Source organism: Equus asinus, chromosome 9 (genome assembly GCF_041296235.1).
Source record: "Equus asinus isolate D_3611 breed Donkey chromosome 9, EquAss-T2T_v2, whole genome shotgun sequence".
Lineage (NCBI taxonomy): Eukaryota > Metazoa > Chordata > Mammalia > Perissodactyla > Equidae > Equus > Equus asinus.
The window spans coordinates 4,703,772-4,838,804 of record NC_091798.1 but is presented as its reverse complement, the minus strand read 5'-3'; the positions used below and the strand labels follow the sequence as shown (position 1 = coordinate 4,838,804).

The window sequence follows — 135,033 nt, the reverse complement described above, 5'->3', positions numbered from 1 at the left end:
GCATACAAGTGTACTAGGGCTGCTGTGGGCAGGGCAGAGCTAGACAGAGGCAGGGGGAGGCGCGGGGGGCGAGGTGGGCGTGGTCCTATCAGATAGACAGCCTGGGGGCGGGCGCAGGCTCAGGCGCGGGCGCGGGCGCAGGCGCAGGGCCCTCGGGGCGGCTGGGGAGCAGGCGCAGAGCGCGCTCGGAGGGGCTGGCTCGGAGCTCTCTGAGTGAGGACGGGGCAGCTGGGGCCAGGGGCCGCTCCGCCTGCGCTGCTCGGGTCCCTCTGCCCTGTGATGGGGGTCCGGCTGTGTCCCCTGCCCTCTCCGGCGTCCTCTCCCACTGCACGGGAGCTCGGCTCTGTGCTGAGGCTGCGGTGTGGACTGCGGTCGCCACCCCGGCAGCTCCTGGAGGCCAGCGTGGGGGACACTGTCTGGGTCCTGGGAGAGGCCCGGCCACCCGACAGCATACTGCCCAGCTCGTCCCCTCTGTCTGCCCTGCCCCAGCCTACCTTCCCACTCCGGGGGGGCTAATCCCCAGAGTGTGGGCGTTGCGACGGAGGCTGTCAGTTCAGCCCCTTGCCCCCAACCCTCTGGTGGATGTTTCCTGAGGGCCTCTGGGTGCCTCACACCATGCTGGGTGCTGGGTTACAACAGCGAGCAGGACATGGGGTTCCCCACAGTTTAGAGAGGGGAGACTGAAAACAGAAGAATAGAAACGATCATTTGAGAGAGCAGTAAGTGCCAGGAAGTGACCAGTACAGGATAAGGTTCTTGAGCACGGCCAAGGCTTCCTTACATGGGAGGGTTCAGGAAAGGCCCCTCTGGGCATGTGGGGTTTGGGCTGAGACCTGAAGGAGGACCCAACTCCACAAGCTCTGTGGGAAGAGCCTTCTGGATGGAGGGCACAGCAGGAGCAAAGGCCCTGTGGCCAGCATGTGCTTCATGTCTTTGTGAGAAGGAAAGGAGGCCTGCCTGCCTGGAGAGGAGGAGGGGGCAGGGCCAGGTCAGTGCCTCCTGGGGGTGAGAGGCTGAGACTCTGTCCTCAGGGTGTGGCCCAGCAGGAGGTGATCCTACTGCCCACGGGTACTGGTCTTGGCACCCACGAGGCCTTTCCCAGCACTCCTGGTACCTGCCTTGGTTACCCACAGCCTAAATGGCACCTCCCACACACATATGACTCTGGGACCACGTGAGTTTGCCCCACCAGCCCAGCACGAGGATGGCAGGGTGGGGGGCCTTGTGCACTGAGGAGGCCACCCCTGGAGCGCTGCACTGAAGGTGGACATGGGGAGGGGGCAACGGGCAGGGAAGAGCTGACAAGTACAGACCCTGGGCAGGGGCAGGGGGCTGGGGGCAGCCCGAGGGCTGTGGCTGGGGAGAAGCCACGGGACTGGGTGATGGGAAGACGAGGAGAATGTGTGAGAAGTCACAGAGGCAGCTAGGGTCTGGCCAGGTGGACGGCGGGTCTGCTGAGACTGTGGGGGCATGGGCACACTGGGGGACGTGTGGGCGCAGAGGTGGTGTGGGCCCTCGCTGGGGAGGGGAGGAGATGCTGGCGCCCAGCCGTGCAGACACTTAGTGCCCGGAGCCTGCGCAGCCCGGCAGCACGTCAGCCCCACATCTTGGCCCCACCGGAGCAGGAAGGAGCCTGACACCAAGTAGAGCTGCCAAGCAGTGTCACCAATAAGATCAGAGAACAGCAAGGACAGAACTTTGGGCTCTGGGCAGTGCATTTTATTAGTGCGCCCGTAATGCGTCATCCTGGGCTCTGGCGAGATCTCGCCACACTCCCTGCAAGGGCAGAGCTCCCAGAGAAGGTCATCACAGCCAGCGGGGGGTGCACGGTGGGCCAAGGGTTTGTGTTGCCCACATGCGCACTCTGAGATCATAAGCCCCAAGGTAACGGCAGTAGGAGGTGGGCCTTTGGGAGGTGATTAGGTTGTGAGGGCCGGAGAGCCAGAGAGCCCCCTGCCGCCTCTGCCATGTGAGCAGTACGCACGGAGGGGGTGGCTGTCTGCACCCTGGAAGAGAGCTCTCCTCAGAAGCTGATCGTGCTGGCACCTGGGTCTTGGGCTCCCAGCCCTCAGAACTGTGAAAGGGAAGTGTCTGTTGTTTCTAAGCCACCCAGTCCTTTGTTATAGCGGTCTGCATGTGCTAGGCCGGCACATGTAGTTACTGCACACAGAGCAGGGCCCGACTCCCCCCAGTCTGGGTGGAGACCAGGGACAGAGAGAGACTCTGAGAGTGTGTGCACGGTGTGTGTATGTGGGTGCATGGTGTCCCATGGACGTGCATGGTGCACGTGTGTGGCACGCGTGTGTGCTGAACATAGGTGGGTTGCATTGCAGCACAGGGGGCAAAACTTGCCTGCCAAGCTCCCCTGCTTGGAAGACTCAGAGTCCCTGGGTCCCACATTCAGTCCATGTGGTCACCCACCCTCTACTCCCCCTCCCAGAGGCCCCTCACCTGCTGGTTCACTGGCCCCAAAGTGGAGCCCAAAGTGTCCCCAGGGAATGGACTGAGGTCCTGAGGTCCATCTGTAGGCTGGGAAACACCTCCTGAAAAAGGCTGCGATGTGATGGGCCCACTAGGATCTTGGTGGGGGACTGACCCCTCCAGAGTGCCCTGCCCTGCCACACTGGAGGTCTCATTGATCCAGGCTATCAGATGCCGCTGAGCGTAGCAATCACCTGAACTCAAGGAAAGGCAACACCCCAAGTCTCCCATCAAGGCTCAGGTTTGGGGGTCTGGGTGGCCCCACACTCTGTAACGAGAGCCCCAGGTGATGCTGATGCAGGCAGAAGACGGGGCACACTTCAGGAAATGCTGATGGAAAGGGCTGTAGGGTGATCACCCCCGTGTGTGGTGGGCAGAATAATGAGCCCCCCAAGAGGAACACACCCTAATTCTGGAACCTGCACACGGCATAGGGACTTCGCAGGTGTGACTTAGGACACTGAGATGGAGACACTTCCTGGACTATCAGGGTGAGCCCAGTGTAATCACATGGTGCTCAAAAGGGGAAGAGGGATGCAGAAGATGAGAAAGAGATGGAGGATGGAAGCAGGGTCAGAGAGAGGCTTGGCTGCTGGCTTTGAAGATTGAGGAAGGGCCCAGGAGCCAAAGAATGTGGGTGCCTCTGGAAGCCGGAAAAGGCAAGGAAACCTGTTCTTTCCTTGAAACCTCCAGGAGGAAGCGGCCCTGCCCACACCTTGCTTTAAGCCCAGGGAGACTGTGTGGGACTTCTGACCTACACAACTGTAAGACAGTCTGCTTGTGTTGTTTTGAGCCATTAAGTTTGTGGTAATTTGCGGCAGCAGCAATGGGAAACCACGACACTATTCCACAAGGGAGGCTCAGAGAGGGCAGGTGACTTGTGCAGGTGGCACAGCAGACTGGGGCCCAAACCCTCCATGTTTTCCTCTGGCTGCCCTGCATGGGGGTGGGGGTAGCATGGAGGCTGGCATCAGGCTGCTGCCCTGCACAGGGCCCACAACTGGGCAGACTGGACATGTGCTCAGCCTTCCCTGGGAGCTCGTTTACAACACAGATGCCCAAGACCCTGCTGAGACCTCAGACTCAAAGGGTCTTGGTGGGGCATGGGAATTTGCATCTTGCATCGTCACCGCATTAACATGGTTTACTGACCTTCGATTGTTTAGAATCGACCAGCAGAAAAAGCACAGAAGGTGGTTTTAGGGTATCCAAATGTCCTAAGTGTGAAGCTGGCCACACTGATAATGTAAAAGGAAAGGTGTGTGTGAGCAGGGTGGCAGCAGGAGCTCAAGTTTGAGAAACACCTGTGGGGTCAGCTGGGACCTATGGAGGCTGCCACGGAGGCAGTGACAAGGTCACAGGTGCATCCTAGGAGGCTCATGCCAGGGTAGGGTGAAGGCTGGGTGGTAGCTGGACAAGAATGGAAGCCAGGAGACCCTTCAGGCCACACAGCCTGTCCCCATGGTTTGCAGGTGGGGTGATGATGGAGATGGGGAGGAGGAGCAGAGCTGAGCTATTTTTTGGTGATGAAGTCAACAGAATCAGATCCTTCACCCAGGCAACTTGTCCTTACTTGTCAACTCAGCTGGATTAAGTGTTTGATTGCAGCCCCAGAGTAAGGTCTCTAGGGGCAGGAGGTGTGTGTCTCATTTAGGGAACACAGGAAGGCCTCAGCAGGCGTTTGCTGAAAATGAAGGAAGGAATGGCATGCAGTTGCATGAGGGAAGAGTGGCCTGGAGGGGTCCTGGAAGCAGGGAGCCCAGGAGGGCATCACAGCCAGGTTGGAGTCCTGACATGGTCCTGTGGAAGGATGCACTTTGATTTGCACAGAGGCAGCAGGGTTTTCCTGGGGAGTGGTGCTCTCTGCTGTTTCTAGAGGGGGGTGAGGGGATGGGTGGGCCAAAGGGCTGCACGCCAAGCCTGGGCCGTGCTGCCTGTCTGTGCTCATCAGGGTGCAGACTCCTTCTGTATGCCCAGCATGCAAAAGCCCGTGTCCTCATTGAGCACAGCCACAGTCCGAGTTTCTCCCGCCACTGGGCGGAGGTGGGTGGGAGGTGGTCCCTTACCGCTGTAGGACCGCGTGTTTCTGTTAGCCCTGCACGTGCTTGCTGCTCACCTGGGCTGCCCTTTTGGCCACTGGCTTATGCCTCATCAGCTTACACACACACACAAACACATGCACGCGCGCATGGAGAACGTTGTCGTGGTCCGTGTCCCCCCTAGGTGGCTCTGGGAAGTCAGACCTTCGCTGCCTCCTCCTGCCCTTCCCGGAAGACGCTCTGCCACGCTCCAAAGAAAGCTCTTTTCTATTCAGTTTTCTGAGCATTTAAAAACAAAAATAGGTTATTTATTGAAACAGTTGTGTTGAGTCACTCTTGCATTCTGGAATAAACCATATGATGTTGGCTTCACTTAGCATCTATGAAAAGGGCATATCATCTTGATGTCTTTATCCAATTTTGGAATCAAGATTATACTAGCCTGCTAAACTGACTGGGGTGGCTTTGAAAATCTTGGATAAGATGGGGTTTGTGTGTGTCCTGAAAGTTTAGTAAAAAGTGACTTGTAAGATTGATTGTCCTGGAGAGAATTTGGGGGCGGGGAGGGGGGGCCTTGATCACCACGCCCCTTTCTCTGATGGTCGCTGGTGCATTCGGGTTTCTGGAAGTCATCCAGAACACAGTAGCTAAGAGCACGGCGCCTGACTGCAGCGCAACCCGCCTCGGCCCCCACCCCTGCCAAGTCTGACTGTGGGAGCTCATGTTCTCTTCCTGCCTCTTCCCCACCTTTACCATGGAAGCAACAACACCCACCTCCTGTGACCTCTTGAGAAGATTAAAGAAGTTCACGTGTATCACGTGCTCAGTATCATCATGCCTCTGACAATTTTAGTACTTTCTATTTCCATAGAATGTATCTGCTTTCCGTAGATCCTCATGTTTGTTAGAATACTATAAGTTTTCTTTTACATCTACAGTTATTTCCCTCTTCCACTTCATACGTTAACTTGCATTTTCTTTTTGTTTCCTTGATCAGCATTGCCAGAGGTCTTTTTAGTCTTTTGGTTTTGCTGATTTTTTTCTGTTTTATCTTGTCCCTGCCCTCATTTTTTTTTTGAGGAAGATTAGCTCTGAGCTAACATCTGCTGCCAATCCTCCTCTTTTTGCTGAGGAAGACTGGCCCTGAGCTAACATCCATGCCCATCTTCCTCTACTTTATAAGTGGGATGCCTACCACAGCATGGCGTGGCAAATGGTGCCATGTCCACACCAGGGATCTGAACCTGTGAACCCTGGGCCACCGAAGCAGAACATGCACACTTAACCGCTGTGCCATCGGGCTGGCCCCTGCCCTCATCTTTATTACTCCTCTTTCTTTGTGTCTTTGGGCTTGCTCTGTTGCTCTTTTGTCAGTATCTGAGTTGCACACTGAACTCATTTAAAAAAATGTTGTTTTTGATAAATGTATTTAAGCCTTAGCAGGGTCCCGCCAAACTCAGCAAGTTATGTATTTTTTGAGGTCATGAACTTTCAGGAATTTCACAATTTTTCTTATGATTTCCTCTTTCCCCTTGGTTGCTTATAGTGTATTGTTTAGGTCCCAGATGTGAGATCTTTTCACATTTATTTTGAATTTTATTGTACTATCATAGAAAAAGTTGTATATTGTTGATTTTAGAATTTACTGAGGTGTGCTCTGTAGCTTGGTAGTCAATTTCTTAAGTTCTATGTGTGATCAAAGGGAATTTGCTATTGGGTATAACACTCTCTAAGAGCCCAAGTTAAATAACTGTGCATTCCAATCTTCCAGATCTTTGCTCACGTGTCTTTACGCACATGTGTAGACTTCATGTACACACGAGGTTACAGACACTAAAAACCAGGTTGTGTGTAAAGAAAAAAGGGACTAAATTAGTGAGTATATCAGCATAAGTGTATGTATGTACACACGAGGTTACAGACACTAAAAACCAGGTTGTGTGTAAAGAAAAAAGGGACTAAATTAGTGAATATATCAGCATAAGTGTATGTATGTACACACAAGGTTACAGACACTAAAAACCAGGTTGTGTGTAAAGAAAAAAGGGACTAAATTAGTGAGTATATCAGCATAAATGTATGTATGTACACATGAGGTTACAGACACTAAAAACCAGGTTGTGTGTAAAGAAAAAAGGGACTAAATTAGTGAGTATATCAGCATAAGTGTATGTATGTACAAACATACGCATGTGCACATGCAGGTATGCACACGTGTACAGATACCTGTCTGTATGCAGACACACAGAGAAGGCCAAAGCCACATGGTAAACGGCTACCGTCTGGGGAATCTGGGTGCAGAAAGGTAGGCAGGAATCCCTTGTGCTATTTTTGCAACTTTTCTGTCAGTCTGAAATTCTTTCAAAATAAAAAGTTAAAAACTTAATGAGGTCAGTCAAAAGCACTGGAAGGAATCAGCTTTAAGGAGCTTGCCTGTCCATGGTTATGGCAATTTAACCTCAAAAAGAATGACTTGAAATACTCAAAGCAAGAGAAAACCAGGAACATAAGCCCTCCCGTGACCCCACCTGAGGCAGGGTTCAGCCCTCGCCCACTAGGCACTGCTTGCTGAAGGGCAGGGCAGGCTCGGAGCCCGCCGGGCGGCTCTCCCGGACAGCAGCCAACATCAGCAAATGCTGTCTAGGGACGGCAGATTAGGGTCATCACTCTTCCCTAAGCCCTCATGAAATTCTTGCTCATGGCAAGGATTATCACCTGGGTTAACAGCACGACATGTGCCGTGGATGGGGCGCCCCCAAAGTAAGCCCCCGTGGATGACTTTCTAGTCATAAGGAGAACACGTGACTGCATGGCAGAGGGCTGCACTGGCCGCCCCCTAACCAGAGGTCAATTTTAGCATCGTTGACAGTGGGTCAAAAAGATGTGAAACATCTTCGATATGAGTTCATATAAAGGACACAGTATGGCTACACATATTACAACCAAAAGCTGCAGGTGAATCTGTCAAACCTTCAAATACGCCTTCCAGATGCAGGAACTCCGGGAGAGCTGTCTCTGGGAGAGAGGTCAGTGCAACCACACGGAAGGGGCCACACGGAGCCACAGGGCGCACCTCCTGCAGGACAACATGCCTAGGCCCATACGTTGGTTTCACGTAGATTAGAAGATTCTTAAGGACACGATGACCACCTTTGACTGGATCTTCGCTGGACACACTGGAAGAGGACTTTGGGGACACTGGGGAAATCCCAAATCCAGGGTATTAGACCAGGTGAAAACTTATGGACGGGGACAGTTGGAGATCACTAACTCAAAGATGTATGACCTCACTGGGGTAACCTCCCCCCGCCAAACCCAAAGAACCATCCAGATGTGTGTGTCCATAGAACACTATGTGACAGATATACAGTAAGGTATTAACAGTGGTCCTCTCTGGATGGGGGAATACAGTGTGCTTAGCTTCCCATTCTGGGTTCTATCTTCTAACATATATGTTGCTTTTTTAAAAAGAGGGAGCAGATGGGAGAAGAGGAGGTGGAGAAAGAGAATATAGACTGCTCTTGATTTCTGCTGCGAGGGGGAGCGATTGGAGGGTGATGTTGGGTTAAGAGCTTTTTCTTTTTAACATGAGTGAAGTTCGCAAAAGACAAGGGGCCAGGCTCCTGAGCCTGAGACAGGAGCAGAGCTGGTCTCCGGGCCAGGAGGGCGACAGGTCTGAGAGCAGGGAGAGGGGCTGAGGGGAGGAGGGGCAGGCCTCGACTGGGTGCATTCTATTCCTCTGTCAAGTTCTCAGTCAAGTTAGGGAGCCACCTTTGAGAGTATTTGAGAATAAACACATACACTTGAGTGTTGCTGCTCAAATATTTATATTTTAAAGCATCTTTAGTGTGATACTTTACTGCTTAAAAATACCCAAGTCAACTTTGAAATGGAGAGTTGTTCAAACTTAACTCTCAGTGACAGTCTGTGTGGAGCTCTAGCCCAGATTAGAAACGGATGAAAACAAAGGACCCTGACTGTTCTTCTTTGAAAAGGAGAGCAGAGAAGAACAAAATCGAGGTATGCTCCAGGTGATAACCCTCTGAAGTCATACCCAGCTGGAGCTAGGCTCTGCCTTCAGACATGATCCTGCAGCCAGCAAGCCCCAAGAGGGCTGCTTGGCGTGCGGCCCTTGGTGGAGTCATGGTTACACTGACTTCAAAACACACCATTTCTTTCTTCACACAGAAACAAAGTAAGGCCAACACGAGTCTCTGCCCTGCTCCCTCGCCCAGCACTGACCTGCGCACACTAGGACAACTGGTCACACTTTCTAAGTAGCCAAGGGATATCAAACGTGTAGCTCTGGAAGAGGAAGCTGGCGCTTATCACCTGCTCCTCCCAAGTGAAAATCAAAGAATGAACTCTGAGAAGCAGGGCGTGGTGACAGACTCACTGCTTGTCTTGAAAGATGGCTAGTGAGGAGATGAGAGCGCTGCAGAAGGGCATTCGGGATCTCTGCGAGGCAGCCATCAAGACCCTTCTTCCTGACCTAGTGGCCAGATGACACTCCGCAGGGGCTGAACGACGATGCTGGAGCTGAGGGGCCCCACTCAGGAGGTGACAAAGCGCTGGCCACAAGGGCCCTGTCCCTGTGACTGCTGGGGTCTGCCCCAGGCCCTGTCGTGCCCCTCACGGCTGTTAATCACCACGTGGACGAACTTTCAGAAGGCACGTTCATGCTCCTAAAGCTGATGGATGTCACAAGCGAGCAGAGAGAACACCTACGAAGGATGACAGAATCAGGATTAACTGCACCACCACAAAATGCGGTAATTTTGCTGGACTACAGGCTCTGAGTGTGACACGGCTGTTAAGGCTCAGGCCACCTGAGACTGCATTAGTTAGTGAGGGGCCTTGTTTGGAGGGTGCTGCTGCTCAGGCTATACCTGGAATGTTATGTTATTTCCAGGACCATAGTTTTAGGGTGCGCTGAGGGAGAGAGGCTCTGGGGCTTTTTCAGATAAAGAGGATTAGGAGAACTTTGAGTTTAGCCAGAGATGGCAACACTTGGAGCTTACATTTCCAACCAACGTGTTAAAGCCTGTTGCATGAAGATGGGTCAGACTCGCTCTAGTTCACCCAAAGGAAAGGCCTCAGACCCACGGGTGGAAGTCGTGGGAGCCAGGTTTCGGTTCAGGGAGGAACTTTCTAACACTCAAAACCACAAAAAATTCAGTGGGAAGGGCATTCCCTGCATGAAAACCATCAGAGCCGAGGCTGGTGATCGCGGGAGGGGGCCCCCTGCTCTGAACGGAGGTGTGAGCTGGAGAACTCCCTCCATTCCAGCGCTCCATGCCATCCAAGTGCGTAAGTGAAAGGAATCTTAAAGCACGTGTATAAAAATCCGAACTAAGTCACAGGGAAGTTTGGGGAGAAGGGGAGAAAATGTTATTGCAGAATCCATTTAAAACAGAGATTTAAGTGAAAGTCAGGAGTTTACTTCAAAGCTCAGCACAGAACTACTACTTTAAAATGGAGAGAGGCTTAATTACATCTGTCTCTCCACGAAGTCTGCATCACAAACCTGCAGCTCCTCCTTTGCAGTCCCACCCCGAGTTCTGTGGAAGGAATGACGGAAATGCCGTTTCACTGGAACTGAGCCTCCAGACGCTCTTTTTGATATTGAATAAGAACACCAACTAGTGCTGGGCTCAGAGTGAGATGTCCCTATTTACACCCAAGATCTGTGTGCACAGGTGTTGGGGCTACTAAAAGCAGAAAAGGCAGCAGAACCCTCCTGCAGGCTCCGCTTCCATCTAAGACGCCTCGTGCATCTAGAAGCTGCTTCTAGAAAGGGGCTCCTAACACGGGATCCACCAGGGTCCAGGATTCCTTGAGGAGTCTGGCAAAATTTTGAGCTCATGGCATTTTTCTAAGGAGAAGGTCACAGTTTTCAGCAGTTCTCAAAGGTGTTTATATGACTAAAGGAACAGAGCGTTCTGCACGCATGCACGGCAACAAGGAGCGGGCAGCCTGTGGGGCCCGCCTGCCCCGCCCGGGGTTGCAGCCTCAGTGCTGTCACGCAGGGGTTGGAGAACTGATGCCAAGTTTCCGTCCCATTCTAAAGCACCGCGGCAGAGAAGGGATGGCAGCAAACAGCCTTGCTCCCACAGACCCCGGGTCCTCAAAGCCTTGGTTTTTCAAACTGTGAAGGAGTGGAAGGCCCTGGGCCTTGACGACACAATGAATGGCAAGTTCCAATGATGATGACAGAAGCATCCCTCTTAAATCAGGGTCACAGATGGCCTCAAGGAGACGCAACTGGCCACTCCATCACTGTTATTACTGATTTTGTTACCAACTTTCCAGATTAAAAACAAAAATGTCATATAACTGCCTTATTGTCAAAGGCAACCTTATGCTTAAATTTACATGAGTAGCCACAGAATCTTCAAGACAATATTAAGTTATTCTGAAATATTACTCCTCCCCCCACCAAAAAACCTTACCCCACCTACAGGTACTGTTTTAGCCAATGAATAAAAAGTATTTTAGTACTGTCTACATTGAAAGTGGGAAGGGAATAAGACAGAGAAATGGAACCCAGACTAATATCAAGAGAAATGTTTCCCTTCTCTAGAGACCTTTAAAAATAAGACTGATACCCGTCTATCAAGGATTCTAGTCCTTTGAAGCAGAGAAAAGAAAATGAGCCACTGAGAGCCCTTTTACTCCTGTGGTTTTCAGTCATGAACATCCTCAAGTGCTTCAAAACCAGAGGTGAAATGAAAGTGGCTCATCGTGTGCACAAACCCAGAGGCCTACAAGCACCATTAAGGAGTTTAGGTAACTCAAGGAAACACTGATTGGTGGGTTCTCCTGGCCACACTGTGAGAAAACAATTACACCAACACTGAATATTCGATTTTGTCCATGTTTTCAAAAACAAATTCGAGAATTTGCAGAATATTTCAGCAAGAGAACTGACAGAAATGTCCTGCCCTTCGATTTAAAAACATTTGCTAATATTGGCTGAAATGATGACACTCCAACATCTACCTGTGTTCACGTTAAATCTGTAATCAGAGAGGGTGATGTCGAAATACACAGTCAAGTGTCACTTAAAAACACAAAAACTGGACGTGCTATACACTTCTCTTTTAAAATGTATCTGTATTATTTTCACCAATCAAAACACATATAATATATTTTATTATAAAACATTAGGCAATGTTACTTTTGAGATATGCAATCTGAAAGGTCACGCTGTATTCACCGCCAGTATGAAATGCAGAGGAGTCACGCTGGGGACCAACCAGGTGAACACCCCGACTTGCACAGCATCAGATCTGGATTAAACCAGCATCCCATTCAGTGTTTCAACCACAACTCTGGGTGTCAGGAAGGGGCCTGCGAGGGGATCTCCTTTCAGCACTATGGCTCTGAGTTTTGCGTCCCAAAGATAAGAACAGAGCCCTACTTCCATCTCTGTGGCCACAGCCGACCCACACCGAGCAGTGTGTGTTTCTAGCCTGCTCTCCTGCTCTGGGAGACTCTGTCTGCTCTCCGAAACCTGCACTTGAAATCAAGACCCGACAGAGGGGAGGCAGTCATTTCCTTTTTGACTGAAAACTAAGCCAATGAACAAAACAAACCTAGTCCAAATTCCAGGCTAATAATAAATTACCTGGTTTATAAAAATATGCGTTCAAAATAGTTACTTCCGGGGTTGTGTACCATATAAATTACAAAAATAAAATAGAAAAGATGAAAAAGTTGAGTACATTTTCAGTTCTTTATCTGACATCAGCATTCACCACAGAGAGCAGTCTGAAACCATCTGCACTGCACCAGGACCTGGCACACCTCGGCTCAGGAGGAGGACCCTGGACTGGGTGAGGTATTTCTATGGAGCTCTGTCATCTGCAGCCTGCAGCCTGTCCTAGGGGCATCTGCTGCTGCCTGATGGAAGCTGGTCTGGGTAGGAAACCTGTGCACACGGCCACGGGCTCCATCCATGAACGCAGAGAGGAACGAGTGGCTGGAAGCCCATGGACGGGGCTCCTGGCTCTGCTCACAAATGGCGCCTGGAAAGCAGGGCCTCGATGTGCCCTCAGCACCCTTGCGCTGCCTTTCCATAAGCCTTGGGCAGAGAAAGCATTTTTAAAATTCTGCCCTTTCTTTGTTTTTCTTTTTAAAGACAGGTTTAGTAAAGTCTTCTTAAAGCATGTATATTAGAGAGATGGCCATTTTAAGATGTTTATGTACGTATACCGATAACTTTCCTCACCACACCATCAGGCCTCTAAAACCAAAATAATCCCAAGCCATAGAACAGGTGTTTCAGCCTCAATCCAAGTTAGTATTTCCATCTTGTATTTGAATGTGTCTAAACCTCACAATATAAAACTATTTATTATTTCAGTATTAATTTTGTTCATCAAGGGTTCCAGTTTCCAGTGATGAGACCAACCAATAAGATACAACTGGTGCAGAGAGATTCATATATTTTAGGTAATATTTATAATAAACTTTCTTATCAAAGTTCCTCTTCAGAACACATTCTATAAAATGTGAACAATGTTGATCCAATAGCTTCCAAAATAACTAAACACAAGATATGAATCTGTAACAGAATGAGCTCAAGGAGAAAGCTTATGAGTACAAGTAGCCAAGATGTGGCCACTGTTCTCCACTCCTGCAGGGACATTATTACTCAGTATCCTAGTGACTGCCAAATTATTTCCATATCAGCGAGTCTGAAAGGATCAATTTCAGGTGAGCAGTTTTAAATCAGAAAACATTCAATAGCTAATCACTACTCTTTCCCCAGAACATTCATGGATTTCCTTCAGGAAAAGTAAATGCCTCCACAGAGTGGAAAACAACAACAAACAGGCATTCTGAATCAGCCTTGCCTCCTAAAACAGACGAAAGCAGGAGTTACGTGGGTTCTTTCATAAAGAAAGAAAATCCAGCAAGCCTGCTGTGTGGGCAAAGGGAAATGCTGCCATGGGACATCACATACCCTACCCCACGTGACAGATGCTAAGGAAGGGTCCCAGCCAGCCTTGGCAAAGCGAGCACCTGGTGAGTGACTGCCATCACCTTTAGTGGTCACTCTAAAATTCTGCTACAACAGCAGGTAATGGACTCAGGAATCCATCTGCCATCATATTATTGACATGGAGTATCAGGTGGCTAACAGAGAAGGTGAAGTTCTAGGTAGCATTTTAAATTAATAAGTCCAGAAAACCAAGAGAAAAGGGATAGGACAGATAGGATTTTAAAGGTATATATGTCTTAAGCAGCAAAAAACAAAACTTAAGGTTTTATCATGCAGTAAAGCTGAATGTACAATCATCCAGACTAAACCAACTTAGAGAAAACAAAGTGTCTTGGTTTTAGCAGTGATAATTCTCAGCCCAAAACATGACAAATTTAAGGAAAGTTATATATTTTGTTTATTAAATAGATTTAATTATACTCCTTCTGAAATACAAAAGATAGAATAAATCATACCATAAAAGAAGGTAAGATATGATAATATGATGTGGTCAATTAATACACATAAATCTATTTTTCTGGACAGATATCAAATTACTTAGGATTACGAGATAAGTCTAGAAGCAGCACTACTTGGAAGATTATTTGGCATTTAAATACTGATTTCCAAAATGCTAGATGGTGAGTCCAAGGACACACTTGTGGTCACATGCATGTAAGTCCCAACAGTTACTGAGGATGAGAAATTGTCACTACTATTACCGTACAACTTTTTAAAAAATTCATCTATCCTAGTTGCTCACCTGAAATGGCGTTGAAAAAAATCTCTAACAGTGTGGCTTGCACTTTTCTTATTCAGACATAACCTGCTTCACTTTATAGTCTAAGCAGACAATCCTATGAGAACTGAGCAAGGGCAAGGAATCGTGTTTCTTACATGCAGAACATGGAGTTTTTCTGTTTGGTTCCATCAACTCCCAAGCATTTCAGGCCTATGGAAGTGAGAGTTCCTTCAATGGCGACATGCTTGCTGTTTCTAACTTATCATCGACAACCTTCAAGGGGCCCGGTTGAGGCGTCGAGACTGCTGTCTGTGTCTGAGGCCAGGGTCTGCTCAGTAGACATGGATGAAATGTCATTGATAGATGATGACCGAGAAGGAGTGGCGTTGCTGCTTACTGCTGCATCTGTGCTAAGAAAACCAAGTATAATAAAATCTGAGGCACGACATTGCTGCAAATTCAGGCAATGAGACTTCAGGCCATTTCTCAGCTCTGTCCCTTTGTAGTCTCCTATCCTAATTATTAGTATAAATAAGAAGTTAGTCAACTGTCCATTTTAAATCTTTCCTGGAGTCTTTCTTTAGGCCCAGAATCTCAAATATCCCTCTGTCCTTCCTTGCAACATTCTCCTTGTCTTCCCAGTGGCTAAACATCATACATGTGCTCATGTATAACCATGTTAACTACTTAAAAAATACCTGCTGCTTTAAAAAAGGTATTAAAAGAAAATTGCTGAATTTATCCTAAAACTATCAGTATCACAAAAGGCTTAAGCCCAAATAGAATTCAAGTGTCATCAGACATTTCAATTGTAATCATAAACATTTATGAGGAAAGCATCAACTTTTGAAGGAGAGGAAAAAAGCATAAGCCTTTGAAAAATTTTTTTGCAATAAAAACACCTTCTAAAGTAAGGACAGTATACAAACAAAAAAGAAAGAAAAAAATTTAGTGGCCTCTTGTTCATTTTATTTTGTTTTATAAATCCTGAAAACTGACATTTTAAGGCAAATGAAACTATCTTATTTCTTACTATCTATATTTTAGTCTGGTTTGAGTAAAAATAAAACATCCAGATTCTCAGAGGTCAGTGTTTGCAGTCTTAAATTTGTGCTTCGTTAACAAGCCCCTAAATTCGTACTAAAGTTATATGATCTCTAGACGCTTGACACATACGTCACGCTGAATGTAAAATTCAAGAACGAGAAGTAAGCAGTGCAATTTGCACTTCTGCGTGTGTGCGTGTGCGTCTGTGCACTTTCCGGGGGAGTGGGGTGAGAAAACAAATAACTAAAGCGCTTCATTTAGTAAATAGGCAGAATGCTACAGACGCTGGTGAACACCACATATATTATGTCCCTAGTAGTCATGCAATTACCTAATTGTTAGTCAGGCTTCTACCACCAGGTAGATCAAGGAGAAAAATGGGAGAATTACATGAACAATTTTCTCAAAAGAAAATCAAATTCTATTTTACCCAGATTCACTTTTTTTTTTTTTTTTTTTGGTGAGGAAGATTCCCCCTAACATCCGCTGGCAATCTTCCTATTTTTTTTTGGTTTGAGGAAGATTAGCCCTGAGCTAACATCCAAGCCAATCTTCTCCTACTTTGTATGTGGGATGCCTCCACAGCATGGCTGATGAGTGGAGCATGTCCACGCCTGGGATCCGAACCTGCGAACGTCGGCCGCTGAAGTGGAGCACGTGAAACTTTAAGCACTTGGCCATGGGACTGGCCCCTAATTTTCTTTTTTAACTGGCTGGGGCCAAAAAAAGAAGGTCATGCACATTGAAAAGGTTTTAAATTCAATTTCCTCCTCTACAAATGGAGTTCACAGCAGCTGTTGCAAGGATGAAACAAGAATGTTTATAACGCAGTTAGTTTGCTGCCTGGCAGGCACATCAGTAAAATGTTAGCTGCCACCACTGGGACAAAACAAAAGAGAGGAAACTATTTCACAAAGGAATTTTCAAATCCACTGCTGGTCAAGCTGGCACTTAAGACACTGCCATTTATAAAAGTTGAAAGGGGAAAGAAAAATATTACACAAGCAAACGATTAGAGCAATCACTAACCTGAAGGCTGATCTTTCACAACACCATTCTTGCTCCTTTCTTCCCAATCCATTACTTCTTTATAAATTAGCTCTTCAAACAGAAATGCAAGTTAAAGTGCTTCATCAGTTTCTTTGCATCTCTAAACCCTGCTTCCAAATCAACGGAACCACCCCAAGGGCACTGTGATGCGTTCTTTTTAAGTGCGATATACTTTAATTCGGTAATAGAGTTCACCTAGACCCAAACACCCATGTTTTGATCCATTACATGTTTGCAATCCAACTATTAAGGCAGCCAAAAACTAGGCTAGTTCTGGATCCATGAGGGGTTTTTACAGAGAGAGGGGGAGGGGGAGGGAGGAGACTAGCAGAGTGGCCTCAGAGAACATCTGAAAGCACCGTTTGCACACGTTTCTCTCCATCAGTACTCATGGTTCTCCAAATGTCACCAGCATCCACGGGTGGGCTAGAAGCTCCTCTAGATTGTCCAGAAATTAATCTACATACCTAAGTCTTTTCTTGGCTTCAACCTCAGTTTTCCTCAGTTTTCATTTGTAAGAAAAACTGTTTACCTATCAAATAAGCTATTAGGGGGTTCCTAAAATTTTGGTATTCATGAAATAATATTAGCACATTGCCTCCTAACAAGGAGGCCCATGAGCCAGCCTTTTGCCACTGAGTATGGCTACGTGCACTGCCACGCTGAGTGTGCACATGTAGGTCACGGGCACTCTCGACATCCTGGGGAGGGGCCCTTGGGCAGGACACATCACAACTTCTGACTTGTGCTGACCACAGCTCCCAATTACTACCGATTTGGCTTTTTAATGCAAAAGTTTTAGTTCAGACTCTTTATTACTGGTTTAGATTGTTGTGGGCTGTTTGAGTAATCTTACAGTGGTAATAATAACTATTTACATATCTTTGAGCTGCAATTTTCCCCTAACTCTATTTTAAAGCATATATACAACTCCATGGCTTACAGACAGAGCAGCACTCGCAGGCCCCGAGCGGCTCCCCCATGTCTCTTTACAGGGGCCTGCGACTTGGGATTACTCAACAGTCTGCATGCAGCACGCTAACAAGAGAAGTATGGCAGTCGCTCAACTTAGTTTAGAAGGGAAGATTTGATAATGTAAAGTTATGTGCAAAAGCCCTTATTTTTCTCTTCCGAAGCAAATAATATGCAATTCATACATGTTCCTCTAATTCTGTTCTCTTGAAGCTCTTTTTCTACTGGGAAGTGGGAAGACAGGATAAATGGGCTGCGGGGTCTCTCACCCCTCTCCTAGAAAGGCTATTGTCAAAAAGTGAAAACCTGCCCCTTTGCACGACTTCAAGAAATGTCATAAGTAAGGATCAAAATAGGCTCTGTCTTTACCTTTCCATTCTTCAATTGCATGTTCTCTTTCTTCCAACTGGGCATCATAAATTTGAGGTGGTGGCTAAAAAGTAAATTACACGTAAAGTCAACAGTTCAAAAACTAACGAGGCATGAAGAAAAAGGTAGAATCACCTTCTAATCTATTTCTGATATGGATGTAGTTTCATTCAATACATGATTAAAGATTTCTTCATAAATGTGGTATATCAGTTTCAGAATCAAAATAATTAAGGAAAAATTAACCAAAACAATAGAGCTACTATGGGCCTGTTAATAATTACATGATCTCAAAACACTCTAAAGACATTTGCCCAAACGTAAGTATAAAATTGGTAACCACAGGCTGCTTCCTAGAGGCCCACCCTGCACAAGGCACTGTGCTAGGAAACATGAATGGCGCAGAACACAGCTCAGGTTACAGTTCTCCCTGTTAGAATTCCCAAACCCAGGCCCCTCTCATAAAGGGACTGTTCCAAAATTTACTTAAAAATCACATGTTTATAAATCGGATTCTTTTGATATAAAACAATGTTTAAAATGGTGGTTAAATGCACATCTAGGACATAAGAATGTGTTCCACCGATGGCATAAAATAAGCATGTCACACTATGGTTATGGCACTTGCAGCTGAAGATCACCCATATGGTGCCGCTATGGAAAAATGCACGTGAGCGTCACACTCAGAGGTGGGATTCCCCAAGCAGGTGCCTCTGGGGAAGGACAAGCAAACCTGGGATTTTCAGCAAGTTTCTTAGCCTTGATTGGTGCCTAAACAAGATGATGTGACCAAAGCCCAAGGTACAGAGCCAGGCACACACAGAACGGAGGTTTAAAACTGGTGATACCATGCTCGCACATCAGCATTTGCATAAATGAAGACAATGCTGTCACCACAGCATGAGCATTTTCACTCCCAGGTTCTGTGAGCTGGAGCCCCAGCAGCAATGGTCCCAAAAGAGGCTGTGACCCATGTCCCATGCTCTCTTTGTAATAAGGAGTCCTGTTCAATCCAGGACTTGCTATCCTATGTAGCCATTCCGGACTAACAGACAGGAGAGCCAAGGAAATGCAGGCCCTGCCTCTATAGAAAGTCTTTCCAAGACAGATGCTTACCGCCTCTGCCTCTGCAGGGTCATACCAAACCGTGATGTAGGGGTGACGCAGGGCCTCGTCCACAGAGATCCGCCTGTCGGGGTCGATCACTAACATCTTTGATAACAAGTCTCTGGCTTGACTTGCTAGAGTAAAAACAAATGTTACATTCATAAACTAATGCTGTTGATCTGAAAACCACACAATAAAGAACTAAATGTGATAGCACAGACAGAACGAAGATGTATTATCTCTGATACATTTTTGATAGGTTCAAGAATAATAGACCTTTCTCTTTAAGAGTAAGTCAAGCAGTCACTTTCACTACAAACCAGGCTTTCAAATTTGGTTTCAGCCTCTGGCCCGGGAGAGGGGAGGACAGGGCCTGGGCTGAGCAGCCTCGTGCGCACAGGAGCTGAGCTAGGATGTCAGTGTGGAGAGTGCAGGCGTGAAGCATGGTGTTTTCTCTTGATGTCACATCACAATGAAATGAGAACAGACCCTTTAGTGTAGAACACTTCACAGGTGCCCTTGCTTTGCCTACCTGTATATGATGTTGGCAACATACACTTTTTTAAAAATCTAGACATCAGTAGTTAGAAAAAACCAGCAAGTTCAACAACTTAGTTAACTACAAGGCTCCTCCAGGTCTCGGCAATTAAAGTCTGAGCAGCCGAGCAGAGGGGAGGTGGGGCTTTTCTGATGAGGCACACGTGACCCAGATGTGGAGAGAAACAAATCTCTCCTTTTCCCTTAAATCACGTTTTAGTGATGGGCACAGGAGAAGGGGAGGAGGAACTTTTTTACTGAACTACTATAATAGGGTTTCTGACTCTTCAACTGGGCTAGAATCTTTATTCAAGTGCTCTATATTCCTGAAAACTTTTTGAATTCCAATTGCTGTAATTAACATAGGAGTCTTTCAGGCTGATGTGAATATTTTTATTTTAGCCTTAGGCATTTTTTAAGCGATTTTATTGAGGACAAAACTTTCAGGTCTTGAAGCTTTCTCTGCGCAATGCCTTCATTCTAGCCTGTAAATGACTTTATTTGAGGGTTTTGACTATTTTATCTCTCAATGTTTACGGTTTTAGATGCAAACATGAAAAAGTAAAAGCTTCACCAGGTTATGAAACAAATATAAGGAAAAAGGATATCTTACTTTTTATTTTGTCTCGTTCCGATTCTGATGGGAATATCCAATCTGGAAAGAGTTCTTCAAATTTGATTCCAGGATACTTGGGTCTGTTTTCTACGTAATTCCTCACAGTTGGCTGAAGTTTCTTCATGAAATCTGCGGACGGTGTTCCCAGCTGCTCAATAACTTTATTCCACTGATCAATATCTAAGGAGTCTCTTGAGGAAAATACAACTGAAAGGTCTTGTATTCATATTACATCAAGTAGCATCATTCAAAGAAAAACTTAAATTATATTTCTACCTGTTGACGAGTAGTTAACTAGGCTACCCTACTGGGTCAGTAGAGGCATTTTGAAATAATATTCAAATAAGATCTGGGTTTCAAGTTTAGAGTATTTTTAAAAACTCTTACACCCTTCATCTTTATTACTATGATCACAATTTATGAAATCAACACAATGAGGTCTATCTGCTTTTCCATTCTAGATGAAAATCAAGCTATCTCATCACTGAAGAATGCCTATGCCAGAAATGCTTCAACATGCAATTAGATAGTAATAACACAGGCAAATTGAAATCAGTTTTCATACCAAAGCTGCGTTAGATCTACGGCTCCTAAAGCAGAGAGACCAAGGGACTCCTGGGTTCACAGCTGGGGTACCAGCAGCTGCAGCTGGCCTGGCAGGGGGTGCGTGAGGGAGGGAGGAGAAGTCTTCTGAGCCCTCCCCACGTCCCTTCCCTGGGGACTGCATACCTCCCTGTGGCTGGGCTTACACTGAGCAGTGATAGCTTTGAGAGGTCATTCTCTTTTACTTGGCATTGACCCCAACCATCACTGCAATACCTAGCAGTGTGTCTTATTTCCTTTCAGAGTACATGACCTGGGTTTCAGACTCCACTGTGCACTAGACACTCATTGGTGTCAGGCAATCACTCTACCTTGGGTCTCAACTTCCTTATTTGTAAAATGCAGATAATACCAGCTTTGCCTTTTAGACAGGGGGCTTGGGATAGCTGGTATAATGAGCGTGGAAAGTGATTCCGAAACTGTAAACAACTGTAAAAGAGAATGCAAGCCAGAAGAAATCATATAAACAGTAGCTTTAAAAAATGACTAATTGAGGTATGTCTTAGAAAAATGAAATTACATCACTGTGAAAGAAGCTAGGGAGCAGAGACATGTTCTTCCAAAGAATAGAGAAGACTCAGTCTTTCTAAAACATCAGTCTTCTGCAGACCTGCTCGGGAAATGGGTTTGGACATTCAAACCACTCGCGTGTTCTTTCTCTGTTCATACATGTTGCCGAGTCAGAATTTTGCCTACAGTTTATTTACTTATTTAGCCAAAACAGGAAAACAATTCCACACCTCTGCCTCTCTCCTTATCCTTCCTACACCTCTCCCCATACACACTCCTCGCTGTGCATGCTACCCCAGGCACAGCAGAAGCCCGTGGACTGCCTGCATGAGTGCCCTTCACTGTGGCCACGCCTGCTCACCTCAGACTCCGCGCCCTCTGTCTCCTCAAGGACGCCGCTCCAGCAATTTCTTCTTCTCACTGGTATGCCATTACCATTCTGCTCTCTATTGGAGCATTCCACCACCAATCAAACGTGATTCTTTTTTCTCCCATATTAAAACAACGGCCACCTTCTTTCGGCCCCATATCTGCTACTTAGCTATCATTCTTGTTTGCAGCAAAAAAGAGTTGAGTACTTGCATCTCTATTTCCCAGCCTCTCATTCTCTCTTAAACATCCTCTCATCAGGCTTTTCCCCCATCACTCCGTGAAAATGTACCCAGTGAGGCTGCTGGTGACTGTCCCTCAATCCAGTGGTCAATCCTGAGACCTCAGCTTTGTAACGGTGTCAAGGAGTCTTCCTCAGTAACTCGCTGCCTGGCCTCCAGCGCTCTTTGAGAGGCACCATCCCTGGCAGGCCCGCTCAGCTTCCTTTCCTATTCCTCTTTTCTCTGTCACCCCAGGAGCTTAGCCCTCCTCCTTTGCTCTTCTCTCTCTCAGCACTCGCTACCAGTTTCAAGGCTTCACAGACTATTGGCAGACTGACGACCCTCACCTTTATTTCTCCATCTAGACCTCTCTCCTGAACTCTGCTCTTGATATTTCCACTAACGGACATCTCAGAATCCTAATAAGGCTCTCTGACGTGCTGACCTTCAAACAGATGCAGAGTTCAAGCCCACCCCCGCCTCACTTCCCCCATCCTGGTCTTCCTGCTTCTCCCTCACCCTGATGGTGTTAGCAGCAAGGTGATCCTTTTCCAACGGAAGTCAGAGAAGAGCCAAGAAACGGGTGGGCGCTTAATAGCTGTCTACTGGATTCATGGTAAAGGGTCATTTTTATAGACTACAGGGAGGTGGGAAAGGGGAAGAGAATCCCAACAGCCTGGCTGACCCTGGTTGTGTGCATGTACCTTCGGTCACTCCACTACCACAGGTCTCTCATTGTACAAAAGGGGAACTGAGGCTCCGAGGGGCCCTGACTCCTCAACGTGCACAGTTACCAGGTGGGAGTCAGATCTGGGGCCCCAGGTGGTCTGGCTAACGTTTTCTCTTTCTCAAAGACCACGTGGGGACAAAAGTTCCTTTTCTACCCCAGGTCATCAATCTGTAGCAAATCTCTGAGAAAAACTTCAGTCAGGTTTCTGGAATCTTTTTGTATCCTAATAATTTTTAAACTAATGTTTGAAAAAGTTGGCAAAATTTTCCTTGGAAAATGATGTTAATTTCTATGTGTGTTTTGAGAATGACATTAGGTGATCTTATATATAAAACTACTAATTACTAACATTGCATGATGTTAATATGCAAAGTAGGAATTTTAAATTACTTAAGAATGCAACAAAAAGTACCCACATTTTTCATTTTTGTACTTTGTGAAGAAAATATTTCTTAATAAAAAAAGAAAAGGTACAAAATAAATAAGAATTGAGACAAACAGAATGTTAAGTAGATACTTTTAAATTATTTACCTTTAGAATATATCAACTTTTCCCTTTTTAATTGAGTTTATTTGCAAATAAACATCTCTTTATTTACAATTTGAAACACGTGAATCTAAGGTAAGGCTATGGAAACTGGTAGAAAATTTGTTAAAATAAACTGCTGTATTTTACTTTACATAAAATCTGTGATGCAGAAAATGTAAAGAAAAGTAAATAAAATGACAGGAATAAAATCTCATTCCAAGTTTCTGTTGTGAAGAATTTATATTACAAGAAAACTACCCTCATAAAATTATAACAAACTAAAATCACTTTAATAAAATACATACCAAACACTGACTATACAACCTGATTTCCTTTAAAAATAACCAGTAATTTACCAATGGACAGAGACCACTTTAAGCTTTTATAACGGAAAATAAAATCAAAGACTAATGAAAATATTAAGTGGTTAGCAGACAAATGAAAAAGGGTATATGTGAAGAACCATGTTAGAGTAAAAAATATTAAAGATGGAAGAACGACTATATGAAGAAAGCAAGCTGTTATATTATCTATTCTCCTTTATGCTATATGTCATAAATATGATTTGCTGAGCACAGTGAAAGTTAATCTTTTGCATTTTATATTTATTTAGACTTCCCCAATGTGTCACAAAATAACCTTCTAGATGGATCTTTTAAAAAATTTCCATGAAATGGCAGCAGACAAACAAGAAAATTTACCGTATGTTGCTCCTCACAAACTTTTCATTTTAATCTTGTTCACTCAGGTCTTATGCAGAGTACGTCAGTTCTTACTTTGGGGGAAAATATTTCAATATTTTCAATACTGATAACTAACAAAATAGTATATTAATTAAATTACATAAGAATACTGGCTTATTAAATTTAGATAGCAAGTTTCCTAGGTAAATTAACTGAATGAACTAAATAAACAGTATTTTCATTTAAATACAAGAATACATTGTCACAGAGTAAATAATTTCTTATACACTACTTTTGATAGAATTAAGAGCTAATATAATTGGTTTAACTTAACTCTAAGCCTCAATAAAATCATTACAGGTAGCCAAGTAAAAAAAACCCCAAAAATCTGAAATCAAGCCATTGGGTGTGCGACACTAACTTAGCAAACGCAATGAGCCCCTTAGAACGGTCTCGAGCTAGGACCCCTCCTAGCACCCCGTGCCTGTGGCATTCATGAAAGCACGGCCGGGAAGGCCCTGGGAAGGATACGGTCCGTGCCTTGGAATAGCACACAACCTTTCACCAGCTCTCCCATGATGCAACCCACTGACCAGATATCAACTGAAAATAAAGTGAAATGACAAAATTATGAAGTGCCATGAACAAAACAAAGGTGAGGAAAAGGAACTCTAACAGTGTACTAAACACACAAATATGAAAAAATAAACTGCTAGCTAAGGGTGGACTTTTTACACAATGTGAGTGATTGTCAACCTCTGTTTTAGGCTTCAGTTTACAGCAATCTGGAGTTTTAGTGCCAAAGATTCCCAAAGTTCACAGCTTAAAAAACAAACAAAAACCCAGAAACGAGTGCCTGTCCTCAGGCCACACCCACCCCACCCCCTGCGCCCTGTGCCGGCGCTAGGTCTCTCCCTGTGAAGGATACAGTCTCTTCCTGGGAACAGGACTTTATGGAGGACCATTTCTGCCATGATGCACCCGACAGACCAGATGTCCACTACCAAACACCAGGTGATTAAAACCAGCCCGACATCCCCACACACCTTTTCTCAAACCCCCTCCCAAACAAAGACAAACACGGCTTGTCAACAGGACCATTTGTTTGATAAGGACCCCCGCCTCCGGAAGCATCCTTTTCTAAGCTGCCAGTCAGGAGGGCCTCACAGGGGCAGGCCTGCTCTTCTGGGCTCCAGGGGAGGCCTGGTTAGAGGCACCTGACTTTCAGCCCTTCACCCTCTTCTGTGGGGCCCAGCTGAAGCCCAGGCCTCAGAGCGGGCAGAGGGTTTCGTAGGTGCCCTGCTGCTGGAGGTAGGTGGGAGAAGCTGAGTGGGGCTCTAGTTCTCTCTCACTTCCACGGGAGACAACAGGAAGCCCAAAGAGCTGTCTCTCAGTGGGGAGCACAGGCTGCAGAGCATCCAAGCAGACTTGTAGCAAAATGCATTTCAGGTGACTTGGGCAACCTTGCAGACTTTTATTTTTGCTGAGGAAGATTCACTCTGAGCTAACACCTGTGCCAATCTTCCTCTATGTTGTATGTGGGTCACTGCCACAGTGTCAGCCTTTTTTTTAACAAGTCAATGTAATTTAGTTCTTTTCAACAAATTTGTCAAAAGCTAAGTTTCAAAGAGCTCTGATATTGCTTGAATAAGTTAAGTTTTGATGTTAAAAAACATCAATTTTACACAAAGGAGAACATGCTGCATTATTCCATTTATATCAAGTTCAAAAATAAGTAAAATCAATCTACAGTGCTGGAAATGAGGATACCAGCTTCCCTTGGGGGTTAAGACCCAGAGGGCACCTGGAGAGGCCTCGGGTGCTGCTGGTTATGAGGATGAGCTCCACTGAGCCACACACTTGGGGTTTCCATACTTTTCTGTAAGTATATTATATTTGATAAACGTTCAAAAATATTAACTTCAAAAGTGAATTTTTAAAAGTGAATGATTTTAACCAATGGAAATATAAAATTAATTGTTTCTTATCTCTGGACTACGATAACCCATGCATAATACAGTGCTCATATTATATTTCATATGGTTCACAGGAAAGATAAAACACCAGTAATGATGAACGCACTATTTTTAAATATCTCAGCCTCTTCCAGCCCCGCCTGTACTCACCGTTCTCCTTGTAGCCCATGCCCAGGATGACTTCTGGTGCCCGATAATACCGCGTTACCACATAGGGGGTCATCATAAAGTTGGTGCATGCTGTCCGGGCCAGGCCGAAGTCAAGGATCTTAAGGGTGCAGTCTGATTTCACTACGATGTTGCTAGGTTTCAAATCCTAGGACAAAAATGGTTTAAATTAATAAAATGAACCAAAGCATGATAAATAAATAACCTCAACTGGTAAGGACATGCGAAGTCACTGACTACTGAAATGAGAGCGCCAGAGAAGGAGGAAATTTAGAACTAAACCTTGGGATTCTGGAAGGATTTTGGAAAATCCTACTCTCAAATTCAAACTAACACAAATCAGCCAGAAGAAGTCAGATGGCTGCCCTCACCCCTATGTGGAAACCTTCATGGTCTTCCTTTGCTTAAAACCTGAAAGCTTCCACACCCCACTCCTCCTTCCTTCCCTCACTCGTGGTCACCCTGCAGTTCCCCCAGCACTCCAGGCTCTGCCCCACTGTCCAAAAGAAATACAATGCAAGCCACGTATGTAATTTATATTTTCTAGTAGCCACCTTAAAACAAGTGAAAAGAGGGCCAGCCCCAGCGGCCTAGTGGTTAAGTTCAGCGCGCTCTGCTTCAGTGGCCCAGGTTCGGTTCCTGCGTGCACACCTACACTGTTCTTTTAGCAGTCATGCTATGCTGGTGGCCCTCATACTAAAAAATAGAGGAAGATTGTCCTGGATGTTAGCTCAGGGCAAATCTTCCTCAGGAAAAAAAAAAGTGAAAAGAAACAGGTAAAATGAATATATTTTATTTAATCCAATATATTCATAGTATTATCATTTCAAAATGTAAGCTACCTATAAAAACGATCAGATATTTTACATCTTTTTAGTACTGTCTTTGAAATCCAATTATGGCCACATTCTCAGTGCTCAATAGCCTCGTGTGGCTAGTGGCTACCATACTGGAAAGCACAGGACCAGAATCCTCTGACCCTGGAATCCTCCAATGGTTCTTTCTTTCCTTGGAAGAAGCACTCCATGATCACCAGGCCCACCTCCCCAGCCCCTTTCCTGGGACCCACTGCACACACCACCTCTCACCCTCCCTGCGTGGTCTCTGTGAGAGGAGATGCTTGCTCTGCTCTCAGCTCCCAGACCCAAGCCTGACAGCAGAACTCAGAAGATGCCACACTCCACCACCCTCTCGATGCCTTAACACAACTTCTGTAGTGTTGCCCTCAAACCTCTAGGGCTGCTCTTCATGCTAATCCCCACACCCCAGATCCTTCCTCAGGCCACACGCATTTGACTTTCACCTGCGACTCCAGCCTGCAAACTCACCCTAAAAACTGTGACTTTTACACAGTCCACAACTATTCTTCTCACAAGAGTTTTCCAATGTGTGGCTGCAATGCCAAACTGCCGAGTCCCGCCACACAGTGGGACCTGCAAGGACTTTAAGTGTGACGTTTCAGGCCCAGCTCCTGGCTAAAACTTTCCAGCTGATGTGCCACAGATTGGCACCGGTGTGCTTCGAGACAGTGAGGGCTGCCAAGAGTTATCAGGATAAGCAGAAAACCCTTTAAAATTTACAACAGCTAAAACTATGGTTCATTACCATTAAAGGCTCTCTTTCTAAACGTCCGGATTTAGTAAAACATAACTTTACAATGCTGAAAAAAAACAATGAATATTCCCACCAAGCCCCGTGTGGACGCCAGGTCCCTAACTGGCCCCAGCGCACTGTGTGGACCCCACTTTCTCCCACACGTATCCTCATGGGGGAGGTCCCGGGAGTGCCGCCATGCCTCACCCACAGCGGCTGATCTGCATAAAGGACAGCGGGGAAGAGTCAGGCCCACACTCAAACCAGACGCCCTTCTCCATGAGGGGTGGTAATGCAGCTCAGGCAAAATGGACCAATTCGTTTCCAGTTTCCTTTCATAAAGCTAAAGCATATGGCAAGAACAGCCATTTTAGAATACAAGTTACTAACAGATAAAATAATGCTCAACTTAATGAATTAAAAAAACAAACAAAAACCCAAACAACAAGGAGCCTTTTTTAGTGTCTCCTGCGGCAATGAGGAGAATGGTGACCTCCAGTGCCCGCAGGAGAAGCAGAAGCAGACCCCTCCTTACACTGTCGGTGGGGCGTCAATAGGAGCTTTCTCTTTAGGATGCTGGCTTTTAAAAATGTGAAACAGCTGCGCTTTGCCCCCCAGCCCCTGAGACCCGCCCTGGGCTGGAGCTGAAGCAGAGACACAAACAAGGATGGTCAGAGCAGCGCGGTCAGCCAGCTCCAGGGATTGCAGAGTGAACCAGAAAACAGGCCCAGCTCCAGCCACTTCAACCTGTCAGAAAATTGTCGTCTCACACTGATTTTGTTGGAACAACACACTTTACAGCCATCTGCCGGAAAACTATGATAATAAAATGCAAATCAGGCCATTGATGATGTGGACAGTCTTCCTGGCAGGACCAGGAGAGGTGGCCGCCTTCTGACGCTTACCAATGGGGAGGTGCGTAAAGGGGTCCCAGGGCTCCTGAGGGCTCCCCACATGCAGAGCCACTCTCCCCTCAGCCTCCACATGTAACCAGAGGCAGTGTCCCCAAACGAACCGGACGTGCAGTTTCAAGGTGGCAGAGTAAAGACGGTTCTGCCCCTTCAAATCTTGAAAACTACCCCAAACAAGAAACACATGTTAAAGTACAAATGACACCTGAATTTGGGGGCTTGATCCAAAAGATATGGGGATGGCTAAACAGAGTATGGCACCCCTGGGCAGCCAACAAGGGTGTACAAGCATCTGTCACCAAAGAAGGGCAAGAGCAGAGGATGGGAGGTCAAGGGCATCACCCCATAAACCAGCACCACTCCTGGTCAGTTCTCAGATCAGAACCCATCAACCAGAGAGGTGTCCTAGGGTGGACTCTGTGCTTCACGACAAGCGTCTGCTGTCTGGATTTCCCCACAGGTATCTATGGCTGCTTACTCGGGGACTGTACCCCGGGACAAGAGACTAAGCAGACATCTGAGGGACTACTGGACACAAGTTCTGAGTGGACATTGAAACTCGAAGACTCAAAGCATCATCATGCCTCCTCCACTCAGGAGGGGTGGGGCCAGGTAATGGATGGAGGCTGGACCAGATCTCTTCCGGCTACAGTATGACAAAACTGGCCCAGGGCAAAACTCTGAAAGAACATTGCTGTCCGTCCCACATGAGTGCGAATGGTTTCTGATCCTCTTTTCTAATCAGTATGGAAGAAGGCATTTGCCCAATCACTGGCTACATGCTCTACCCGAGGCTTTATTAATTTATCTGCACTACAACTAGCCCGTGTCCAGCACAGCAGCTGCCATCAGGACTACTAGCTGGTTAAGTTCTCTAGGATCCATTTAGTTTCTTCAAGGGCCGGACTAGTGAATTAAACTGAGAGATGAGACAGACCACCGTCCTTGTATCCTTTAGGTTTTAATGGTGGCACTAATCTCCTCCACCCTCCCGCACCCCCAGAGTTCAATACTGTTGTGATTTATTATCCTGAGGGAGGCAGTTTCAGGTTTCCAATTGGCCCTCTCCTCACAGGCTGAAGAATCCACATAAGGGTCACCCCAACCACCAACTGTATCAATTCCAATCACACATTTGGGAACTGGGGAGATGACTGCTGGGTGGGTCCATGAACTCAGTGGCCCATTGTGAGCCTCTAGCCTCAGACCTCTGAGGAATGAAAGTCTGGGGTCACATCAGGAAGCCACAGAGAACTGCCAAGGGCATGGCTGAGGGTATGGATAACAGAGAAGGGAGAGAGTGAGTACCTGTTGCGACCCCGAGAGTGACTGCAGTGACAGGGGCTATAGTTCATCCCACTAGCCTTCTCCTCAGGAACAGAGGAGGCCCTGGAGAGCATGAGGGAGCTGCTCTTGACCTGTGTGCAGAAGAGCTGAGAGGGGCAAGGGTAGACGGTGGTGGCCACGAAAATGCTTACTCGGCTCTCCCGTTGTAGGAGTGCAACTGTCAGACGCCCCCACTGGGCGCTCCAACCATCCCCTCCGCTCACGCCAGGGCCACACGCCCATGGTGGCTCTCAGCCAATGAGGCAGGAGGCCCACTCCTGTGAGACACCAGACCCCTCAGATGGGTGGTTCAAAGCCTCTGGGGCCGGGCAAAGCCTTCTGCGGGCTACACAGGAGCCTGCGGCTCTGCCCCTAACCCTCCTTTGTCATATCTCCCTTCTAAGGGGTCAGACCCGTGCTGCCCTCTGCCAGCCTCCCCACCTCCTTCAACCTGCTCCCCATTCTTCTTCACAGGCCTTCTCCCAACACATCTTTTGCATGTCTAATCCCATTGTCGCACACTAATGCAGTCGCTGAAAAACTCCACACACTCCATGGGGGTGGAAAGCGGGGCAGAAGCAGTAAATGGAGGCCGAATGGAGGAAATTCCAACCTCAGTGAGTGGCCCACAGGGAGGTGATGTGGACCACAACACCCAGGAAAGGCTCAGGAGGTGAATGACAGGCACTGCAGAGGGCAGGGTGAGGCAGGGAATAGGACACTGAGGGGTCCTTTTTTTTTGGAAAGTCCACATAAAGGTAAAGGCAGACCTCCCAGACCCCTAGCTCCATCCTAGAAGAGGCTTTGGCTCCTTCTTCGCTCCTAAAGGCCCATTATCTAGAAAAACTGAAATCGAGTTTGCAGACTTGGGCCTCAGGCACAATAACAACAGAGGTAACTGGTATGAGGCACAGCGAGGGGATGGGTGAGGGCCCAGCCTGAAGACAGGGCTCTGGCACTTGAGAACCCCAGCCCCACCCTGCAGAGCCCTCTCACACTGGCAGCCAGGCTTACAACCCTCAGTAAAGAGACCATAGGAGGCTTTTCCAGAGAAGCTAAATGATGCCCAGAGAAAAGACCTACAAACAGAGATGCCTGTGGCCACCTGCTGCCTCAGGAAAAACCCATCATGCCATAATCCCAAACCGTGCACTCCCACTTGTCTGTCTTAGACAGTATCAGACGACGAAGGATTGCCCTTTTTGGGGAAAGCCCTGCATGTGACAGAGACCAAACACACCAAAAAAGGGACGCAGGGGAAAGAAAAGCCATGCAGGGAGCAATAAAAAACTTCAAAGAAAATTACCCTCAGAGAGAGGACAGCGCATTCATGCAATAAGAACAAAATGCTATAAAAAGGAACTTTTAAGGATAAAAAAGAGCTCCAACCAGCTAGTGCTTCACAGAAAGAGAGAACAAAGAACAGTAAAGAGGGCGTCCTGAAAGAAATAATACAAATTTCTCAGAGCTCTATGGCATGTCCTTCCAGACTGAAGGGCCTACCAAGTGTCCACTACAATTAATGAAACAAATGTCCATATCAAGGCATATCGTCATAACATTTTAGAATACAAAGAATGAAGAAATGGGGGCCGGCTCCGTGGCCGAGTGGTTAAGTTCGTGCGCTCTGCTGCGGCGGCCCAGGGTTCAGATCCTGGGCGTGGACATGGTGCCGCTCATCAGGCCACGTTGAGACAGCGTCCCACGTCCCACAACTAGAAGGACCTGCAACTAGGATATACAACTATGTACAGGGGGTTTGGGGAGATAAAGCAGAAAAAAAAAAAAGAAGATTGTCAACAGTTGTTAGCTCAGGTGCCAATCTTAAAAAAAAAAAAGAATGAAGAAATGATTTTAAAAGCTTCCAGAGATAAAACAAAACCCAAAACAGGGCACTTGCAAAGGATCAGTGATAAGAATGGCGTTAGAAAGCTGAAAAGCCAGACTAGATGCTCACGCTACCACAGGATACTGCGTCTAGAACTCTGAGGGCAACTGAGCTGTAACCAAGAATTTTATATCCAACCAAACTATTATTAATCACAGGACAGGGCAGAGTGAAGAGTGCCAGACATCCAAAGCCTCCAAAAAAATTTACCACCCATGCACCACTTCTGGGGAAGCTATTGGAGGGTGTGTTTCATCCAAACAAGGGAGTAATTCAAGAAAGAGAGAGACAGAGGTCAGGAAGCAGGGAAGCCAACACCAAGAGGGGGAGGAATCCCAGGGAAATGCTGGGCGAGGTATAGGACAACATGGCTTCATCAGGTCCGGGGGCGCCAGTCCAGGGAGTAGGACACAGGCCCCAGGATACATGAAATTGATGAAATACGACACTTGCATCCATTGAGAGAAGATTCAGACACCTGGCAGAAAGCTTAGGGTTAAATCAGCAATAGGAGCATAGAAAACTACTTCCTCCTTGAAAAACAGAACAAAACAACAAAGACTAAAACTCAAACAAATAAAAGACGTGTTGCTAATTCTAGGGACAAACAGTTGAGATGAAAAGAAACAAATTTACGGTATAAACATAGGATCAGGTATGAAAAGCATTTACGTGGTCATGATGACATAAAGCGCACTATGGATACTGACACACACCCAATGACACGGTCACTATGCTGGGAGGGCAGAGGGACAGGAAAGGCGGTGGGGTGAGGGCCGCGGTTGGTGAGAGAGCTCAATCAGTACGCACTGACCCAAACTAAAGAAAGATCAATGAGTAGAGATCTACTCACACCATTCCAAGGTAGGGAGATAAACACCAAAATAACAGCTAAAAGAACCAAAGGAGTTTCCTTCTGGGGAGAGAGAAATAAGAGCGAAGAGGTGGGGACTCCGTTTTTTCACAGATATTAGTAAAGCTATTTGATCCTCGATAAAAATAAAAATACAAAACAAATGAATCAATGCAAGTTGCAGAACCATTATGTACAAGATGATCCCGTTTTTGGAAAAATATAAGTTAAAAAGGACATAAGTGTAAACAAATAAGTTGGTATTAGCATAAGCAGCAAGATGGTGTCAATGTAGTGTCAGGAAGGAAATGCACCCAACTGCTATCACTGGTCACTTCCAGGTGACACGGAGGGCTGTGAGACTTTCATTTAACTTTTTGAATTATATAAAGTAAAAAGCGGTGGGATTACAGGTGTTTTATTTTTCAAATAATTACATTTTATGTTTAGTATAAAACCATTTTAATAAGCAAAGTTCAAAGTGTGTATCTATGTGTGTGGTGTCATATGCAGGAGGAAGGACTGGAAAGGCTCACAGAAACCGTTAACACACTAAAGGGCTAAACTGTCCACCACCTCTTGGGACCTGGAGGGGTCAGAGGGTGGGCAAACAGGGGCCTTTTACTACTTGCTCTATCCACCTTTCCCACAATGAGCAGGAAGGACCTTCGCAGACAACGGGGGAGGAGCCGGGCGGGGTGGTGAGGAGGATGGAGAGGCCGTTTGCAGAATCATGCTGGGCACCAAACACTTCTTTGGACCCTATCTGACCTCCTGGGCAGCGGCGACAGAATGTTTCCTCACACAGGCTCGCGTGCTGATAAGGCCCCAGGAATGGGGGGATAGTGCTTTCCTGCATCTCTCCGGGCCCAAGAGGGGAGAAACAAGGAAGGCAGAACCAATTCCCTTCATAAAATTAATAAGGCCTAACGTAACACTTACTCTAAGGGATGAATTTAATACAAACTGTATTTAAGAGATATTAAGAGTGCCTTAATTTATATAAAGGTCTGTAAAATTTTAGGAAGAGAAAAAAATGCTAAGTTGGGAAATCTTTATTTTTACTTAAACTAGTGTCACTATTTTTAAAGCAAATTCGTCAACAGAACTTATATTATTTTAACTGAACACTTGGTGGCAGCAAAGCCTGTATTTTAAATAATGGCACAATGGTCAGCAGTTGGGTGCTTCTCAGGGTGCCGGGTCCTGGATAGGCACAGGGAGAAGCAGGGTGCCAGCCTGCTGGCCTGGGGCGCAGACAGAGGCTTGGATGAGGGGCAGGCGCTCAGCCCTCTCTGGACTGGTGGGCTCCGCTGCTGTGGGAGACTTCCCTTCCGAGCTGTCTCGGAACCACCCTTCTTGGTATCTAACAGATCTGCTACACCACCGAAAATCTCTTTTTTCTTTTCTATATGAACAGGCTTCATTGTTTTGGTCTATCTTCCTCCCCACACAGAGTTTAGTTCAGAGAAATTACAACTTCTTGATGTTGGAACATAATATCTAAACACAGTCTGTTAACAAAATTAGTCGGTAATAATCAAGGGAATGCCAAGAATGTTTCCAATAAAATTATATATCTCTGCCTCTAGTCTCATTCAATATTTTAGTTGCTAAAAAAAAATTCTATGATGATGTTCTTACATGGTGGTACAAGTCAAAAAATACACAAAACTCATAAATCCAGTTTAGAGAATTACATTGTATCTTTCTCATTTTTAAATATTACTCCCTGAAAGTGCAGGCAACTCTGTCATTCAAATCCCAGCCTTAGTCCAGTCAAGAGGCCAGCTAGGAGCCATTCAAAAAGCTCCCACCAGTGGGGCAGGGATGCTGGAGTGGCAGAATTTTATCATATAAGAAATGGGTATTTGAGGGGCCGGCCCCGTGGCCGAGTCGTTAAATTCGCACGCTCCGCTTCAGCGGCCCAGGGTTTCACTGGTTCGAATCTGGGTGCGGACATGGCACCGCTCATTAGGCCACGTTGAGGCCGCGTCCCACATGCCACAACTAGAAGGACCCACAACTAAAATATACAACTATGTACTGGGGGAACTTGGGGAGAAAAAGCAGACAAAAAAAAAGATTGGCAGTTGTTAGCTCAGGTGCCAATCTTAAAAACAAAAAAGAAAGAAATGGATATTTGGGCCATAATTTATGTAAGATTTCTCAAGCAACTGTATCATGTACTACTTGGCCTCTAACTGTCCCCCATCCCAAATCTAAATTCCTTGCTCATGAAAAATGTGAGTTCAAATATGGCAAAAATATTAACAATAGGTGAATCTTGGTAAAAAGTATTTGGGAATTCTTTGTTCTATTCTTGCAACTTGTCTCTAAGGTTTTTTTTTGGTTTTTTTTTTTTTGGTGAGGAAGATTGGCCCTGAGCCAACATCTGTTGCCAATCTTCCCCTTTTATTTTTTTCGCTTGAGGAAGACTGTCACTGAGCTAACATCTGTGCCAATCTTCCTTTATTTTCTATGTGGGACGCTGCCTCAGCATGGCTTGATGAGTGGTGCGTAAGTGTGCACCAGGGATCTGAACCCGCGAACCCCACCCAGGCGCTGAAGCAGGGTACTTGAATCCAACCACTATGCCATGGGGCCAGCCCCTCTAAGTTTTAAGTTACTTCAAAGTTAAAAGTTAAAAAAAAAAAAAAAAGACGTACTCTTCTGCAGCATCAAACTGATCAGCTGGCCCATGCCTGCACCCAGTGTGGCTCACAAGGCCTGAGCATCCAGGCATTCCACAAATGTCTTCTAACCTCAACACTATTTGGAAACTCAACACGATCCCATAGTTTATTTGGATTTTCAACACTGATAAGTTTTTTTAAAAATATTAAGTTCTTTTGTATCTGGAGGATTATGACAACAAAATGATCGTGATTTTTAAAAATAAAATTAATATGGTATCACTACTTACTCTATGAATTATACCAGCTGAATGCAGATGTTTAATACCACAGAGCATCTGGTAAAGAAGGTAGGACATTCTTTCATGGTCCAACTCCATATGAATAACCTGACATAAGTTAGCATCCATTAATTCCATCACCAAATACCTGAGGGAAAAAAAGACCAGCCAAGTAAACATGAAAATAATCCAAAATTCCTTTGTGGTTATTATTATTTTTATGAAACAGAAATAACTTACTACCTACTCAATGCACTGGCTAAAATCAAAAGATACCTTGTTTCTGCTAAACATTCATAAGCTATCTTGAAAAGAACCAAACGTATAATGGAACTTTGTAAACATTCCCCCCTGCAAAAAAAACAATGAACAACACAATATCTTTCAAGTTAAAAACAATTTTTACATCATATAGGAAACAGAATCTCAAACATTCAAATTCTCCTTCATCTTAAATTTTTTGCTATTGGATCATTCTTGCCAGTATAGAAACCATGCTGTTATTTCTCTCATCTTAAGGAAACTTTTCACTTCATTTCCCCCACCAGCTAACATCCCATACTTTTGCTCCCCTTCCAAGCAAAACTCCCCAAAGAGGTGTCTGTACTTGTCAACTCCAATCCTTCTCCCGTTTTTTCTTAATCCCACTTGGATAAGGCTTTTGGCCTCACCACTCTGCCGAAACTGTCCTCCAGGCCCTGGATGGCCTCCATGTTGCTAAACCCAACGGCCAGTCCTACAGTCCCAGCTGACGGTGCCCCCACCTCTCCCCAACTTCTTACTGCTGGAGTGCCAGCGCTCCCTCCTTCTCTAACTGTACCCACAGACTTGGTGATGTCCTCTGGTCTCTGGTCTCAAAGGCTTTAAATACCATCTATAGACCATCAACTCCCAGATTCACACCTTCAGTCCAGACCTCTGTCCTGAACTCCATCCAGGCTCATTTATCTAACTGCCCACTTCTCAGTTCCATCTGGGTGTCCAATGGACATCTTGAAGTCCACGTCCAAAAGTGAACTCCTGGTTCCATCCTATGTTCCAATTTGCTCTTCCTCACCTCAGTTGAGAGCACTTTCATCCTTTAGGTGCTCAGGGCAAAAGTCCAGGCATTGTTCTCAACTCCTCTTTCTCTCATACCATACATCCCCTCTAAGAGCAAACACTGTGCCTCTACCTTCAAAACAGTTTCAAGTATCCAGTCTGTTCCCTTTGTCCTCACTACTACCCCTCTGGTCCAAACGGAGCCCCCACAATCTCTCACCTGAATTGCTGTAATAGCCTCCTAATTGGTCTCGTGTGTCCCCACCCCTTATGGTGGGTTCTCAACCCAGAAATCAAAGTTATTCTTTTAAAATGTAACTCAAGCAAGCTCACTCTTCTGCTGAAAGTCTTACTGACTTGCTTTGGAGTAAAAGGTAATCTTCGCAATGGCCTAGAGGCCCAGCAATATGTGGCCTCATCACTTCTCTGAGCCCAGCTCTTCTACTCTCCTCTGCTCCCTCCACTCCAGCTGTGCTGGCCTCTTGCTGCTCTTAGAACACACCAAGCATGCTCCCACTTCCACTCCTTTGTACTGCCTATTCCTTCTGTCTTGATTCCATCCTCCCCTAAGTATCTGTAGGACTAACCCCCTCACTTCCTTCAAGGCTTTCTTCAAATGTCAGCAATCCAGTGAGGTCTTTCCCCAACCACCCTACTTAAAATTGCAACCTGATTCCTAATCCCCAGCACTTCTGACCCCCTCACCCAGCTCTGCTTCTTCCAGACCACTTGCCACATCCTCATGAACGCTTCATTTTCTTATTTATTGTGTTGATGGTCCACCCTCCCTAGTTTTCCTGGCAAGCTGTAGGAGGCAGTATTACCACCTTAAGTAATAAAAGAGATTTTTGTCTATTTTGGTCACTAAAGTATGCCAAGTGCAAGACAGTGCCTAATGCAGCTGGCAATCAAATATTTGTTGAATGAATGAATACATCAGTGAACTTAGGATGAAGGTGGGCCTTATATCTTGATATGAGTAATTGACACTTCATTTCATGGTTAGTAAGATACCTCTGTTTCAGATTTTGGAAACACACAATATTTAATGACAACCATTTCAAATAATAATTGTAAACACCTGAACCCTATAATGTGAGCTTTCAGGAAACTGAAGAAAAACATTTTATATTACAATAAAGCAAATCAGCAGCATTAATGGTCACTGTCTGCTCTGAAAAATTATCTTCAGTCATCCTTTATCTGTTACAGAGATGATAACCATCTAGGCACAAAGAGTTGAATATTATTAACCATTTAACTTAATATTTCTCTTCCACAAAGAAAAGTAGCTAAGACATCATTAAAAATGTATTGAAACCTACATTTCCTAAGTAAAAAAAGCAGCTACTTCTTTTTCTAAATTTTCAGTCTTTGATACATAGTGTATTACTGTATAAAAATGATACTTACACATCTTGAAATTCTTCAAGAGTTTTTTGTGGTGTAAACACATTTAACAAACTAATTATCTGAAAAGAGAAAATTAATTACACCTCAGCATGTCAGACGACTCTACTTGATTATAAAAATTAAGTTTAACATTAACATGTATTAAAACTGGAAAAAAAATCACAGCCAAGCTCAGTATTTATTATTATTGTCACTGTTTTTAACAAAACATTCTATTGCATAGCATTTGAAAAAAGCTAAATGATTAGGATTCTCACCTTGGAAATAAGATGCACTTTCAATCAAATCACTTTTATGTGTCCCGAGTAACTTATTATTACAGAATTTTAACACAAAATGTCTTTCTGGTTTTTAATATAAATAACTAGAAATTATGGGCAGAAAAACACTAAATAAAGCAATATATTAACTCTGAAAACTTAAATACTACGTGTAAATTTCTAAAAAGTTTTGAAATATGAATGCTAAGCTTGTATTTTTGGTATGATAAAGATGAAATACCTCATAGCATTATTTATGTACTTTAAAGAGGGTCCTAGAACTGACCCCTGCAGGCCTACTCTTGGCACCCCAATGGTTAAACAATGAGTTTTGCTGCTTGAGCATCAAAGACACATCTTCAATCATTTCAAATGATCCAGAGAAAGATGAATTATTTAGTATATATGATTGTGGTAGCTGGCTAGCCAAGGAAAACATAAAATTGGAACCATACTTCAATCCTTATATCAAGATAAACTCAATATGGAACAAAGGTTTAAACCTAAAACATGAAACCATAAAACATTAATACACAGATAAACATTTATATAATCCTGGTGTAGAAAAGCCTTCCTAAGAATGACAGGAAACCCACAAGATTTGATTACATTAAACCCAAACCAAAATAGACCACACAAAAAAAATTAGTATGGCAAAAGTGACCTAAATAAGGTCAAACGGAAAAGAAGTGAGGGTTGATAGTTTCGCTATACAAAGATCTTCTATAAATGCATAAGAAAGAGACCAATAGTCCAAGAGGAAAATGGACAAAGGTTATGGAAAATAAATTCTCAAGAAAAAAAATTGGTTAACAGAGATATGGAAAGAAATTCAATCTCCCAAATAAAAATAAGGTATCATTTGTCATCTATCAGACTGGTAAAGTAAAACAAAAAAGCAATAATATGGTGTACTGGAGGATTCTGAAATAAAAGACATTCTCAGATACTCTTAACGAAAGTGTAAAACTGACAGTCTTCCTTGAGGTTAATTTGTCAGCATATATGAAAGCCAGAAGTGTGCATACTCTTTGACTGAGCAATCTTGGCCAAGACATTCATCTGGACAAGTGTGCAAAGATGCATGTGTAAGGATGTTCACTGCAGCATTGTTGGTAAGAGTAAAAAACCAGAAACAATCTAAATATCCAATAATAGGTGATTGGTTAAATAAATTATTTTGTATCTTATGTGGCCCTTTAAAAAATGGTTTATATCTATGTTCATTAAAGTATATGAGATCTAGCAACACTTCATGAGGGAAAAAAAGAATGTATAACAACATAACTGATCTTGTGTATCTATGTGTGTATATATACACACAAGAATGCTCACCAAAATGTTAATGATAGTGATCTGTGGGTGGTGGGATTTTCAAGGATTTTTGCTTTCTTGTTTACATTGTTGGAATTTCTAGACATAATAACCATAGAATTTTTTATAACCCGAAAAATTTTTAAAAAATCAATAGGTAAAATAAAGCTCACAGTGAAGAAATTAAAAACAAACTCAGAGCACAGACTCAAAAGAATGAATCTTAGTTTCATATTTAATGTCCATACACCAGAAAGATCCAGCACAAATGTTAAAATAAAAGGAGCCATAGAGTTGAGTGTACTCTTACATACTCACCCGCCTCAACAATAAGGGGTCCTACGGGGTGCTCTCCAAAGCCCTTTCCAGATTGAACGTGTTATGGCAAGGTTATCAAAATCATGTTTAAAAGAATGCTCAGAAGAGTGACGTCAGCATCATGGCGGAGAGAACATGCCCGTGACTCTCTGCCCTCCAACATACAACAATAAAAACTGGCATCCATACTCCAAGAAAAGACATTCTAACAACACAAAAACCTCGGAGAGACATGCAGCCACAAAACAGAGGGTGGAGAGGCTGAAGCCCCCCTCGAAGGAGGTGGAACGTGGTAAGACTGATCTTCACCCCCTCCCATAAAGACTGTGGTTGCTGCTGCGGGAGGATCCTTGAGGGAAGGAGTGGGCAAGGGGTAGCACATCTGCGGGATCACCCAGGACTCCCTAAGCCCCTTGCGGCCTACAGGGAAGCCCTCTAATGGGGGAAAGCTTTTGCATGGGGTGACCTCATTAAGCCAAGACCCCAGGAGACCAGACAGCAAGAGCGGATTGAGAAAGCACACAGGAGAAAGCGCCCCTCCCCCCACCCACCCTGCGCCATTGCGGCTGAAGGTGGAGGGCTCAGAATACGCGTCTCTCGACCCCTACCCAGTGGCTATAAGTGGCAACTGCAACCAAATAATATCAGAATGAGAAAGACCCGAGCTTCCAACATCAGACACTACATCAAATCTCCAGACCAGAGAGAAAACAACAAGCACCCAGAACTCAGTCCTGAGGACACAGAAATATGTAATCTAAATGACAATGAATTCAAAATAGCTATCACCAAGAAACTCAACAAGGTAAAAGAGAATGTAGAGAAACAATTCAACGAGTTCAGGAGCTACTTCATGAGAGAGATCAAAACTATAAAGAATCAATCAGAAATACTGGAGATGAAAGACACAATGGAAGAGACAAAACAAAATACTGATTCCCTTAACACCCAAGGGGACGCCATAGAGGAGCATATCAGCATAATAGAAGACAGACATGTTGAAGTGCTCCAGACAGAGGAGAGAGAACTAAGACTAAAGAGAAATGAACAAAGTCTCTGAGAAATATCTGACTCAATGAGGAAATGCAACATAAGAATTATAGGTATTCAAGAAGGTGAAGAGAAGGATAATAGAGCAGAAAGTACGTTCAAAAAATAATAGCAGAGAACTTCCCAAATCTAGGGAAAGAGGGAAATATATGTAGAAGAAGCTTCCAGATATCCTAGATTTGTCAATGTAAAAAGACCTACTACAAGGCATATAGTAGTAAAACTGGCCAAAATGAATGACAAAGAAACAGGGCAGCAAGGCAGAAGAAGATAACCTACAAAGGAACCCCTAGTAGGCTTTCAGCAGATTTCTCTGCAGAAACCTTACAAGCTAGGAGAGAATGGAATGACATATTCAATACTTTAAAAGACAAGAATCTTCAGCTAAGAATACTCTATCCAGCAAAAATATCCTTCAGATATGAGGGAGAAATCAAATCTTTCCCAGACAACCAAAAGCAAAGGGACTTTGTAGCCACGAGACCCCCCCCCCACAAGAAATGCTGAAGAAGGCCCTCAAACCTGAAAAAAGAAAAAAAGGGAGAAAGGGGTCACAAAACACAGAGTAAGGAGATAAATAGGTAGACAGAATCAGAATAGGATAGCAATTATTCAAGTATAGCATTAGGCTAAAGGGAAGGAAAACACCAAAAACAAAGACAATCTTGTCACTTTAACCACAAACAACACAAGTTGGAATAAGATATGAGAAAAACCACTTAGGAGGGGAGGAGAAAAGGGACTATCAGTTTAGACTAAGGAAATAAGAGGCCATCAGAAAATAGACTATCTTATACATGAGATTCTGAATACAAACTTCAGGGTAACCATTAAACAAAAAAGCAGAACAGAGACACAAAAAAATAAATAAGGAGAAAACAAAGAAATGCATCATAAAAAACTACATAATTCAAAGGGTAGATGAAAACGTACAGGATGAGAAACAAAGGAAATGTAGGAAAACCAGAAAACGAGTGATATAACGACAGCATTAAGCCCTCATACATCAGTAATCACCCTAAACATAAATGGACTGAATTCTCCAATAAAAAGACAGAGAGTGGCGAGATGGATTAAAGAACAAGACCCAACAATATGCTGCCTCCAGGAAACACATCTCAGCTCCAATGACAAACACAGGCTCAGAGTGAAGGAGTGGAAGACGATACTCTAAGCTAATGGCAAACAAAAGAAAACAGGTGTCACAATACTTATATCAGACAAAGTAGACTTCAAGATAAGGTCAGGTAAAGAGAGACAAAGAGGGGCTGTATATAATGATCAAAGAGATACTCCATTAAGAAGAAATGCTGCTTCGAAATATCTATGCACTCAACACAGGAGCAGCAAAGTTCATAAAGCAACTATTAACAAACCGAAAAGAAGATATTAAAAATCACGCAATACTAGTAGGGGACCTCAACACCCCACTCACATCAATGTATAGATTATCCAGGCAGAAAATCAACAAGGAAACAGTGGAATTAAATGAAAAGCTAAACCAGTTGGACTTAACAGACATATATAGAACACTCCATCCAAAAACAGCAGAATACACATTCTTTTCAAATGTGCATGGAACATTCTCAAGGATGGAACATATGTTGGGAAACAAGGCAAGCCTCAATAAATGTAAAAAAATTGAAATAATAACAAGCATCTTCTCCAATCACAATGCTATAAAGCTAGAAAGTAATTATAAGAAAAAGGGACAATGATGTGGAGACTAAACAATATGCTACTGAACAAGCAATGGATCATTGAAGAAATTAAAGGAGAAATCAAAAAATATGTGGAGACAAATGAAAATGAAAACATACCATACCAACTCATATGGGATGCAGCAAAAGCTGTATTAAGGGGGAAATTCATCGCAATAGAGGCTCATCTTAACAAACAAGAAAAATCCCAAATAAGTAATCTCAAATTACACCTAACTGAACTAGAAAAAGAAGAACAAAAAAAGCCCAAAGTCAGCAGGAGGAGAGAAATAATAAAAATCAGAGCAGAAATAAATGCTACTGAAACAAAAAAGGCAGTAGAAAGGATCAATGAAACAAAGAGCTGGTTCTTTGAGAAGATAAATAAAATTGACAAACCCCTAGCCAGACTTACAAAGAAAAAAAGAGAGAAAGCTCAAATAAACAAAATCAGAGATGAAAGAGGAGAAATAACAATAGACTCCACAGGAATATGAGGGATTATAAGAGAATACTACAAAAAACTATATGCCAACAAAATGGACAACCTAGAGGGAATGGATAAATTCTTAGACTCTTACAATCTTCCAAAGCTGAGTCAAGAAGAAACACTCTGAATAGACCAATTACAAGGAAAGAGATAAACAGCCATCAAAAGCATTCCAAAGAATAAAACTCCAGGACCAGACGGCTTTCCTGGGGAATTCTACCAAACTTTCAGAGAGGATTTAATACCTATCCTTCTCAAGCTATTTCAAAAAATTAGGGAGGATGGAACACTTCCTAACACATTCTACAAGGCCGACATCACTCTGATACCAAAGCCTGACAAGGACAGCACGAAAAAGGAGAACTACAGGCCAATATCGCTCATGAACATAGATGCAAAAATTCTCAACAAAATTTTGGCAACCTGAATTCAGCAATACATGAAAAGAATCATACATCATGATCAACTGGGATTCATACCAGGGACACAGGGATGGTTCAACATCTGCAAATCAATCGTGATACACCACATCAACAAATTGAGGAATAAAAACCACATGATCATCTCAAGAGATGCAGAGAAAGCATTCGACAAGATCCAACAGCCATTTATGATAAAAACTCTGAACAAAATGGGGATAGAAGGAAATTACCTCAACATAATAAAGGCCATATATGACAAACCCACAGCCAACATCATACTCAATGGGCAAAAACTGAGCGCCATCCCCCTGAGAACAGGAATGAGACAAGGATGGCCACTATCACCACTCTTACTCAACATAGTACTGGAAGTTTTGGCCAGAGCAATTAGGCAACAGAAAGGAATAAAAGGAATCCAAATAGGGAGTGAAAAAGTGAAACTCTCGCTGTTTGCAGACGACATGATCTTATATATAGAAAACCCCCAAAAATCCATCAGACAACTAACAGAAATAATTAACAACTACAGTAAATTTGCAGGGTACAGAGTCAACTTACAAAAATTGGTTGCTTTTCCATACTCCAATAACAAACTTACAAAGAGAACTCAAGAATACAATTCCATTTGCAATTGCAACTAAAAGAATAAAGTACCTAGGAATAAATTTAACCAAGGAGGTGAAGGACTTATACATGAAAACTATAAGATATTACTGAAAGAAACTGATAATGACATAAAAAGATGGAAAGAGATTCCATGCACATGGATTGGAAGAATAAACAGTTAAAATGTCCATACTACACAAAGCAATCTACAGATTCAATGCAATCCCAATCAGAATCCCAATGACATTCTTCACGGAAATAGAATGAAGGATCCTAAAATGCATATGGGGCAACCAAAGACCCTGAATTGCTAAGGCAATCCTGAGAAAAAAGAACAAAGCTGGAGGTATCACAATCCCCGACTTCAAAATGTACTACAAAGCTGTAGTGATCAAAACGGCATAGTAGTGGTACAAAAACAGGCACACAGATCAATGGAGCAGAACTGAAAGCCTAGAAATAAAACCACACATCTATGGACAGCTAATCTTCAACAAAGGTGCCAAGAACATACAATGGAGAAAAGATAGTGTCTTCAATAAGTGGTGTTGGGAAAACTGGACAGCCACATGCAGAAGAATGAAGATAGACCACTATCTCACGCCATACACAAAAATAAACTAAAAACGGATCAAAGACGTGAAGATAAGTCCTGAAACCATAAAACTCCTAGAAGATAATATAGGCAGTACACTCTTTGACATCAAACTAAAAAGGATCTTTTTGAATACCATGTCCTCTCAGACAAGGGAAACAAAAGAAAAACTAAACAAGTGGGGATTCATCAGACTAAAGAGCTTCTGCAAGGCAAAAGAAACTAGAATCAAAACAGAGACAACCCACCAATTGGGAGACAATATTTGCACATCATATATCTGACAAGGTGTTAATCTCTGTAATATATAAGGAACTCACACAACTGAAAACAAACAACCCGATCAAAAAATGGGCAGAGGATATGAACAGACATTTTTCCAAAGAGGATATACAGATGGTCAATAAACTCATGAAAAGATGTTCAACATCACTAATCATCATGGAAACGCAAATTGAAACTACACTAAGATGCCAGCTTGCACCTGTTAAAGTGGCTATAATCACTAAGACTAAAAATAACAAATGTTGGAGAGGGTGTGGAGAGAAGAGAACCCTTACACACTGCTGGTGGGAATGCAAACTGCTGCAGCCATTATGGAAAACAGTATGGAGATTCCTCAAAAAACTAAAAACAGAGCTACCATATGACCCAGCTATCCCACTACTGGGTATCTACCCAAACAATTTGAAATCAACAATCCAAGTAACATATGCACCCCTATGTTCATTGCAGCACTATTCACAATAGCCAAGACATGGAAACAATCCAAGTGCCCATTGACTGATGATCGGATAAAGAAGAAGTGGTATATACATACAATGGAATACTACTCAGCCATAAAAAAGGACATAATCATCCCATTTGCAACAACATGGAAGGACCTGGAGGGAATTATGCTAAGCAAAATAAGCCATACTGAGAAAGACAAACACCAGATGATTTCATTCACATGTGGAATATAAACAAGCACATGGACAAAGAAAATAGTTCAGTGGTCACCAGGGGAAGGGGGGTGTGGGGTGGGCACAGGGGGTGAAGGGGAGCGCTTATGTGGTGACAGACAAGAAATAATGTACAACTGAAATCTCACATTTATGTAAACTATTATGAACTCAATAATAATAAAAAAAAAAGAATGCTCAGAGACCAGTAGTAGGAAATACCATGTGCCTGAATAGTTCATTTTCCAGAGACATACTATTTCTGCTTAAAATTTACAGTGGGTTGATTTCTGTGGGGATGCTAAGTACAGCTATCTTAAATATAATATCTAATAATGTTTCTTTAAAACTGAGGTGTCCAGAATTACAAGGTAAAAAGCTACTTATAAAACAATGTTTTCCCAAAAAATATTTAGCTGTTTCTCAATTTGTTAGGTCAATAGTGTTGTCATTTTATAGAAACAGAAATAGTGAAAATCAAATGGTTAGAGAGTTAACTGACATTCCTATCCTTGTCTAGTGACCAAAATTCTTATGACCATGATGTCTCTGACTTCAATTTCCACAATGTTAAGAATTTTATCAATAAAATATTGCCATTTTAATGTTATTTTTATCACCAGTTTACCCCAAGTCTAAACTCAATGTATCTCCAAAGACCCAAGATGATCACATCACTGACAATATTAAAATATACAGAGGACACACAGACATAACTTACATTTTTATGATTGACACATTTTAAGAGGACGAGTTCACGATAAGCTCTCTTTGCATGAGTTTGATTCTGAAAAGGACGGCTTAGTTTCTTGACTGCAACATTTATCCCAAGAACTGTATCAAAAGCAGCACTATAATTAGGAAATATAATAAGCAATCCATTAGAATGATTTTAGAAAATAAAGCAATGCAGAATGCACATTCAGTGTATTATCTTTTTTAATGAGTAACAAATAAGGAAAAGTCTTTGTTTCCATCCAAGGTCCTTGTACACATGAAGAGCTGGGTGAGCCGGCTAAGAGTGCAGGACGGACTGACTCCTTTGCAGGGCCATGGACATGGCAGCTGCATTTAGGATGGGATTCAGCAATCTTTTGCACCTTGACTTTTCATTAGTTTAGTTGAAATTATTATGTTCAGAAACAATTAATTTAATACAGAGCATGTAAAACCAGTCAAGAAATGAAATCTTCAGTTTAATTATGCCAGTAAGTTGAAAAAAAGTCACTTATTATCGCAGAACAAAATAAGTATGTTTTGGAGTATCACATTGGAAGAAATGGTTGAGTTCATGAGAAGATATAATAAATCTAAGTTTTGATTGATTGTGTTTTTTCCCAGACAAAAGAATCTAAAAAGAAAACAGAAGCCAAAATCTCAGCTCATGGTGAATCCCCAAGATACAAAATTCCTAACATAAGCAATTGCTATATATAAAATTTGACTAGAAATACCTCCTCATACTATTACAGTGAGAATAAAATCTAGAGGCTGTGTTTCCAGCATCTCAAGTTCCAAGCTGAAATTTATGCCTCATTTTCCTCCAGAAAATAGACATGAAATATTGAGCAGCCTGATTGCACATTTTTGGGTTTCAAACTAGTACCAATAGTGTTGTTAGTATCTTTTGGCTACTCATCAGGGGTTAAAAGCTGCTAAAGACCACCTGAGAACCTAAGCACCATTTAAAATATGGTTTCTATTTATTTATTCTATTCAGTTTATAATATTAATTATATTTAATTCCTTCTATTAGTAATGTTAAACAACCCTAACTTAACTCAACTTGTTTTTAATTGAAGGCTGCCCGCTGTTGTATTTGGTTAAGAATTAACAGAAAATTCATGTTACTTTGGAATTATTTTTTAATTCATTTGACATTATGTGTACATAGATACACATATGTAAATTTACATGTCAATATGCAAATGTCCGTTCATATGAATTATAAAGTATTAAAGATAAATCTACTTGTGAAATTATTTAGTATGCTTCTATACAAATGTGTATTTGTATCTATATATATATTTTACAGTCTCAAGAATTTGAAAACAAATACACTTCTTTTGGTCTCAAAATTTTTTGTCCAAAATGAGCCAAATGAGCCAATTTTGAGTATTTGAGCAGACACACGCTCCCCCAACCCTAGTTCCAACTCCAGGAACAACTCCCTTCAATTATTCCTAGTTTTAATTCTTGTGGTCACTTCTCAAATTCAAAGAACACACTTTTATCATGATTTCCTCACTTATCAACTTTAGAAATGATTTACTTACTCCCCATTATGAAAACTGAGGATTTAGTCATTTACTTAAACCCCTAACTCCTCCCAGGTTTTGTTCTCGTGTTATTTTTAACTTTTCCCTTGGTTACCCTTGTGACTTCAAACAACATGCCGAAATTCCTTGTTCCATCAACTTTCAAAGGAACCTCTTGACTCTCCAGTATTTAAAACGAGACTATTATATGCCAGTTCCTTTCTCCTCCAGCTCTCTACTCTCTTCCCTTTTCCTCTAAACTTCTGTCTTAAGTGGTCAAACTTGATAACACATCTATAACTCTGTGTTTCTTCTTTAGGATGTGTATAAAAGTTGAAAATCAAGACAGAGAATGTATGTGTATGTGTGTGCACATGTAAATATTACTAATTGCACAGCTGGGATTACATTTCATCTCTAAAGATCACATGACCCTTGCTGCCACTCATAAGAGAATGAGATGTTTCCAACATTAAGGTCAAATGGATTCTTTTTTTCACATTTCATCAATTGCTCAAACATGATGTCCTTTTAATTTCTTTTATACTTAGACCATGACTTTTTCTAGCTCTCCTCCCACAAATTTCTAATAAACTTTTTATTTTTATTATTAAGGAAAGAAAAATAAACCTTTGCTAAGCCTATCACCAGTACTTCCTGGTTTCTTACTCACATTATCTATTGTTTGGAATCTATTCCATTCTTTTTGGAGATGTTTTTCCTAGAGTTTCTTTCAAGGCCTGCTACATGGTTATCATCCTGGGATTTCTTTTCACTAGCCTCCACTGTTTCTCACATGACACGTCCTGGTATTCTCCTTCTTCTTGGAGTACATCCTCAAGCAATTTCCTCAGAAAAAGGGCATGGAAAATAAACGATCTTACTCTGCCCTCACCCTTGGTTGATTTCAAAATCCATGTGCTCTCGGAACTCACTGATCTCCAGTGTTGAGTGTCGCTGGTGAGAAGGCTTATGCCTCTCTGATATTCATTCCTTTGTTTCCTTTTTTTGCTCACTGGCTCAAGATTGATTGTAAAGAGCCATGTTTTTTCAGCATCCCCAAAGCCCCTCATGCATCTCCTACCAATCATCACCCATCCTGTTCCCTAAAGATGCTAACTACTTCTGACTTATCTTTGCCTGGTTTTTGAAATCATCTGTGTCTGACTTTTTTCACTCACCTATTCTATTTGTGAGATGTGTAGCTATAATTCATTCTGTGTCATTGCTATAATATTCCTTTACATAACTATATGACATAACGTTGATAGATAATTGTTTTCAGTTCTGCAAGCAATTATATAAAACATGGTCATAAACATTCTCCTACATGGTTCTGGGTCCCCTATGCATGTATTTCTTACGAGTAGATAGCTAAGAGGGATTGCATAGCTTCTATTTTAGTAAATAATGTCAAACTGTTTTCAAAAGTGGTTTGTTCTACCAATTTCTAGGCATTTGAGTTTTTTTGTATATTGGACCTGTGTCCTGCAATGGGGCTATACATACTCAGTAATTCAACAAAAGGTAGTTTGGGGTCAGGGGCTCAACTATCACAAGAGCCCTCTAGGAGCAGACTTTGTTCTGGCAGGTAGGAAGAAGGTGAAGTCAGAGAGAGATGAGTCCTGAGAAGGACTGGATGTGCCATTGCTGCCTTTAAGATGGAGGGGGTCATGCGAGAAGGAAAGCAGGAGCCTCTAGGAGCAGAATGGCCCCTGGTTGATAGGGAGTGAGGAAATGGGGACCTCAGACCTCCAGCTGCAAGGACTGGGGTTCTGCCAACAACCTGAATGCACTTGGAAGCAGATTCTTCCCCAGAGCCTCCAGATAAGAGCCCAGTTCAGCCAACATCTTGATTTCAGCCTTGTGAGATGCTGAGCAGAGAGCTGGGCTCTGCTGCCCATCAGATTCCCAGCCTACAGAACTGAGATTATACACTGTTACAAACTGCTAAGTTTGTGGCAATTTGCAATGCCGCAAGACAAAACTAACACATCTTCTCTTCTGTATTTTTCTACTCTTTTTGTCTCTCCAGGCTTCATTTTTGGATATTTTTTCTGACCTATCTTTCAGATCACTAATTCTCTCTCCAGTTATATCTAATATGCTATTAAACCCATCCATTAACTTCATAATTCAATTACTATATCTTACAGTTCTAGAATTTCTGTTTTTTTTTTAAGTTTTCATTTCTCCACCAAAAATTTTTCATCTTGTCTTTTATCATGCTGAATATAACATCATAGCTATTTAAAAGTCTGGATCTGATTAAGACCAACATCTCCCATGGATCTGTTTCTTTTCTCTGTTGTCTGTGCTGAATTTTGTGCATGTTGTCTAATCTCCTTGTGTGCCTAGTTATTTCTGATTATGTGCTGAGCCTCGTACTTGTAAAACTACCTAGAAATAATTTGATATACAAGATGATGCTATCTTCCTCAAGAGGAAATTTACATTTACTTCTGCTGGGTACCTGGGGGCAGGAGCAATTTGGGTTCACCTCAGTACAAGTCCAGAAAATGACATGATTTGAAGCTGAATGGCAGTGCCTGCAAGAGCCTGTCTCTTTCTGGTTCATCCTTACTTCTAGGATGCAGCTCTTTATGGGCCCAATTCAAAACAAATGAAGTTCACTAGACCCCTCTAGAGGGCCCTGGACTCCAATCCCTGGCTCCCAGCCCCACAGGCAGCCAAAAGAACTACTCAATCTCTCAGCTGCCCACTCCAGAACTTTCAAATGCCCTCAAGGGACAGACGGCCCCAAATTCTGGGCTCCCCTCACTAGGGTTCTGTCCTTCCCTGGATTCTGGCCTAATAATTCTTCACTGGCCTGCCTACTCTCTAGGGGCAAATGCTGAGCAGGGGGATTGGGGTGGGAAAGCTGGGAGTCAACTGGCATAGTTGTTTTATAGACACACTTTCAATTAACACCTCTATTTCTAGCCACCTGTTTCATCTTCATTTTCTGTATTCATCATCTCTATACCCACAACCTCTTTGGGGGGGTTCTACTATAGACTGGTTCTCTTCCTTACTGCAAATGTCTCATCTACTTATTTTCACTTCCTCTGCTCTGTTTTATCTGCATCAAGCTTCTAATTACTTTTTATATTTCAGATTAAAAGCTCTCATTCATTGATTGCTACTCTCCTGGTCTCTTTGTTTAGGTGTCTGATGCACCATCTTAAATCAGAAGTTCCAAACCACTCATTTTAGAGGTGAAAATATTAAAGCCCATAAAGACACAATGATTTACCCAGGGTCACAAAGAACTACTTCTATGAGGATCAGAGCTGGACTTAGAACTCAACTCTCCTGAATTACAGCGTTTTACCATATCTCTCCTTTACCACTGAAGTTTTGCTGTGAATATTATGTTTTAATTTATTTATACTAATGGAGGGAAAATAATACAATCTAAGAGGCCAATATTCACGTTTGTACAGAACTAGAGCTACACCAACCATTTCATGTTAAGGTTTTAATTGTCCCTTCTAAGTACTGCCAGATTTAATATTTAAACACTTTTTTTTTTAAGTTAAACACTTCATAGAATTGTTATAAAACAAATAATCTTTACTATTTTGGTTGAATAAGAGATTTTAGAAGGTGAAAGAAAAAATGAATGTATATGAAAGAACTGTACACACATTTTCCCCACTAGAACTTCAAAGTCTTGCAATTACTTAATTTTACTCTACAACTTAGTTGATATTAATGAGTACTACAAAATGGTAAATATTTAAAACTTCCTAATAAATATTACTAGCATATTTCTCATGAACAACAAAAACATAGGAACAAATCAAAGACAACTGTAAAAACAATTCAAAATTGGAAGTAAGAATATTTTCTTCTGGTCCCAGCTCTTCTATTTAACCCTGTACCAGCATCTGCGCTGTGGCTCACCTGCACACCTGTTCCTATGTCTTTATAAAGCTCTAGTTTAGACAGATGACTAACAAGTTTTGTAAAGCATGTGCTATTGCTACTATATTTTATTTCTCAAAATATAAAAGCATACATATCCCCTGTATACGTTTCCTACTGCTGCTATAACAAATTACCACAAATTTACTGGTTTAAAACACAAACTTCTTATTTTACAGTCCTGGAGTATGTGTGTGCATATGTCCATGCAGCATTTGGTTCAATCAGAGAGGAGGTTCCATTCCAAGTGTGAGCGGCAATTATCTGGGGAGGTTTCATAGACAAGAAAGTTTTGAAAGACTGGGGTAGGGTCTGGACAGACCGTGGGGTTTCAGAGGAGAATCCAACCAGGAGATGCAGTGGGGACAAAAGTGATGGGCATGGGAAAGAACCTGCAATGTTTGCAGGGAAGAAACCACTGGAGAAAACAGGTTATGTGGAAGTCCGGGCTTGATGGTGGGGATGCCTGGGCCCTTCTATCACTGATGGGTAAGAAAGGAGTCTGACTGATGCCATTCAGTTTCTTGCTCTATCCAAACAGTGGGACAAGGTAAAAGACCCTCTCTTTGCACCATGTACAGAACACTATTATTTTGAGGACCTTAAAGCATAACGTCAATACCCAAGAAGCTGTACAAAATAGAGTCAGGAAAAAATCCTCAAAGGACATGCAGAGGAAGTATCATGGGTGAAGGTTCTCTCCTGTCAACCTGGGGACTACCACTCCCAGGACCACCAGTGCTGCAACTCAATGGCCCACGGAGCCTCAAGCCCAGAAGGCAGGCAAGGAGCAGTCACCTATCTCCCTGGCTGACAGGAAGCCACCACAGGCTCTGAGGGGAAGTAGCAATAATTTAATAACGGAAACCTGCTCTCCAACTGCCTAGGTCCAACTCCTAAGATGGCACCTCTTCTAACGGCCAAAAGATGAAATATCCCAGAAGTCTAATTTCTAAAAGAAAATGTCAATAATCTGAATCAAGTTAATTAACCATTTTTTCATGCATTCAATATAGTTAACCCAACAAAAATGTTTTTATTTGATAATGAATAATTGGCTTGGGTTACGAAGTTCAGTGAATAATGACATCAAAGATCACGAAATAAACTTAGCTATGCACAGGCTCATTAATGAGCTGCCTTAATCAGTTCAAAGTAATGACTTCTTTCTTGAGCAGAAAAGAGCAAAACCCAGTTTTTTGTGTTTTTTATTTTCATAATAGTTTACATCGTCGTGAAATTTCAGTTGTACCTTATTTCTTGCCTGTTACCACACAAGTGTTCCCGTTCACCCCCTGTGCCCACCCTCCTCCCCTCTTCCCCTGGTGACCACTGAACTGTTTTCTTTGTCCATGTGCTTGTTTATATTCCACATATAAGTGAAATCATCTGGTGTTTGTCTTTCTCAGTATGGCTTATTTTCTTTAGCATAATTCCCTCCAGGTCCTTCCATGTTGTTGCAAATGGGATGATTTTTTTTTTTTATGGCTGAGTAGTGTTCCATTGTATGTATATACCACTTCTTCTTTATCCAATTATCAGTTGATGGGCACTTGGATTGTTTCCATGTCTTGGCTATTGTGAATAGTGCTGCAATGAACATAGGGGTGCATATGTTACTTTGGATTGTTGATTTCAAATTGTTTGGGTAGACACTCAGTAGTGGGATATCTGGGTCGTATAGTAGTTCTGCTTTTAGTTTTTTGAGGAATCTCCATACGGTTTTCCATAATGGCTGCACCAGTTTGCATTCCCACCAGCAGTGTGTAAGGGTTCCCTTCTCTCCACACCCTCTCCAACATTTGTTTTTAGTCTTAGTGATTATAGCCACTTTAACAGGCGCAAGCTGGCAACTTAGTGTAGTTTTGATTTGCGTTTCCATGATGATTAGTGATGTTGAACATCTTTTCATGAGTTTATTGGCCATCTGTCTATCTTTGGAAAAATGTCTGTTCATATCCTCTGCCAATCTTTTGATCAGGCTGTTTGTTTTGTTGTTGTTCAGTTGTGTGAGTTCCTTATATATTACAGAGATTAACCCCTTGTCACATATATATTGTCTCCCAATTGGTGGGTTGTCTCTGTTTTGATTCTAGTTTCTTTTGCCTTGCAGAAGCTCTTTAGTCTGATGAATCCCCACTTGTTTAGTTTTTCTTTTGTTTCCCTTGTCTGAGAAGACATGGTATTCGAAAAGATCCTTTTAAGTTTGATGTCAAAGAGTGTACTACCTATATTATCTTCTAGGAGTTTTATGGTTTCAGGACTTATCTTCACGTCTTTGATCCATTTTTAGTTTATTTTTGTGTATGGCGCGAGATAATGGTTTACTTTCATTCTTCTGCAAGTAGTTGTCCAGACTTCCCAACACCATTTATTGAAGAGACTGTCTTTTCTTCATTGTATGTTCTAGGCACCTTTATCAAAGATTAGCTGTCTGTAGATGCGGAGTTTTATTTCTGGGCTTTCAGTTCTGCTCCATTGATCCGTGTGTCTGTTTTTGTAACAGTACCATGCCGTTTTGATCACTACAGCTTTGTAGTACATTTTGAAGTCAGGGATTGTGATGCCTCCAGCTTTGTTCTTTTTTTCTCAGGACTGCTTTAGCAACTTGGGGTCTTTGGTTGCCCCATATGAATTTTAGGATTCTTTACTCTATTTCCGTAAAGAAAGATTCTGATTAGCACTGCACTGAACCTGTAGATTGCTTTGGGTAATATGGACATTTTAACTGTTTATTCTTCCAATCCATGTGCATGGAATCTCTTTCCATCTTTTTATGTCATCATCTATTTCTTTCAATAATGTCTTATAGTTTTCAGTGTGTAAGTCCTTCACCTCCTTGAGCAAAACACAGTTTTTGATCTTTCCTTAGAATCAAAACTCAAGCTATGGAAATGGGGACGTGCGAGAGACAAGATTCAGGATGGTGTTAAAATTTTAGCCTCTACATACTTTTTTCTTCCTATCTTCCTGTCTGTGAGATGAAAGCTGCTTCTACAAATATTAATAAATTGTCATAAATTCACTTAAATGATGAAAATAGAGTTAAGTGAAATTACTAAGATACTGTCAATATATAATTTAAGCTACTATAAGAAAATTGCAACATATTTTACACATAATATAACATGAAAATATTATTATAAACAATACTATGGTATTAGGAGTTAAATATCTATTAAAATGACAAATACCTTTAGTTTAAGGCATCTTCCAGTTTACTTTTTAAAAAAAATTTTTTATTAAGGTGAGATGCACAGAATTATAAAGGTAACCATTTTAAAGTAAACAATTCAGTGGTATTTAGTACATTCACGATGCTGTGTAATCACTACCTCTATGTAATTCCAAAAGATTTTCATCACCCCAAAAGGAAACCCCATATCCATTAAGCAGTTGCTCCCCATTTCCCCCTCCTCCTTGCCCATTAACCACCAATCCTCCATCTTTCTCTATGGATTTACCTACTTTGAATATTTCACATAAATGGACTCATATACAGTCATGTGCAGCATAACGACATTTTGATCAATGACAGACCTCATACATGACAGCGGTCCTGTAAGATTAGTACCATATAGCCCAGGTGTGTAGTAGACTGTACCATCTAGGTTTGTGTAAGCACATTCCGTGATGTTCACACAAGGATGAAATCGTGTAACGACGCATTTCTCAGAACGCTGTCATTAAGTGACGCATGACTGTAATATACTACTTTTTGTGTCTGGCTTCTTTCACTTAGCATAGTGTTTTTTAGGATCATCCACGTTGTAGCATGTATCAGTGCTTCATTCCTTTTTATGAATAATATTTCATGTACGTGTATAACACGATTTATGTATCCATTTACCCACTGATAGACATTTGGGCTGTTTCCACCTTCTGGCCTTTGGAAACAGCACTGCTATGAACATTTGTGTACAAGTCTTTGTATGAACATGTATTTTTAATTCTTTTGGGTATATAACTAGGAGTATTTACTGGTTCATATAGTAATTCTATGTTTCACTTGTTTAGGAACCATTAAACTGTCTTCCAAACAGGCTTCACCATTTTCCAATCTCACCAGCAATGTATGAGGGGTTCTAATTTCTCCACATATTCCCCAACATTTCTTATCTTCTGTTTTGTTGATTATGGTCATTCTAGTGGGTGTGGTTTTGATAGGCATTTCCCAAATGAGTGACAATGCGCAACTTTTCATGTGCTTACTGGCCACTTGTAGATCTCTGGAGAAATGTCTTTTCAAGTTCATTGTTTTTTAAAACTGGGTTGTCTTTTTGATGTTGAATTGTAAGAGTTCTTTATACATTCTGGATACAAGACTCTTATCAGATATATGATTTGCAAATATTCTCCCATTTTTTGGGGTTGTTTTATCAATCTCTTGATATTGTCCTTTGATGCAAAAACGTTTTTAATTTTGATGAAGCCCAATTTTTTCTTATGCTGCTCATGCTTTTAGTATCATTTCTAGAAATCCAAAGTCATGAAGCTTTCCCCCTGTTTTCTTCTAGAGTTTTATGGTTTTAGCTCTTATATTTAGGTCACTGATCCATTTTGAATTAATTTTTTATATGATGAGAGCTGGGCGTCCAACTTTTCTTTTGCATGTGGATATGCAGTTGTTCCAGCACCATTTGTTGAAGAATATTCTTTCCCCATTGAATGATCTTGCCACTTTTTTCAAAAATCAACTGACTGTAGATGAATGGGTTTATTTCTGGACTCACAGTTTTTAAAATTTTTTAAAAATACAGAACGTTCTAGTCTATAATTTTACCAATACTTTTACCAGAGGTAGTTTAGCTTATAATGGTGTATTAGGAACTTTCATTTCAAAACTAGAATTTTTAAATGAAAAATACATATCCATAATGAATAATTTCACTATTAAACGTTTCTTTAAAAAATAAAGCTGAGAAGTAGCACATGCAAACCGGAAATTAAAATCAATCTCTACAAAATAGGATTTTATGAAGCATGATGTGATTTCACTGTTATTTACCATGTTGTGATGAAGTCATTCTTTTTAACTGCCTACCCTTTACAAAGCCTCACATTTTACAATTAGTAAGGAACTTTTACTCAGCCTCTTAATGTGGTTATTACATTAAATGTCTCTGATATCAGTCTTGCCGAATTACCTGTGTCAAATTACCATCTGATTCCAAAAAAGAGATGGATTATAAATCAAAAGAATGTTTTATCGTCTAGAACTTTTTATTAACATCCAAGTTTCCTAATTTGAACTATCTACTGACTTTAAAGCTTCTCGTGGCACAGTGGATTTAAGTACCAACAGAGCATGGTATTGTTTGGAGAGAAAGAACACCACTACTTTAGACACAAGCTGGGCATTTCTTCCAAACAGCCCCTTCTCCCTCATTAGTTTTTCTGGGAAGATCTGTACTGCCATCTCCTCTGAGCTCCCAGTGCCTCCAACCACCTAAGCCAATGCAAACAACTGACTTCCCTGATCACGTGTCTCTACAAGAGAGGATCACTTACGTTTGTAACTGGTGAGGATTCTCCATACTCAACATCTCTAATGAAAACATAAGCTCCCCTACCAGAACATCCAGAGTTCTCCTTTATCTTGAATCCCCTCTGCTTATAGGCTGTAAACATTGGATGCTTAGCTTCATCACAGTTCTTTTAGACGCAAAGATAATCTTGTTTTTATTGACCAAAAAAAGAAAAAAAATTTTGCCAAGAAAAACAAGGGATAAAAAGTTCTGGAAGTGCTGATAACTGTAGTCTAGAAAACATGTGAAAAACTTTACCTTTAGCTGGCCAGTGATGTCGCGGCAGCTGACTGTCTTACCATGCAAGAGACTAAGGTTCAGGGTCAGACCAACGGTTCTGACGTCCTGGGCTGGACACATAGTTGAAGTGAGACACCAAGGAAGAGACGGCCAGCCCAACCCCTCACACAGCATCCCTTCCTGGTTAATCCATGAGGTGATAATGACACTGACTGGCCTCATCCTGCCAATGAAGGGCAAGGCACTGCAATGACGGCGCCTAGAAATGAATAGGAGTGATTGGGAATAAAAGGGGGAGGGGGAAAGGTGGCCAGGATGAAGAAATGAATAAAACTCCAGATTTCTGTTACAACTCACTGTCATACCTATTATTCTAATATCATAATGACAGGGGGAATGGAAAAGAAAAAAAAAGAAAAAAAAAGAAAAATTGCTACCTATTTAAATTTATGCAGCATTCTAAGAATTTGGTTTTGTAGCCTACAATCTGACTAAATATAACTAGAGCAAGAGGTTGATTCAATTTAGCTCATAAATGTATAGCTAAGAAAAGAATATTTTTATCATCAGTCTTTCTAAATTCTGACGATTTGGTTTTATTTCGTTTTTATTACAAAAACAACTCAGTCCACGCTATTGAAAGAGACCATACTTACCACACAATTCCTTGGGCTCCAGAGCCAATAGGTTTCAACTGTTGGTAACGTTTCAGGACAGTGAAAGTTGAGTCTGCCACTTGCACACTGTAAAACTGACTATCACATTTACTGTCACTCATGATGTAGTGTTATATAATACTCCAAAGAGCTGGGAGAGTCGTCAGATTCCTTAAAAGAAAAACAGAATGAATATGCACTCTTACTGAAATTATACATGCATAGCTCACTTAACAGTGTTTCAAATTTATTGGCAGAGAAGATGATGCGGCTGTAAGTTGATAAACTCAGTCTGACCAAGTTCTGAAGTTAAGCAACATGCAAAAAATGGAAACACATTTCAGGGGTATAAGACCATTATGAAAGGAAGGAAATCTGAGGCCCTGTATGACCAAACTTTAAGGAATTGGTTTAGAAAATAACAAACTTCGGAGAAAAGAATTTGTACATTTTTACTAGCCATGACAAGACCACGTCACTCTCTGATTCTCATCAGCTTGCTTCCTGTGGGACCAGCTTACGCTAAATTACCTCAACCAGAGAGGGAGGTGCTGTTTCAGAATGATCATGTCTATAATTCCCGCAGGAAAACAAATGGACCCGTCTTCTGCTAAGTCCATAAATTCAAGTTAAAGTGATGAAGCAAAAAGCAAGTCCTATGCCAAAGAGATGTAAAAGGGGAAAGCTGAAGAACAGTGGGCTGCTGGGAGGCTGGTGCCACAGGTGTGTCCTATGCAGGCCCACTGGTACGCTTCTGCCTTGTGAGGTGGTCTTGGAGGCGACCTGTGGTCCCCACACCCTATGTCTCTAATGGGCTTCACTCCAGACACGGTAGACAGAGAACTCTGTCATGACCCGCAATCAACAGCACGGATGCTATGTTATTCACGAGGTCTAAGTATAAACTGGCAGCCCGAGAGTGGCTGTCCTATGGTTTAGACGGGAGGCTGAGATGCCCACTCTGCAGGAGCCTGCATGATTTTATACGGCAAACAAGCAAACAGAAATCAGCAGGCAGCAACATTTACTTGGTTCCTTGGCTCTTGTCTGACAATGTTTATTAAAAGGTCAGCAAGCCATTTATTTCGGTCTTTTATTAAAAATTAAAGTGAACAATAAAATCATATTAGATAAACATTCTACACTGTTTAAAAACACAGCATTTAAATTTTATTCTATAGCTCCAGCAAATTCCTGCCTGTGTGTTCTACCATCTAATATTTAATGTCTACTCATGAGTGTTTTGGAGTGATGATTTGTATTTCAACACATGATGTCTAGGATTTCCATTAAACATGAAAATAAATTGATAAGTAACAAACCTAAACAAAGAATTTAAATAAAACGAATAGTTTCTTCAACTGACTATTGCTTCATGCTTTTTTGCTGTTCTCAGGGCAGTCAGTGGCTGGAGCACAGCTCTTAGTACCACCAGCCACTGCGACTGAGAGCCCTCGCACACCTGCCGGGGGTGCCTCCAGGAGGCCAGGCCTGCACTAGATAAACCAACACACTGCTCATGACAACTTGCACAGCAGGGCTGTCAGACACACGTTACAGGGGAGCGACCCAAGGCTTAGTGAGCTGGCCAAGCCACGCTGCTGTGAGGAGGGGACCCCAAGGTCCAGGAGGGCAGGGGCAGGTCTATCTTCTCACCCTGGCATCCCACACTCCTGAGACAGGAGGACAGGGACCACCTGGGCCCTGGGACAGCATGAGCGTTCAATAAACCTTTGCTGATCTGACCCATAATACAGCATCTAACGATTCCTTATAATGCTGTTCCATTTTACTGACATCTGAAGGATATCCTTTTCTAAAGGTTAATTTATTTATAGTTTTTAAGAGCCTGAGACAATTCAGCTCAACATTTACAGGGTTCTTTGTACAAGAAAGTGATATGTAATGTAGGAGACACAGCACTATCAGCTGGCAACCAGTCTTGAAACAGCATACAATTCACTATTTGAGGGAGAAGTGTGAGGAATGAGTCCGTTATCCGTATTGTAATACAAGTTACAACGAGGTAAGGGCCATATGCAAAAAATAACAAAGGCAAAAAGCGAAAGAGTTCCTAGCCATGGGCAGGAGTGCAGAAGACAAGGAGCCTTTCATGAAGGTGGCATCTGCCCTGGGCTGTTTTGCGAGAGACAGACAGTAGAGGCACAGAGCTTAAACTGACTGCTCAGACTAAGTGAGTTGCTCAGCTTGGCCAGTGGGGTGCAAGCACTGAGGATCAGAGACAGACTTGGTGAAAAGGCACGTAGCCACTACAACCTGCTGTTCTTTGCCATATTGTAATGTACCAGCAGGGCTGGTCATTGATAAAGCATTTCCTGGGCACCACTGTGGACCAGGTCCTGTGCCAGGACAGTCAAGTGCACGTCCTCGGAGAGCTTACAGAGAGCGCACACGGCGGGCACACTCAGGAAGAGACCGGATGCAAGAAGAGCCCTAAACCCAGAAGGATGGAGAAGGTGTGGGGAAGAGGAGGAGCATGCACAGAGAGCTAGAGGTACCTTCTGAGCATGACAAGTCATTTGAGATTTAGTTTTGCTGGCTAGTGGGGAAGAGAAGCTGGAGGGAGAAAAGGAGGCCAGATCACCACAGGCCCTGGAAGCTGCTTGGAGCCATCTGGACCTGGGCCCTGAGGGCTGTGGAGCCATCAAAGCACCAGAGGCACGTGCTCAGACATGCTCTTCAGAGAGGTCATTTGGGAAGCTGAGAAAGGGATGGATTCAAGCAGGCAGGACTGAAGACAGGGAGACCTGGCAAAAACAGTAGGATAATGGCAGGTGGGGAAATGCAGGGCTTGGAGGAAGAACGTACATGACTTGCTGACCCAGAGGAGACAGGAGAAATGAGGGTGAAGCAGCTGGGGGTGAGCAGAAGATACACACACAGCGGGCAAGTTCAGCTTTGGACAGGGAAGGGGCGAGCCGCATGAAGGCACAGGCTGCTGACGGATGTGCTCCAGGGTCCACTCTGCCCTTGTTCGCTTTAGAAGCAGAAGCCGCCTCATTCCAGCAGACAAATGGCTGCCAAACTAGAGACAGCATCTGGCCGCTTTCCTGGCAACCAGGTGTGTCCAGATGATCAACTTTTGGCTAATGAGATTTGGAAAAAAAGCGATATATGCTACTTCCAGATTTTTTTTTTTTTTTTTACAGAAAGCTGCTTGCCGTCCATTCCATCTATCTTTCTCCCTTACTGCTGGCTGGGGATCAGCCGTCGTAGACTTGGAGCTGGAAGTCACATGCTGAAGAAAACAGAGCTGCCCACCAGCCAGATTCCTGAACGACCCGGGGCTCAGAGCTGCCCCCCATTCTGGATCACCTGCACACATGGGACCAATACAAATTAATCTCAACCTCGCTGAGCAACCCTGAAACTCTGCTGCAGCTGCAGTAACCTATGCTGTACGGGTACAATATTAAGTTAGCTTTAGTGAATTCTGGGAAGACATTACATCAATAGGTTCAAGAATTATTGACATAATTTCATTGCAAGATTTAAAATAATCTAAAAATTAAAATAAGTTTCCCTTATTAGGCAGAAAAACAAACACCTAAGAGAGAACCTGTCAAAGCTACCTTCTCTGTCAAGCTCAGGCTTGATGAGAGTAAGAGAAAGAAGCTCAAGGCAACCCAAGAATGTATGTAATTTAGCCATTAATGAAATCAATTCTGTTGAGATCATATTTCAACAAAATGGTCCTCAACTGGATTTCAGAAAACAGTTCACAAAGGGGGAAGTATAAGCATTCTTCATGTGACCACAATACCAGGACATGAAGTACAGTTGCTGCCTCCACTCCCCTCACCCGCGGGTGCTGGTTTCTCACCTCGGCTCCCAGCAGTGGGACCCGGTGCCCGCCCACGCTGCCGCTGCGCTGTGCAGCCCAGTGGGCACTGCACTGTCACTCGGCTTCTGCAGGTCTGTCTCTGCCTCCCTCCCCCAGGCTGGGAGCTCCTCAAAAGCGGGGCAGGCCTGTCTTCCCTCTCACACAGCACTGTTAGATAACTTAAGGAAATGTCTAGTGCCCACCAAGGATGCAGTGAAAAAGCCCCTAGGGGGACACACTTTGCTCCTTGGGCTCCTCATACCTGACTATGGCGAGTGGACGCCTCGAGGGAAGGAATCGGCAAGGCCTCACTAGAGGCATCCGGCTCACGACCATGCCATTCCCCCTTCCTATGCTGTTTCAAGAACGCTTGTTGAATGAAATCTCTAATCTAAAATCTCTACTTCACCAAGACTGGGGACTCTTGCAGAATCCCCTCCAGGATACTGGAGTAAAATCTACCCACTCTATAAATAAATATCGTGCAGGAGGAACATTCCTACCTGTTTACAACTGAGAATAAGAAATGCTTTTTTAAAAAATTTCTCTAACTCTAGTATTCTTCTAAATATAAGCAATTCACGTACTATAAATATTAAATCTCATTAATTTTTCTAAATCAAAAAAATCTACTACAGCTTTACGTAGCTATCAAATTTTAAAGTGGGAAAGAACAGTGGAGAGCAGCACACAGTCCGAGTCCGGAGACATCAGCTACCATTCACTGAGTTCGCCCAACAAACATTTCCTGAGGGCCTCCTGTGTGCCAAGTGCAAGGCAGGCGCTGTGGGAGCGTGCTAACCAGACAGTCCCTTCCCTCCAGCTGCCAACAGCATAATCACTACACCACACAGGAAACATCCAGGAGTGTGCACAGGCCGCAAGGCATGAGCCCAGCAGAGCGGCATCCAGGGGGAGGAGCAAGTGAACGAGGAGAGGAGTGTGTGAGTGGGAGATGAATGTAAAGGCAGGCTTCCTGGAGGAGGTAAGACCTGAGCACAAGCTTGGCACTGCAGCCCAGATGTGGGGAAACACGGACTTTCATACATGCTGACGAGATCTGTAAACTGGTAAAACATCTTTTAGAAGTAAAATAGGTAATATCTAATGAAAATTTTAAGTGGACATGAATCCTAATCTGACAACTACAATTCTAACTGTATCTAACAAATACATATATATGAATATCCAAAGATTAGTGAAAAATGTTTCTAGCATTTCTTATAACAGGAAAAATATTAGAAATAATCTAAAATATACACTGTGGATTGTCTCAATAAATTATGGCACAGAAGTACAAAAAACCCCATTAAAAACAATGCAGGCACTTGATGTACTGATATGGAAAGAGGTCCCAGATATATAAAGGGACCAAAGCAAGCTAAAGAAGAGCGCCCAGAGTAAACATCAATCTATGGAAAAAACACACACACCACGCCAACAAGCGCAGAGACACAGTGGGAAACGAGACTCACTCTTCCCATTATCACTTTCTGTTCTGTCTCTTTTTTAAACTATGTTCATATGTCACATTTTAAAAATTAATTAAACAAACATTTTAAATGAAAAGCTGCAGAATGGTCACTCCGACACCTGTATGGAGGACGGGTTTGAGGCAGAGGGGACTCGAGGCAGGAGAGTGGGTCAGGCTCAGAGCTGTGCAGTCACAAAGGCTCTCCTAACAGCCCGCGAGGTGCTCGGGACCATCTCCACTCTGCAAATGAGCAAACAGCGTGGAGCAGCACAGGAGTTGCCCAAAATTCCAGCTGGAAAGTGGCATGGCCTGGATTTGAATTTAGGTGTGTTTAACTATAATATTCATGCTCTTGCCAATACACCACTCTACTATCTTTAATTTTATTTAGAAAGTAAAGTGATGTGTCCAAGGGCTGGTCAAGACCAGGCCAGAAAAACCCAGTCCTCCACATTTCATCCTGCTGACTTCACCACACCGTAACACTTTTTCTTCTTCTGATTAAAATGACTCAGTCATCCACAGACTCAAAATTTTAATCATCCTAATGCTTCAGAATACCCAGGACACACAATATTTAAATTAACTGACTGCTGTGATTAAAAGCAGATTTTCACGGGGCTGGCCCAGTGTCATAGTGGTTAAGTTTGCGTGCTCTGCTTTGGTGGCTCAGGGTTTGCAGGGTTAGATCCCAGGTACGGACCTACACACCACTCACCAAGCCATGCTGTGGCAACACCTCTCATACAAAATAGAAGAAGTTTGGCATAGATGTTAGCTCAGGGGCAATCTTCCTCACCAAGGGAAAAAAAAAGCACATTTTCATGATCACCCTCTTTGTTTCAATACTTGTGGTCACAATTTTTAATCAAATTTTTCTTTTTCCTACTTGAATCCTAATTAAAAATAGAATAGCACAACAACTTAATCTTTCCTTGATAATCAAGAACCTTGCAGCCCCTCAGGGCCATCCTTCTGAGCATCAGTTAAGCTGCAGTACACACTACAATACAGAGTAACTAGTGTTTACCATCACATCACCCACTGCTGAATCCTGAAGATCCAGCGAGGATGCCTCCCCACCAGCTCCTACAGGCACTTGGGCCTGTTCCTTCTCCCCGTCTCCAGCCCCAACTCCCAGTGCTCTGGATAAGGCCTCCTCATCACTCCCTGGGCACGGCCATAGCCAAAGTGCTCCTCGCAGCCTCCGTTTCTGCTACCTCCAAACCACTGTACACACGCCACCTTAGACAGAGATCTGTCCACCCGAAAGCTGCCCGTGCACCTTCACAGCAGCTTTACTTGTAACAGCTCAAAGCTGGGACCATCCAGACGTCCTTCAATGAGCAGAGGATTAACCAACTGCTGTCATCCACACCATGGAACATCCTTCAGCAAGAGAAATGACTGAACTACTGATACACATAACAACTTGTGTGGATCTAAGGGCATTAGTGAAAAAGCCAATCTCAAAAGGTCCATACTGTGTAATTCCATTTATACAACATTCTTGAAATCGCAAGATTACAGAGATGTAGAATAGATCAGTGGTTGCCAAGGGTTATGGATTAGGGGACACGGAGGGTGGTGTGGCTATAAGGGGCTAGTACAAGGGGGATCATGGGATGATGAAATAGTTCTGCATCTTGGTTGTGGTGGTGGTGGTGACAGGAATCTCCACATACAATAAAATGACAGAACTGTGCAAACATTGTACCAATGCCAATTTCCTGGTTTTGGTACTGTAGTATAGTTATGTAAATATACCACCAGTGGGGAAAACTCGGTGAAGGGTGCATGGGACCTCTCTGTACTATTTTTGCAACTTCTTATGAATCTATAATTATTTCAAAATAAGGAATCAAAAAAGAGAGAGAGATTTGTTGAAAATATGCTGGGGTCATACTGCTTTCCTGTTTAAATTCCTTCAACAGTGACCGACCGCCTCGAGAGTAAAATTCTAATCCTCAGCACAGCAGAGGAGACCACAGGCCCTCTGGCCCACTCTCAGGCAATAATCACACCACCTGGGACCAGCAGACGCACTGGCTCCTGCACACCTTCAGGTCTCTGCGTGAGCTGTTCCATCTGCCTGAAATGACTTCCCTCCCCATTTTGTTCTCCTGGCCAACCTTCACCCTCCTTCAAAATCTAGTGCAAGCACCTGCTTCTCCTGCAAGTTTTCCTCCACAGCCTTTCCCTTCAAACTGTGCTGGGCAGGCCCCCCTTTTTGGCAGCACAACCTATATTCACTTTTTACTACACTGCAAGTCTATCTCTATTTCTACCCCGGGAGATCTGCAGGGGCAGAAAATGTGCTTGATCCACCTCTCCGCCTCCTACTAATTACACAGTGGGTGCCCGCTAAATGTTTGTTAAGGCAAAACTAAGCGGGAGAATATATGTGGTGGGGCAGCGTGCTACAGTGGTTAAGAGTCAGAGGGCAGTGGAGCTGGCGCTTATCTGGGTGACCCCGGGCAAGCAATTACACTCACCTGTGAAACAGCGATATGTGCAAAATCAACCTCAGAGGACAGCTAGCACAGTGCCCAGGACAGGGCAAAGTCTCAGTGTTGGCTGACATTAGGACAGCTGGTCCCACACCCATTATTCTTACTGCGCCCCAAACGCCTGCATTCTGAAATGTGAACCAAAATCTGGTAAGTGCAAGAGCTGAGGACATGGCTAATAATGGTGAGCACCTCAGTGAAAATGCACAGGCAGGAGGCAATGCACAGAATTTATTTTTCATTCCAGGGTGTGGTAGGCAGGTGATGTATCAGGAAATTTGTTGAAGACACCTGCTTCACAACACATAATAGCAGCTGTGTTTCTGAGAGTTATGAGCTGGTAGAGCAGATATGATTCCAGAATCGGAGCTGGGGTATTCCTGGGCTGCACCCCCCTGCCTAGATACGCTCAAGTCAAACAAGTAGCAGCAGCAGCTTAGATGGACAGTATTGAAATAATCTGACAAAAGAAATCACCTACAGTTCTGTAGAACTATGTACATATGTGTGTACATATGTGTGTGTATATATTTTTTCTTAGGAAAAGGAGCTACTTTAAAAGTAATCATTCTGGGGCCGGCCCGGTGGCACAGCGGTTACGTCCGCATGGTCCGCTTCTCTGTGGCCTGGAGTTTGCCGGTTCGGATCCTGGGTGCGAACATGGCACCGCTTGGCAAAAGCCATGCTGTGGTAGGTGTCCCACATATAAAGTAGAGGAAGGGGCACGGATGTTAGCTCAGGGCCAGTCTTCCTCAGCAAAAAGAGGAGGATTGGTAGTGGATGTTAGCTCAGGGCTAATCTTCCTCAAAAAAAAAAAAAAGTAATCATTCTTTCTCAATTGTTTTTTTCTCTTAGCATCATTGTAGGGAAAGGGAGATAAAAAAGTTTTTTTCAAAACAAATCCCCAAGTTTTTCGCACCCTGGTCTATGTAAGGACAAACTAAAAGGTGGTTTATTCATTCTTTTAACAGCCAAAAAATTCAGTTATAAAATACTTCAAATTACAACTTCAGAACAGGCAAGAACTTATTTAACATAAAGAAAGTTAATATTAATGCCTCATTTTTAAGGAAAAAAACAGAACTATCTCATTTGTAACCCATCTATCCTTAAAATCCATTTTTACCATTTCTGAACTGTTTTAGAGTACGTAGTCTTCACTTAAGAGAGATACTAAGATAAAATGAACTAGGGGAGGGGTATGGTTTGGAATATTTTATAAGACCAAAAAGACAAACAACAAACAAAAAAACCAAGAGAACTATATAAAATCAAATTTGTTGAATTTCACCTTCAAACGTTTAGTAAACTTTCTTAGCTGTAAGGAATTCCTATGTTAAAACAATGACTACTGTCCTCATTATTTTTATATACCCCATTTTCCAAAGAGGATTTGAAGTACCAATTAAAAATATTTTAACTGGCAATTCAAAGGTCAATACAAAATCTGAGAAGACCCCCAGTTCTTTTTTAAAAAATGAGTTCCTGCTAGGCAAAAGATACACAAACCTGCCTCCCAAATCCTGCGCCTCCTAATGAATCGATGGGTCTAAGCAGTGAGTATCAAAAGCTGCTAGCCTCACAGCCCAGCCAGTCAGGGGCACCGGCCTGTGTGGAAGCGCCTACCCACCCAGGAAGGCACCTGATCCGACCAAGCCTCGTCCAGAGCCAAGCATGAATTTTCAGGAAATACAGAGAAACACAGTAAATGACACGGCAGAGATGCAATCAGTAAAATTCCAACTACGGAAATGCTGTAGAACAACCCAATTGCTTCAATAAACAACCTACAAGGAAAACAAAAACAGAGGAAGCTACAGGTTGAAAGAAAGAGACTTATCAACCAAATACAACATACAGACTTTATCTGGATCCTGATTCCAATTCAAAAAAACTATTGAAGAAACTATACAATTTATAGGACAACTGGAAATTTGAATATTGACTGGTTATTTGATTATATTAAGGAATTGTTGCTTTTCTAAGTTTAAAAAAGTCCTTAGCTTGTAGAGACATAGACTAAAAAATGCATGGATGAAATGACATGATATTTAGGATTTGCCTGAAAATAATAGGGGGGTTGAGGGTGTAAGTGAATGACATTGGGGATGAAACAAGATGGGCCAGGAGTTGATAACTGTTAAAGCTGGATACTATTCTTTTCATTTTGTATCTGTTTACAAGTCCTCATCATAAACAATTAAAATAAAGACTAATGTTGAAACCAGTTCACACAATCACAAAAGGCCAAGTAAAAATTTAATTATTCTTAAGGAAAATTATGTAAAAATGTCACTTTCTTAACCATCAGTGAAGTATAACCACATACTTAGACCAAAAATAGCTGCCCTACTGCCGAATCAACAGTGTCAAGAAAAAAATGTGGTTTCTGTTTTACCTTATGCACCGTAAAAACAACTGCTTTACTCACTATCAATTGCTTCACCTGGCACTTTTCTTTACCCAGAAAATTAAGAAGAGTTTATTTTAAATAGACAAGGTGAAGTGCACTCTCTAACATTTATTGGGGGGGGGGGCAAATAAACACATTTTAATCTGTCAACCAATTATTTAAAGTCCTGGTATTCTGAAAATTAAATTCTCAGGAAAATCTCAAAGCTCTCCAAAGAAGACTATACCAAAATAGGGTTATTTTTAAGCCTGCAGTATCGTTTTAAGGGGAAAAAAGGGTTAAATGAAGGAAAGCATTATCTAGATCAGATGTAGTTCTTGCAGAACAAACAGAAAGGCAAAGGAGACTACTCAGAGCTGAGGGACCAGGAAGGAACGCCGATCTGGGGAGACCCGGGTTCAAATCCACCCCCAGCCCCGGGCTCCAAAGCCAACGGCTGCGAGTGTGGGCGCCCGCTCCGCGCCCTGCAGAAACGCGTTCCCAGCCGCCGCGGCCGGGCTGCAGGGGACAGACGGCCCAGCCCCCGGCCGGGCCCGCTCGTCGCAGCGCTGCCCTCCGGGGAGCCGCCTGGAGGGGCCACCCTGCAGCCAAACCGAACGAGCTCTGTCCTTTGCTTGGCTCACGGCAGGTTAAAAATTTTAATCAGCGGCCGCCAATATTTAGGAATCGAGTAGAGACGCAAATCTGGAGCCTGAGTCAAACACACGGCGGCGAGGCCTGGCCGTGCACCCCCGCCCCGCGCTGCACCGCGGCCCTGCGGCCGCGCCCCCCGCCCGCCCGCGCCTCCGCCCCCGCGCGTCCCGCGGGGCCCCCCAGCGTCCGGCGGTGGCCCGCAGCCGGGCCGGGTTCGGCTCCGCACGCGCGGGGGGCGGCGCCGCAGCGGGGGCCACGGGCAAGGGCCACGGCGGGGACGCGTCCGCGCACGAGCGAGGCGCCCGCCGCTCCAGCCCGCGGGGCGCCCCGAGTCACAGGCGCACGCCGCGCGGAGGCCAGGGGCGCAGCGGCGTCCTCCGCGGCGACGGGAACGAACCGCAGCAGACCCAACAGTGCCACCCCGCAGGGAGCGCCAGGGAGGAAATGAAACAACGGGCATGCCAAGACGAAGGGGACAGAGGGTGGTCACAGAAAAGGAGACATCTGGCCAGAGAAGGGACCAGAGGGAGCCAGCTGTGCGAAGACCTGGGAGGCAACTCCCCGCCCTGGAAACCGCCAGTGCAAAGGTCCTGAGGTAAACGGGGTGCCGGCCAGGCGGGTGGGGAGACTGGACAGGAGAGCGGGCTCTGGCGGGGGCGAGCGGTGGGGAGGTGGGCGCCTACGGCAACGACCAGGCACCGGCGGAGCGCGGCGGGGTCGCCAACGCCGGCTCCCCCGTGCGCGCTGGCCCTGCCCGGCGCTGACACTCCTCCGCGGAGCCTGACGACGCCCCGCGCGGGGGCAGGCGCGCCCACCCTCCGAGGGTCCGCGGGCGGCGGCCCGGGGCCAAGGTCGCGGAGCCGGCCGCCGGGCTCGCGCGCATCCCGGCGGGGCTGCGGTTGCGCGTGAGCGCCCGGCCAGGAGCCCCCCGCGCGGCCTCCCGCCCCTCCCCGGGCCCGGCGAGCAGCCCCGCCGGGCCTAGCCGCCCGCCCGCGGGCTCACCTCGCCTCCCGCCGCCGCGCCGGGGAGAGGGCGGCGGGCGGACTGGCGGCGCTGCGCGCTGGCCCTCGCGGCTCCGCTGCCCCGGCCTCGGCCGCCCCGCCCGCCGCCGCAGTGGGTGTGAGGGGCGCCGGGGCTTCGACCCTTCCGGTCCCCTCCCGCCGCAGCCGCTGCCGCCGCCGCCGCCGCCGCCGCGGCGCCCCGCCTGACCGACTCGCGCGCCGGCCAATCAGCGCGCGGAGAGCCTGGCAGGCACGGCCAATGGCGGGGCCGCGGGGCCGGGGGGCGGGGCTCGCGGGCAGGCGCCTTGTGGACGCGAGCGGGCTCGGCGCGTCGGGGTCGGTGGAGCCGGCGGGCCCGCGGCGGTGCGGCGGAGAGTGCGGCCGGCGGGACGACGGGCCGGGCCTCGGGCTGCAGGTGCCGTGCCGGCGGCCTGGAGGGGACGACCCGGCCGGGGGGCGCTCGGGCCCGTGCGGTGGCTCCCGGGAGGAGGAGACGGGGCGGAGCGGGCGGGGGCTCGGGCGCCGCTGCTCTTGGCGGGGCCTTTGGAGGGGTGCGGCGGGCAATCAGCGGAGAAGGTGCGAGGAGAGGACCCCGTGCGGCCCACTATCCCCGGCCGGGCAGTGACAGACGAGGGCGCAGGCATCGCGCCTCTGCGCGAGAGCAGGAGCAGGCAGTGACGGGGGGAAGGGAGTGCGGTGCCGAGGGCGCCCAGGGCTGCGCTCGCGGACGCCGACGCGGCCCCTCGGCCGGCCGGGCCTCCGCAGGCCTGGGGACGTATGCAATGACGGGAGAGGCTCGAGTGTTGGATGTTCCGGATTCGCGTTTGGTAAGCAAAGCTGGAAGTGAGGCAAGGAGGCTGGACACCGTGGGGAAACGCCCAGAGGGCCGTGGATGGGGTGGGGGAGTTGGACTTTGGAGATGGGGGGAGTGGGGGACTGTGGAGGAGGAACAGCCCTCACAGGACGCCAGGGCCCACAGGGCGACCAGGCGGGGGCCAGGTTGGGGTGGAAGCAGCAGGACCCTGCAGATGGGCAGGTCAGGGGGCTGAGGGGTGTGAAGGGTGGTGGCAGAATTTGGGAAGAGCAGCAAACCTGTGACCCAGGCCAGGCTGGGGGCGCCAGGGCCTCAGAGGAGGTGGAGGAAGAGATCCAGCCAGCCGTGGTGTCCCTCTTAGGCCACCAGAGGGAGTCTTCCAAGATTGAGTATGGCCCCTCCCTGCTTGAAATTCTAGCTCCTTAGCGTGGCCTGCATTGAAGAGGGCCACCAGGTGGGCTCCTCCCCTCACCTCAGCCTCACTTGCCCCCTGCCCCAGGAGCACAGCAGAAACAGGGAACTAAATATGGCTGCCATCAAGGATTGCCGGAAACTAGAACGCTGATCGTCAGAGCTGCAGTTTTCCAAGGCACATTGGTTCTTCCCCTCAGACTGGAAGGGGCACCCATTCCCAGACACACTCCAGCCTTGAGTTTACAGCACTCACCCTGCGCAAGGTGCGTACCAAAAGTCATTGTACGCATACATGCACACCTGTACATATTTCACCCTGAGGTTTCTGAAGGCAGTCTGCCTTTTTCTGCTTTATGAAATACAGTGAACATTAATGGACACAGCTGAAGTGACAGGGTAGGAGGGGGGCTGGTCCATACTCGGAAGAATGCACAGAATTTTGGTTGAGGCAGCCAAGTGAGAGGATCCTGCGAAGGTGCTGAGAACTGCCAAGTGGAGGGGGGTGGGGAACACAGGCGCATGACTGACAGCTGACCTAGCCTGCCAGGCAGGGAGAAGCAGTTGAGGAAGGCCCCTTGCACAGGAGGAAGCCCCAGCCACGGTGGAAAGCCAGCAGGCATGTGCTGGGCTACTGGTTTAGGTGGAAAGGGCACTCAGACCCAAAGTTCACAAGTGAGGACCTGCATGCTGTGTTCAGGGAACCCCATGTCACGTGGTCTTGCTGGTGATGGGGGAGGAGAGACTAGAGAGTTATGAGGGGCTTGAGGTGGACTGGCACCTCTGATGAGGCCCATGGGCTGGCTTCAGCTCACTGGTAGGCCTTGTGTCACCCAGAGAGGAGTTGGGTTTTTTTTAAGTGACTTAGTTGCCAGCATTTAAAAATTGGGAGCATTCACTTGAGAAATCTCAATTGTTGTTTTTGCTTGAATAGTTAGAAGCTCTGGCAACATGGGGCCTGCCTTGCCAGAGGGCAGTGGTCAGCAGGAACTGAGTGGCAGCTGCCCTTTTAGGTGAGGCTCCTAGTTCACCACAGTTCCCTTCCCCCCCATTACCCATGCCTGGCTGTGACTTCACTCGTCCCTCACCTGCTGGCCCCTGGGGCATGGCAGGGTGGGGGCCTGCTTGTGGAGGTGAGGGGCAACTGTTGATGGCTATTGAGGAAGGAAGTGAGCAGTGTGACTAGGTGTTTGTTGTGGAAAGATTGCTAGGGCACGTGAAGTTTCAGGGCTGTGGGGCTTAAGGCCACAAGACTAGTTTAGGGAGCTATTGCAAAGGCCCTTGTGAGAGAAGATGAGGCCTGGCCTGGCCTGGGGCCATGGCCATGGCAGCAGGTGTCAAAAGGAAGGAACTGATTTTAAAACTGTTTCAAGACTTTAAGGAAATGCAAGTTAAAATCACAATGAACTACTGTGACTATGTGTAACCACTAACTGTAATTACTATGTGTAAGCTACTAGCATGGCTGTAATGAAAGTGACAGACAGTATCACCTGTTAGTGATGATGTGGAACAAGTGGAACTCTCCTACACTGCTGGTGGGAAAGCCAAGTGGTATACCCACTTTGGAAAACAGTTTGACAGTTTCTGAGAACATTAAACATACAACTGTCACACCACCCAGCAGTCCCATTCCTGGGTATGTATCCAAAAGAAATAAAAGCTGGTCCACACAGAATGTGGTACACAAGTGTTCATAGCGGCTTTATTTGCAACAGCCAAAAGCTAGAAAAAACCCGTATGTCTATAATCCAGTGAGTGCATAAACAAACTGGTGCATCTGTACAGCGGATTGTGACCTGCTGACAAGTATGCAACGTGGATAAGTACCCAAAACATCATGCTAAGGGACAGAAGACAAACATAAGGCTATGTCCTCTGTGATTCCATTTATATGACATTATGGAGAAAGCAAAATCAGATCAGTGGTTGCCAGAGCTCAAGTAGGGGGAGGGGAATGACTACAGGGGGGCCATGAGGGAATTTTGGGGATGATGGGTAAATTCTATATTTTAAAATTACAGCGGTGGTCATATGACTATATATGTGTCAAAACTCAGAACTGTTCACCTAAAAAAGGGTGACTTTTAGGGTGTGTAAATTACACTAAAACAACGTAAAGGGGAGAAAAAAGCTGTCTAAGGGGGGGAATTCTCAGGTCTTAGTGAGGGGTGGAATGTGGGAGTGAGGGAGGGGGAGCAGTCGGGGAGGACACCATGTTGCTGGCCTGGTTTTCAGAGTAGGGACCTCTCCCCTTGGCCTGCTCACCCTCCTGTGGAGAGGAAGGCCTTTTCGAGCCTGCATCGAGCCACCTATCCTTCTCTCCCTTTCTTGTCACCTTCAGCTCTGTGGCCCTGGCTGTGTACCTCTCTGATGACGGCCACCAGCCCGTTCTCTCCTGCTGAGACCTCATTGCCACTCCCCTGCCCTGCCTCGTTCCTTGATGCCACAGCTGGCAGATACTCCCACCCCACACTGGCCTCTTCACCAAGGAAAAGACAGCACAGGAGGGATGAAGAGCTCAGGCTCCAACTCCCCAGGCTAGGAGTGTCAGGGGGGCACCGGGGCTGGGCCAGGGGCCACAGGGCCGACAGGTTTCCGTGACTCCAGTGTCAGCCACTCTTGACGGGCCTGGATCTCATTGGGCTGCCTGCTTAGTTGTGCCCCTCTGGGTGAGGTATTGGCTCCTCTGAGCCTCAGTTCTGTGGGGAGGGCGCGTGGGTGGTGATCTCAGCCTGATGGGGATACTGTGAGGACTCAAGAAGAGAAGTACCAAGTGTGGGGTATCAACTGTGCATGCAGAGTGGTGAGCATCCTCATGCTGGCCTCCTCTGCCCTCTCCCCAAACCACCCCCTCCCTCTTCTCTGGCGATGGTAAGAGAGGACTGGGGGCACAGCTGAGGGCATGGGTGCTGTATGAGAATAGGGCGTTTGGTGGCTGTATAATGGAATGCTGACGCAGTGGCTCTCAGCCCTCTTCATCCAGGCATCTCCCAGAGCACCAGCAACTAGACCCTTGTGCTCAGGCAAGGGACTGGAAAGCTCTTCTTTGGAAGTCTGACCAGCCCTAAAGCCTAAAGGAAAGGCCTGACCCTCGCCCCCTGCAGAGTCCCCCAGATCAGCCAGCAGTGACTCTCAGCATCAAGCCCCACCATGTGCTCAGATCTTTCCCATCACCTTGGCTCTGACCAGACAGACATGGCGAAGAAACTAAGACAATCAAACAGAAAATTGCATCTTGAAAGAAACAGACTATGAGGAGAAGGAAATTTCAAAAGAAAAAAAAATATTTATCATTGCAGGCTCAGAGAGAATGAAAAAATATTTCATCCTTGAAACAAGAACTAGCCATTAAAAAATATTCACACAAATTATGTCCTTGCTTTCTTAGCTGAAATGGCCTAGAAGCAATGACATCCCAGCAGCAAAAGCACACCCAGAGTCCAAGGCTTGTTTCCTAAGTTCATTCTCCTTTTTTCCTTTTTTTTCTTTGAGGAAGATTAGCCCTGAGCTAACATCCACGGCCAATCCTCCTCTTTTTGCTGAGGAAGCCTGGCCCTGAGCTAACATCCATGCCCATCTTCTTCTACTTTCTATGTGGGACACCTGCCACAGCATGGCTTGCCAAGCGGTGCCATGTTCACACCCAGGATCCGAACTGGCGAACCCTGGGCTGCCGAAGCAGAATGTGTGCACTTAACCACTGTGCCACTGGGCCGGCCCCAGGCCATTCTCAAATAAAGGAAACCAGGAGTCCTTGAAGCAATGGCTGACTCTAGGGCTGGGGCAGGGAATAGACAAGATAATCCTGGAGGTATTGTAGTGCCAGAAAATAAGGAAGTGCTTACAAAGTACACACACACACACACACATACACACGATGAGGGGGTATGTCAAAGAGACACCAGAGCCAGCTGAAAGCTCCCAATGGCCATAGCTGGGACAACTTGAGCAACAAAATAAAGAACATAGTATTGAGTTATAACTCAAAGTACAATATAACTGTCCATGAGTTCACAGTAATGGAAATAAATGATTTAATAAATACATAGGGAAGAACGGACAAATCTGTACTAAATCCCAAATTATGTAGGTACCCCCCTCTCAAGGAGGTGAAGCATAATTCCCTGCTCCTTAAGTGTGAGATGCCATAGTGACTTCCTTCCACAGAGTTCATTTTGGGAAGGGGGGAAATTAGAGTACCTGACAAATGCTACCTCTGACAGGTGACCAAAGTGAGCAGTGATCATTCATGTTGATAGTATATATCCTGGATGCAAACTGATGAAAATGGCACTTTACTTCTGGGGTCCTCTTCCCCCAAACTCATAAACCCAGTCTAACCACAAGAAAAGCATCAGACAAACCCAAATGTGGGACATTCTATGAAATACCTCCCAGTACTGTCACAGCCAAGAGGAGCCTAAGGAGACGTAATGTGGTATCAGGAAAAGGACCGCAGGAAAAGGACCTTAGGTGAAAACTAAGGAAGTAGGAATGAACTGTAGTTAATTTTAAAAATCCGCATTATAAAAATGTATATATACATTCAGAGCAAAAAAAGAGAGCCCTTGGAAGTTAAATTGTGTTGGCAGAAATGAAAAATCTTAGTAGTAACAGGGTGGGAGAGTAAATTGAAGAAATCTCCCAATTAGTAGAGCAAAAAGACAACACAATGCACGGTCAAAAAGATAAGAAAGTAGACACTGGTCCAGCAGCTTCAAGGTCTGAACAACAGGCCAGAGAAATGGAGGGAAATCCACACAAAAGTAATAAGATTTCCCACAACTGAAGGGCATGAGTTACCAGACTGCAATCAACACTACAGATCCAAGGCACTGACTGGGATATTTCAGGACACAGGGAACAAAAAGAAGATAAAAAGGTCACCTACAGAGGCACATCAGAGTGACTTTGGACCCCTCAACTGCAACACTAGGAACAAGATAATGGAGTGTTACCTTTAGAATTCTAAAGGAAGCATTTTTTTTTTTCTGACCTAGAATTCTATATTTAGTTAGACCCTAATCAAGTGTGAATAATAAAGTCACTTCCAGACATGCCAGGTCTCAAAAAATTTACCTCTCAAGCACCTTTACTCAAGAAGGATGTGCTCCACTATAACAAGAAAGGAAACTCAGAAAGAAGACATGAGATACAGGAAGCAGGGGACCTAACAACGGAAATGACAAAGGAATCCCTTGGTGAAATGATGCTGAAAAGCGATCCCCAGATGGCAGCTCTGCACCAGACCTGGAGGGCAGCTGAGCCACACTGCAGCAGTGGGACCCAAGAGATGGACTGTCATCACTAAGACCCCACTTCCATCGGCCGTCTTACCCCAAGGACGGAAGGCCCAGGAGAGCTTGGCCCAGAGTCTCATCGGCCCTTGGCTTGTCTTGGCCATGGTTGAGGAGGGTCTCTCCCTTGTGCTCTGCTGAGGGCACGCACATCACTCGCAGAAGTTCTCAGCTTTTCCCTGAGGGCTGCAGGGAGGCCGCGGTGGGCTCAGAAGCGGAAAGTGCAGAGCAGCCCGCTCCCTCTGACTGTACTCCTGCTGCGTGTCCAGTGCCTGGTCTGCACCTCCGTCTTGCCGGGCGCCCGACTGCAGAGAGCCCTGTGTTTCCCAAGACTCACTCGTGACCTTGCTCACGACCTCCCCAGAAGGGGCCTTGTCAACTCCCAGAGAAGCAGAAGGCAGACCATGACCAGGAGACTGTTCCGCTCACCTCCACCTGGAGCCTCCGTCCAGCGGGGGCAGTGCTGCCCCCTCCTTGCAAGGCTGGTGGGTGCTTGCCCTCCATTTTCAAGACTAGGCGGTGTATTGCCTAGGGATAGATTACATGAGGTGGGTAGAACCATACAGAAAAGAAGAGAATGATTAACATGAAAGTCAGGATGGTCATCACCTGTAGGACATAAGGATGAAATATATTTTTCTGCTCTTAACCAGATAAAAATATTCTAGTTAGTGTGTAAAAAGTCTCCTAACCTCAGAAGTCATATTGGCCATGGTTTAGTTAGAAAGGCAGAAACCAGGGCAGGCATTTCCAGCAGGACTTACACCCGGGATAATTTGTGAGAAGAGAGAGGATGGAGGTCAGCAGATGCCACCAAATCCCTGGGGTCCTGCCAGCTTTCCAGGATGGGGAGTTTGGAGGAGCCGCAGGAAACCTCTACTGGTGGCCACCACTTCCTGGAACACTGAGTGGTGGGTGGGTTTAGGGAGCACCATCCTAGTGGGTGCTTTGGGGCTAATGGCATCTACTGAAGCCATGCTTCTGTCTGCCTCTGTAGAGGGGAAAGAAATAATATGATTTCTCAATGAGTAATATGATTTCTAAACCATCTTCTGCAACTTCCACGCATGCCTTTCACTGGTGTATTTTAACCTGGAAATGTAATTCTCAGGTTTCCAATCCCTGTAATACAGGTGAGAACATAGAAGAGGATAGAGAAGTTACTAAGTAGCTCACAGGTAATCCAGAACAAAGGTCTGGGGGATACTAGAGTGACACACACCAATTAGTTATCATGGAGACACTGTTGAAGCCATCTGAGAGAGCACTTTCATAGGAAGCCTACAATTCCAACTCCACAAGCCTTCAGGAACTCCGTCTCTGACTTTCTGTCTTCCTGCCTGATTATATTAATAAAATCAATGACTATAATGGACTCAAAAAAAAAAGTATGAATTTGAGTTTCACCCTTGTATGCTACCTTCGGGCTCTGGGCAACCATCTTTTTTTTAAAGATTGGCACCTGAGCTAACATCTGTTGCCAATCTTCTTTCTTCTTCTTCTTCTCCCCAAATCCCCCTGGTACATAGTTGTATATTCTTGTTGTGAGTGCCTCTGGTTGTGCTATGTCGGATGCCGCCTCAGCATGGTCTGATGAGCCAGGCTAGGTCCGCGCCCAGGATCTGAACTGGTGAAACCCTGGGAGGACGCAAACTTAACCACTGGGCCCAGGGCCAGGCCCAGGACAACCAACTTAAATAGTGTCATGTGGCCCAAACCCCTCTAACAGCTGTTCAGTGGACTCCAAAATCTCTTGCATTTTGTTCTGTTTTGTAAAATAGTCCTCATTTCATACTGGAAGCATGCAGGTCACAGGTGTGGGGACAGTGTTAGTGGCTACCAACTGTGAAAATTAATGAACAGAAACCTCATTAGATTGGAGTCAGGAGGTCAAAAGGGGGAGCTCCTACATACAATGTCAATGGCAGAACCCAACAGGAAGCAGAAGGACCTCTTCTTGGCTGGCAAGAAGCTCCGCCAATGAGAGACTGTTGCAACTCAGCCAATGAAACACACCTTGAACTCCGTTCACAATAGCCCTTCCCAGTTCTTCTTCCCCTCTATAAAAGAGTTTCTCCTCCTTTTGCTGCTGGGGGACTTGCACTGTGGCTTGCTATGGTTGCAGACCCCAAATTGCAATTCTTTGCTGATCCTGAATAAACCCATTTTTGCTGGAGAAATAACTATTTATTTAAGGTCAGAATTTGTCACGACCTTCCAAATACCGTGGCCAAAAGCATTACTGTTGGTCCTTCTGTATCTCAGATCCACCCCCTCGGGAATGCATAAACTCCCACCTTTGAGATAGTCACACCCAATGCACTTGGCTCCTGCCTCTTCTGACCCACAGCTGAGAAAGGAGATATACTCTAGTATTGCGAAGGCCTGATTGCTTCTATTAAAAATAACCATGTTTGGGTAGAGCCACCTTTTCAGTGTGCTCCAGGGAGACAAAGACCTTAAGCATCACACTTTGCAACTGGAGATTTTGCCTGTTGGAAAAGACACCTCCGGGAGGACTCTCCTCAGCCTTGCTGGAAAGGCCCCATCAGGTACTGCTAACTAACCCCTGTGCTGCAGAACTCCAGAGACCAGACTCTTGGATTCATGTGACACACCTAAAGAAAGCACCAAGCCCTGAGTGGACTTGCACATCATCTGGTGACTTAAAAGCAAAGATTTCCCAGAATTGAAGCAGAGGACTTCTGATGAGACAGCTTCCCCAAGATGTCCAGACCAGGCCTGTTGGAGGTTTGTCTGTCAAACATTTGATGATGACATAATGCTTCAGATGACCTCTGATGCTTACGATCTTGACAACATGTGGACTTTAGAAAAGAGAAATGCCTGAGAGTTCTCCCTCCTACCTCTCCTTCTTACTCAAATGTGACCTCAGTAGGTTTCCAATCTGTGCACTTTCCCTCTGACCCAGGACACGACACCCAGGAAAGGTCCTTCCTCACATTGAGGGGCAAAAGTCTGATGAAACTGGAAAAATGTGGCTCTCAATTAGCCATGCTTTCAGAGAAAGATCTTGGTCAAAAGGGAAAAATGTGAAAATAAACAGAAACCTCATTGAAATGGAGTCAGGAGGCCAGAAAGGGGAGCTCTCATGCCCTACGTCATAGCAGAACCCAACAGGAAGAAGAAAGACTTCCTCTTCTTGACCAGCAAGCAGCTCAGCCAGTGAGACACTGTCCCAACTCAGCCAGTGAAAAGCCACCACACCTTGAACTCCGTGTTTGCAATAGCCCTCCCAACTTCCTCTTTCCCTCTCTGAAAGAGTTTCTCCTTTTGGTGCTCAGGGACTTGCACGTGGCTTGCCATGGTTGTAGACCTCACATTGCAATTCTTTGCTGATCTCAAATAAATCCTTTTTTGCTGGAGATATAACCAGCTGTCTATTTTTTAAGGTCAACACCACAAATGAGGCTGCTCCCTCCAGACACTGCTGAGTTCCTGTTTTAAAGAGCCCTCGAAATCCAAGTACACAAATACAATGAGATTGACAAAAATTCAAACACACAAGACCAAAAAAAATTGTACTGTCTTTATTGTCTTAATATTGCATAGTACTTTGATTGTGCACACTTTTAAATAGAGGGCAAGGTAGCCCCTTGAAAGTACTCTCTTGCATGAGATATTTCAAGCTCTTTTACTATGGGCAGGAGCAGGGATTAAATGCTGCCTGGGCTTAAAAAGAACCATGATCAGATTAAACAAAAGTTGAAGAGATTTAGACAAGAAGAAACCGTTGAAGGACATTAAGATTTTGACAAGACTTACAGGACGCATAGGAAGATGGCGGGAGGCCTCCCTGACGTGAGGGGACAGGATTCAGGAGCAGCCAAAAGAGGATGGGAAAGGAGAAAGGAGTCCAGAGGGGCATTGCTTTGTGCTCAAATCTGAGAGGAATGTCCCCTGCCAGGAGACTGGGCACTCTGCCCTAGCTGGAGTGCACAGTCTGGTCATTACCTTGGCTACAGACAGCCATGTACCAGAAAAATAACTTAAAAGCTATACAATTATTATAAATATTTTGTCTTTTAAAACTAACTAGTGTTGGTTAAAAAAGGTTCACAGTTACTCTGAAGAGAGCTGTATCTCTATTGCACGGTAGTGGAAAAGTCCGCTCTGATCCCCATGTGTAAACGATTCCCTTCTCCTCTGGAGACTTCAGGACATGGAGAAACAGTATCTGCTGTAAGCAAAGCACTTGGGTACAAGGCACGTCAAAGCTGTTAAGCTCTACTGGGATCTACTCAGAACACGCAGAATGCCCGCTCTTCTTCCCCCTTGGCATCACTGGGACAGGTCTTGAACAAGACTAAAGGTGGCGATGGTTTCCTCATGCTCTTGTTCTCATTCCACGGTTACAGACTTGGCCAGATTTCTGGGGAAGTCAACCTAAAACGATAGAAAGTAGCTGCTGAGGACCCCACAGGTCTCAGCAACACGCTGCATTGTAAAGACTATTATCAGAGTCCTTGATGACAAGAAGATGGCATTCTTGGTCACCTCCAGCCACGAGTGCCCATGAGACCTGCATCTTGGAAGCAGTTCCTTACTCCAGAAACCTGACTGAACTGTATAATGTTTAGTTCATTCAATAAACATTTACTGTGCCCCTGATAGGTGTCAGCCAGTGTCAACACTATTAAAAGGGGATATGATTCATGCTATTAAAACCAGCTCGATTTGTACTGTTAAATATTTACTCTTTTTGAAAGGATATACACTAAATCCACAAGACTTGTGAGTTTAGGGTGGAGATGGGAAGGAAATGTGACTGGGAATGGTTGATAAAGTGGGCTTCAACTTTATCTGCAATGCCTTATTTCATTTGTAATAATGTTTAGAAAAAGAAAAAACAAATATGACAAAATGTTAACAAATGTCAATTCTGGATGATACGTTACACCGTCAGGTGTTGGCTATACCGTTTTTTGTATTGTTATATATTTTGTGTGTGTGAGGAAGATTGGCCCTGAGCTAATATCTGTGGCCAATCTTCCTCTGTTTTATGAGGGATGCTGCCACAGCATGGCTTGACGAGTGATGTGTGGGTCTGTGCCCAGGATCCGAACCGGCGAACCCCAGGCTGCCAAAGCGGAACACACGAACTTAACCAGGCCACCAGGCCGGCCCCTGTTATGTATTTTTAGAAGCTCTAAATAAAATTGTAATAAAACATCTATTTCTTTGTGCAATGAATTGTGTGTTCTTACACACTTGCTGGTGAGATCATAAATTGGTTCTTTTCTGGAACATAAGCTGACAATATATGTTAGGAGTCTCAAAATGTTGAATCATTTGCTAGACTGAGGACAAATCTTACATGTGGGATGAGGAAGTATGTGTAAAGATGTTCACTGCATTGTTATTTATGCAGATGTTCCAAAAACTTAGAAACTGTTTAAATAATAGAAGACTGGATAAGTAATTGTTAAAATCCATGTAATAAGATTGTGGTGAAATATGTAATGATTGAATGTTGCTTACAACAAGTTCAAGATGTGAGAAAATACTTGTAATATAATAAAAAGGGAGATGTAAAATTGTATTCTTGATATAATCTTGAAAAATGTTAAAAAATTCACATATGCAAGGAAAAGACCAGAATAAAATATTAAATTTGCTAATGAACATTGCCTCTGGGTGATGAGGTATGGTTTAATGGTGCAGTCTTTATACATCTTGCAGTTCATAACTCCTTTTCAGGGGGTATAAGTTACTTTAAAGAGAGTTATTTTAAATGAATTTCTCCTATGAATATTTACACCAACTAAGTATTTAAGAACAAAAAGTTACTCTGGGGTTGTATTTCTCCTCTTTGGGGGGGTAGATGCAATTTCTCACGTACGTCATATCCTCGGAGGACAGCCAGGTGGAAGGAGAGGAGCTGGAGCGGGATCACGCTCAGGACGCCCTGGAGGCAGTCCACGGTGGTGGGCAGCGCGATCGCTTTATATGCAAACTTGGAACTCTCAGTGTCATCCTTGGAGCACAGTATAATCGGGCGGCCCTAAAGCAGAGAAACGTGATCACAAAATGCAGATCGCCTCGGAAAGAAGCAATCCTTCACGCGCAGCAGAGTTTCCAAGATCAACGTTACTGAAACGATGACAACAATCTTTTGTTTCTGCTGGAATTATGGCTGAGATGATGTGTACGATTCACGTGGAGGACAAAGCGTTTGATGCTTTTTGGTGGGTTTCCTTCCCTTCCCCGGTGGGTGACCACCATCCTGCTGCAATCATTCAGCGCCCCTTTGTTGAGTGGCTTCACTGTGCCGTACGAAGGGCAGGGCACAACCACTCCTTACTCTAATGGGGCTCATAGCCAAGTGGTGGAAAACAAAAACATAAACAAGCAAACCAATAAATAATGATGACTTTCAGATAATGCCACAAAGGCAATCAAACAGGATAATATTGGGAGGCACTGGGGAGGTCTGGAAAATCCTCTCTGAAAAGGAGACATGTGCATGGAGACATGAATGAGGAGAGGCCACCACGCTGAAGATATGAGGGAAGAACATGGCGGGCAGAGGGAAGGGCGGGCGCCCAGGCTTGGAGGCAGGAATCACCTCCACATGAGTGGGAAACAGAAGGAAGGGGCCAGATAACTAACGCAGGCTTGTGGGTCAGCGCAGTTTGATGGAAGCCGCCGGAAGGTGTTAAGCAGGGAAGTGTAGCAATTGCTTTATAACTTCGCTCTGACCACTGTGCTGAGCTGTGAGGCAGCAGCCAGCTCACATGGATTGGATTTCACCTTGCTGTAACTTCCACAGGCTGTCCAGTCCCTTTTGGAACGTGTGCATCACTCATGAGGGGCCCAGGAGAGAATGTGTAGTCACACCCACTCACTGGCAGGACCACCCATAGCCGGTGCTGACAGACAGCTGGCAAGGTGGGCATGTGTGGAAGAGAACAGGAGAGATGGCCTCAGCCCAGCTGAGAGCCCTCACCTGGCGGGCTGTGACCTGCTGCAGGGCGTTCTGGCATTTGGCAAAGCAAGGATCCTTCATGATGACCATGATGACGGGCATCTGCTTGTCAATCAGCGCCAGGGGCCCATGCTTCAGCTCCCCAGCCAGGATGCCTTCTGAGTGCATGTAGGTTATCTCTTTAATTTTCTGGGGAGACATGAGGTGGGATCAGTGTGACATTGGGCAGACAAGGGGCTGGAGCAGATCAGCCAGAGGGGAGGAAGGGGAGCTGGGAGAGGGATGATGCCAGAAGGCAGGGAGCTGAGGGCTGCAAGGCAGATGGACGTACGGAGCAGTCAACAACACTGGAGGCAGCTGGCAAGGCCAGGGCCAGGGGAGAGGGCTGGCTGCTGTCCAGAGACTGCACAAAGCCCAGCACACAGCCTGTGTCCCCAGACCAGCCCTCGGGCACAGCCACCCCCTTGGATGGACAAGTCACTGTCAATCTAGCTTCCCCTTCCCGCTCTGTGGCTGGCCGGATGGCCTCCCCACAGTTATCATTTGTAATGACAGCATTGTGTTCTGTTGAGATATGCCTTCATTCCATTATCTGCTTAACCATCCCCCCAATCCTAGACCATTAATAACTTCCAAAGGGTTGCTCCAGCTCACCTAAGAAGTGAAATCCCACACTGGGCTGTTACTGGGATTTCTCCCTATATTTGGGGAGATCCACTTCTGTTCAGTTACCATTAAACCCACGTTATTGAACTGGCAAGAGTGTCAAGGAAAACATTTCTTAACTCCCCTAGAACTATTTATTTGGATCAGGGAAACACTGTCAGGAGCGTGGCTCCACTCTGGGTGCCACAGACAGCTGGAGTGCGGCCCGCGAGTGACCACAGAGGAGCCATTGACATGTGCCAGCAGCAGCGTGAAAGCTTCTTTCTTTGCCCAAAGACTAACTTGGAGCCACAGTTGAATACGCATCTTTCACCAGCATACTCAGGCGCTGCAGCTGAGCCCCTCCAGGAGGCAGAGTCATGGGGGGCGCTGAAAGGGCACCCCACTCAGGCCTTGCTTCCACTGTGCCCACTGAGAAGCAGCGTGCCCAGCCCTCACCTCCTTTGGCAGGGGCAGAATCTCCACTGGCAGCTTGTGGAAGTTGGAGCTCACTCCTGGTCAGGCAAATCATGGCTTGCACCCTCCCCACCCCCCACCACATGTAAAACTCTGCGAGTGTTTCTTGTGAGCCGCTTGACTTTCAAATGGGAGCAGCCACTTGCTCCCCTTGGGAGAGGAGAGGACCCAAGCTGGGTCATGGATGATGCCCTCGTCTCGGCACCAAGTGCTGCCTCACCTGTGACACTGTGTCCAGTGGACTTTGGTTGGGCATTCCGACCCATAAGCAGCAAGTGGACAGTGAGTAAAGCACAGGCCCTACACTCAGGCCCCTGGACAGCACTGTCCACCCTCTCGGTAGCCGGTGGTCCTGGGCCCTTGTACCCCCTCCACCAGCTCTCTCTTACTCTGGTTCAGATCATTATTGCCACAGGGGGCAAAACAGCCAGTCACTGACTTAAAAAAGGCAGGGACTGCGAAGCCAATTCCTGCAGGATCTCCAGGTCTCCTGGCAGTCTGAGAGGCAACAGGGAAACTGTGCTGAGACCTCAATCCTCCCACACAGGCTGCTTGTAGGGGTGGACAAAAGCAAAGCCCACATGGAGCTGGGTTTGACTCTCGGATCAATCATGGCCTCTTGAGCAAGGAGGCTTAGTTTCGTCCTGGGTAAAGTGTGGACAGTAACTGCCAGCCTCTTGGAAGATGCTCATGAGGTGTGAGTGGGCTCTCCTAGATGGAGCCTGGCACAGCCCCAAGGGTACCCTGCCCTTTCTCCTCAGGAGACTGGAGCCCCCATCTCAGTCCCCAGCGCTAGACCACCTGGTCGTCAGCTGGTGCTCAGTGCAGCCTCACACGGTGGCCAACAGGTCCCCAATCACTCCCCTTCCTAGCTCAATGCTCTGCCCTCCTTCTTGCGTGTTTCTCGGGGTCTCTCCCATGCCTGCCCTCATGCAGTGGCTGGTGGAGGTGGGGGGTGGGCAGAGGGGGCTCACCAGGGCTCCTTCCAAGCACGTGGCGTAGTTGTAGCCCCGCCCCATGACCAGGAGTGACCTCTGCGTGTAGAGCTCCAGGGCCAGGTCATGGATCTTCTCATCCAGCGACAAGACTTCCTTGATCAGCCCTAAGTCATGCACACAGCAGTGGGGGAGAGCCAGTCACAGCGATTTTAAAACAAGATTCACAGAGAAAAATGAGGGTGTATAAGACAAGGTTTTGGAACTCACATCACTTAGTGCACTTGGGTTCCTTGCATTACTTTAGATGGGTTTTAAATTTACATTATGGGAAAGAATTTGGCTTACTGGCCAGGACCTTGCTGGGATGGTGATTCAAATTTGTGTGCAGACTTTCTTGGGCATGTAGTTAAGCGGGGAAGTGTTATTTCTAGCTCCATTTTACAGACAAGACAACTGAGGCTCAGAGGGGCTCCCTCCCCAGCTGGCCAGCCACGGAGCTGACTCTCCACATCAGTGCCCGTTGTCCAGGCCACTGCTAGGTCTCCAGATAAAGCCAAAGTAAGTTGGACCAGCACTTTTCCTTTTTGGTTTAAGGATTTTTTTACACTCAAAAATTATTGTGAATCCTTACCCTTTGTTTTTGTGCGTTATATCTATCAATATTTATCAGATTAGAAACTGAGAACATTAAAGATATTTTATTCATTTAAAAATAATGATAAACCCATTATATATTTTTAAAAAATTAGTGAGAAGAGTGGCATTGTTTTACATTTTTGCAAATCTTTTTAATGTCTGACTTTTTAATAAAAGAGTGTCACATCTGTTTCCTCATTCTATCTGTTGTGATGCATTTTGGTTTTTGGTTGAGGGAGAGGAAGAAAATCCTGCCTCGCAGAGATCTGTAGTTGGAGAATGGAGGGGTATTTAAATAACGTTTTCAAATAATTGTGAATGTTCTTCTTTAATACTACATCCAACTCAAGAAGTGGTGATTTCTTTTTTTTTTTTTTTTTGAGGAAGATTAGCCCTGAGCTAACTACTGCCAGTCCTCCTCTTTTTGCTGAGGAAGACTGGCCCTGAGCTAACATCTGTGCCCATCTTCCTCTACTTTATATGTGGGATGCCTACCACAGCATGGCTTGCCAAGCGGTGCCATGTCCGCACCCGGATCCAAAACGGCAAACCCTGGGACACCGAGAAGCCGAATATGTGAACTTAACCGCTGAGCCACCGGACCGGCCCCAGAAGTGGTAATTTCTTAAAATGGTAGTTGCAAATGTGGAATTTGAAATCATATGAATAAACTTCTCCTACCTTATTACATTAAAACTTATTGGTCTATCATGCACTTATTTAAATGGAGGTTGTACATGTACATAATTTTGTAACATCATGCACTGGCTATTTGGAAAATATCGGTTGACTGAGTTATGCAAATCTTCTAAAAATGGACACATTTCATCATAAAACATTTTTTAAAAATCACATTTGTTAAAATCACCATGATCTTATCAGAGATGTCTTTAAGAGTTGGGAAGTGGTCAAGCTCATGTTGACAAGCTACAAGTTTTCCAAAATCCTAAGTTTCAGTTGAAAGCTCGAAGTTTATCACTGGCAACAAAAACTGTCAGTTGTATTTCTCGAACTGTCTACCAAATAGCCAAGTTGGCTTGCTACTGAAACAACTGCAGGTGCTTTTCTTTGAAACACCGGTCCCCGCTTCAGGAAGCGCTTTATGCATCCTTCCCATTTTGTTACATAGCATATTAAAAAGTGTTGCAATTTAATAAGACTAAAGCATTTGACTGCATCCTCAAGGACGCTCTTAAGTGAAGCTGGGTCCAGGCCGTGAAGAACACAACCACCACGAGAACAGTGTGCAGCCTCTGCCCTGAAGTGTGCTAAGGCGCCATCGGCAGCCACCACTGCCTTTGCTAATGTCCACACAGTGGAAAAGGCAAAAACACTTTGTAATAAATAATATATTACTATGAAAATAGTTTTGGCTGAAAGGGTCTTGTAGACCCCCAGGACCTCGGGACAACATCTTGAGAACTGCTGACTTAGCAGAATAGGGTACTGTTTTTGCAGGGTTATTAACTGCCTTAAAGTTAAGAATACTTTGCTTGTCAGGAAATGCTCAGCGTGTTGTCTTGGTCAGATTCAGATCCCTGGGCCTTGTGTGGTTGGATGGTGGCTTTTCCTGACTGCCTTCTCTGGGGTTTGCCCTGAGCTCCCAGGGAGAACTCAGTGCCCTCCCTGTCTCTGAGAGGGCCCACCCCTCAGCCCCGTGACCATCCTGCCCCCAGTGCTGGCTCCATGTCACCGTGTCACCATGGGGTGACGTCTGTTTCCTTTCACACTGTCAGTGCTGCACAAAGCAAACCCAAGAGGCCTCTCTCCTTCCCCGGAGAGCGAGTGACTGCCTGGAGGGAGCATGCTCGTCTCGGCAGTGCCAGGGTGGCCAGGCGCCAGGGCACACGCTGCATCCTGAATGCATGTGTGGTGAATGAATGAATGAGTGATTGAAACCATGGGCCCCTAAAGAACTTGAGTTTTAGTGCAACAGACATTGTAGCTCACTGACTACGACAGACGGGACACAGCAAATGAGGAGAGTTTGGTGAGACTGTGAAGGAGCAGTCTGGACAGAAGAGGCTTGGGGCCGTTTGCTCCTTCTCAGGGGTTTCCTGGGCACCTACTGCGTGCCTGCCCTGGCTGGCACCTGGCCTCCAGCCATGACTCTGACAGACAGGGCTGTGTGCTCACTGAGCTGACACGTTAATCAGGAGACAAACTAGTACACAGGTGGACAGGTCATTTCAGATCACAGCATGTGCTATAAAGAAAAGAAACAGGCTATTGTCTCACAGGGAGCTGGGGCAGGCGGCTGGGGCCTTTGTTAGTCAGGGTGGCCAAGGAGGATCCCAAGAGGTGACATTTGAGCTGAGACTTGGGTGATGAGAAGCCCTCAGCTGTATGAAGAGCTAGAGGAAGAGGGTTTCTGTAGAGGAAAGAGCTAGTCTGCAGGCCCCGCGGTGGAACGAGCTTGGCATTCCTGAGGGTCAGAGGGCAGCAAGGCAGCCCTAGGACTGGGAGGGAGTGCGATGACGGCCCAGGCAGCAGGGGCCCAGCGTGTAGGGCTCCAAGGGCCTTCTCTCGGCCCAGAGGGAGCCGCTGCAGGGATTTAGGGGTGAGGAGGAAGGCACGGTTAACAGCACCGTGACTCTTCCGTAAGGAAGAGGACAGGAAGAGAGCAGCCAAGAAAAGCCCACTGGATTTGAAAATAAGGAAAATGGAGTTCTGGAACATACCAGGTAAAGATCTCAGGCCATGAATGATCTCCCGCCTTCTGTCTTGTAGAGAAATTCGGTCCTCGGACATCATCAGGCCGAACATCACCAGGGAGATGAACTGACTGGTGTAAGCCTGTGCACAAAACAGTGGCGCTGGCAGAGCAGGAGTGAAAGTGCGCACGGCAACCACGCGGGAGGAGGCACACCGCTGGGCCCCTAACGGCCTCCATCCACCCACCCGGCCCAGGCCCTTCTACCTTGGTGCTGGCCACGCCGATCTCTGGGCCCGCGTTGATGTGGACGCCGCAATCGGTCTCTCGGGAGATGGAGCTGCCCACGGTGTTGGTGACGCCCACGGTCAGAGCCCGGCGGTCCTTACAGTAGCGCAGCGCCAGGAGGGTGTCAGCGGTCTCCCCTGCCACACAGGCCCTTCCTTTCAGCTCACAGGTGCGTGGCTGTGCCAGCCCGGACCCCCAGCCTCCGACTCATTTACTCCCCACTCTTATGCAGAAATTGGTGTCCAGACACAGTCAGTGTGTGCTCAGAAAGAAAAATGTACGCTCAAGGGTTTTTTGGGTTGATTCTTAGATTTAAGATTTCACTACTATTTACGTAGCAAGCACTTTCTCATCCACTGTCTCCGAGCTCTCACAACAGCCTGGGGCCATCCTCTCCATTTCCCTTGGGGATAAGATGCTTAGAGATGGAGGAAGCCAGTGCCTTGCTCACTCAAGGCCAAGTGGCTGTGGTGCCAGAGTCGGCACCACCCAGGCGGGCCTGGCCCCCAGTGCCCTTTCTAGGACTCTAAGCTGCCCTATTCAGAATGTCCTGAGATTTAACATCTAAAAAGCAAGAATGCCCCCAAATGGCATTTCTCAAATAGATCTTGTTTTAAAGGAAAACACTTCTTGCAACCTCCGAATGTGGACTCAAATTATTTTTCTAATACAATAAAACTACTTAAATAGGTTCATGCATAAGCCAGCACAAACTCCCTATGTTTGAAGTCCTAAAGAACTCAAGCTAAATTAAATATGATCCAGACCATAAAACCAAACCCATGTGATGGCCGCTGCTCTTGGCTGTGCCTGTCCTGGCTCTTCCGGGGTGCAGGCTGGTGCTTGTATGGCCTAATCCTCCACTCCTTTTTCTCTTCAGACTCTGTCCACTGTGCCAGGGCATCACTGGGCCCTTCCTCAGCGCCATCTTTATCAGCCCTGCTCCCCAGTTTTTGATACAGTTTCTTAAAATTTAAGGTAAAGGGCTGAACAAAATGAAAGTTTAAACCCCTTCTATGTGACACTTAGGAGCTGTCACTGCATTATTTTCACATTAAATCCACCTCTGTTCTTTGGTTAGTGGCTCCCACTGATTCAGGAAACGCTTTTCACGAATGTTTGATGGGCTCTGATGGGATCATAAACCCAAAGGAAACATTGTCACCTGAAGTCACATGGCAGCACCTGGGTGCCAGGCAGTGAGCCAGATGGTGGGCATGTCTGTATTAGTTTTTCTTAGTTTGTCATCAAAATAAAAATGGTATTAAAAATTCAAAATGGAAGCAGCATTAAAAGTCCCAATAGATATTAGGGCATTGCTATCAATGTTTTAGTTGTGATAATGACATCGTGGTTATGTTTTTTCTTTTATAATTTAGAGATACATTCTGAAGTATTTATAAATGAAATAACGATGTCTGGGACTGACTTCAAAATAACCCAGTGGAGGGGAGAGGTTAATGTGGATGTGATGACGCAGGAGGGGCGAGCTGATCATTGCTGACGCTAGGCGATTCCTTATGTGAATCTCTCTGCTTTTGTAAGGGTTTGGAATTCTCCATAATTAAAATGTTTTAAAAATCCTCCTAGAGTTCATGGGGACGCCAAGCACAAGGCCCTAGATGACATCCTCAACCCTCTGCCAGGCCCGATTGGAACAAATGTCCAAGCCGAGTGGGAGGACCACACCAGGCGGCACTGAGCCCAGGGTGCCCTGGACCCTACCAGGGAGCAGTGTCTCTCCTCACCTCCCCTGGTGGGCAGTGTGGACAGTGCAGAGAGCACACACAGTCCTTGAAGTGACTCTCGATGAGCAGAATTTTGAAGGAGAACTTTTTCTCCACTAAATTAAACCCAGCACACATTTATGAGCACCTTGGTGAGGGGTCCCTCACTGGACTTAGACTGGCAAGAAGGAGAAGCCCTAGCCGCATAGCGCCCTGTACAGTGGAGCAGTAACTGATGCTGCTGAGGATGAAAGGATCCTATGCACAAGAGAGTGTGGCACAGGGTCAGCGTGCAGAGAACTTCACTGGACGGAGGAGGGAGGGAGGCGCATGGGGTGCTGCTGGGAGGACAGCGCCCTGAGATGCACTGGCGCAAACCTGTACCCCTTACCTGACTGGCTTATGAAAAAGCAAACATCGTCCCTGAACACGGGCGTGTTCCTGTCCAGAAAGTCGCTAGCAAGTTCAACCATCACTGGGAGCTCGGTCAGTTCCTCCAAAACTTGCCGTGTCTGAAGCCAACAAGAACGGGGACTAAAGTCAGTCACGGACACTACAGGCCACGAGCAGCTTGGCTTCTGGGGGCAGTCTGTGAGGTGGCGGCTCCACGTCCAGGTGTTGAGGGAACTGCAGGAACTCACAGGCCACGCTGCAGGAGAAAGGGCTCCACGCTGGTTCTCAGGCTGCTCCAGAGCACCGAATTCGCAAGGCCCGATGCCGGGTACCATCTAAGACGAGTGTCCTAGACCACTGCTCCCTCCCCGACCATTCACCCCCCCCACGCGTGCTTACGGCCACAGCGGCGTGGTAGCTGGTTCCACAGCCAATCACGATGAGACGCCGGCATCTTCGAATCTCCTTCAAGTGGTCCTTCAAGCCACCCAGGAGCACTGCAGGGCGCATGCGGGCAGGGCATTAGGGCTGAGTGCACACAGGGAGTGCGCGATGGCCCAGGGCACAGGCAAGCCATTACCTGTGTTGGTCTCGAAATTCACGCGACCTCTCATGGTATTGAAAACTGACTCTGGCTGTTCAAAGATCTCCTTCTGCATAAATGCACTGAAGTTACCTAGTCAAACGAACAAAGTGGGTCGGTTTTAATTTCATTACATTTCCACTGCCTAACTTTTAATCAGGGTGAAACATCGTTATGCAGGTAGTCACAGTGACACATATGAAGCCCACTGCAGATTACGAAGGGCATCCCCAGGTACTGTCCCACCTGATGCTCATGGTGACAAGTGAGGGAGAAGCAGGCCAGGTACAATTACTGTCTCCAATTTACCTATCAGACCCTGCAGCTTGAGAGAGGGAGGGAGGAAGTGACAAATGCGTGGCTGGTCTTCCTGGGCCACACTCCTCTTAGCTAGGCCAGAAAATACTTTACTTCCCAAAACCCACCTACTTAGGGAAGTACAAATTAAGCAAGCCCAAAGAAACAGGCAATTTTCTTTTTAACAAATAACCTCCTAGCTTCTGTATTAAAGAAAAGCTTTTCAGCCACACATGCTTTTCCAGGGCTCTGCTTTGAATGGAATTGGATGATGTCAAAGGGACAATCTGGCCCCTGACAGGTGCTGAGCCTGATCTCTGGAGGTGCCCATAGACAGGGCAGGAGTGTTCTCTGGGAGGCACAGCACGTGCTGCCACACATCACCATGTTCCCTGTCTGACGCCTTCGACAGAGGCCTTGCACAGAGGGTGCCATGAAGCACATAAGACAGGTGAGCAGGGTAAAAAGGCCGCTGCAGACCAGGATCAGTGAAGGGCTCTCTGAGGGGTGCCATCTCCGGGGAGATGATCAAAAAAGAGCCAGTCTCGTGAGAAGAACAGCAAGTGCAATGACTCCCAGGGGAGCAAGCTCTTGGCGTGCAGCGGGGTGGGGCCAGGCGGCCGCGGGGAGGGTGGATTTTATTCTGTGAGCAGCGGAAGTTACCCGAGGGCTTTCCCCAGCAGGATAAGAGGGTCTGATTCATGTTGTTAGAAGTTTACCCAGGCCGCCCTGTGGAGAAGAGTATGCAAGGAGACAGACGTGGGTCAAGGAGACAGGCTCCCCTTGCAAGGAGAAAGCAATCCACAGTCCGCCATCACTGCAGGCCTCCCACCCGGAGAAGAGATGATGCCAGGAGTGTGTGAATGTGTCCCAGAGAGTCAGTGAAGGGAGGCAGGTGATGGACGGGGTCAGCTCAAGCAGAGAGATGGATACAGTCAGGAGCTCCCCACATCCCTTGAGCTGTGTGAGCCACAGAGCACCTACAGCTCCGCCCCCGTGGCCACGGCAGGCAGGAGGGCCGTGGCGCCCGCCAGGGCAGGGCACAGAGAGTCTCAGAGCACCTGCCCCCTGAGGCCGCTGCACAGGGGCCCTCAGAGGACACCTGCCTTTCATGATTTGCTGCAGTTCCATCTGCAAGGTCTGGATGGCTCGAGATGGGTCATCACTAGCCGAACGCTTGACCCGGTGAATGGAGAGTTTCCCATCAGCCACTGCGGCGATGTCATCATCCTCAAGGAAGATGACCCGGTTGGTGTGTTCTATGATAGCACTGGAGCAACAAAAACACAGGCGTCACAGACGGGGCCTGCCCTCAACAGTCACAAGACGCAGTCACTCACTGCTTCCCCGGTGGGGGGTCCCTATCAGTAGCACGGGACGGCATTTTAGGAGGGCCAGGCACACTACACTATACACATGGATTTACACTTCCCTCCCCTCCCCCCAGCATGATTGTGAAGCCAGGCCCAGATATCACAGCATTTCATCTGTAAATATTTTAGCTTATAGCTCTAAAAGATAAGGATTATTTTTTAACCTGTGTGAGGTTTTAACCTCACCTCACTCTGCCTGCCTTGGCCGCCTCCCCTTACAATACCATTATCATATCTAAAATTAATAGTTATTCCTTCACATCATCAAACATCTAGGATGTTCAAATTTTCCCAATAATCTCATAGATGGCCTTTTAGAATTGCTTTCTTCAAATCAGGATCCACACAGTGTCACCTTTGGAGAATGCTCAGCAACCAGCACCTTATTCTGAATTGTAAAGGGAAAGAATGAAGTATTTATCTTGCCTTTCCAAATGGTCTGTCTTTCAGAGTAACCACATGGTTTACGAAGGCAAGTTTCTCTTTACAGGAGGAACATAGCTAATAAAGAAGGAAGGATAGACTTAGAATAACCAATCTATTAACTCCTAGTTATTAATAGCTCTAGTCACCCACCATCAATGGCTGTTGAAACTAAGAAGTGAAAGGCTGAGAGCAGCTTTATATAGAAAGTAATAATGATTTTTCCCTTGAGATGGTAATAGAAAGTTTCTTTTAAAAATAAATTTGTTAGAAAAGTCGGTAAATGAAAAAGAAAGTTGGGTAATCAACAGCACAAGTGGTCCACGGATACGGTGGAAACCATGAAGGCGATGCTTGAGGGGCCACACGAGCAAAAAACCTCATTCTATCAAGTGTCACACCCACGCAAGTCCTGCTCAGAACAAAGAGCATTTAAAGCTCCTGATGCAAAGTTTGAGAAAAATGATCAAATTCTGTAGCTCTAAGAGAGGTGTCTCCAGATAGATCCTAGGGGAAAAAGATTAAGAAGGATGGAAAGCCACTGCACTGGGAAAAAATACTTTAAACAATATACAGCCAGTGTTCAAAAAGTAGAAAACACAGAATAACGAGAAGAAGAAAATGGCCAGATCCTATCTCCAAGAGATAAACCCGGCTTACATGGTATTGCCCTCTAGACAGCGTTTAATACATGTGTTTGTATTACCTCTGTATGTTTAAAAATAATTATTACTTTTTATTTACAAAATGGGTGATAGTCATTAAGACTATTGGCCCAGGAATTAGACAGACCCGAGGTGGACTCCTCGCCTCTGCCTCACACTGTGCCCTCAGATCACACAGACATGATCCCTCTAAATCCCGTCTTGGGTTCCTCATCTGTGAAACGGGAGATGACTGCTGTGCCTTCCTTCACCAGAGGTTTGTTATGGTCATTAAATGGGATCATCCTGTCCTCAGCACAGTGTCCAGCTGTCAGGGCAAAGCACATGCTGGCTACTGTCGTCATAAGAGCTCTACAGGGCACCTTTACACCTGGAGGGTCACCCAGGTTCATCATTCTTATTTTTCAATATGTGTTGGCTTTCTTTCTTTCTTTTTTCTTTTTGGTGAGGAAGATTGGCCCTGAGTTAACATCTGTTGCCAATCTTGCTCTTTTTTTTTACCTCCTCAAAGCCCCAGTACATAGTTGTATATACTAGCTGTAGGTCATTTTAGTTCTTTGGTGTGGGATGCTGCCACAGCATGACTTGATGAGCGGTGCATAGGTCTGCGCCCAGGATCCAAACTTTCGAATGCTGGGCTGGCAAGCGCACAAACCTAACCATTCGGACATGGGGCCAGCCCCCTGTGTTTGCTTTCTTGTTTATATACCATACATTGTAGAATCACTTTTTTAAGTTCAAAAAATCTAAACAAACAAAGGAATCTTGAGGATTTTAATTATAGAATTGAATTTACAGATTAATTAAGGAGAGTCAATATCTTTAAAAAGTAATTGTTATTACATTATTTTTAAAAATAATATTAAGCCTTCCTACCAAAGAAATCTCTCCCTTTATTCAAATTTCTTTTTGTTTCTCATGGTAAACTTTTGTAGTCTTCTGCAAACAGGTTCTGCACTATTTTTACTAAGGGATTAAAAGTTTTTTTTCAGGGGCCAGCCCTGTGGCTGAATGGCTAAGGTTCCACGTGCTCTGCTTCCGCGGCCTGGGTTTGAATCCTGGGTGCAGACCTACTCCACTCATCAGCCATGCTGTGAAGGTGCCCCACATACAAGATGGAGGAACACTGGCACAGATGTTAGCTCAGGGCTGATGGTCCCCAACCGAAACAAGAGGAGGACTGGCCCCAGATGTCAGCTCAGGACAAACCTTCCTCACTAAAGCAAACAAACGAACAAAAACGCGTTTTTTTCAACTGTGGTAAATAGATTACTTTTTTGTTCAACAAGGGTTTGCTGAGAGCCTACTGTCCCAGTCACGTGAGGAGACACAAGCAGGAGCGAGGCGGGCGTGGCCCTCAGCTCAGCTCAGTGGCTACCACTGGGACCTCACATTTCCACACCTTTATTCTCTGACCAGCCGCAGTATTAGTTCGAATGGCCTTTCAGTGGGAAAGTATATAATCCTATTGCCTACTAATAATGATTGCATCTCCATTCAGGCATTCATGCCTCTTTTTTTGAGAAACATCTCTCTTGAAATGGTGCTCTAAGGAACACAGTCTGGGAAACGCTGGCCGTCCTGTCAGCATCAAGGGCGATGCTGGCTGTGGGCTGACACAGGCCTTGAGCGTGGGCACTAGGCTCCTTCTGCTCCGTGTGTCCCAGGCGACCTCCGTGGTGTCCTCCCGGCTTCACAGCGAGGCCCTGTGAGAGGCCGCTGGGCAAGTGGCACAACAAAGACATGGAGGAAGGAGGCAGTGGTGGTGTTTGCGGTGGTTTTTTATTTCAACTAGCAGGAAAGTTTTTGGTCTTTTCTGAGTGTGTGTATAAATATTTTGTCCTAAAACGGTATGAAGCCAACTTAAATTTCAGAATTATTGTTTTGTGTACTGATGAAAACATGGACTGTGGAATCAATTGGACTAAAACCCTAAATCTTGGCTCTTTTACAAATGGTCAAACTCAGGCCAAGGCAGGCGGGGTGCAGGAAGGACCAAAGTTCTGGAGACGCCTGCCCCATCTGAAGGGAGCAGCCTTTGAGTGGCCCCAGACCACTGAGGCAGGAGGGAGCACAGCCCAGTGTGCTCAGATCTGCTGGTTTTCCCAAGAAGATAGAAATCCAGATTTTTATGTGAAATCTCCCAATATTAAAGTGTTGGCAACTCATACAATTATTCTATGCAGGCCCAAAACGTTGTATTGGTCAGTGGACCTGGCCTTTGGCCACCATGGCTGCCAGCAACAGCCACGCAGGTGCTCACTATACAAGGATTCTTGGACAAGGGCCACAGAGAGCTGAAATCTGCCATCATCTCCACCCCTTGCTGAGCCATGAGAAAACAACTCAAATCAGGGGATGAGTAAGAAATGGTGTTTAGCCAGTCATTCTTGAGTACATAATCTAGGAAAGAAAGGAAACAAGGGTTAGCTACCTTGCATCAGAAGCAAAGAAGAATTCCACCGCTTTATCACCCACGGCGTGAAGGCAGGCTGAGCTGTCCAGCCTCTTCATCCTTGTTTTACAGATATTCTTCACGTTCTCAATATTGCCTAGCAAAGGAAGGAAAGGATTGCAAATCCTGTTAAACTATTTTGTTTGAATAATACACAGCATGGAGCCAATTTCCTCTTTGAATGTGTGGGAGAAATTTGCAATTTTTAGCTTTAGTTGCATCAGCCAAATCATATAAAAGATCCCCAAATAACACAGTGCTGCTGCAAGAGCATTTAAACGGCTCCAAACAAACCAAATCAACACTCAGATCAGGGCACGGGTGCTATATATGAGGGAGCCACGTGCCTCTTCCCCGACTTGTGTATATGTTTGAAAATATCCATAGTAAAAAGCTTTTGAATAAATGGAGCCAGTTGCATGAAAGCCTTTTTGACCTGGAACCACATGCAGGCTGGCCCCAGCGGCGGGCAGGCCTCCTGCCTCCCAGGGTACTGCCTGCCGGAGCAGCCCTGCCCTGGGCCGGGCCTTCTGAGACACTCACGTGTCCGGTACAAGACGGGGATCTGTTCTGTGGAGAGTTTGTATTTGCTCCGCACTCCAATGAGCAGGGGGCTGCCTCTCCTGCAGAGACAAGAGGGAATCGAATTACCCACAGCCTTGACACCCTGGCGGGGCCGGATGTCCTCTGAGCACTGAGGAAGGGTCCCCACATCTAGCCCTTTCCCTGGGGCAAAGCATCCTGGTGAGTTCCACAAGACGGCCTCCTCAGCCACGAGAAGATGCTCCCAAGGCTTGGAGCAGGGACCAACAGGCTAGCACGACAATCCAAGCTCACTTTCATGGCGCCACCCAGCTGCCCAGTGAATCCCCACACGTTAGATGACAGAGTTGCCTGGAGGCCCTGGTGGCACACAGGAGCACTTTGGTCCCCAGCTGGCCTCCGTGTGCTGCACATCTCTGTGGCGGGAGCCCCTGATGCCCAAGACCTGCCCAGAGGCTCTCTGCCCCCTTCACCTCGCTCAGCTGCTCTCCAGCTCTGGGGGATTAAACTGACTGGCTTTGGGTCTACCTGACTCTGTGGGCCACTGGAGGCACTTTCAAGGTGGTTTTTTCTCTGCCTGAGTGGCACCCGTGGGTGAAGTTCCGACTCTTCGGTCTGCAAATGGCAGACTCCATCACAAAGGGGACGGCAACTTTCACAAGGCAAAGCCTTGGGGACTTCCTGTAGCTGATGGGAGTGAGGGCCCCTAACTCAGGTCTCATCCCCAGAGCCCCCGCTTAGCCACCCGTGCCAGGAGGTAATCTTCAGTAAAAAGTGCTTCATGGTTCATGACTCCTGCAGTTACTGTGGTGAAGGTATTATTCCATGATTTTAGTGGTATCCTGCCTCTGAAACCTAACTCTTTGCCCGTTCTTATAAATGACAGCATGAAAATCAAATTCACAATGGGTGTGTGGGTGTGCAGTGTAATGAGCTGTTCACTTTTGTAACTCTCTTTAGACCTGCGATTTTTAGCCAGAACCCAGACAGTAACATTCTCACAGTTACTAAAGAACGCATGCCTTTTCTCCCCTCCACGCTGGCTCACTAATAAGAAGAAAACATTGAGAATGTGTTAATAAGACAATTTAGAAGCGCTGTCTCAAACACATTAATTAGAATACAATGAGGTAATATTTTACCTCAACCAGTTTCTTACCAACTTAGATCAATGAACTAATGACCTATGGTTAAACCAGCCTGAATCCAGCCCGCATATATCCATTTGGTCTGTTAACCTGACTCCATACAGACCCTAAATATTTCTTCAACAATAACAGATCTTGTTTTCTAGTTTGCCCTGTTTGGACCCCACTTCTGACTTCTCAGAGTGGGGGACAAAGTCTGTAGCTTTGAAGAAGGTGCTGTGAATACCTTGCCTATTTGGGACAATCTCTGATCATATTTAAAGCAAATCAGAGTATAGTCCCGGGCCCCACGGGGAACGAGCTTCAAGAGTCTTTATAACAATGACAGTGAGAAAGCACTGTGGCATCCAATTTTCGTGGCAAATGTCTCCCCAAATTTATTGTTGTAGATTGAGCTCTGTGGCTTCTCCAGATTTTGTGACATATAATGCTCCCAAGACATCCCCAAGATTGTCCCGGAGGTTACAGAGCCACCAGTTACAGACAATTTGAAAAATAAAGCTTCATTGCTCCTTCATGCTGCCTTCTTCTGCATTCATTTAAAACAGCAATATCATGGTAATATCAGATTTCAAAAGGGGTTTCTAAATTTGATAGGACCAACTGGTATTTTAGAATTCTATGATTGGAAGGAATTAAATTCGGAATGGTAAATGAGTTCCTGTCCCAGAAAATTAAAATCATAATACATTCATATCATTTCCTGCCTAGACACTGTGACAGTCTGCGAGGGACAGCCTTGCCGTCTCTGGCTCACTCTCCCAGGGCCACAGGTGCATTCTCGATGGCTCCCCAGTGCCTTGAGAATGAAGCCTGCAGCCTACATGGCATCCCAGGCCCTGCAGAGCTGGCCCTCTGCCCACATCCCCTCTCTCCACTAGCTTTCAATGTTGCGGGGCGGTGTCTGTGTGATCTCATTCACTGCTGTCCCCCATGCCTGGTACAAAGCAGGTGTCAGTAAGCACACACTGAGACTGCAAGAGCCTCAAGTCCCAGCAGTGCTCCCCTCCCGCCGCCATCCTGTCTTAACTGCAGATCCCCAAAATGCCATGCTTGCTCTGGGCCCCTTGCCTTTGCTCATGCTGGTCCCTCTGCCTGCCTCCCTCAGGCTGACACCTGCTCCTGCTCAGGCCCCCAGTGCCTTACTTCCCAGCCCCCACTGCAGAGCATCACCATCCTCTGCCCTGCTCTGTCCTCCTGCACAACTGTCCCATCCTTAAGGGCAGGACCAGGTTGGGTGCCACTAGATTCCCAGGGCACAGCACACAGTAAGTAGTCAACATATATTAGATGGATGGACGGATGGATGGACGGATAGACGGATGGATAGATAGATGGACAGATGAATGGGTGGATGAATGGATAGATGGCGGATGGATGAATGGACAGATGAACGGATGAATGCATGGATGGATGGATGGATAATCCACCTATCTGAATATAAAATAATAGGATGGCACTCATATGCCCACTTGTGTGAATCCACACAGTGCTGGGGGCCACAGGGACTCTAACAGAGGGACATGTGGGCTGACTCAGGCCCTCTCAGCTGATTCCCAGGACACTGCTGGCATGAAGGTGATGAAACTTGAGCTCTTGGACTGACAGGCCTCTTCTTTACTGGATTCAAATCAATGTTCATTTTTGTTCTTAGTTTTCTGTTCATAATTTTGCATGCTTTTATAAAGAAAGTCTCTGAAATTTATCTGAAACCTGGATCTTGCCCTTGCTATACAATTTTATTTTTAATTTGAATTTGTTGTCAACTTCTAAAAATCTGGAGATTTCAAAAAAAAATCCAACTTTTTAGTTTATCTTTAAAAAATCAGAAGCTCCAGCCACAGAGATGGTGGGGTACCTTTTCTGTGGCTAAGCCACAGTTGTCCCTTAGATTGAGTACCTTCCAGTTTGCCAGAGGCCCTACCCCTCCCTTGTGCCTCAAGCTGAGCAGTTTCATTTTATTTATCTGTTATTGGAAATGTCAATGTGTTTTGCCTCACCTTGTGGCAACAGCTTCTCCTGGGTAATGGATGCTCTTAAAGACCAATGCGAATGCGCCTTCCTGAAAACACAGGAGAAAAGAGTGAAGAATAACTCATGCTGGTTGAGCCAGGCCACTGAGGACTCGGCCCCTCTTCACTGAGGGCAGTCCTGGGGTCACTCAGGAGGGTGCTGAATGCAGGACAGCTGGTGCAGGGTGACGTCAGGAGAGGAAGTGAGAGAGACTGTACACGCTGAAGGACCAGACACCAGAAATTGAGGATTTCATTGTGAGCAATGTGGACCACCCCTGCCCAGGCCCACAAGGGATGACTCCCAGCTCTGTGATGAACTGGGGGGACTGGCGCAGTTAGAACCTCAGGAAATGAGAACTGGGGCCAGGGTCCTGTGCTGGGCCTAAGGGACAGTACTGACTCAGGGAGCAACCGTGAGGATTAGAGGGGTTAATCCATGACCTGGACTCAACTCGACACATGTCAGAGCCTGAGTTCAAATCCTGGCTCCACCTCTTAACTGGACAATCACTGCAGCCTTCTGTGCGCCTTGTGGTGAGGGGAAACCAGAACAGTCCTACCCTAGGATGGCTTCTGTGAGTTCATGCACTCTAAGTGCTCAGAAGAGTGCCTGCCACACGGAGAACCAATAGAAACATGAGCTGTCATCATTGTTCTTGTTACTATTTCTATGGTGATGACCGTCATTTGCCCTCCGTGCCTCAGCTTGTTAGTTTGTGCAAACCAGAATTAGAATCTAGTTCTCCTAACTCAAGACTTCAAATACTCTTTCTATTTAAAACCTTGGTGCAAAATTCTCTCCTACATTCTGACCATCCTGTGCTAATTTACCATGTCCCCAGTAGACTGTGGTTATGTACGACCAGCTATAAATCTGGATTTCCATCTGAAATTCCTCAAGGGTTGGAACCCTGGGCAGACCCAAGGCCCCGCCGTGCAGCCAGCATGTGACAGCTGGTTTGCCAGCTCAGTCACACAGCCAGAGAAAGCCAGACTCAGCATCCCCAGGCCACTAAGGGCCTTTGAAACCCCCCAAAACGAAGGGGCTTCAGGCAGACCCTGAGGAGTGTGACATTCCTCTGCCAGTTTTGTCAACAATGAAGTAGAACTGAATAGAAAAATGCCTCCCATTTTCTGCCAAAAAGAACCCCGTGTTGCTTCAGATAAGAGAAGTCACTGAACTTTCAAAGTGCCATCACTGATATTTCTGAAATTTAAAGTTACAAATGGAAAAGAAGACATACCGTGTTGCCAAACCAAACTGGTTTACTGTGCACTAGTCTGTACATTATACTGTACATTACTCTTATTTATAAAGACATCCTCTAAATTCGGACCCCCAAAAAGGGGAGTCACAGAGCAAAGGGTTTCAACAGTAGATGTACTTTTTGAAAAACACTCTGAAAACACCGAAGGGTGATATATATTAAACCACAGTGTCGTACCCGCAGCCCCCTGTGACCCTGGATGTTCCAGAGTCTCGCCCTGAACACAGGTGCCTGCTGTCTGGGGGGAGCTATTTATGGCCCTGATGCCCTGGAGGACGAGCTCTAGGAGGTGTGGAGCCCTCTCCCCTGCCCCCACACCCCACACGGGCCTACGTCTGCTCCACCTCCACCGCCTCCTCCAGGGAAAGGCCTCTCTTGGACAATCCCCCCGCCTGTGTCCCTTGGAGGGGACTTCGTTCTGCGGTTCCAGTCCTCTGGGCCATCGCCAATTTCTCTCTCTCTCCCAGATCATTCCCCTCAGCGCACAGATGTGATCTGATATCTCCTGTCACAGATACACAATCCTCCCTCAGAACTGCAATCCTCTCCACCGCTGGGCCATTTCCTTGTGCCCTTCCTCTGCAGTCAAACTTCTCAAGAGTCCGCACTTGCTGTCTTTACCGCCTTCCTTTCAACTCCACTCAGTAAGAACGCGTGGGCGTTTCTTCCCCTGGACGAATAATTGCTTTACTGAAACAGGAAGACAGACTACAATTCTAAGTCTCCAACATCAGTTAAATTCATCTCAGGTACGTAACTAACAGCGCACACAACGCAACTGACAAGATGACAAAGCGAACTGCCATGACCAAGGTCCCATGAGCAACATGCCATCACAAGAAGCCACAGATCAGACGGCCAATCACATTTTCAGAGGTTAAAATGAAACAAGGCACTTTCTATTTGATGTTTACCACCAAAATCTCAGAACTTCTCCCAATTCCACAAGGGTGTAACATCTTAAGGCCAGACGCCGTAGACAAGCCATCTTTAATACTTAGATACTTTGCACGAATTTGGCTAATACATGCTTATAAAAAATGAGGGAATGAAGAGATGATTTAGACAGGTGGAACTTATAACTCACCAACTGCTGAATGACTCTCTCAACCAGTGTTGAAAATGTAATGTCCTCAGTTTCTCTGTTGTCGAACACGTATTTAATCAGCTTGGCGATGGTCTCTGTATCTGTTTCTGACTCAAACTCGTAGCCTTTGCTTTCCTGGAATATTTGGTTGCACAGAGAGTGTCAGATAACTGTCATTGCGCAATGCCGGCCCGGCCAGCTCCCTCTCCTCCCTTATGATTTGCCCTCGCAAAGACTTAAGGCGAGAACAAGGAAAAGAGGGAGGGGATGAGAAATGTTTGCCAGAATCACACAGCCCAACATGGCTGAGTCATTCCGGTATTCCCTGAGATCACCCTGCCTCAGAAGCTTGTCCTTGCCATTAATCTGGACGTTGCATAAGAACAGCAGTCGAAATGATCAAATGTGTTGAGTCAAAGCCACCCACATCCCAACCAACACCGTGACCGTCCCATACTTTACACACTTGCTGTCTGCCTTCCCACTCCACATTCCATTTGGGGTACGAGCTGATATGCTATTTAGCGCAGATACTTTAATAAAAAGAAGTGCATTTTTTTTTATTCTTCGAGTCTGTGGCAGCCCTTGAGGTAATTGCAAATCCCCTGCCATCTCCTCCAGAAAGATCTGGGGAGGCGGCTGAGTGGGGGTGAGGTTTCTGTCCCATGTGGGTCTCACTCAGTTCCTGCCTTTGTTTCCAGAGGGAGATGTGCCAATTGGAAATTTCCCGGGGAAGACCAATACCACTCGACTCATATGTTAGCCAGGGGAGGTGTCTTACCAGAAATTTCCTCAGGTCTTTGTAATTTGTGATGATCCCATTATGGATGACAACAAATTCTGGAGGAAAAGTTTAATCAAGAGAGAAATGCTATGAAGAAGAGAAGTTCAAGTCAGATGCGAAGGAAAATGATTCAGTAGCTTGAAACTCTGCAAACTCTGCTCCTCCAGGGACTTCTGTTAAGCAAACTTCATTTGCAGTGATAGAACTGATGTCTGCTGTGTCTAGACTTGAACCCGAGGAAACATACATTTCTCTTTGATACAAAGTACCCACCCATCTGACCACCATGGAGCTCTGGTCTGCAATATCCTCAAACAGGCTTTGGTATTTACACCAAACCCGTTTAACCCCTGGTTAAATGGAAACGATTCCAGGCATTCCCAACAGGCTTCAGGCTCAAAGAGGCCACAGGCTAGCAACCGTAAAAAGATCTGAGTCTAAAATTTTGTTTTCACTTAAAAATTCGGGTTTTCTTAGGGGGGAAACTCCCAGAGGTGCTGGCATCCCTGGGCTCACCCACATTCCTGTGTGGCCAGGGACGCTTCTCTGCAGGTCGCCGGGTACAGCTTCTCCCAGCTCCCCGCACGCTGCGGCACAGCCGCGCTTCCGCACCCCATGCACTGGTTCCGGGCTGCTCCCGCCCAGCTGGGACCCCCTGGTCGACCCTGGGAGGGTGAGGAACGTCCACCTCAGTCGCCTCTGCATTTCCTCCATCAATAGCTGTTGAATCAGTAACTTGAGGAAATAACCTCCTTTCCCACTCAGCCTAGATGACAGAAAGACTCTTCGTTATCCTCGAGATTCGATTACCCACCAGGACGTGCCTAGATGTTGGTCGTTCTTCATAAATACTATTACTCAGCGAATCTTTGGATCTCTGATTCAAGTTTTTCTTCAGGACAGGACAGATTTCTCCTACTATATTTTTTAAACCCTTTTCCTTTATTCCTTTTCTTTATTTTTACCATAATTTTCTGTCTCTCTTTTTTTTTTTACAACCTATTGTTTACTTTCGAGAGGTCCTACAAACACTCTGTCGGTTGAGTAAGAAAAGCCATTTTCAGCAGGCGTGTGAGCCACAGCTGGTCTCCGCTACAGCTCTGTGAATTTGTTAGTTTCATTTGTTCGGATCTCGCTGGGGGGGCACCAGTTATCCACCTGTTGGATCTCTATTAACTGCCTCCATATCCATCCCCTTCTCTATTTTTTTCCTTATCTACTGTGACATTATTTCTTTACATTATTTTCTTAACCTTGTCACATTTTCTTTCATTGGGAAAACTTCCTTGTGTAATTTCCTTGTGCTGTGAAGTTGCTGGGTCTAAGTCTTAAAATTATGCTCTTCAGCTATCACTGATGAGTTGCTACAGAAATTTTATGAATGTTTTATTTCTCATGTTATTTTCTTTCAATGACTCATCCTGAGTCAGGGCAGGCACTTCCAAGTTTGGGTGGTGGGGGCATCTCCTTGGAGCCTCCCTGCTTCAGGGACACAGAATCGTCATCTGCACTGACGTGAGGGTTCACCTTACGGCTGGGTGGGCAGGAGGCTGTGGCTGGGGTAGTGCTACCTGAGGGCACATGGTCTAGAACGTGGTTCCAGCCAACAGTGCTGCTCCAGGGACCAGCCTCTGCATCTGGCTTGGGGTTTGGCTGGATGTACTTCTGGGTCCTCAGGACCATGGGGTCCGCTGCCCCCTCCTGGGTGTAGGGTGCCTACCCCAGTAGTGGGATACTCTATGGTTCAGGGAACAAACCGGATCCAAGGATCAGTCCCCAGCCAAAGCCTCACTGCCCGAGACTCTGACCGTGGGGACACATGTGCAGCCCAGCCCCTGTGCTACCGCTAGCTGCTCTGCTGAGCAGGGCATGTGAGGCTCTCCTTCTGTTCTCCAGAGGAGGCCTTCCCTTTCAATCTGGGCAGGTGATGCACTCTGCAGAGTGCTTCGGAAAGAGGGTGCAGCACACGGGCTCTGTTGAGGCTGGGGTGCCCGTCCCTCCACCCAGGGCGGCACACTGCCTGCCTTGGGGAACCACCGTCCACAGTGGACAGGAGGCTGCACAGGGAGGTGCTGCTCTCTGCTGTGGCCTCACTTCCAGGACAATTAAGTGTAGTGATGCTGGTCCAGCATTAGCTAAGTGCCTGCTGAGAAGCACCCAAAATTGCTTTGAAGAGTCTGATCCCTGCTGTAATGTGGGGTTTGGCAAGAACTTGCCCTACGCCACGGGGCATCTTGGGTGGGCATCCTAGCTGATCCAGAGATCATTCTCTCCACAAGATACCCTCCCCACTGTGCCTGGTGTGGGTCACTGGGGGCTTCTGACACGACTGGGTCCAACCCAGAGTTGGGATTCACTGGAAGGCCCGGATGATGTCTTGGTCTCTCGTCTGCCCTTGGAGCCAGCCCTTGGAGCCCTGGGAAGAGTCAGAGATTGTGCCCTCTCTCCATCTCACATGCTCACTGTATCCTACTGCAGGAGGCCCCACTGCCCCTGGGGGCTGAACACGAGCCCCTAAGAGCTGCCACTGGGAGCCCCAGACCTACCAGCCCTTCCCTCATGAGAGCGGGCGGGGACGTCATTTAAGAGAAAGCGGGCATGGAGAACCGTCCTGGGGCCCACGAGTTGGAGCTGGCACAGGGGAAACTGGGAGAACTGGTGAGCCCCCAGCCCACTAAAGAGGGCCTTGTGCCCCTGTGGCTGCCCTGAGCAGTTGCCGTGTCCCTGCTCTGTGACCTTGGCCTGCTGCGTCAGAGCCCAGTTACCATACCTTCCAGTTGGTCAAGGGATGCCGGAAGTCTGGACTTTATGTACAACTATTCTGATTTTTTACAAAAGCAAAGCAAGCCAAGTCGAGGGGTCTGCTGCTGGGAGGAGCTCCTGGGCCGCCAGTGGCAGCCTCTGCTTCTCCAAACCTCAAGCCCTCAGCTGCTGCGGCCCACGGATGCCGAACGAGATCAGCACTGCCATCTGCCCTGGCTCAGGTCACTCTCTTCAGAGGCAGGGGTGGGTTTAGGTGGATGAGGAAGGAGCCCCATCCTCCCTCAAGAGCCAGCCCTCTGACACTTGGGTCCCTTGTTGAGGAACAGGGCTCAGGCCTTCAACCCATCACACCACCAGGTCCCATTCAGGCTGGGTCCCAAGAGCCAGCAGCACTCATAGGAGAGGCCACGTTGTTCTGTGCATGCCTAAGGGGCCAGCACTGCTCAGGGGCCAGGCTGAGGTCCAGTACCACCACTTTGCATCTTCAGGGAGGACAGGGCCAGTTGTGGAGCCAATTGGCAGTGGGCGTGGATCAACCTGGCGCAGCTCAGGGCCGGGCACAACCGTCGGCACAGGGGAGCAAGGCCACACTACGTACCGTTGCCTTTGTCTGAGCGCTGTGGGTGGCTGTTGACAGCATTGGGGACCCCGTGGGTGGCCCAGCGTGTGTGGGCAATGCCAAAGTGGGTTTCAAACTCCACCTTTAAGTCCATGCTGTCTTGTTCTAGATAAAAGAGAAATCCGTTTGCTGCAGTGTAAATAAACACTGACACAGTACAGTCAGGGCGAGCTGGCCTCACTGAAGGGAGACCCACCAGCTGCGCCCAAAGCACAGCCACCCTCAACCACAAAGCCCACCCTGGGGACTCTGCCAGCCCCCTGCTGCTGTTTATTTAGTACTTATCAGTCACCTTAACCGAAACAAGTTTACTTTAAAAAGAAAATTATAGAACACTACCATAATGGAAAAGCAGTACCATTTATCAGAAAAAAATAAAATAAATAGATAAGTACTAATTATTAAAAAAATGATTCTCCATGCAGTTCCACCTAAAATAAACTGTCCCACATTCTGGGAAACTCAGTTTTACAGCCTGGGCTTAACCCTCTGCCTGTGCATCCACGCTTGGGTGAGTGAACTTTTCATCTCGAGTGCTGTTGGAATAGAAGATTGCAAAGTGACCCAGGCTACGTGCATTGCTCTCACTCACTGTGCTTTCCACTTACTGTAAAGTTCTTCATCAAGAGCCTTGACATTTCCTCTTTTCTTGACTAGCTGGATATGTCTTTCTTTGACTTCATTATTATTTCCATCGATTGCCACACCTGTAGTGTAAACATAATTTTTTGTATTGGAATGTAAGATTTGCCTGCACACTTTGTTACAGGGTACCACCCAGGGCGAGGGCAACACAGAGCTGTCACTTCATTAGTTCTTGCTCCCCGGGCTGCCCAAAAGAGAACCCAACAGTGTTCGGGATATCGACTTGGAAACAATAGGCTGTAGCTGTGGCAATGCTTAACAGTGAGCAGGGAGCGTGCGCCTGGAACCCGAGCTGTGGCTGCCTCCCCGGCTTCGAACCAGGGTGAGCCCTCGAGCCCTGCGGGACAGGTGCCCCCATGCCCGCCTCTGAAGTCAGTGGCTCATTGGAGGGCATCTATCTTGCTGCATCCTTTGCATTCTTCAGCACTATCTCCATCGCATCAGTGTTCCTGCAGCCTTTCATCTGACTTGCTTCTGTTAACAATTGATAGGGATGGAACATGGTCCGGCTCTCCCTTCCTTCTGAGGCTGCTTAATAACAAAATGGGAAACAGACTAAATATCCACCTGTTAGAGGATGGAGGAGTGAACTCTGAGACAGTCATCCAGCAGAGGACTGCGCAGCCACTTGGAAAGATCGTTAGGAAGAGTTTAGGATAATGGGAAACGCTAAGATAAGTGAAAAAAGAATGTAAAATTACAGAATTGCATAATTTCAATTCAGTAAAGACAAAAAAAAAATCTATGCATGATATTTCCACCAGACCACCCCAATATACGCATGTCAATGACCGGAGGAGGGACGCAAAGATATTGATGGGGGACACTTCTGATGGAGATTGTTTTATCCTTGTTTCTTCTTCCTTTTCTACAGCTTTCAAATTTCTTTACTGAAGAAGCGTTATGTGTGTATTGCAGCCGCCTGCAGGGCCTACCTGCCGAGTCATAGCCTCTGTACTCAAGTCGCTGCAAGCCCCTGATGAGGGTTTCAAAAATCTCCTTCCTCGTCCGGGGGACTCTGTAGTTCATGTAGGCGAAGATTCCTGTTAAAAGAGGGGAAAACCGCATGTTTATAAAACACTTGGTTCATGTTTAGAAGAAAACGCCTGAGCGCTCCTGCACTGTGGGAGGCTCCCAGCTGCCTGCACAGGAAGACGGGGCCTTCCCGACATCCCTGGAGAAGAGCCGCGCCCCTCCTGCTTCTGGAAGGGTGTCCTATGCAGCCCTCCCTCTGTGACCAGAGACTCACGAGACACGTGAAGGACACACACACACACCACGGCCTTCAGCTCCACTGCACGGAACCTCTCCAGGGACCTACGTCCGGGGGCAATGTTCATAATAGTAAAGGTCAGCAACACAGCCCAACCACCCAGGGACATCCGGAAGTCCCCACCTCCGAGAACTTCTGACTGGCACAGAACATGCCTGGGAAGAGTCCTCGGGAGGCCGCAGCCGCCTCCAGAGACAGGTGGGACAGGGCTGGGCCTCTGCTCCACTTCCCACTGGCCCTCCTGCTTGAGGCTTTAGCATCAATAAACACTACTTTTTCAACGGCTATCCTGCCCTGTGAGCGCCCCATCCCAGCATCCCTCTGTCCTTTCGTCCTCCCTGCCCCACATGGGAAACCCCACCTCCCAGGGCAGCTTGTCCAGGCCCCAGCAGAAGCACGCCCCAGCCCTGGGTAACCCCGGGCGCTTGCATCTACATCCCTGACAAGGACACAGGTTGGCGCTTCTATCTTTATATTTCTCACTGTGTATCAGCATGCGGTCCTTCTTCAATAAATGTATGTGGAATAGAGTGACCATGAATCTATATTAATCAGGAAAGCGATAGTCTGAATCATGAAAAAGCTTTTGGGCTTCAGGGACATTCATAGTAACTCATCTTACTGAGACCTCAGTGTGTGCCAGGCACTGGGCCAAGCGTTCCCGCACAGCTGTCACTCAAAGCTCACAGCGTCCTGGAGGTTGGACCTGCCACTCCCCTCCCCTCACCTTCTGGAGAAGGAGCCTGGGGGCCTGTGACTGGGCCAGAGTCAGGAGTGGGGTCAAGGAGACCTGACTTCAGGACTTAAATGCTCCAAACCACTGAGCAGTGCCGCCTCGGGGAGGAATAGGGTTAAAAGAAGGTTTATTTTTCCAACTACATTTGGCTGGGAGGACAGAAAGGTCTGACTAGGATTAAAACTTTGCCAGATCTGGGCTGGCCCAGCGGCACAGTGGTTGAGTTTGCACACTCCACCTCAGCGGCCTGGGGTTCACAGGTTCAGATCCTGGGTGTGGACCTACACATCGCTCATCAAGCCATGCTGTGGCAGCACCCCACATACAAAATAGAGGAAGATTGGCACAGACATTAGCTCAGGGCCAATCCTCCCCCAAAAAAAATGAAAAAAGAAAAATAAAGAAAAAAGAAGATAATCTGCATCCCCATGTCCACTGTAGCATTATTCACAATAGCCAAGAGATGGAAACAACCTAAGTGCCCATCGACGAATGAATGGATAAAGAAATTGTGACATACATATATAAAGTATATATATCTAGATATCTATATGTATATCTATCTATCTATCTATAAAGGAATCTCCTTCAGCCATAAAATAGAGGGAAATCCTGCCATTTGTTACAATGTAGATGGGCCTTGAGGACATTGTGCTGAGTGAGATAAGTCAGACAGAGAAAGACAAACACTGTATGACCTCACTTATATGTGGAATCTAAAAGACCCCAAACTCATAGATACAGAGAGCAGACAGGTGGTGGCCAGAGGTGGGTCGTAGGAGGTGGGGAAATTAGGTAAAGTTGGTCAAAGGTACAAATTTCCATTTATAAAATAAACAAGTTCTGGGGACGTCATGTACAGGACAGTGACTATAATTAACAATACTCTGTGTATTTGAGAGTCACTAAGAGAGAGGATCTTAGAAGTTCTCATCACAAGGAAAACAAATTTTAACTATGTGAGGTGATGAATGCTACCTAATCTTATTGTGGTGATCATTTTGCATTACACACATATACCAAGTCATTATGTTGTACAACTTAAATTTACACAATGATATATGTCAATTATATCTCAATAAAACAGGGGAAAATATTTGCCAGAGATAAAACTCAGAGTGCACGCCTGCCTGCGGGTAATCGAGAGTTAACCACGACCATGTGCAAAACCATCTGCAGTATCGCTGTCATTCAGCAGATTAGATTCCAGTCAATGTGGTACATCCAAATGAATGATTACATTTCAATTAAATGAACTTTACATTCCTCAGCAGTAAGTAGGGTCACACCATGTGGACATTTAACTTGCTAGAATTCATCTGGACAGTCAGTCAAAAAACAGGTGATAAATTTAAACAGTGCTAAAAATGATATTTTGCATTCTTATGTACTGTACATCACTGTACACAGGATATATTTGCACACAACTATTAAGGTGCAGGGTTTATGTATAAAAAGATGCATAGTGTGCTTTCTGAGCAGTTACAGACGTTTTCTTTTAAAAACGGCTGAGGGGAATTTTGGCGGTCAGCTATTTTTGTCTTCCTGGTGGCCTCGGTCAGGCGAGATGCTGAAGGCGAGGGCTATATGTCAGAATGGCGCTGCCCAGCGAAGGCGCCGTCGGGCGGGGTGGCCGAGCGTCTGTGCGCCAGGGGCTCATCTCTACCGACACTTCTGACCTAAACACACTTGGGCAGGGGATGTATTTTTGTCACCTTCCTTACTAAAAAACCCAATAGTTACCTTTTAATATAAACATTAACAAATTTTTCACTGCTTTATTAGGATATAAGTCATAGACCACAATATCCTCCCATTTAAAGTGTGCAGTTCAATGGTTTTTAGTATAGTCACAGAGTTGTGTAACCATCACCACAATCTGTTTTGTGAAACTTCCCAAAACATTAATTTTTCAGAAAGTTCCCTGGAAAGGCACGGCCAAGTTCCAGTCACCATCAGGAACACGCCTCTGGGAGACGGTTCTACAAACTCACAGATCATTTTTGGAGTCTTTTAAACTACCAAATTTTCCCGGCATCCTGGGAATTGTTCTAGAATTACAGCTGCCCCTCAGGAAGGGGAGCCAACAGGCATGTTGCAGGTGACACAAAGGCCATACCCCAACTCTGGAAAGCTTTAAATCCGAAAGGTTTTTTTTTTTTTTTTTTTAAGGAAGATTAGCCCTGAGCTAACATCTGCTGCCAATCCTCCTTTTTTGCTGAGGAAGACTGGCCCTGAGCTAACATCCATGCCCATCTTCCTCTACTTTATACGTGGGATGCCTACCACAGCATGGCTTGCCAAGCGGTGCCATGTCCGCATCCGGGATCCGAACCAGCGGAACGCACTTAACTGCTGAAAAGTTTTCACGAGCGCGTGAGTGCTCTATGACTCTGCTCTCTAGTCCTCCCGGCCATGCCCCTTCCTCCGGGCAGCTTCACTTCTGGACTCACGTCAGGCACGGATGCGTCTCTGGCTCAAAGATCCAGAACAGTCTCTTTGGTGCAGGGGGTGCCGCCACCAGAGCCCCTGGTGGGCTGGGGCGGTTAAAGGGTCCTTGTCCTCAGGACACTAGCTGTGTCCATACCCAGCCAGAGGTTCGGCGGCCACTCAGGCACATACTGGGAGATCAGTGCGGTGAGGGCGGCTGCCAAGGAGTGTTTCTTAAGGTCTTTTTGCAAGAAGGCATAAATCTAATTTTCAACAAAAAATCTCTTGCATGCCGACATCTATTCAGTAAGTTCTTTCATTAACCAAGCACAACCTCTCTTGTCTCGCAGCTCACCCTCCTGGCTGGATTTTCCCTGCACTCTACTGAGATGAAGTGACTAAAACAGCACTGACACTGTGCTCTTACTATTTAAAAAAAAAATAATGAAATAGAATTTCTCTTGCTATTCACGTCAGAATTCCCTCCTTGAACCTCTTCCATCCATAATGGAAGCCAAGAAGCCATTTTTTACCTATGAGATCAGTAAAGAGCAAACAGTTTGACAATAAGTGAGAGTTTGAATTCGTGCACCCTGGTTGGAAGGCAATTTGGCATTCTCTCAAAATTAAAATGTACACATCTGTTGACCAGAGCCGGTACACTTCTAGGAATGTATCCAACAGCCATCTCTGCAGAGATGCCTGTGTGCACGTACAAGGGGAGTGCTCAGTGCTGTGTGTGGCAGCTGAAGTCTGGAGACAGCCTGATGCCTGGCAGGGACCAGGTAAGCGACGATGCAGCCACATGGTGGGGCCCACGGGGCCACAGGCAGGCGCCCTCCACAGAGGATGAGGTGAAGCTGTGTGCTTTCTTGGAAAACAAGCTACACCTCCAAGATGTGTCAAGGGGAAAAGCAGCTTGCAGAACACAAGTAAAATGATGCAGGGTGGGCTGGAGAGACGCAGACAGTATTCCTGGAATGACACCTGTGACCCCGGGGCAGGGGTGCTTCTGAGGAAGGTGCTGGACTCAGGGCAGAAAGTCCCTTCGACTGCACATGTGCTCTTTGTATGCTCAGGACATTTCGACACGTGCCCGGATACACTATTTTACACGTGCCACTATGTGAACCAGAGGGCAGTGGGCACAGGATTGTCATCTAGCCCTTCTGACTTCACCGTGGCTCCCTAGCTCACTTGGAGGAACAACAGCCACAGGAAGGGGGAAAGCACAGTCCGAGCACACAGTCCAAAGCGTAAAGGACGCGCTGGGTCACCCCGCCTGAGGGCCTCCTCCCTCGCCTGCTCACTTGTCTGTGACAGCAGGAGGCACAGAGCTGCGCCAAATACTGATTTCAAATCCCAGCTCGCCCCTTGCCCCCCGTGTGGCTGGGAGCAAGTCGCGGAACCTCCGGCAGAGCAGGGCCGTGGCAGCACCTCCCGCCCAGGGTTGCTGCGAGAATTCCTGGAGTCTTTGTGCAGCATGCAAACAGCGCTTAGGAGTGTGAGTGCGTGCATGTAAGTGCGCGGGTTTGTGTCTGAGTGTCGGGGGGTTGTGTGGTGTGCTGGGGGCGGGGGGACAAGTCTACTCTTCTGCAGGAGGTCCCCAAGTTGGGGAGGCCGCTGGGCCAGAGGTGAGGGCTGCACAGGAGGCTGCGGCCTCTCTCCACGTCCAGTCTTCACTCGTGTAGACTGAGGAATGCCACTTTACTGATGAGGGGGAGATGACAATTTCTGCTGCCTCCTGGCAGAAGTGAGAGCAGAGGTGGGGGTGTCAAGGAAGCGTGAGGTCCCACAGGCCGGTTCTCACACAAAGGCACAGGGACCCACAGGCCTGGCTCAGGATCGGGAGCAGCTGGCTCCTCTGGGAACAGCCTCGCCCTGCCTCAGGCCTCCTTGGGACTCTGTGGGTTAAAGTCACTGCCCCACAGCAGTCCCTGAGATGACAGGAGACTGCCTCCTGCAGCAAACGTGGGCAAGGCATTTCTATTTTTAATAGAAGAGTTCTTGGTGTCCTTATCAGGTTAAGATATCACCAAGAGCAAAGGGGAAGCAACATATTCTCTAAATTATACCAAAAAAACTTTTAAGAGAAAAACCAGAAGTCTTATTTAAACTGCCAGAATTTGGCTTTAAAAAAAACTAGACCTTTTTTTTCTCTGTGAGAGAAATATTTCCTTTGAAAATTAAAGAGGGAGACGATAAGATTAAATTACTTAATTTTTTTTTTACCAAATTGATCTTCAGATTTTCTCTCAAGAGTGTTTGTAACCTCATGCTAATCTCCCTTTATAAATGAATTTTGCTAAATATAAAATAACGCCTCAATTTAAAAGCACTGTTTACTCATGCCACATTACAAAATTTCCGGAAGGTTTCCCTAAATTTGGGAAACCCCTGATGAATAAGACCGACTGATAGAGAAACGGCATGATGACGCGGAGGAGGAGGAAGGCGAGGGGGATACCAGGCAGTGCTGAGCGAGCCCTGCCCACCGGCCGCTATCCCAGAGTGCCCACGGCGGTCCCGACAGTCCCGGAAGCAGGAGCAGTGGTGTGTGGGAGCTGTGTGGGAGGACCAGCAGCTCCCGAGAGCCAACTGTGTGCACCTCTTCCCAGCTCCACGCTCAGGGACCTTATATTGATGAACAGAAATTAGCCATGGGGAGAATACTGGCACCACAGAAACGGGCAAACCAGGGAGCTGTTGTTAAGCATTTTTTCTGCACATCACTGAGTAGGGGGCTCTGTTTTGAGAGGCCCCTGTGGCTTGGAGAGAGAACAAGCTAAGTGATCTGACCCCAGAGTCTGTGCACCGTTAACTCCAGCCCAGTCCCCTGTGAGGCATCTGTCCCTGAACTGAACTGGTATAGGGAGGAAGGGAGTGTCAATAGGATGGGGTTCTGAGAGCCAGAAGTAGTTTGGGACAAAAGGGTGAGCTGTCTGCTGGGTCACATAACCTCCCTGGACTGCTGTTTCATCTGCTGAGATGAGGGGCAAGCTCTCCCGAGAGACCACCGTGCAAGTAAACAGACTGTGCATGTCCTGGCTCCTCTTGGTTCTGGGGAATAAAACCATGCGTGCTGCTTGCATGGAAGATGAGTGGAAAGGGTATGCATGTGCACGGAGGGCAAGATCCTCTGAGCGCCGTACTTACGTGACCCGAGAACTGATTTGTAGAGAAACTGTGAAAACCGTTTGGTCCAACTGGGTGTGTGACACCTGCCAGTGCAGGATGGGGTATTTAACTGATGCCTGTGTTCACCTTCTGACTGTGCTGAGTCCAGTCTGAGGGTGCTGGGACCAGGGGACTTGGGGGTGTGTGTGGGAGGGGTCCTAGCAGCCCTCTGGTCAATGTCCTTGTGGCCCTGACTTAAGCATCTGGGATTGGCAACACTGGGCTGTTCTTGGGGAAGGCACCTGAGAGCAAGAACCCAATTGTAGCAGGACGAATAACGGCCCTCAAAGATATTAGGTCCTCTCCCCGAGAATCCATAAATGTTCCTCTATATGGAAAAAGGCCGTTATAGATGTGATTAAGTTAAGGATCTTGAGATAGGAGATTATCCTGGCTTACACCGGTGGGTCCTAATGCAATCACAAGTGTCCTTATAAGGGAGAGACACAGAAGAGGAAAAGGCGCTGTGACCAGGGAGACAGAGAAGGCAGTGATGTGGCCCGAGCCAAGGGATGCCGGCGGCCACCAGAGCTCAAAGAGACAAAGAAGAGGTTCTCCCCTACAGCATCCAGAGGAAGTGGGGTCCTGCTGACACCTTGGTTTTGGCCCAGTAAAACTGATTTTTCGACTTCTAGTCTCTAGAACTATGAGAAAATAAATTTATGTTGTTTTAAACCGGTAAGTTTGCGGTAATTTGTTACAGCAGCCAGAGAAAACTAACATACCAACTAAGACAAAAGATGATGAATGCAAGGCAAGGGCTTTACCTTTTAGCAAAAACTGAGAATTATCCAATTCTCCAAAGCCAGCACCCCTCCTCCCCATGCCCCCCCCCCCCCATAGATTACTAAACGCAGCCGTGAAGCACAGGGAAGATTTAAGAATTCACAGATGGGCAGTGCAGTCCTTTCTGTCAGATCCCTGTGCAGGCACAGTCCATGCTGCCGTGCCGTTGCATATGCTGGGCCTGCAGCCTGGCACCCCATCACCTCTTTCTCTCTGCAGAGCTCATACACGAGGCCAGGCCCTCATGGCACTGTCCCAGGTTCCTCCCTTCCTCCCTCTCTTCCTGGGAGTCAGTGCTCCATGCCTCTGCTGTGCCAGGGTCCCAAGCTCAGACTGCACAGGGCCCGACAGGTACCATCAGTGAGCGAGGCAGCTGGGCAGGGGCTGGGAGAATTGAGGAGTTTGCACCTATCATCCTGGGGGCGCTATTCAGAAATACAGGTTGCTCACCTTGGGTTTTTTCAAGAGAAGTAGAAAATCCCACCTACCTATGTGAAATCTCCCAATTTTGTAATTTGTTAACTAATTTAAAAAATAAAATTTGAACCCTGTGCACCAAACAGAAAGATGTCTGCCTGCTGGTTTGCCATGGGGCTGCCAGGCTGCACCTGTGCCCGAGGCTCTTCCCTCCATGGCAGCATTTATCTCCTGTGTTATCCCTCCAACTACCTGCTCCTTCTCTTGGGGAGGATCACGCCCACACAGCCCCAGGGCCTCTCTAGGAGAAGCCATTCACTAATGGCTGAGTGAAGAAGGAAAGAAAATGGGAAAAGGAGGGAGGCAGGGAGAGAAGGAATATAGTAACCTTTCTATTGGCAGAAAGTCAGCAAAATGACGGCAACTCTTGATGTCAACAAAACCACCCATGAATACCGTGTCATTTCAGCTAAACTCTCAGTGCACTGGAACTGTGAGGGTCATCTGCGTAGAGTGTGGAGGATCAGCTAATACCAGGTCTGGCTTTTTGCGGGAGAAGCATCGAAGACCAGGGAGAGTGAGAGCCAATCTGAGCACAGGAAGGCCTTTCAGCTCAGATCCTGCTGACCCCTGCCAGACAGCCCAGAGAGCTGAGCTCTGAAGTGGCTTCAAGGTAGTGGATCTCAGCAGGGAGATGGCCAACCCAGAGAAAGGACCTGGAACAACTCCTGCTCAGACACAGGTGTGCAGAGACTTCTCTGGGCCTCAATTTCCCCAAAAGTAAAGTGAAGAGGGTAAGTGGTTTATTCCAGGAGCATCTTCACAGGTTTTGCTGTATCCTTGTACCAAATGCACAATCATTTCTTTAATCTCTTTCTATAAAATTGACTGAATTTTCAAAAACGTATATGAATTCATTACAAAAGCAAGTAACCGTAAAAGGAAAACCAGTACCACTTGCCGTACATACACAGACCATAATCTAAAAGCAACCAGACCAGTGTGTTCAATTCTAGGCAGCTGCCCCTGTGCGCTGAGCCTGGGATGGCTTCCTTAGTGCAAGGGGTGCTTGGCAAGTGTCAGAGAGATGTAAAGACACATTAGCACCCAGCTGCGACTTTCTCCTGGCTACTTGAAAAGGAAGTAACTTTGCCATGTAGGAATTCCATGTGACTCCCTGACTCGCTGAGAGCTGCCGGGTGGGCTGTGCCAGCAGGGAGCTCTAAGGTCAGGACACAGGTAGTTACAACCCACAGTTCATCCTTTCCGTAGGGGACAGAACATGAGCGGCCCTTTAAGAAAGCAGAACAAAACTGGTGATTTTGAGAGTTGGAGATGGAACCCTCGCCCGCCTCCCCTCCCAGGCTCAGAAAGACAACCGATAAAGCTGGATGCAAGTAGGAAGCAGGATGGAAGCTTGGGGTGGTGCTGGAGACAGAATGACGCAGAGAGGAAGCTGCTGGAGCTGGACGGGCAGACTCTCCTACAGCAAGGTCTTGGTGCACTAGTCTGACTCTAAGGCCACCACGTGGTCAAGGGCCTTGAACACCACACTGAAGGGCTTGGAACCCAAAGGGCTTCTGGTAAAACTGTCACCTTTGCCTCATCTCTGTCCCCAGAAATGCCCACAGGAAGCCGTAGACACTGCGAACGATGGCCACGAGTCCTGAGACATTCGCTGGGCGTTCTGGAATTTAAATTGCTGCCTGCTTGGTCTGGAGAAGGCTGCGCCCCAAAGTTGGCTGCTCCCTTCTTGGTCAGTCGCTCCTTTTTCACTTTTTCAGGAGCGCCTGGCCTCAGAAACAAGGCCCGGACAGGCCTTGGGCCAGCGCTCACCGCTGGCCCGGCCCACCCCACCCCACGGCCCTCGGAGAAAGCAGACAGAGGCCTTTCATGGCTTCAAAAGTTCCACCAGGTCCTCCAGCCACAGGAGGCTGGAATGGGTAACTGAATCCCACTCAAAGAAGAAGAAAAAAAAAAAAAGGCACAGTGACCTTTTGTCCCAGCAGAAGTTCCGGGCCCTCTCCCAGCCGGCGGAGGCGGCCCAGCCAGGAGTGTAAGGAATTGCAGATGTGCGCGCAGGGCCTCGGCCGCGCAGCCCCGCCGGACAGCGCCCGGTCGCCGCGGTGTTAGGGACGCCCAGAGCCCGGCCCGCTCCCCGCCCTGGACGCCCTCTCCCAGTTTCGGTCCGAGGCTCGGCGGTGATCGTTGCCTCTTCCCGGCGCCTCACCCAGAGCTCTTTCCAGCAAAGAGAAGGCAACACGGAATCGACCCTGCTAGGGACAGGGGGTTCATTCTGGGTCGCGAGGAGGACGCGAAGGCCCTTCCCGAGCGCACCAGGAGGTGCAGGTGGGGTCGCGTCTCCTCGGTGGCTGCGGGGGGCTGAGAGCTGGGCTGGGCACCCGGCGCCCGGGATGTGCGAACTTGCGCGTGTTCGCCTTTGTGGGAGACTTGGGGGCGCATTCCTTACTGGACATGGGACGCGGACACCTCTGCGTTATGAGGGTCCAGGCCCGGGAAAGGGCCAATTCCCTCCCCTCTGTGGGAGACAGGGTGGCCCTCACCAAGTCCGGGACCAAGGTTGGGCACCCCTCTCCCCTACATCTTCCTGAGACACCCACTCGGGGGCGCGGGGCAGGAGGAGGCAGGCCGGGCCGGTGAAAGCCCTTCGGTCGGGGACTGGGCTAGACCGACGCCCCCGTCCCGCGCCGCCTGCCGGGCCCCGGCGCCGGGCTCTCCCGCCCACGCGCTGAGACGCTGGGGCGCCGGAACCCGCGGTGGCCACGGAAGAGAGGCCGCACTCACCGCACATCGTGGCCACTGCCCGCGCCCTTCGCAGATCCGGGGCTCCGCACGCTCCGGACGCTCGACTCTCGGTCCGCGCCTCGCGCTCTGCTGGCTCGGCCTCCTGCTCTTATAGCCCGGAGCCTCAGCCGGGGGCGGGGCGGGGGCGGGGCTGGGGCGGGCCCTCCCCCCGCCTGCTCCCCATTGGTCGCCGGTTGTCGTGACAACGGCGGGGACTGGGCCCCCAGGAGTAGGGGCAGGGGCTAGGGGCAGCTTCCAGGCGCAGGTCTTGCTGTGACGCGAGGGCGCTGGGCATTAGGTCCTGGAGATGGGCTGGGGTGGCAGACCGCCTGACTTCGGGCCCGGACACCACCACGGATTAGGCGTGGCCCTTGGGCAGGGGACTGAATCGCTCTGTGCTTCAGTTTCCCCGTCTGTAGAATGGGGATAACGATGGACCCTGGCTCCCGGACCGGGGTGAGGATTGAGGCGGTCTGTGGGGTGAGCAGAGCGCAATGTCGGGCGCAATGTCCACGTTCCGGGCGTGCGCCCCTCTGCGCGCAGACCCCTCTCGGGCCTTCAAACCTGCTTCCCTCCCGTGAGGAGAGGACTCCAGGGCCTCGTTGATTGATGACAAAATTGACGCTCCTCGCAGAAGGAAAAGGACTGTGCTCAACAGGGCAGAATTCGAACCCGGCATTGACTCCAGAGCCGGAGCTCCGAGGCAGGGATTCCCCAGGTCGTGAGCCAAGGTGGGGGGACCCAGGAAGCCGCCCCCGCGCCCCCAGAGCCCCGGAGCGGCACTGGCCGACCCTCCTCCGCGCAGCTGGGCCGAGCGCGCCGGGGCTCCTCCGCCCCCGCAGCCTGGAGCCCGGATCCGCCCGCCAGCGTCACCGGGGCCGCCGTTCCCCGCCCTGGTTCCCGGCCGTCCCCTCCCTCCCCACTGCGCTCTGGCCGGGTCTCCCGAGGAAGGTCACGAGAACTGGCCCAACATTTGCGTACTTTGAAGCCATCTGGTGTTTTTTATTTTACTTAAAAAAAAAGGAATCCTGAAATTCTAAACAACTCCTCCCCAGTCGTGTTAGAGAACAAAACGAGCCTTTCGCGTCTTGTCTAGAGCGTTTTTCCTGACGTAATCTCTCTCTAGCTTCACCTCGGCTCTGCAGGCCCTGTAGGAGGAGGTGTTTACTGTACCCATTTGCCTGTTGAGCAAACTGAGGCTCAGCGAGAGTAAGGAGGGGGTTTGGTTGAGTCATCCTGCTGGGAAATAGCGGAGCCAGTTCAGGGGCCTCACCCTTCCCTGCGCAGGCCACTGTCATTCCTTCCTCCCTGCGTTCTTAAGAAGCTGCTTCGTGCCTGTCCTGATGCTAAGGACTTAACGATGAGTGGGGATAATCCCACCCGGGTCCTCGAAGCACTTACGAAGTGGTGGGAGGCAGACACTATCCAGTGTCACACAGAGAGGCAGACGGTTCCAGGTGGGACACAGGGAGGGGGGCAGGCCAGGCTGATGACGGGGATGCCAGGCTCTGCCTGGGACTGGGCTGGGGCTGGGGCTCGTGCAGGTCAGAGTGGAGCCAGGGCAGGTTGCCAGAGGAAGTTAGCAGACTCCAGAAGGCAGGAACATGTGCAAAGTTCCCACTGCTGAGGACTAGAGCTGGGGCCGGGCAAGCAGGCTGTTCTGTCCCAGACCAGCCTCCACACTCTGTACTGAGGTGGGGACAGGATGATGTCATCAGGCCTTCCTCTAGCACCAGGACACCAGGAGCCCTGGGGTCCTAGCAGGGTCCAGATCTGTTCCCCACCCTTCATGGGGATTCACTGCCCCCTGTGAGTGGGAGGAGAGACCATGTGAGGACCCCTGTGGAGGTATCTGCAGCTGCTGCTGGCCCAGCATCCCCCCTGCTTTGGGGACCAGCCCCTGAGAGTCCGTTGGGAGGCCAGTTGCCTGGGTCTTGCCGTAAAGGCACTAGATCCTCCTGGCCCTGGTGTTGGTTCAGGAATCAGCATGTGGCCTATGGGGGATACTGGCAGAAAGGATGAGCTTGTCCCCTGCCAGGTGGTGCAGCCAGCAGGAGAGTAGACTGGTGTTGCTGGGGACCCTCTTGTCACCTTTGGAGTGGGATGAGGAAAGGCCGTCTGGGAGTGAAGCAATCCACAGCAAAGCAGATCCCTAGGATGGAGAAAGAAGAATGTTTTTGGATCCCCTGGATCCTGCTGGGTCTGAAGCCAGGCTTTCTCTCTGGAATTCTCAGTATCAGTGCTCCATAAATTCTTATGCTTGATTGAGGCACTCTGAAGTGACTTCTGTTATTTGCAACCGAGTAGAGTCCTGGCCCCTTCAAACTGCTGAAACTGTGATCTGAGGGCCAGGGAGCAGTTAGGCAGCTGGTCCTCAGCCCTTGAGGTCCTGCTGGCTGGAGCCCTTCCTGCCCCCAGGCTTGTCAGGGACCTGGTGGAGCCCAGGAGTCCCCTGGGGTTTGTGAGATTAAGCAATCTGCCCAAAGTTACTCAGCCAGGAAGTGGGGACTGGTCTGAATCAGGAGGCCCAGGCTTGGTCTCTTTCAAAGGAGGGAGGATGTAGGACCACACGTAGATGCTGCCCCCAGCCTGGCCTCTTACCTGTGCTTCCAGGAGGGTGAGCCTGAGCAGCTGGAGTCCAAAGCCCAAAGGGCCTCGCAGAGAAGGGCCCTGTGCCTGCTCCCTGTGTGTCCCAGATATCCAGTGCCCTGGCTGTGGCCCTACTTTCCAGGAGAGACTTCGACCCTTCTGGCTAGCAGGGTGGGACCAGAAGCTGGGATTGCAAATACCAGCCACAGACATGGCTTCTTCCCCTGTACAGTTTTTTCAAACCTCAAGTTAACTTTTATAAAGTTGGGAGATTTGCTCATTGATCTGGATTCTCCCAAACAACACAGGGATCTGCTTTCTCCTCCTCCCCCGACAAGCCAGCCGAGTCTCATGGCTGTCCCGGTAGACATGGAACGTGCCTGCTAGCCCCCGCCACAGGCCCTGCTCAGCTGCTTTTCCCTGTGATGTTTCTGCTGGGGCCTTGGGAGGGTTACAGGGTCCCTGGTATTAGGAGGGCTGCCTTCTAACTCCAGCAGGAGTCCTGACTGGGCTTTCACCAGCTCCCATGTGGTCATCAGATTCCTTACCACCAGTCTCCACCTGCCCCAGCTGGGCTGTGGCCACTAGCTGACCTGGGACGGTCACCTGTTCCTCCTGATCTCCTTGTTCCCCTCTGGAAGCAGAAATGCCAAGCAGACCTCAGTGTTGGCTCCTTGAGCCCAGAGACTCAGGCCAGCCCAGAACTGTGGATCACAGGGCTTCCAGGCTTCGGTGGAGGGTCCGAGGAGCTGGGAGTCCAGGGAGCTGAGGCTTGCAGCTGGATCCCTGCATTGGATAACTCCAAGTGTGCGGGGGGACATAAGATTCTAGGGGAACCTTGAGTATTGCTCACAGCAGACAGGGTTTGGCGAGACCAGGCCAGAAATCCCAGATGTCATGACCTGGATGGCGTTCCCCACCTCAGGGTGGCTGGTCCTCAGTTTAGACCTGAGGTGGAGAGGACAGGAAGCAGCAAGACATGAGGCCAGACCTGGGGTGGGGCAGGAAGCCAACCCCCAGCCCCTATCCCCTCCCTCCTGTGGGGCTGGGATGGGGTGGGTGGGGTTCAAAAGGTCCATGGCTAAGGAGGGTCTGAGAGCCTGGCCTGGGGCCAGGGTTTGAGGATAGCGAGAAATGGAGAGCAGGATGGGGAACTGAGGCAGGAATTCTTCCACAGAGTGAAAGCCTGGGGGAGGAAGGCCTCAAGTTTGTCTGGGGCCTGGAAAAGGGGGAGCGTTGTGCAGCTCAGTTTTGGCTGCCAGATGGCTCCACCCCACCCTCATGCCGGCTCTGAGGCAAGAAGGGCCCCCCCTGCAGCAAGGTGGGGGCTGCACAGAGGTGGCCTCCTGAGGAGGTCCTTGGAGCCACAGCTTGTTCCCTGTCTCCTGCAGGGCCTGAGGAGGTGGTCTGCCACAGGCTGAACCTGTGTATTCTTGTATGACTGCAAGTTCATGTAAAACAAATAGGGTTAACTATAAATCTTTATAATTTTTTTCTTCCAGAAGAAATACATATTCTTTTTAGAAAATAAACAATAAAAAATTTTAGGAGTTAACCACTGTCAACTTTTTACACCTCACAACATTCCCCTTTTCATCTATAGTCATTATTTAAACAGCACTGTGGCTGGATTGCAAATACTGTTTTGTAGCTGGAGTTCGACCCTGATCAGAAAGAATTTTAAACAGTGCTGCGAAGCTCAGATCTGTCCCAGGAGAGCCAGTGCTGTCCCCAGTGCACTCCTGGCGTCACTGCACCCAGGAAAAGCTGGGATCTACTCCGCCAGGAGAGTGGAGGGGCCTGTGTGGGACCGGTGCCTATGGCAGAACCTGAGATTGCACCAGCAGTGGCTGTGGGACAGTGTGAGTGGACACCGCAGGCCCACTCCTGCCAGCGCCCTGGAGGCTCTCTGGCCCAGGGGCAGGGGCTGGTGATGGCTCTGCCTGCCTTTCCACAACTGCATGGCACCCCACTCGGGGCATAGTAGTTCAAGCTCGGTTACTTCAGACAGGCATCTCATCTGGGATAAAAAGGCACATATTGAGGTCCCTACTAGAGCAGGGGAAGCCCCACATTCATGGATCATTCGGTAAAATAAAGCATGGTTGTTCATTTATCCTGCAAATGTTCTTGACACTTCCACATGCCTGCCCTGTGCTAGGCCCAGGAGGTGTGGAAAGGAGACCAACCTAGTTTCCACCCTGGAGGAACTTACAGTCTTAGTGGGCAAACACACACACATATACACACGCACACAGAAAATAGAGGGTGTGGTTCAGATTCGGAGTTTTGTAAGTTGAGAAGTAATTCAACTGGCAAGTGAAGTGGGGAAGGTCATTTCAGGCGGAGGGGACAGTGTATGCAAACGCCTAGGGGTGGGAAAAACCATGTCAGGCACGGGAAGTAAGCATACATAATTGTTAACCCTCTACACCTGTCTGGGGTGCCCACGGGGGTCCAGGCAGGTAATGTAAATAAGGAAGATGGGGGCGGGGGGTGAAATGATAGGGAGCAGTAGGGACTGTGGGTACTAGGACCATGTGTTCCATTTAAACCTCTTTCTGGTACCAAAACAGGGCATGAGGCTATTGGAAGAATAAGCATAGTTAAAATGCCCATGTTACCTAAAGCAATCTACAGATTCAGTGCAATCCCAATCAGAATCCTGATGACATTCTTCACAGAAATAGAACACAGAATTCTAAAATTTATATTGAACAATAAAAGATCCCGAATAGCCAAAGCAATCCTGAGAAAAAAGAACAAAGCTGGAGGCATCACAATCCCAGACTTCAAAATATACTATAAAGTTATAGTAATCAAAGCAGTATGGTACTGGAAGAAAAACAGACACAAAGATCAATGGAACAGAATTGAGAGCCCAGAAATAAAACCACACATCTATGGACAGCTAATCTTTGACAAAGAAGCCAAGAACATACGGTGGAGAAAGGAAAGTCTCCTCAATAAATGATGTTGGAAAAACTGGACAGCCACATGCAGAAGAATGAAAGTAGACCGTTAGCTTATACCACACACAAAACTTAACTCAAAATGGATTAAAGACTTGAATGTAAGACCTGAAACCATAAAACTCCTAGAAGAAAATATAGACAGTACACTCTTCGACATGGGTCTTAGCAGTATCTTTTCGAATACCATGTCTACTTAGGCAAGGGAAACAAAAGAAGAATAAACAAGTGGGACTACATTGGACTAAAGAGCTTCTGCAAGACAAAGAAAACCATCAACAAAATGAAAAAACAACTCACCAACTGGAAGAAAATATTTGCAAATCATATATCTGATAAGGGATTAACTTCCAAAATATGTAAAGAACTCATACATCTCAACAACAAAAAGACAAACAACCCAATCAAAAAATGGGCAGAGTATATAAGCAGACATTTTTCCAAAGAAGATATATGTATGGCCAAAAGGCACATGAAAAGATGTTCAACATCACTCATCATTAGGGAAATGCAAGTCAAAACTACACTGAAGTATCACCTTACACCTGTCAGAATGGCTATAATTAACAAGACAAGAAATAACCAGTTTTGGAGAGGATGTGGAGAAAAGGGAACTTCCATACACTGCTGGTGGGAATGCAAACTGGTGCAGCCGCTATGGAAAACAGTATGGAGGTCCCTCAAAAAATTAAAAATAGAAACACCATAGGACCCAGCTATCCCACTGCTGGGTATCTATCCAAAGAGCTTGAAATCAACAATTCAAAGAGACTTTTGCACCCCTATGTCGGCTGCAACACCATTCACAATAGCCAAGATGTGGAAGCAACCCAAGTGCCCAATGACTGATGAATGGATAAAGAAGATGTGGTATGTCTATACAATGGAATACTACTCAGCCATAAAAAAAGACGTAATCATCCCATTTGCAACAACACAGATGGACCTCGAGGGTATTATGTTAAGTGAAATAAGCTAGGCAGAGAAAGACAAACACAGCATGATTTCACTCATTTGTGGAAGATAAACAAATACAGGGGCAAAGAGAACAGATTAGTGGTTACCAGAGGGGAAGGGGGTTGGGAGGTGGGAGAAAGGAGTAAAGGGACACATAGGTACGGTGACGGACAAAAACTAGACTATTGGTGGTGAGCACGATGTAGTTTATACAGAAACTGATAAATAATAATGTACACCTGAAATTACACAATGTTATAAACCATTATGACCTCAATAAAATAATTAAAGAGGAAAAAAAATGCTGTGCGGGTGAGGGTGGCCACAGAGCAGAGATCAATTAGGGGAGAGAGGACCCCCAAATTTATAAGAGCCTCTTTTTTAATAATTCAAGGTAGGTGTTTTACGTTTCATTCATTTGTCTGTTCTACAAACAGATCTTTCCTGGAAGCCCGGAGCACGGTGCTGCTGGGGACAGAGCTCTGCCTGGGGACGCCAGTGCTGACCTGGCAGCTGTGAGAAAGCCCGGCCCCTCCGGTGCTCTGAAAGGTACAGGGCAGCAGTCCCAGTGCACGCTGGCCCACTGCCCAACCCGAGCCTCTGCTTTTGTTGGGGTCATTTCCCCTGTGGAATCCCGGAGGGGAGGCTGCCCTCGCAGCCCCGGCCAGCCTGGCTGGGAAGCTTGGCCTGGGGCATGAAGGCTGGGTGGTGACTCAGAGAAGTGGGACAGCAGGGAATTCATTAGGTAAGTATTTCAGGCTCTGTGGGCCACAGAATCTCTCTCTGTCACATCTTCTTTTTGTTTTCTTTTGTGTTTTACAATCCTTTAAAGATATGAAAACCATGCTTAGCTTGCTGGGCATAGAAAACCAAGTCTGCGGCAGGGTTTGGCCTGTGGGCGGAGGTTTGTTGACCCTTGTTCTGATGGAAGCCCTCAGCCCCGGGCTGCCACGGAGTTAAACCCTCAGGAGAGGAAGGCCCTGTTGGTCCAGTATGGGGTATAGAGCCCACCCCTCCTTCAGCTGCTGTTGGCAGGAGTGAGGAGCTCACACACTCAGTAGGAAGTCTAGAGAAGCAGGCTCAGGAGACCAGCGGGGTCCACAGGAGATGGAGTGCAGAGCCCTTCTTGACACGCCAGAGGCCTCCCCACGCTGCACAAGGATCCCTTGGCCCGCAGAGGGCCAGGTCTGGATGCTATTCCTAGAAATATGAGTGCATGCTGCTGGCCCTGTCCTGCAGCCCTGTCCAGGGGCCCCGGGGGAAGGACCCCTGAGCATGGGGAACTCAAGGCTTCCCAGAGCACATCCTCCTGGGAGGGGTGTTCTAATGCAGGCGAGGGGAGCACAGAATTGTCTGGATTGCTCACTTGAGCCGCCATGGTGACTGAGGACACCTGGGGGTCGGAGGTCAGCATAGAGCCTGCCTGGTGAGGCTGTGTTCTTCTGAGGGGCCTTTGCCCAACCCTGTCCTCACCGATGATTCTTCAGGATCTCTTGGCGTAAATTTCACCTCTGTGCCCCGGCAGATATGCCCTTCACCCCTCCCTCTGCCCTGTGCCCCCAGGGGCTGGCCTTCATCAGAGTCCCAGGTCCTCTGGCTCTGGTTGGCTCTGGCCAGCGGGAGACAACCAGCAGCAGGTCTGGGGAGGGAAGGGTGTGGTCAGGACATTCACCCTCTCCCCCAGGCTTCAGGTTCTCTCTGGTGGCGGCTCATAGCTGCCCTGTCTGAGGCCGGCCCCCTCAGGTCTGGAGTGGGTTATGCTGTGGCTGAGCACCCCCGTGGCTGACGTGCCTTGTGGGTCTCCTTAACCCTGCACACCCCTGCAGGAAACGCTCTGAATCACCCTGTCCAAGGGCACGGCCCAGGGTGACTGCTGCCTGAGTTTGCCTGGGACTGTGCTGGTTTTAGCACTGAAGTGCCCGGTGCCAGGGAATCCCTCAGTCCTGGGATGGTTGGTCACTCTAGATGCCACCGATTCCTGCAGAGGCTCTGGTGCCACATTCTTGTTTCCTCACCCTCTTGTCTGCTAAGCCGAGGTTAAGAAGGGCCCAGGAAGTGCTCTGGACTTCCAGTTTCTCGTGACCAATTAAAGAGTTGGCAATCCTGGCCCCGCTCCGAGGGGCAACAGCTGCCTGGCACTGAGGATGGCTGTGTCCTTTGAGGGGCTTGCCGCCCATCTTCTCCCTGTCACCCTCCTCGGCTGATGCTGGTTGTCCCACCTGCCTGGGTTTCCCACCTGTCCCCGCAGGCAGCTGAGCCGGCCCCTCCACATGTTGCTGCTGTCCGACAGCTCCCAGGGACAGGGGCAGGTAGAGGAGGGGGCTCTCCGAGGGTGGTGGCTAACGCCCCCTCCAAGTTGTCCAGTCTGGCAGTGGCATTTGGCTATGATTCTTAGAGCCCAGGGCAGGGACAGAGGGTGAAGCTTGGGCTCCCAGACTCCTCTGATGTCCCTCTCCATCAGACAGTGAAGACGGGGTGCTTCTGGGTGGGCCATGCAGACAGGGCAATGAGGGCATTTTTATGCAAGTGTCACTCCAGACCCACAGGGCAGGGGGCCCGGCCCGGAGTGTGCCTGGAGCCCCTCCTGTGCCATGTGTGGCCTTGTTTCCCTGTCTGTTGAGGCAGCTGGGTCATGAGACCTTCCCAGACTTTGCTGGTGCTAGGAGGAGGCTTCAGGGAGGGCCTGCCTGGGTGTCAGTAGGCATGCCAGCAATGGTGACTTCTGGAGTGACCAGGGGACAGAGGGGACATCAGGGCCTGTTTCCCTCCCCTCTAGGATCACACCTGGATTCCCCTTCTCTTCTCTCAGCCTGGTGGGTCACCTGGGGCTGGCTTGTCCCCTGGCTGCTGGGGTGGGCACATGACCCAGGCCTGGAGAATGAAGGGCAGGGGGATTGGATCTGTGCTGGGCAAGGGACCTGAATCAGGCCCTCGAGAACCAGCGAGTGTCTTCTTGGAGGAGTTTTGTTGGATTCATCAGAAGAGGGGCTTTCTTTCTAGTGAAGTTACTGAGGTATTAAAACGTGGCCAGCTTGACCCCAAGTAGGGAGAATCCAGGAGAGGAGACAAAATAGAGAAAAGCAGATCTGTGCACCTGGATCCAGCCCTACCTGAAGGCATTCACGACTGGACTTCTCAGGTATTTTGTCCTTGCTTGGGTGGGGGCCCTGGTTTACCTGGTGAGGTTGACCCTTGCCCCCAGGGACTACTGCACTGTTTGCCCCCTCCCCAGCCCCTACTGCCCCACACTTGGCCATGTTTGGGGGCCTCCAGGTGGTCTGCCAGTCACTGAGTAGGCGTTCATTACCTTCATGTGCAGTGCCCTGCAGGAGTGGGTCCTTCCTGTGACGTGGTCCTCCAAGCATTTATCTTTGTGAAATTCCTTGAGGTTTCTCACTAGATGTGGGTAGCACAATGGCCTGTTTATATAACCTGTGAGCTGATTGTTATCATAATTCCTACCTTCTGTGGAGTGTGGGGAGTGGGTGCCCAGGACACCGGCCTGAGATCGCCGGAGGGCTCGCCCACCTGGGTCTGCTGCTGGTCTGCTTGGCTTTGGCATAAGGTAGTCCTTGCCTGGGCTGGAGATTTCCTCTTCCTGGCCTGAGCTGACAGTAAGGGGCCTTGATGCTTCCAGGAGAGAAAACGCCTCCTTCAAACAAGACAACGGGCCGGTAAAGCCAGGCTCCGTTCATGTTCATGTTCATGTTCATGTTCATGTTCTGGAGTAACTTGGCCCATCTACAAAAACCATCTTTCTTTCTTGTAAACGGAAACCAGAGTGTGCAGTTTTTCACTTCCCTTCTTAACAATATTATATTTAGAAAATCTTTTTGATTTTGGCAGATACGCACACTCACACACAGACTTTTTTTTTGTTATGAAAAATTTCAAAAGTAGTCTGATGAACCCCATGTACTCATCACTCAGAGTCAACAATGACCGACATTTAATGGATCTTGTCTCGCCTGTCACTCCAGGTTTTGTTTCGTTGGAATAAGTCCTGATATGGTTTGAATCGTTAATAATTCGTTATGTGTATTTACAGATAAAGGCTCTTATGACTGCAATATGAGGATCACACCAAACAAAATTAATGGTAATACCGTAATATTATCTGACACTCACCTTATATTCCATATTGATTTATATTAAAATAGATTCAATATTCCTCAGTTGTCTCAAAAATGTCTTTTTAGAGTTGTTGATTCAAATCAGGATGCCAACAGCTCCAAGCAGGCAGGAGGCTGTGCGGGGACCATTCGCAGCTGGAAAATCAGCAGTCCCAGAGCCTGGAGCGGCAGGAGGTGGGGGACAAGGGAGGATGGAGATGCCAGGGCAGGCCAGAAGGCTCCGGGAGAGCAGAGAGGCTCTGGCCCCGGAGCGGGGCTGGCGAGGTGTGAGCCCTGGCTCTCTGCAGCCTCGTGGTGGGGACTTGAACAAGGCTTTCTCTTCTTCCACAGGATGGAGATAGCAGAAACTTTCACGCACTGCCTGAGAGTGTGTCAGTGGGTACAAGCTGCTAGAGAGAAATTTGGTAACGTCTATCAACAGGGCACCGGTTACATGAAGAATGGAGCATTCCTGTCGTGAAATGTAGCCCTGAGAATCAGGGGGCAGCCCATGTGTGTGCAGGTGTGCTGTTGAGCAGAAAAGGAGGCTACAACAATGCCATGCAGTGTGTAATTCTCCCTGTGCTTTGTTTTATATGTAACACCTTTATTGAGATATAATGTACATGCCATACTAGCCACGCATCTAAGGCATAAGATTCTAAGGTTTTTAGTATAGTCACAGGGTTGTGTGACCCACAATCAACTTCAGAACATTTTCATCATCCTCCTGCAAAAAGAGATCAAGAGCCTCCAAGCCTAGCCGGAACGGCTTCTTGTCTAAGGGGCCTGGTGCTCCTGGGGAGCATGGAGCCAGCCCCTCGCCTGGGAGGAGCAGTGTGGGCCTCCTGTCCTGCCTGCAAAGTGAGGGGCTGCAGGCCTGTGACTCAGGCCTCTGCTTGCACTGTGAGCCGAGGGCTGTGGAGGCACGTGCAGGCCCTCTGGGAACCATGTCCCTGAGTGCCAGGGCCCTCAAATTCCTTGGAGGGACAGTGCCCACAGAGGGGTGATGGGGCCCTGCCTCCCCTCCACCACCAGCTCCTCTCAGTGGTCCCCGGAACCCCTCCCACCCACTCCTGCCCACTGAGCTGAGATCGTGGTTCTCTTGGCTCAGCCCGCCCACTGAGGCCCAGGGGGGCTCCCTGTACTCTAGGGGCGCAAACTGTCTCCTGTCAGGAAGCTGACCAATCTTGGTCTGCTGAGTGAAATGCTTGGGATCTTCTCTGGAGTCTGCAGGTGTTGGTGGACAAAAATAACTGAAAATAGGTGACATCTGCACTCCCAGCCCTCCAGCCCAGCATGTCCATGTGCACAGAGGGAATCACGGCAGAGGTACTGGTAACAAGAGGCCGCAGAAGCCTTTCCTGGAAGGGGCACGATAACCCTGTCTTAGCGCCTACTGACCCTAAAGACACGCGCAGGTCATGGGGACGGCCCCTTCCAGGGATTCTGGCCATTGTGCGGCTTTGTGCAGGTGCCTTCCACACCTGGCTGACTGAAGATACTTTGGCATGCGACACTGTGTTCTCTCATGTGCAGTCCAGAAATCCCTGTACTCCTCTGACCAGGGCACCTCGACGGCTCATTGTGATGGGACCCCCTAGGTCTCCACCGAGCACAGGGCTCTGGGTGGGCCCGCCTCCTGCCTTCTGTCCCTCTACCACCCCTGCCATGCAGCCAGCCTGGAGGCCCACACAGCATTGGCCTCAGGCCTCTGCTCAGTTTATGGGGCACAAATGTGCCTCAAACTGGCTGTTTGCATGTTTGTGTCCCCCCCAAATTCGTATGTTTAAACCTTGACCCCCAATGTGCTGGTGTTTGGAGGTGGGGCCTCTGGGAGGTGATTGGGTTAGATGAGATATGAGGGTGGGGACCTCATGACGGGGTTAGCGTCCTTGCAAGAAGAGGAAGAGAGAGATTTCTGTCTCTCCACGGGCTTACACCAAGGAAAGGCCAGTGAGGACACGGCGGGAAGGTGGCTGCCTGTGTCAGGAAACGGGCTCTTCTCAAGAACCAAATCTGCCAGCGCCTTGATCTTGACTTCTCAGCCTGCAGAACTGGGAGAAGTGAAGGCCTGCTGTTTAAGCTCAGGGTCCATGGTTGTTCTGTTACTACGGCCCGCGCTGACTAAGACATCAGCTCAAGTGAAAAAGGGAGGAAATTTACTCTTCTGGAAAGTAGCTCCAGGGACACAAACGTGTCTTCACGCTGCTTCTCCCACTCAGCCTGCTTCCGGGTGGTCTTGGGGCTCAGGCAGGTGTCCCTTCCTGGTGGCCGGCCTATGCAATGTGAGGGATGAGACGTGAGCTCACTTACTCAGTCACGGACCAGTCCTGGGAGCCGGCGACTGGAGTTCACCCTGCAACCACCTGGAACCAGAGGTGAAGGGGACGGTCCCCAGCTAGGAAAGGGAGAAGATGCTGGGTGGTCCAGGACCACATCCACCCACTGCACTCACTGAGCGTCTGAGGGTCGCAGGGGGGCTCAGACTGGGAGAGGCTGCAGAGGCAGCAAACCTTCCTTCTCCGTTTCTCCTCTTTTTCAAGAGAGAAACAAACTTGCCTCTTTCTTGGGGGCAGGGGTAGGGAGTGTAGCAACAGCAAAGGCAAGGATGCGCATCTGTTTGGGAAAATTCTCGCTCTCATGGCTTCCTCTCCCACTCAGGGAGAGAATTCTTTCATCCTTCGAGCACTTCCTGGGCCAACTGTGCACCGGCTTTGTGCTGGCACTGAGGGACAGTGATAATCAGGCTCCATCCTTGTCCTTGGCAGTTTATGGTCAAGCTGAGAGGCAGATGTAAATCCTTACTGTGCTGCAAAGAACAACGGGGAACAGGGAGTGAGTGGAGGAAGCTACCCAAAGTAGAGGGTCATTTGAGCTGATCTTGATGGTGTGTAACTGGGAGGAAAAACCTCAAACTGGTGCAAATTAAAAGGGGCTTATTGGCTCACATGACTGAAAAAGTCAGGGGGTAGGTGCAGGTACAGCTGGATCCAGGTGCTCAGATAATGTGTTCTTCTCTTTCAGTCTCTCAGCTCTACTTTTCTCCGTATTGGCTTCAAGTCAGCTTTCCTCACCTGGGGATCCCTGACAGCTCCAGGCTTATATCTTACTGATTCAGCAGGAGCATCCTTCCCCAAAGACTCCAGCAGAAATCTTGTGATTTCCTCAGATTGTCCTGGGAATCTTGCATCCCTGAGCCAGTCATCATAGGTCTGGGTTACAGACCCACTGTGGGGGCGGGGAGAACATCCCCAAGTAAAATCTGAGGTGCTGTCATAAGACTGAGAACATGGCTAATGGGTTATAAATACCTTCTGTCCATCACAAATGGGTAGGAGTCTGCCTGGGGGGAGGGAGACATCTGGACAAGTCGGGTCAGGCAGAAGAGAGGTGTTTGGGGAGCTCACCAGGTGGAACCAGACCTCCGACTGCATGGAGCACAGCGAGGGAGGGCAGGGGCAGGAGGGAGGGTCAGTGAGAGTCGTCGAGCAGAAGTGACCCCGAGCCCTGCACTTCAGAGAGGTCTCTGGGGCTGTAGGAGCCTGGGCTGCTGGTCTTGGGAATACAAGATGGCAGCAGGGGTGGGAGTGGAGACGACTGTTTGGGTTCTGTTGAATCTGAGCCTCCTGCAGACTCCTGTCCCCAGTGGAGGGTCCTGAAGGCCATTGTATATGAGTCCGGAGCTCAGAGAGGGGACTGTGCTGTGACAGGACTCAAAGTTGAGGAACGTGGATTTGAAGAGGTGGAGAGTGTCGGGGAACGGGATGCTGAGGAATTCCGGTCTGGAGGCTTGATCAGAGTTCTGGCTCCTCCTCACTGGCCTGGGACCCTGAGCCCCTTCATCTCCCTGGGCCTTGGCTCTCTCATCTGTAAAATGGGGCTGAGAAGGCCGGGCTCCCAGGCAATGGTGAGGACAGATGAGAATGAGCTCTGTACACCAGGAAGCACACAGTAGGTGCCCAGAGGACAGCAGGCAAGTGGCAGGGCTGGGTGAGGCCAGAGAGGGTCTGAGAGCTGCGGCCCAGGGCGGGGCTGGGGCTGCCCATAGAGAGGGGCTGCGTCTGTGCCCTGTTAGCTGAACTGAAGTAGCCATGGCAGGGACCAACAGATGGGGCTCCAGCCAGGGCAAGGGAGCTTAAGCAGTGGGAGCCCTGCTTCGGGATCACTGCCAAGGACAGGCACGAAGCCACCCTGTTGGCAGTATTCGAAGCCTTAATTATTTTCTCGTAAAAACACAGCTGGGAGATGAATGATCATTGGCCATAGGGATGGGTGTTGGCCAGATGGCCTTTCTGTCAGCCCTCCCAACTCAGTGGGATTTTTGGAGATTGTCTTGTCATCAACAGACGAGGAAAACGAGCTGTGTGTTGCCTGTTTGCAGAGTTCGTAGTCGAGTGAGTCAGACTATGGGGACCGCTGGGACTCTGAGGCCTTCTGGGCCAATCTGCCCCCTGGACAGACAGAGGAGGGGCTGGAGAGGCTGGGTGCATCGTGCAGTCACTGCTGGGTCGGGGACCCTTGGACGGCCGCTGGCTGGTGCTGACACTGGCCCTTCAGATGGGGTGGTGCTCCCGGGTTTGGCACACGTTCCATCACCCCCCAAACCTACCCATGGCCCATGTTGCTTCAGAATGTTATTAGAGGGGCCCAGGTGTTCTGGGCAGTTGTGTGTGTGTTGTGTGTGTATGAGTGGACATGTATACGTGTGCATGTGTGTGTGTGAACAAAGAGCAAGCTGGAGGCCCGGAGATGACATGAAAGACCTGATGGGCGTGCTCAGATGCCTAAGCTCGATTAGTGACAAGGAGTGGATGGCACAAGAAGTCACTTGTTCCCTCCTCAAGGCCCTGACCCTTGCTGTTCCCTCAGCCTGGAAGCTCCCCAACTCCAGTCACCACGCAGGGCGGGCTCACGTCGTCTCTCAGAGAAGGCCCCTGCAACTGTCGCTATTGCCAGTGGCCGTGTGATGGTCCTGGCTACCTGCCTGACACCCACCACCCACTCAGTGCTC

The 135,033-nt window shown here is 47.1% G+C and overlaps 2 protein-coding genes and 2 long non-coding RNA genes across 9 annotated transcripts; 2 read left to right on the top strand and 2 right to left on the bottom strand.

The window, feature by feature from the left end:
* Positions 1-13,909: 13,909 nt before the first annotated feature.
* Positions 13,910-70,018, bottom strand: MAPK9 (mitogen-activated protein kinase 9). 6 transcript variants are annotated; one of them, XM_044777516.2, is made up of 12 exons: positions 69,868-70,018; positions 57,992-58,162; positions 46,101-46,230; positions 37,681-37,739; positions 35,236-35,374; positions 25,721-25,886; positions 24,523-24,594; positions 19,947-20,129; positions 18,806-18,930; positions 17,690-17,753; positions 16,328-16,399; positions 13,910-14,661 (listed from the first exon to the last, which is right to left on the bottom strand). In XM_044777516.2, the coding sequence occupies exons 2-12, from the start codon at positions 58,111-58,113 to the stop codon at positions 14,645-14,647; spliced, it is 1,149 nt and encodes a 382-aa protein (XP_044633451.1). In that variant the 5' UTR covers positions 58,114-58,162; positions 69,868-70,018; the 3' UTR covers positions 13,910-14,644. The 6 variants fall into 6 exon arrangements, with proteins under 6 accessions (XP_044633451.1, XP_044633450.1, XP_070373004.1 ...); XM_044777515.2 differs by having other exon boundaries at positions 13,910-14,656; XM_070516903.1 differs by lacking the exon at positions 24,523-24,594 and adding an exon at positions 24,126-24,197.
* Positions 70,019-70,337: 319 nt separating this feature from the next.
* LOC123288916 (uncharacterized) lies at positions 70,338-73,598 on the top strand. Its single transcript, XR_006532533.2, has 3 exons — positions 70,338-70,693; positions 71,180-71,357; positions 73,436-73,598. It is a non-coding gene; the product is annotated as an uncharacterized lncRNA (long non-coding RNA).
* A 6,328-nt stretch (positions 73,599-79,926) lies between these two features.
* GFPT2 (glutamine-fructose-6-phosphate transaminase 2) lies at positions 79,927-119,524 on the bottom strand. The gene is made up of 19 exons (XM_014860875.3): positions 119,390-119,524; positions 108,701-108,808; positions 107,729-107,827; positions 107,100-107,225; positions 103,736-103,794; positions 102,955-103,089; positions 100,585-100,646; positions 97,437-97,516; positions 96,873-96,990; positions 93,084-93,247; positions 91,678-91,773; positions 91,497-91,594; positions 91,096-91,216; positions 88,957-89,114; positions 88,718-88,832; positions 85,437-85,564; positions 83,362-83,529; positions 82,255-82,416; positions 79,927-80,798 (listed from the first exon to the last, which is right to left on the bottom strand). Exons 1-19 carry the CDS (start codon positions 119,394-119,396, stop codon positions 80,754-80,756), a joined length of 2,049 nt encoding a protein of 682 aa, XP_014716361.1. The 5' UTR covers positions 119,397-119,524; the 3' UTR covers positions 79,927-80,753.
* A 6,820-nt stretch (positions 119,525-126,344) lies between these two features.
* LOC123288798 (uncharacterized) lies at positions 126,345-130,591 on the top strand. Its single transcript, XR_006532326.2, has 5 exons — positions 126,345-126,652; positions 128,908-129,046; positions 129,956-130,006; positions 130,107-130,214; positions 130,371-130,591. It is a non-coding gene; the product is annotated as an uncharacterized lncRNA (long non-coding RNA).
* Positions 130,592-135,033: the final 4,442 nt, after the last annotated feature.

What these genes read in the sequence shown, in the direction of transcription:
- MAPK9 (XM_044777515.2), bottom strand. Translation starts at nt 58,113, where the DNA reads ATGAGTGACAGTAAATGTGATAGTCAGTTTTACAGTGTGCAAGTGGCA. An exon ending in GGAACGAGACAAAATAAAAA is followed by an intron (nt 18,931 to 19,946) that starts GTAAGATATCCT and finishes TTTTTACTCTAG; the next exon opens with CAAGTCAAGCCAGAGACTTG. An exon ending in TGCAATTGAAGAATGGAAAG is followed by an intron (nt 16,400 to 17,689) that starts GTAAAGACAGAG and finishes TTCTGTTTGAAG; the next exon opens with AGCTAATTTATAAAGAAGTA.
- GFPT2 (XM_014860875.3), bottom strand. An exon ending in ACTGCAGCAAATCATGAAAG is followed by an intron (nt 91,774 to 93,083) that starts GCAGGTGTCCTC and finishes TCGTTTGACTAG; the next exon opens with GTAACTTCAGTGCATTTATG. An exon ending in TCGGCGTGGCCAGCACCAAG is followed by an intron (nt 88,833 to 88,956) that starts GTAGAAGGGCCT and finishes TTTTGTGCACAG; the next exon opens with GCTTACACCAGTCAGTTCAT.